At 39.2% G+C, this 111,663-nt stretch overlaps 1 protein-coding gene, 1 long non-coding RNA gene, 1 other non-coding gene and 1 pseudogene across 16 annotated transcripts; 3 read left to right on the top strand and 1 right to left on the bottom strand.

Moving 5' to 3' along the window:
- Positions 1-3,708: 3,708 nt before the first annotated feature.
- On the top strand, positions 3,709-8,488 carry LOC126941237 (uncharacterized). Its single transcript, XR_007721179.1, has 3 exons — positions 3,709-4,017; positions 4,115-4,260; positions 6,599-8,488. It is a non-coding gene; the product is annotated as an uncharacterized LOC126941237 (long non-coding RNA).
- A 156-nt stretch (positions 8,489-8,644) lies between these two features.
- On the top strand, positions 8,645-111,433 carry ANKRD62 (ankyrin repeat domain 62). Of its 14 annotated transcripts, XM_050767543.1 has the most exons (33): positions 8,645-9,208; positions 9,676-9,793; positions 11,212-11,434; positions 13,750-13,913; positions 31,615-31,729; positions 31,881-32,054; positions 32,640-32,746; positions 34,089-34,226; positions 36,681-36,748; positions 38,759-38,812; positions 42,926-42,962; positions 45,728-45,803; positions 48,637-48,733; positions 48,821-49,005; positions 50,742-50,781; positions 51,439-51,494; positions 54,484-54,577; positions 58,402-58,472; positions 62,740-62,909; positions 70,256-70,289; positions 70,557-70,698; positions 79,868-79,938; positions 84,524-84,696; positions 93,393-93,426; positions 93,700-93,841; positions 100,386-100,599; positions 103,422-103,605; positions 104,798-105,721; positions 107,082-107,234; positions 108,964-109,034; positions 109,366-109,444; positions 110,287-110,331; positions 110,970-111,023. In XM_050767543.1, exons 6-32 carry the CDS (start codon positions 31,953-31,955, stop codon positions 110,311-110,313), a joined length of 3,543 nt encoding a protein of 1,180 aa, XP_050623500.1. In that variant the 5' UTR covers positions 8,645-9,208; positions 9,676-9,793; positions 11,212-11,434; positions 13,750-13,913; positions 31,615-31,729; positions 31,881-31,952; the 3' UTR covers positions 110,314-110,331; positions 110,970-111,023. The 14 variants fall into 14 exon arrangements, 13 of the variants coding, with proteins under 13 accessions (XP_050623500.1, XP_050623501.1, XP_050623502.1 ...); XM_050767544.1 differs by lacking the exon at positions 11,212-11,434; XM_050767545.1 differs by lacking the exon at positions 9,676-9,793.
- Positions 35,482-35,587, top strand: LOC126941648 (U6 spliceosomal RNA). The gene has a single exon (XR_007721415.1). It is a non-coding gene; the product is annotated as a U6 spliceosomal RNA (small nuclear RNA).
- On the bottom strand, positions 78,702-79,860 carry LOC126941230 (succinate dehydrogenase [ubiquinone] cytochrome b small subunit, mitochondrial-like; annotated as a pseudogene).
- Positions 111,434-111,663: the final 230 nt, after the last annotated feature.

The following is a 111,663-nucleotide window of genomic DNA, read 5'->3' on the forward strand; positions in this document are numbered from 1 at the left end:
GCAGGGACAGGGAAGTCCAGGGCCGGAGTCAGGGCCAGGACATGGACAGGGCAGAAACAGAAATATGGCAGGATCAGAAAGGGGCCAAGGCAAGGTCAAGGCCAGAGAAGGACCACAGAAAAAGAATGGCCAGGGAGGGCCCAGAACAAGGGCAGTCCAAAGACAGGGCCAGGGCAGGGCAAGGCCAGGGTAGGGCAGGGTCAGGGTAGGGTGAGGGTAGGGCCAGGGCAAGGTCAGGGCCAGGGCAGGACTAGGATAGCACAGGGCCGAGGCAGGGCCAAGGCAGGGCAGGTCCAAGGAGGGGCCAGAACAACAGCAGGATCAGGGCAGAACCAGGACCAGGACAAGGCAAAGCCAAGGCCAGGGCAGGGCAAGGCCAGGGCAGGGCCAAGGCAAGGACAGGGCTAGGGTATCATAGACTATGGCGAAAAACAGGGCAGGGCCATAATAGGGGCAGGACAAGAAACAGAGCCCAGGCAAGCCTAGGGTGAGGGCCAAGGTAGGGCCAGGGCTGGGTCAAAGCAAGCATAGGGCCAGGGCAGGGCCAGGGAAGCATAAGGCCAAGGCAGGGCAGGGCCAGGACATTGCCAAGACCAGGGCAGGACCAGAAAATGGCCAGGGCAAGGACAGGACCAGGTTTGGGGCAGGAGCAAAACACGGGCAAGAACAATGCAGGTTCATGGCACAACCAGGGTCCAGGACAGGGTCAGGGCAGGGCCAAGGCAGGGTCTGGGCCATGGCAAGATCAGAGACAGGGCTCAGGCTAGGATAGTGACAGGGCCAGAATCAGGGGAAGGGCCAGAGCAGTGCAAGGCAAAGGTAGGGCCAGGCATTTCAGGGTCAGGGCCAGGGCAGAGCTACAGTAAGGTTTCAAGCAGGGAAGGGCCAGGGCCAGGACAGGGCCAAGGGCTGGGTTAGGACCAGGGCACAGCCAGAACAGGGGAAGGGCAAGAGCAGGGTAAGTGTCATGGCCAAGGCCAGGGTAGGAACAGGGCCAGAAATATGGCAGGACCAGGGGAAAGGCCAAAGTCAGGGCAGGGCATGCTATGGCCAGTATAGGACAGGACCAGAGCTGGTCCACAGAGAGGGCAGGGCCGAGACCAAGGCAGAGCCAGGCCAGTGCCAGGGCGGAGGCAGTGTCAGGGCACGTCCAGGGCGGGGCCAGGGCCAGAGCCAAGCCAGGGCACGGCCAAGGCAGGGTAGGGCAGGGCAGTGGCATGGCTGGGTCCGTGCTGGGACAGGGCAGAACAGGGGAAGATGATGGTAGGGGCAGGGCAGGGACAGGCCAAGGTAGGGCCAGGACACCTCCAAGTCCAGTTCAGGGCAAGGGCTAAGGCTGGAGAAAGGCCAGGGCCAGGGCCAGGTCTGGGCTAGGGCCAGATCCAGAGCAGGGCCTAGCCAAGGCTAGGGTGAGGGCCAACTTAGGACCAGGGCAGGGTCAAAGCCAGAGTAGGGTAAGGGCAGGGTCAGGGCAGGTGATGACACAGCCAGAGCACGGCAGGGCAGGGTGGTGCCAAGACCAGGGGCTGATCAGGGTCAGTTCAGGGCTGAGGAAAGGCTAGGGCCAGGGCGGAGCAGGGGCAGGGCCATGGCAGAGTCAGGGCAGGTCCTTGGCAGGGCCAGGGCAGTGGCAGGGGCAGGGCCTGGATAAGGGTAGGGCCAGAACCAGGGTTACAGCAGGGCCAGGGACCCGGCTTGGCCAGGACAGGGTCAGAGCCAGGCCATAGTGAGGGCAGGGCAAAAGCCAAGGAAGGGTCAGGACAGGTCCAGGGAGGGGCCAGTGCCAGGCAGGGCCAAGGCACAACCAGGGCAGGGTAAGGCAGGGCAATGGCACCACTCAGCCATGGCAGAGCGAGGTCAGTGCCAGAGGAGAGCAGAACAGGCAGGGCCATGGTAGGGCCTGGGCAGGAATGGGCCAAGGCAGGACCAGGATACATCAGGGCCAGGATATGACCAAGGCCAGGTCAGGGCCCTAACAGGACTAGGACCATGACTGTTGGCAGGACCAGGGTCAGGACAAGGGGCGGGGCCAGAGCCAAGGCAGGGCGAGCACAGATTCAGGGAAGGTCCAGGGCAGAGGCAGGGCCAGGACCTGGGCCACTGAAGGGCCAGTGCAAGGGAAGGGCCAGGGCAGGGCAGGGCTGGGACAGGCCAGGTAACGGTAGGGCAGGTCGAGGGCAGGGCCAGGCCGAAGGCATACAACCTACCTAGGTTGAACCATGAAAACATCCAAGACCAGAACAGATGAGTAACAAGTAATGACATTGAAGCCATCAGAAAAAGTCTCCCGGTAAAGAAAAGCCCAGAAACTGATGGCTTCACTGCTGATGGCTTCCCACCAAACATTTGAAGACCCAGTACCAACCTTACTCAAACTATTTTGAAAACAGGAGGGAATACTTCCAAACTTATTCTGAGGCCATTATTACCCTGGTACCAAAATCAGACAAAGACATCACAGAAGGAAACTACAGTCCATTATCTCTAATATTGGTGCAAAAATCCTCAACAAAATTCCAGCAAATCAAATTCATTATATTTGATTCAAATTCAAAACAATACATTAAAAAGATAATTCATCATGATCAAGTGGGATGTATCCCTGGGATGCAAGGGCCATTCAACACACAATCAGTGTGATACACCATATCAACTGAATAAAGGACAAAAACCGTATGATCGTGTCAATTGAAACTGAAAAAGCACTTGATGAAATTAAACATCCCTTCATGCTATAAATCCTCAAAAAACCAGGTACAGAAGAAACATACCTCACCATAATAAAAACCACACGAGAGAGACCCACAGCTAGAATCAGACGGAATGCGGAACATGGAAAGCTTTTCCTCTAAGATCTGGACCATGATAGGGATGCCACTGTCACCACTGGTATTTAACACAGTACTGGAGATCCTGGTTAAAGCCGATGGTAGAGGGCGGGTTGGGTGCGCTATTGGGGGCTACACTGTCCGCGGCAAGGGGCTGGTTTGGGGGCGATACACTGCCTGCGGCGGGGTGCGGGTTAGGGGTGCTGTCGGGGGCTACACTGCCGGCAGCGGGGTGCGGTTTAGGGGTGCTGTCGGGGGCTACACTGCCTGCAGCGGGGTGCGGGTTAGGGGTGCTGTCGCGGGCTACACTGCCTGCGGCGGGGTGCGGGCTGGGTGCGCTATCCAGGGCGTCAGTCCCCACGGCTGGGGGATGGTTGGGGGTGCTGTCCGCTATCTGGGGCTGTACTGCCCGTTGTGGGGAACATGTTGGGGACCTTAAAGATCCGTGGCTGAACTCTTCACGGCCGGGAGCAGGTTGCAGCGCTCTCCGGGCTGTCACTGCCCGCGGCAGGGGCGTGGGTTGGGGATCCAGTCCGTGGCTGCATGGCTCACGGCAGGGGGCAGGTTGGGGGAGTTATCTGGTGCTGCAGTGTCCGAGGCGGGGACGGGTTAGGCGCGTTACTGGGTGCCACACTGCAGTGGCGAAGCGGGGGCGTTAAGGGCACCATCCCGGACCAACAGCGGGCGGTGGGTTAGGGGCGCTCTCAGGGGCTGCCCTGCTCCTGGCGGCAGAGGTTGCAGCAACAGCAGCGGTCTCCAAGGTAGGAGGCTTCCTCCTCTCCCGGGACTCCGGACTCTAGAGGGCGACCTCCTCCCGCGCCTGCGCCTGCGCCTGCTCCAGCGCAGCGCGCGCACAGCATTTCCGCGGGAACCCGGAGCACAGCGGGGCCGGCTAGTTCCTGGCTCTCGCGCTGCGTTGCGGAGACTGCCTGTGACCCCCAGGCACGCTGGACACGGAGTAGCAGACACCACAGGGGCACAGGGCCCTGTGGGTGGAGGCATCAGGATCAGGAACCTGCACGTGGGTGGGAGGGCTGGCTGGGTCTGAGTTCCTGCTAGCTCTGCGCCCCGAGGAGCGTAGCCCTGGTGGGCCAAGCGGTTCCTGTGGACTGGGGAGCCAGGCAATGTGGTGTTTCCAGGCCCCAGTTCCTGGCCAGCTTGGGCCGAAAGGAGAGGCTGGACTTGGAGGGTGGGTATGAGTGCCTTCCCTGAGACTGGCCCCTGCCACCCAGGCCAGCATGAGAAGGTGAGGCTCTAACGCTACCACTCCCTGTATTCTTCTCCAGGTTTTTTTGGCTTTGCCTGCCCAGCTGCTCCGCGCCAGGTGGAGGAAGAGCCACATACTGGAGGCTGGAGCCTGCAGATGGCCTGGGGCTGCCGCTCACGTTGCTGTGGTTGGTGGCGGCTACAGAGACCGCAGCGTGCCAGAGTGGTAGGAGGACAGCAGGCTGCGGCCATGGCAGGGGCAGGGCTGCAGGGGTGGCTAGGTGGTAGGAGCTTTGTAGGGTGTGCTAGTGCATTGAGGGCAACAGCAGCGATGGTTGTATTGACATCTGCGCTAGTGGTGGCAGCAGCAGCCCTTAGGGGGCCAGGAAGGGGAAGTAGGAGCACTGCGTGACCTGCCCGGCCAGGCCTTGGGTGAGTAGGAAGCTTTGGGTGCTGTACCAAGGGCCTCAGTGGAAGCGAGAGAGGAACAGCCAGGGCAAGGAGGAGTCCTCCCCATTCTCCTGCAGTCCCTGCAGGGCACCCTCGTCCTGCTGGCGCATGAGCCAGGTGTGAGTGTCAGCACATTATCTCTCTTTTTTTTTTCATTCATTTTAAATAATTAGGCAACCACGATTCAGAGAGGTTGCGTAATTAGCCCATGATCCCATAATTAACAAGTAGCCAACCCATGATTTGAACATGAGCCTACCTGGCCCCCAAATCACTTCTCTTGAGACCTGTGCAGCAATGGGATCAAGGTACGGGTCCAAATCAGATCAGTTCAGAAAGTCACATTTTGTTTTACGTTAACACTCTTTAGAGTCCTTTTTAGAAGCTTGGTTAGTTCAGAAATTTGTCTTAATGTACTTGACAATTGCGGTGGTAACCAGCACCTTATTTTTACCATCAACGTTTTTAGGTCAGATCTCACTCAGCTGGGCTACAGGGCCCTAGGTTTTCCATAAGCAACATCAGGCAAGTCCTGGAGAGGAATAGTTTGCTACAGGTGGTCTGCATATAGACTATGTTATGTTAATTATATTTTGCTCACACTCAAAGGAAATGTTAATTGATTTCTCTATTTTCTGACTTCTCTCGTTTTCCCTTTAGGCAAGTACATTGCCTAGTTCCATGAAGCTTTTCTTTTTCTCCAGAGTCCTTTTTTTTTCCCCATAAGTTTTCTGTATTCTTCTCTTGATTTTTTGTTTGTTTGTTTCTTCTCTGCTTTTCTTGGTGATTTTTTCTTCTATTATTATGCTCATGCCAGCTAAATATTCTTCATTTTTCAATAGACAGAATCAAAAGCACATAGAGTTTCAGGATTTTAAGGGATCTTAGAGACTAAACAAAATATTCTTTAGTATTTCTATCTGTGTTGAATGTCTGCCTCAAGTGGTTGTTCAGGTGAAGAACCTAAAACTCAAAGAGAGTAAGTGATTTCTTTGGGTATACTTTGTAGCATACATGAGATTCAAACTCAGTTTCCTTAATTCAAAGCGTAGCTTCTTGTGTATCATCCTGTCGGTGAGTGTTTTAATAATAGAAAAGAGAGAGTGGGTCTAGTGATCCCAATGGAAGAGGATGAGAATGGAATGAGCTGGTGAACCTTAATGGAAGCAGATAAGACTGGAATTAGCAGTCTATGACTGTTCTCTCTTTACACCCTCACCGTATTTTACTCATTTTAATTGTAGACCTAGTGTTACATGTTTCTGTCCTTGTTTCTTATCACATATCCCTACTTGAATATAGGGTGGAATCTGTCTTTTGTTTATATTTTTGGCTTCTCTCAGGATATGGCATGATTTTATAGGTGCAGTGAATAAAGAAATACAATGTTTTCTAAAGTTGTGTTTTTTTTTTAATAGGAGGAAGCAACAAAACCATCAACTAGCAAAAACAAAAATGGTGTTATTTAAAGTGCTCCATGAAAGCAAACAAATAATAATAATTTTGTTTTTTGTGTACAAAAATTAGAGGTGGTAAGTTAGTGAATATCTCTAAAAAAGTATTGGCTTAAATGCTATTATTAAACAAATCCAAGTGTGGCAGCTCATGCCTTAATCCCAACACTTTGGGAGGTCAAGGTAGGCAGATCACTTGAGCCCAGGAGTTTGAGACTTGCCTGGGCACCATGGCAAAACCCGGTCTCTGTTTTTAAAAAAACTGCAAAAATTGGCTGAGTGTGGTAGCACAGTCCGGTAGTCCCAACTACTTGGGAGGCTGAGGAGAGAGGACCACTTGAACTGAAGAAGTTGAGGCTGCAGTGACCTGTGATCCCATCACTGCACTCCATTCTAGGTGACAGAGCAAGACCCCGTCTCAAAAAAAAAAATAAATAAATGCAAAACAAAAAAGGAAAGTTGTAGACCCAAATATAATTTTTTTTTGCTATTTTTCTCATATTACAAACTCCTTTTTTCTGAAACTATATCAAACCTGAAGTTTTTTTTTTTGTTATTTTTATTTTATTTAAATATTCATGAATGGAGATAGACTTTGTATATTTGAAATTTACAGTAACTCATAGTCTCCTGAATGTATCTGTGAAGAACATTTTATAGATAAGTCATCAGCAGGATCAGGAGAAGAGGAAAATATAGGATCATCCTGCAGTTCTAAGGTACTGTGTACTGTCATTATAAGTATCGAGGGATATTAAATCATACAATGGGATGCTTGGGCTTTACTTTCTCACCTGTGTGTACTCCCGTAAAGGAATTATTTTCTCACATTTCAGTGTATGATGAATACCATAATTATGTGCTAAGTAGATTACTGCTGCATAGTACAATTCTGCTAATTTGCAGAATTCATTTAAGAAGCCAGCATAATATAATTAAAAAAAAAAATACAGGGAATCACTTCGGGTTCTGAAGATAAGTTTGTTTGTCTAAAAACTAAAGAATTATTCCAGGTCAACCTAGGAGCAAATGTACAATTCTATGGCATATCTGGATGTGTAAATATCCTAATGAGATGCAGAGATAAAGAGTTTAAGCTGTAAGGTTTTCTTTAGAACTTGGAACTTGAAACAATAGTGCCTAGGACTTGAAAGTATTGATATGTTTGGATCATCAGTGTAGATCTGCAAGGAACATTTTATGAGAAGGAAAAGCATGGGAAATAGTCTACGTGTGGAAGTATAAAAACAATTTGGTTTAATAGTGTTTTAATTCTTTTTAACAGTAGAATGCTTTGAGTTTCTTTGTGGCAGTCATGCTTGTAGTAACATAAGTAAAAAATAATAATGGTGTATTCCAAGGCCACAACTGTGGAAAGAGATGGGAACGGCCTGACCTCTTAGGTAGAAGCAGCTGGTGCATAGTGGTACCAGCACTGAGTGGAAGTCAAAAGATAGGTTGGTGTCCTGGTCTTGTCACTTACTAGCTATGGAACCTTGGGAAAAATTATTTAACTTATTTGAATGTCAGTGCCCTTTTTCGTAAAGATGGTACTGATATCTAGCTCTTAGGTATATGTAATGAACAAATGTGGCAAGAAATGTGAAAACATTTTGTAAACTGGAATATATGTATGCAAATATGGGACAAAATGAATCACAATGGGATTCAGTGCCTTAATACATACTGCGAGTCTTTTTTTTTTTTTTACCTTTAGTGAGTACTGTCAAGTAGCCAGTACTGACGAGAGAACAATGAGAAAGTATAGCATAGGTATGTGGATTTCCAGATTGGAGTAGGGTAAGTTTTAGTGGTCTATTACTGGTGATATCCTACGGGAATAGGGTGATTTGGCACCCAGGACCTCCTAATAAGATTTTAAATGTTTTGACCTCAAATAAATTTCTGTCATTGTGTACGGACTGTGTGCTAGGCAGTAAGACAGTGAATACACAGGATGAGGGCTTATCCTAGAGTAGTAGGAACACAAAAACAAGGAAACAACAAACGCATAAGTCACTACAAGTGCTTCCTATAAAGAAAACAGAAAATGTTCAATTACAGAAAATTGAGGAAGTCTGTAGTTAGGATTGGGATGGGAGCGGGAGTTGAATTGTGTAGTCAGAGATCTTTCTGTGTGCCATTTAAGCTTCCTGTTAGAGGCTGAGGAAAAGCAAGCCCCGTGAAAGTCTAAAAGGAGGATATTCTGGACAGAGAAAAATGGATAACAATTGGAGTATGTGCACTTTTGTAATTTAGTTATAGTCAGTTGAAATATAATCTCACTTTTGACACCTTAACTGCATGTCTTATGAAATTTACATTACATAAAACTTTTATCTGGGGAAAGATAGAATCAAGGAAGATATCACATAGATGTGTTTGACTTATAAGAAGAATAGAAGCCGGGCGCGGTGGCTCACACCTGTAATCCCAGCACTTTGGGAGGCTAAGGCAGGTGGATCACGAGATCAGGAGATCGAGACCATCCCGGCTAACACGGTGAAACCCCGTCTCTACTAAAAAATAGAAAAAATTAGCCGGACATGGTGGCGGGCGCCTATAGTCCCAGCTCCTCAGGAAGCTGAGGCAGGAGAATGGCATGAACCCGGGAGGCGGAGCTTGCAGTGAGCCAAGATCACGCCACTGCACTACAGCCTGGGCGACAGAGGAAGACTCTGTCTCAAAACAAAACAAAACAAACAAACAAACAAAAAAGATGAATAGAAATTTGTCAGAATAGTAGAGGAAAACATTTCAGATATAAAGACTGGAGTGTACACTGATGAAGGGGTAAAGAGAAAGTCATATTGGAAATTATTAGTACTAAATAACAGGCTTAGTGTGTTGTTACAAAGGTACTATTATAAAGTGAAGGAAAATATACAGTATTTATCTGTTTCTTTTGGATTTTTAATTTTTTTTGTTTCTGATGGTTTTGTTCACTGATGTTGGGTGGATGAAATTGTGAGTGAATCTATGAGATGAATGTATGGCTTGACTCTGGTGACATCTAGTGTCTTTCCATGTGGTTTGTTGAAGTTTTGGAGAATTAGAAGTATTTTTTCAAGAAGATTAAGCTTTAAACTCTCATTTTATAAAAGAAAAATATGTTTTTTTGTTCATGTTTATAAAGACTATAGCTTTTATCTAACTGTTCTAAGTAGTTCATTTTAATGAAATGTATGGCTTTTTGAGCGGAACAAGACTTAAAATGACATCAGAGGAAGAACAAGAAAGGCTTCAAGGATGTGAAAATAACCAGCTACAGTTATGTAAAAATTTAATTTCAAATTTCTGGTTTTCCTTGCTTTGGTAACATAGCATACTTCAAATGAAATTACCTTTGGACTGTCCCTTTAGAATCAGGTGATTATAATTTAATATTTAATTTGAAAACATTTTAATTGGCTATAAAACTGAAAATATTCTCAGAATCTATAGTGATTTACAGCTAATCTTTTCCCTTGGAAATGAAGCTTAAAAGTTCCTGAATATTGTTTGCTGTTCATTTTTATAACATCCTAAATAATAAAAAAGGTAACATCAAATATTGAATTATAATTTTAAGCAATCAAAATTATGAACAATTTAACACTGATGGCTGCTGACTTGGGTTCATGTTAAAGGAGTAATCATTGCTAATGGGTCAAAATTTGCAACTTTATATATTATGGGTCACTAAATGTATTCTCCAGTGTGATTTTTTATTTTATTTTATTTTTTTTCCGAGACAGAGTCTTGCCCTGTGGCCCTGGCTGGAGTGCAGTAGCTGGATCTTGGCTCACTGCAACCTCCACCTCCCGGGTTCAACCAATTCTCCTGCCTCAGCCTCCCGAGTAACCGGGATTATAGGTGTGCACAACTACTCCCAGCTAATTTTTTGTATCTTTAGTAGAGATGGGGTTTCACCAGGTTGGCCAGGCTGGTCTTGAACTCCTGACCTCATGATCCGCCTGCCTCGGCCTCCCAGAATGCTAGGATTACAAGTGTGAGCCCCCACACCTGTCCCGTGATTTTTAATTGACTTTAGTATCTGTGTTCAGGGAGAGAATGGGGTCATAAAGTCAACCCAACTGCCTGTCACGAGAATGGGAGCTTTGGTGTGAGGGTACAAACAGTAACTTTCTAACTTATTTCATAGAGCAAATCTGTAACTATTGTTAAAATTTTTTAACCTGTTATTAGTGGACCTTGGAATATATTGAAACTTAAGACCATAGTCTATGCAGAACAGGTATATAACACTATCATTTTATAGTACATGATTTGATTTAAATTGTTAGAATTTGGCTTTGTTTTCTGATTAGTGTCGATTTTGATTGCCTACTCACCAGTTAGTAATCTTTGGAAAAAAGCACTCAAGTATGCACTGTTTGTTGAGTATCACTATTTCAGGCACACTGAGATAAAATCTTCCTAAGTGAAGGATGCCTTTGTAATACTGCAAATCACCTTTTAATTCATTTTGGTAAATTAAACACATAACGAATTAATTTTAGTCCAAACAGTTACAAAGTTAACATTGATGGTTGATATTTTTCCCCTATTTTAGGCTAATGCAAATTATTTTTAACTTACTAATTACAATCCAGTGATTGGGAGTAGATAAACATAGATTAAGAAGTTTAACAGTTAAAGTTTTATTATTTTTTAACTTTTATTTTTCCATACTTGATTATTTAATGACAAAGTTATCTTTAAAACATGCACCCTGACAGAAAAGACATCTGACAAACAAAACTAGCAAATTAATCTTCCAGTTTGCATCTGCAAAATATGTCTCTACAAACAGAAGTGAACAAGTACTGTAATAGACAGCATACATCTCTATATGCAGGACTCCTTTGTGTGCAAAACTAGGAGAAAGCATGGGTCAAACAAGGCAAATGAGGGTGGAAAAAACTTTAAAACTTCATCACAATTGAGTTGAAGGAGAGTTTGAATGAAATTTGTGAGGAATCCAAAGCTTCTATTGTTCAGAGGAAGAGCCACTACAGGAAGAAGAAATGAGAAGAACATACCCTCTAATTTGACAAATAATATACATGACTGTTAGGAAAAAAATGCATCTGGAGTTCTCCTGTGTGTAATATTCCAGATATTTTCTGAACAAAAATAGTTCAGTCTCATAAATGTCTTTCCATTTCATTTCTACTCTAGGTCTCTGGAATATGCTTGCCAGTCACCTTCTGATTTTTATTTTAAAAATGAAAATAAAGTATGCTGTGAAAATAATAACAAACCTGACACTGTATATGTTTTTAACACAGACCAGGAGAATTTTTATAATGACACAGAAAGTACAAAAGCAAGGAACCCAGAAGTGGTTACCACTGAAATAAAAGAAGACCAAGAGTGTTACAGGCACATGATGAAAAAAATCACCAAAATAACACTAATTGCAAATAGGACATCAGAAATACGCTGCCTCAGTTTAGTGATCCAAAAAGTCTTTTAGATTTGTGGCTTACCTCCTCCAGAGAAATGGAGCATGTGAGTAAACAAAACGGCATGGTGCTTCTCTTGTTAACAGACATTTATAATAATACAAAACCAATACAGAACTTGTTCCAGAAACCATTATATCATAATTGCAGTGCAAATAACTATAAAAATAGAACTTGGATTAGAAAATGTGCATTCCTCTCCATCACAGTGACAGAACATCAAAAGTACATCTGGAAGAACAGTTACGGCACAGTATACAAAGACTGAAGAATGAAGTAGGCATATTAAAACTAGAGTTCGTGACTTCGAAGAAAGAAAAAGTTCAACTTGAGAAAGACTTAGAGGGCCACTTGCTGCTACGTGGTTTTTTCTCTTGATCAATTATCTGGTGCATTCTAGTTTTTTACTTATGAAAAGCTCTTGTGTAAAATGGGGCTACTAAATACATAATTGTGTGTGGAAATAGATTATTTTTCTATCTAAATGATAGAAGCTCAGGAGAACATTCTACAGTCTTTGTTTCTTAATCAACCCAAGTCTGTCTATCAGTTTTCCAAGGGGCATAGGGACAGGGAAACTAATCTATTCATATGCCATGGATATGGATGCTTGTGAACTAGGGTAAGCATATAGGAAATTGCTTAAACAATGTAATGAGCTCTAGGACCTAATTTTTCCCTATTGAAGATGAATTGCACTTACTTAATAAAGTGGGAAATAAATGGGAAGGAAGCAGTGACATAAAAATCCATCCCTCCTTGAGAGTTGGAACAAATATTTATACTCAAAGGAATCAGTATATTGTATGTTGTGCTTTCAGGTGTGCAAGTTGATTCATTTCACTTAATATGTTGGGGCTTATAATTTCATTATGACCACCTTAAATATATTTGAAAACAAATGTAGATAGATATATCTATTTTTTAATTACCACTTTTACATGTTTCTGTCAAATCAGATTTTAATGTGATTTTATTTAATAGAGTATACGTTTTTGGATGTATAACTTTATCATACAAGTACCATAGATTCTCAGCCAAAAATTTAGTTTTTGACTCCAAAGTAGAAACCTGATGTCTGTACATCAAGTTTTAAAGATAGACAAAAATCTGGTGATACCCACCTTTAAAAGTAAAAGTTGGCCGGGCGCGGTGGCTCAAGCCTGTAATCCCAGCACTTTGGGAGGCCGAGACGGGCGGATCACGAGGTCAGGAGATCGAGACCATCCTGGCTAACACCATGAAACCCCGTCTCTACTAAAAATATAAAAAAAAAACTAGCCGGGCGAGGTGGCGGGCGCCTGTAGTCCCAGCTACTCCGGAGGCTGAGGCAGGAGAATAGCATAAAAACCCGGGAGGCGGAGCTTGCAGTGAGCTGAGATCCGGCCACTGCACTCCAGCCCGGGCTACAGAGCAAGACTCCGTCTCAAAAAAAAAAAAAAAAGTAAAAGTAGATGAGGCCTGTCAGCCCCTGCTGAGGCAATAAGTTACTTTCCCAAAGTGATACTTTGAATTCTTGTGATTAATTTGATGAATGTATCAGGTAATTTATCTGACTCAGCATTATGAAATAGTATTATTGGTTTTGTGTCATAAAATGCTAGGAAATGCCACTTTAGAAGCTTTGGATGAGTCATTTAATCTTTTTTGATAAAGCAGCTGAAGTAAATAATTACTTTCACTGTCTATTCCCCAGCAATAAAATGTCGTGGTTAGTGAATGTGAAATTTGGAAAGCATCTCATTTTCCAGAACTCTACTAGCATTTCAACAGTTTCATTCTCCTTCTTCTGTGGTTTCATATTTGGTTCCTGTATTTCACCAAGCACCATCACAGTTTTGAAGTCCTAGGATCCGAATGAAAAAAGAAAGATAAAAGATAGTGGGGAAAGCTTACCCCAGAGAGGGAAAAGCTTCGTTTCTGTTTGTTCCTGAAGCCCCACAATGTCACATTCTCTAAATCTGGCCGTCAGTGTAAACTCCAGGAGGTAAAGATAGAAGGGGACAGATTTCATGGCTTTGTCCTTTTATTTCTCTGCTTCTGCTCGTCACAAGAGGGTGAAATTTACATTAGACAGCAAAGAGTGGATGGGAAAACACAAATTTGGAACGGGCCCTTTTTGAAAGTTTGGAAAATTGTGTTGTATTCACTCAAACAGAAATAAATCAGACTTTATATGAATTTCAAAGGAAAAACTCACACTATAACTTACATTAATAGTTATATAATGATAAAATGAAAGTAAGCACAAAGTATTTTAATGACTTACCATGACAGACTGAAGTTATAAAATGAATGAAGACAAAAAAGTTCTTTCTGTTGGTTAAAACAATGACAATTAGTATCAAACTTTCATTGCAGCTTGCAGAAAAAATGAAAAAGTGCAGAAATTAAAAAATGGAAGTGTCAAGAAACCTAAATGCTGATGACAGTGACGATGATAATCATGATGAATTAATTTAAGAAAGGAGCAGAAAACCTGATCATCATCAGTTTCCCAGGCAGAAGAGTGAAGAGTATAATAGGTAAGCTTATAGCAATATTTGATAGTAGATTATTGTTATTGTACTATCAAATGAATTCTAATTTCAGGTAATATGCATGCTTAATGAATTTTATACTTTCACTAGGGATATTCTGTCTTGTGTGGTAATCAGAAAAATGCAAGTTAACAAGCAATTAGATACAGTTTTTCCAAGCATATTGGTATTTTATAAAAAAATAACGAGTGTGGGCAAATGTGAAAAAAAAAGTTCTCTCGTACACTTATTTGGTAAATCTTTATTGAAGGGTAATTTAGTAGCATGTATCAAAATTTCAAATATGTCATTCCTTTAATGTGTCAGCTTTACTTCTGAGACTGGATCCTGCAGGAAATACGACTTTACACATACACACAAGTTATGGACATTTATTACATGTTATATGTAACATACAATAGGCCAACATATATATTCTGATATATGTATCTGTGTGTGTGTGTGTGTATGTTTCCCTACTGTATGTTACATATATACGTTGGCCTATTGTATGTTATATATATATATGTTGGCTACATGCATATAGATACACATACACCCACACGTATATGTCTTATGTATTTCTATGTGTATGTTTGTAATGTGTTTATAAAACATCTCAAGTATAACAAAAGTGTGTTGAGGATATTAATATATGTTACATGCTTATATATGTTAAGAATTTTCATTATAGCATTGTCATATCAAAAAGCTGGAGATAGTCTAAAATCCCATTAATGAGGAAATAGGTAAATTGTCATACCCATTAAATAATGTAGTTTGAAACTCTCTTTTAAAAATGAGGTTGGAGCTATAGTATACTGATTATTTCATCAGTAAAATATATTTAAAACATTTAGTTTGATAACACATCTTAAATACCTTTTGTTAGAATATAATATTGTAATTTCTTTTTTTTGAGATGGAGAATCACTCTGTCGCCCCGGCTGGAGTGCAGTGGTGTGATCTCGGCTCACTACAAGCTCCACCTCCCAGGTTCATGCCATTCTCCCGCCTCAGCCTCCCAAGTAGCTGGGACTACAGGCATCCGCCACCATGCCTGGCTAATTTTTTGTATTTTTAGTAGAGATGGGGCTTCACCATGTTAGCCAGGATGGTCTCGATCTCCTGACCTTGTGATCTGCCCGCCTCAGCCTTCCGAAGTGCTGGGATTACAGGCATGAGCCACCGTGCCTGGCCTGTAATTTCTTAATACTTATAATATCTATTGAGTTGCAAAAGGAAACTACTTGCTACCTTGGCACTTCACGTTACCAACAAAATTGCTAGTTACGACATTTGCTTTTTTTTGTTCTCAATGCATGAGTGCTCAAATATTGAATTCTCAGAATAATCTGAATATTCCCAAGGGATTGCACATGGGGATCTGTATTCCATGTAAATATTTGGCGTATTGGTAAAACTTGTTAAACTGTATCAAAGGATCTTTGATCTGCCGAGTCAGGAGTTGACCAGTTTTTTCCTGTAAAGAGCCACATAGTAACTATTTTAGGCTTTCTGGACCAGAAGGTTTCTGACATCTTTCACAGACAATAAATGAATAGGTGGCACTGTGTTCCAAGAAAACTTTACTTACAAAAACAGGCAGTGGGCTGAATTTGGCCCACAAGTACTGATTTGCTGACTCCTGTGCCAAACCAGGGTGCTGCTAATGCAGTGAACCTCCTGTTTAGGGGCACTCTGAATGCCTGCCATTATCCTTTTAAAAGACATTTCAGCATGCACGGCACCATATTTTACCACAGTGACTTCCTATGATATAATTTACAAAAATTCAGTTGACAAAACAAGATTATTTGAATTTTCATCTTTTTTCATCTCATAGAATTTAATATTTTAATATGACAAACCATTTTGTATATTTGATGAGTGTAAAATATCTCAGAGTTGGGTGATTTTTCTCAGGTAGGAAATACTGCCCTTTAGTCTTTCTGTGGTCTTTATTTATAAGCATGAGCCAAAAGGATAACTAGCTTTATAATACAGAAATGTTCAAGGGGTTTTTAGTTCTATAATTTTATGATGTTATTTATTACCTTTGGCTTTTAAAATGCCATATATATGTAATTTTTAAAAACTATTAAGGTGTTAAAACACACCATGTAATTACTCCTTAATCATTATGAAAGGATTGAAAAATACAGTTTAACAAGAAGAAAATTAGATCATGCATGATAATGCTACGTGGGCATGATGTCCCTAAAATTAAACTGCTTGTACTCATGGCCTCAAGTTTCCTTTCCATTCACTCTTGAACTCACTGCCATAATTTTCACTCTCACCACTCTCCAGAATTGTTATTCTCAATGTTGTCACTGATTTTTCACTGTAACGCATCTAGATATAATTTTTTAGATCTCGTTTTATGTAACCTATCAACAATACTTTCACTTTCTTCACTGGCTCTCAGAATCTCACTCTCTGGCCTAGATTTTCCTCCTGACTTTCTAGTCCATCCATCTTAGCCTGTTTTGGTTACATCTCCTCGTCTTCTACCTTTCACAGATTAAAGTGACCCAGGGCTCAGTTCTTGAGGTTTTTTTCTTCTGACTTTTACCAGCTTGTATATGCTAATGATTTTCAAATTTATATCTCCAGCCCATTTCTCTCCTTAATTTCAGACCTATATATCAGCCTGTCTACTTGACATCTCTCCTTGATTAGCTATTGGATATGTCAAGTTTATCAGATCCAAAATCTGGTTACTGATGTTCTTCCTCCTGCCTGCCCCTTATGTAGTCTTGTTGTTCCATTAATAATGACTCTTGCAAATGCTCTGCCAAAAACCCTGGTGTCCTCCTTGACTCACACATTCTCTCTCTGTCTCCCTCCCCCGACCCCCATCTCTGACACTCCACAGCCAAGATGTTGGCAGATCTCATCAGGTCTAACTTCACAATATATCCAGAAGCCAGTCACATCTTTCATGTCCAAGCCACTCCACTGTCATCTGATTGGCCCTCTAGAGTAGTGTCATAGACTGCTAATAGGTCTTTCTGTTTCTCCATGTTTAATCCTCTTTTCGTCAATTCTTTACCCAGTGAACCTATTAAAACATGTCACATTATGTCACTCTTTTGGTTAAAAACTTCTAATTGCCTCCCATTTCACTCAAAATATATGCCAGATTTTCTCCTAATACTCCAAAGGAACCACAGGATCTGACTTCCTATTTTCCTGACTTATGCTTCTGCCTTTCTACTCTTTCCACTCTGCTGCAGCCACACGGAACTTCTTTCTATTTTGTGAACACACTCTGCATCCCTCTGTACTGGGCGGTTGACTCTGTATGGAGTTAGATATCCTCCTTGCTTACTCCTTCCATTTCTTCAGTTCTTTCCTTAAAAGCCACTCTCTCAGCAAGGTCTTATCTAGCCATCCTAATATTTTCGCCACCTTGCCCCTCCTGCACATAAACACTCCTTTTTCCTGCTTGAGTTGTTCCTCTCTAACATACTATATATTTTGCCTCTGATGTTTTGTGTTTACTTGGCACTCATGAGTAGGATTTTTTCATCGCTGTGTTTTTCATTGCCTATGAAAGGATATAATATAATAAGTAGCAACTCAATAAATGTTTACCGAATGAGTGAATAGAGTTTATCCTGGTATATGGTTTTAAGCATTAATACTCACTTAAAATACAGTTTGACATGAGTTCATTCTGACAATTTTACCTGGCAATTATATGCCCTTTTTGGATTCTTTGGGCTCTTTTTAATGAGCTGTACTCTCTATATGAATGGTTTTCTAATTAGGGAGAAAAGCCCAATGTTGTGCGGGTTTTCACTATTCTATTACTGATAATTATGATCATTTTAATCATGGTTCAAGGGATCACAGGAGTTTCAAACTTCATTAGTATTTTATTAGGAATAAGAAAATATCAGGGTGGTAAATGCAATGGATGTAAAAATTATTTCCAAAGGATTATGAGCCCTTAGCATCTGAAATAAATAGAGAAAAGTTGAATTTTGCCAGGCGCAGTGGCTTACACCTGTAATCCCAACACTTTGGAGGCCAGGGCGGGTTGATCATTTGAGGTCAGAAGTTCAAGACCAGCCTGGCCAAATGGTGAAATCCTATCTCTACAAAAAATACAGAAATTAGCTGGCAGTAGTGGCGTGCCTGTAATCCCGGCTACTTGGGAGGCTGAGGCAGGAGTATCCCTAGAGCCTGGAAGGCAGACGTTGTGGTGAGCCGCGATCTTGCCACTGCATTCCAGTCTGGGTGACAGAGTGAGACACTGTCTCAAAAAAAAAAGTTGGATTTATTGTCTTCTCTAGTAAGAGATCTGTGCTGGTCAGGCACAGTCTCTTGTGATGGAGCAGCTGCTGATCCTTATATAAGATTTGTGGAAGAGTGGAGTTGAAGGCTTGGCCAACTCTCACAGGCATAACTGGGTTGACATCATCTGGAGCAATGTGGTTGTCTGCATGAGACTGTTGTGGATTAGTTAGCACTTCCAGGCATGCTGATGGGGGTGAGTTTGTCTCTGGATGTCTTTCAGAGACAAGTGGCTGGCATTCGTTGGTTGGTGTTAGTGAGGCCAGTGTCATTGATTGACTAGATTTATAATTGGTTCTGGTTGGCTACCTGTTAGCATGGCTACAGGTCACCATTTTCCTTAGTGTGGCAATGTTAATCAGATGTTTTCTGTTTGAAAGTTACCTTCTATCAACTATGCTCAAAATGAACAATATTTCATATTCCAGAATTACATACTTTGAAGTTTGGGTCAAGAGGAGTTGTTTAATAAATGCTATCAGAGTTCTTAGAAGCTTAGTTTTAAACAGAAGACTAAGACTTAAACTCATCTACATGTATTTTTGGTAAATTATTGCTGGATTTATTTTTGTTTATTGTGTTTTTAAGGGCTCAGGCTGAACTCGTAACTAACATAATAATCTCCAATGGGAAATTTTAGCCTTTTTGTAAATCTATATAGGTATAGGATAGTGATATCCTTTTACATGTGTTTACTATAGAAAAAGTAATTACAATTTTCTACTGGTAAATCCAGCTTTTCATATTAGGAATAGATACTACACTATAAGTATACAAAAGTTTCTAATAAAATCATTCTATTTTCAAACAAAATTCTATCTAATCAGAATAATGCCAATTTGAACTATATGTAAAGACATACAGGTATTTTAAAAATAAGTGTTTTCCCTTTAAGGTAATTTCACAGTTTGTTTCAGGTTATATGTGCTTCATGGTATTTTGAAAACTTAATTCAAATGAAACATATGAAAACAAAAACTGTGGCACAAATCCAACTGTGACCCCATGTCTAAGAGTCATTGCTCGCAGGCAGTGGCTCCAGCCTTTTAGCGTAGCATTCAAGTTTAGCATTCTTCCCTCAGTGTTTACTTTCACGTGTTTTATACTTTACCTTTCAAGTTCCCAGGAAACAAGTGGATGCCACGTGCCTAATCCCTGTGCTCACATTCTATTCTCTATGTAGAATGGTTTTCTCCTACTGTTTCTGGCTTTGTTTTGGTTTGTGTGTGTGTTTGTTTTGGCCTGGTGAGCTCCTCTTGTCTTCTGCCTCTTCCATAAAGTCTTCCTCATGCTCAGATACAATTTTTTCTGGATCAACTCTTACATAGTGCATTATGTCGTAATTATCTGATTACCTGTTTTGCTATTTTTCCTGAGACAAAAAGCCGGCATGTGATGGCACGATCTTGGCTCACTGCAACCTCCACCTCCCGAGTTCAAGTTACTCTCATGCCTCAGCTTCCCAAGGATTACAAGCATGCACCACCACGCTGGCTAATTGGTGTATTTTTAATACAGTCAGGGTTTTGCCATGTTGGCCAGGCTGGCCTCAAGTGATCTACTTGCCTCAGCCTCCCAAAGTACTGGGATTACAGGTTGAGCCATCACGCCGGGCCTGGTTACCTGTTTTTGTTTTGTTTTGTTTTTGAGATGGAGTGTCACTCTGTCACCCAGTCTGGAGTGCTTGGCGTGATCTCGGCTCACTACAACTTCTGCCTCCTGGGTTCAAGCAATTCTTTCCCTCAGCCTCCCAAGTAGCTGGGATTACAGGCGCCTGCCATGTCACCTGGCTAATTTTTGCATTTTCACAAAATACAAAAGAGGGTTTCACCATCATGACCAGGCTGGTCTTGAACTCTTGACCTCTTGATCCACTTGCCTTGGCCTCCCCAAGTGCTGGGATTACAGGCATGAGCCACTGTGCCCAGCTGATTACCTTTTTTTTTTAAAGCTGAGAATATACATTTCCTTGTATGTGTTAGAACTTCAAAATGGATTTTGAATTAGTAAATAGAGATGAAGAAGCGTATGAATTTCAGAATAATTCTTTTATCCTTTGTAAGTAGAATTATTGGAAACCATTGGGTTTTTAATGGATTTTTCAAAGTAGTGATCATCCCTTGCATATGAAGTAAGTAAAGAAAAATGCAAATTTGGCGCGCCCAAGATGGCCGAATAGGAACAGCTACGACCTCCAGCTCCCAATGTGAGTGACACAGAAGACGGGCGATTTCTGCATTTTCAGCTGAGGTACCGGGTTCATCTCACTGGGGAGTGCCGGACAATTGGTGCTGGTCAACTGGTGCAGCCCAACCAAGGCGGGTGGATCACCTTAGGTCAGCAGTTTAAGACCAGGAGTTCAAGACCAGCCTGGCCAACATGGTGAAAGCCCATCTCTACCAAAAATACAAAAAAAAAAAAAAAAAAAAAAGGCATGGTGGCGGGCACCTGTAATCCCAGCTACTCAGTAGGCTGAGGTAAGAGAATCACTAGAACCCTGGGCATGGAGGTTGCGGTGAGCTGAGATCACTCCAGCCTAGGTGACACAGTAAAACTCTGCCTCAAAAAAAAAAAAAAAAAAAAAAAAAAAAAAAAAAAAACACCGAGGGTGGGGGACAAGAAGAGAAAAAGCTAGTGTATTATATATGTTTTTTCTATGAAGTCATGCAAATAACATGTTTTTTCTTTTTCTTTGGCTGTCAGAAAACTTGATCTAAGCTTAATTTTTTTTTTTTTTTTTTGAGACGGAGTCTCGCTCTGTCGCCCAGGCTGGAGCGCAGTGGCCAGATCTTGGCTCACTGCAAGCTCCGCCTCCCGGGTTTACGCCATTCTCCTTCCTCAGCCTCCCGAGTAGCTGGGACTACAGGCGGCCGCCACCTCGCCCGGCTAGTTTTTTGTATTTTTTAGTAGCGACGGGGTTTCACTGTGTTAGCCAGGATGGTCTTGATCTCCTGACCTTGTGATCCGCCCGTCTCGGCCTCCCAAAGTGCTGGGATTACAGGCGTGAGCCACTGCGCCCGGCCTAATTTTTTTATATTAGTAGTAATATGTTTTATTTGTCCTGTAATGCTACCCTTTCCATTTATAGGTTTATCCCCTTGTAGAAAATAATTGTATTTTATATCACCTGTGAAAAATTACCTGTAAATTTTATGAATAGGAGAAATTACAAATACAGAGGCTTTATATAAAAAATAGTTATAGATATTATTTATATTTTACATATTTACTTTTTATTTTATTTTATTTTATTTTTTTGAGATGGAGTCTCGCTCTGTTACCCAGGCTGGAGTGCAGTGATGCGATCTTGGCTCACTGCAAACTCTACCTGTCGGGTTCACGCCATTCTCCTGCCTCAGCCTCCTGACTAGCTGGGACTACAGGTGCCCACCACCATGCCCAGCGTTTTTTGTTTTTTGTTTTTTGTTTTTTTTGGAAGAGACAGGGTTTCACCATGTCAGCCAAGATGGTCTCAATCTCCTGACCTTGTGTTCCGCCTGCCTCAGCCTCCCAAAGTGCTGGGATTATAGGCGTGAGCCACCAATGCCCAGCCTGTATTTTACATATTTACTATTTGCCTGATTGGAATTTTTTTGGCCTTGCAAAGAAAACGTGTAATGAAAAGAACAAGGTTAGACTGATTGGACTTTTTCTTCACATTCTGATTGGTTATCCTAAGAGTTGCTCTCATCCAATCAGAATATGAATATAAAGTCCAATCAGAGGTTTGAGGTTGGAATATAAAGTTGGAATGTAAAAAAAGTATTGGAATATAAAGTCCAATTAGAGGCCTAGAGGTTTTTCTCTCATCCAGTCAGAACATGTAGTCTATAACCTCGGTATATAAAGCATGCTAAGGGTGGGAGTTGTGCAATTCCAGGCTCCTCTGCATCTGCCTGCACAGTTGTTTGGTACCCAGCTGGGAGAAGGAGGCGTCATCTGCCGCATGCTGAAGGCTGAAGCCTGCAGGCTCACCTCACAGCAGTTGGTGGCAGCAACGGACACTGCAGCCAGCCAGAGTGTAGAAAGGTGACAGGGTAGGTGTGCTGTCCAGGGCTGCGCTGCCTGTGGCCTGGGGAAGGTTGGGGGTGCTATCTCAGGCGTCAATGCCCACCTTGGGTGGCCGATTGGGTGTGCTATTCGGGGCTGCACTGCCTGCATCAGGGGTGGGTTGAGGACACTGTCCGGGGCTGCACTGCCCTCGGCAGGGAGTGGGTTGGAGGCACTATCCCAGACTGTAGTGCTGGCAGCAGTGAGGGGGTTGGGAATGCTATCGAGGGCTGCACTCTGTGCAGGGACAGATGGGGGGATTTGGGTTGGGGGCACTATCAGGTGCTGCAATGCCCATGGTGTGGGGAGGGCAGCGGTTTGGGTGTGTTGGGTACACTATTGGCTACACTGCTGGTGGCAGGGGGTGGAGTAACTTGGGGGCCATATCACGGGCTGCACTGATTGCTCTAGCTATCATTTCCAGTACTGTGTTAAATAACAGTGGTGACAGTGGACATCCTTACCATGGTCTAGATCTTAGAAGAAAGGCTTTTCATTTTTCCCCATTCCATGTGATTCTAGCTGTGGGTCTCTCTCGTGTGGTTTTTATTATGGTGAGGTATGTTTCTTCTGTCCCCGGTTTTTTGAGGATTTATAGCATGAAGGGATATTGAATTTCATCAAATGCTTTTTCAGTTTCAGTTGACACGATCATACTGTTTTTGTCCTTTATTCAGTTGATATGGTGTATCACACTGATTGTGTGTTGAATGGCCCTTGCATCCCAGGGATACATCCCACTTGATCATGATGAATTATCTTTTTAATGTATTGTTGAATTTGATTTGCTGGTATTTTGTTGAGGATTTTTACACCAATATTAGAGACACTGGCCTGTAGTTTCCTTTTTTGATGTCTTTGTCTGATTTTGGTATCAGGGTCATAATGGTCTCATAGAATAAGTTTGGAAGTATTCCCTCCCTCCTGTTTTTCAAAATAGATTGAGTAGGACTGGTACTAGGTCTTTAAATGTTTGTTGGGAAACCATCAGCAGTGAAGCCATCAGTTTCTGGGCTTTTCTTTACTGGGAGACTTTTTCTGATGGCTTCGATGTCATTACTTGTTACCGATCTGTTCTGGTCTTGGATGTTGTCATGGTTCAACCTAGGTAGGTTGTATGCATCTAGGAATTTGTCAGTTTCTACTAGGCTGTCAAATTTATTGTCATATAATAGCCAGTTATGATCCTTTGAATTTCTGAAGTATCAGTTGTAATATCTCCTTTTTTTAATCTCTTGATTTTATTTGAATCTTCTCTCTTATTTCTTAGCCTGGCTAAAAGTTTGTCAATTTTGTTTAACTTTCCAGAAAACCGACTTTTGGTTTAATCTTGTGTATTTTTTTCATTTCGATTTTATTTCTGCTATGATCTTTATTATTTCTTTTCTTATTTGGGGTTTAGTTCCTTACTAGTTCTTAAAAGATACATTGTTTATTTGAAGTTTTTCTTCTATTTGGATGGTAGTCACTTAAAGCTATAAATTTATGCCTTTGTACTGCTTTCTGTGTATCATAAGTTTTGATATATTGTGTTTTCATTACCTTTTGTTTCAAGAAATTTTTCAATTTTCATCTTAGTATCTTCATTGATCCACTAGTGATTCATTCAGGAGTGTATTGTTTCACTTCCATATGATTGTATGGTTTCCAAAATTCCTCTTCTTATTGATACCTAGTTTTATTCCTTTGTACTCAAAAAGAGGATGACCACGGAGACAGCACTGTGGTTGAACTGGTAGGAGGCAGCCATCAGCAAGAGCTGCTCCATGCCTGGCTGCTGGAGGCTAGAGCCTGCGGCCCAGCAACTTGCCCCACTGCAGTTGGTGTTGGTGTCAACAGACTGCAGTCCAACCAGTGTGGTGGGACAGGGGCTATCTGGGGCTGCACTTTTTGCAGTGGGGGCTGGTTTGGGGGCACTATCTGGGGTGTCACTGCCTGCATTGGGGGTACTGGTTGGTAGCACTATACAGGGCTGTGCTGCCCATGGCGGGGAGTGGGTTATTGACACTCTCTGGGGCTGCAATGCCCATGGAGGAGGACAGGTTAGGGGCACTATCGGGTACTACACTGCTGGCAGCATTGGGGGGTGAAGGTGGGGGGCAGTATTGAGGGCAGGACTAGTCGTGGAGGGGGGTGAGTTGGGGGTTATCAGGGGCTGCACTGCTGGCGGCGGTAGGCAGAGCTTGCAGCGACAGTGGTGGCATCCAAGGAAGGAGCAGTTCTCTTCTCCCTGGACTCCACACTCCAGAGGGCGACCTCCTCTTGCTCATACTGGAGCATGGCAGGTGCACAGTGTTTCCATGGGAATCCTGAGCATGGCAGAGCCCCCACACCTGCTGTGGCTACTGAGCCCTTGCACTCTGGGTCTGTGCCACAGAGACTGCCTGGCACCCCCAGGTATGGAGTAGCGGACACCACAGGGGACAGTGCCCTGTGCGTGGAGGCGTCTGGAATGGGAATTGGCACCTGGGTGTGGAGGGTTGGCTGGGTCTGAGTTTCTGCTACTCCTGCTCCCCGAGGAGTGCAGCCCCAGTGGGCCCAGCGGTTCCTGTGGGGTGAGGAGCTGGGTGCTATGGTGTCTCCATCACCCACCCCAGGCTCCAGTTCCTGGCCAGCTTGGGCCAAAAGGAGAGGCTGGACTTTGGAGGGTGGGTGTGAGTCCCTTCACTGAAACTGGTCCCTGCCACCCAGTGGCTGGCATGACAAGGTGAGGCTCTGACGCTACCTTGCATCTTCCTCTTTTTCTGGCAGGCTTTCCTGGCTTTGCCTGCCCAGCTGCTCTGTGCCAGGGGAGGAGGAGACACCTGCCATAGACTGGAGGCTGGAGCCTGGGAGACCGCGGCTCACCCCACTGTAGGTTGGTGGCAGTGACAGAGACTGCAGCACGCCAGAGCATTAGGAGGGCGGCTGCACTAGGAGGGCAGGTGGCTGCAGCCAGTGTGGGGGCAGGCCTGCAGCGGTGGCCAGGTGGTAGGAGCCTTGTAGGGAGGGCCGGTGCATTGGCATTCGGCCTGGTCCTGCCCTGCCCCTGCCATGGACCTTGCCTTGCACTGCTCTGCCCTGCACTTGCCCTACTGTTATCTGGCCTGTCTCAGCCCTGCCCTGCCCTGGCCCCACCCTGTCCCTGTCTTGGCCCTGTACTACTATGTCCCTACCCTCGCACTGGCCCTTCCCTGGCTCAGGCCCTGACCCTGCCTCTGCCCTGGACCGTCCCTGAACCTGTGCTGGCCTGGCCTTGGCTCTGGCTCTGCCCCTTGTCCTGACCCTGGTCCTTCCATGGCTCTGGGCCTTCCCTGGAGTTGACCAGGCACTGCCATGGCCTGGTCCTGCCATTGCTGTGCCCTACTCTGCCCTTGTACTGCTGCGGACCTGCCTGGGCCTTAGCCCTGCCTTGACCCTGGACCTGCCCTGACCTTGCCTTGGTGTTGACCCTCCCCTCTCTATGGCCTGGCTCTGGCCCTGCCTTGACCAGGCCATGGCCTGCCCTGCGCATCCCAGCCTGGGCCCAGCCCGGGTCCTACCATATTCCTTGCCCTGGCCGTACCCTTGTCCTGGCCCTGACCCTGCCCTGGCCCTGTCCTGGCCCTTCCTTGATCCTGCCCTGCCCGTCCATTCCCTGGCCTTGCCTTCACCCTGCATTGGCCCTGCACTAGCCCTGCTCTGTCCCGACACTGCCTTGGCCTTGTCCCTGCCCTGGCCTGATCCTGGGCCTACCCTGTCCATGACATAGCACAGGACCTGCCTTGCCATCCTCTGTCATGGCCCTGTATTGTCCCCACCATGCCCTGGTCTAGATCTTGACTTGGCCCTGTTTTCTAATCCTGCCCATGTTACGGCCCTGCCCTGCTTTTGGCCATGCCCTATGCTACCCTAGCCCTGACCTGGCCCTGGCCCTACCCTGGCCTTGCCCTTCCCAGGCTTTGCCCTTCCCAGGCCTTGCCTTTCCCTGGCCTTGCCCTACCCTGTCATTTTCCTACCCTGGCCTTGCCCTGCCTTGGCCTTGGCCCTCCCCTTGCTCTGGACCCTGCCTGGTTCTGCCTTCTCCCTGGCCCTGCCATCGCTCTAGCCCTGGCCCTGGCCCAGCCTTCACCCTGGCCCAGCCTCTGGCCCTGTGTTGGACCTGTCCTGGCCCTGGCCCTGACAATGTCCAGGCCACACACTGGCCATGCCTTGGACCTGGCCCCTCCTTGGTTCCGCCCTGCCCTGGCCCTGCCTTGGCCCTTTGCTATCCTAGTCCTGCCCTGGCCATGACCTCACCCTGGCCCTACCCTCACCCTGCTCTGGCCCTGCCCTCCCCTGGCCTTGCCTGCCTTGGCCCTACCTTTGGCCTGTCCTGGCTCTGGTTCTGCTCTGGCCCTTCCCTGGCCATTCTTTTTCCCTGGTCCTTCTCTGTCCGTGCCCTTGCCCTGGTCCCTTCTGGTCCTGCCATGTGGGTGTCCCTGCCCTGTTTATATCCCAGACCTGGCTCTGGCCCTGGACTTCCTTGTCCCTGCTCTTCCATCTCCTGGCCCAGTCCTTGTGCTTCACTGGCCCTGCCCTGTCTTGGCCCTGTGCTACCCTAGCCCTACCCTGGCCCTCCACTGGCCCTGGTCCTGCCATGGCCCTGGCCATGACCTGGCCCTGTCCCAAGACCCAGCCCTGCCATATCCCTCCCCTGGCCCTGGTTCTGCCCTACTTCTGGCACTATCCTGGCCCTGGCCTTGGTCCTATCATGTCCCTGGCTATTACCCTGCCCCTGGATTTTCCCTGGCCATGACCTGCCCTGGTTCTACCCTGGCCCTGGCCCTGCCCCGGTTCTGGTCCTATCCTGGCCCAGCCCTGACTAGGCACTGCACTACCCTGGCCCTGCCCTGCCCAAGGCTGCCCATGCTGGGGCCCTGCCTCTGCCTTGGCCTTACTCTGGGCATGGCCTTGGCCTTCGGCCCAGCCCTGCCTTGGACCTGCCCTACTGTTACCTGGGCTGTCCGGGTCCTGTCCTGCCCTGGCCCTGCCCTTGCACTGGCCCTTCCCTAGCCCAGGCCCTGGCTCTGCCTCTGCCCTGGACCTTCCCTGAACCTGCACTGTCCTTGCCTTGGCTCTGGCCCCGCCCCTTGTCCTGACCCTGGTCCTGCCAACGGTCATGGTCCTGGTCCTGTTATGGCCCTGACCTGGCGTTGGTCGTGTCCTGGCCCTGATTTGTCCTGGCCCTGCCCTGGCCACACCATGGCCCTGCCTGTTCTGCCCTTTCCTGGCACTGACCTTGCCCTGCCATGGTGCAGTGGTGCCATTACCCTACCTTACCCTGCCCTGATTGTGTCCTGGCCCTGCCTGGCACTGGCCCCTCCCTGGACCTGCCCTGACCCTGTCTTGGCTTTTGCCCTGCCCCCACTATGGCCTCGCTGTGGTCTTGTCCTGGTCCAGCCCAAGCCCTGGCCCTGACCCTGGTCCTGCCCTTATCCAGGCCCTGCCCCTGCCCCTGCCGCTGCCCTGGCCCTAGCCTGGAACCTGGCCCTGCCAAGGACCTGCCCTAACTCTGGCCTGGCCCTAGCCCTGCTCTGCCTTGGTCCTGGCCCTGACCCAGACCCTTTCCTGGCTCTGCCCTGGCCCTGGCCTTTCCTTGCCCCTGAGTTGGCACTGGTCTGCCACTAGTCTTGGCATCACCCTGCCCTGCTGTGCTCTGGCTGTGTCATCACCCTGTCCTGGTCCTGCCTTTGCCCTACTCTGGCTTTGACCCTGCCCTGGCCCTAACTTGGCCCTCACCCTAGCCTTGGCTAGGCCCTGCTCTGGACCTGGCCCTAGCCCAGACCTGGCCCTGGCCCTGGCCCTGGCCCTCAACTGGACTTGGAAGTGTCTTGGCCGTTCCATTGCCTTGACCTACCCTGCCTTGGCCATGCCCTGGCTCAGCTCTGGCTCTGGCTCCGGCTCCGGCCCCACCCTGGACATCCCTGATACGCCTCAGTCCTGGCACTAGCCTGGCTCTGCCTTGGAATTGGCCCTGCTCTCTCTATGGGCCAGCTGTGGTCCTGTCCTGCACTGGCCATACCATGCCGTGTCTCAGCCCTGGCTTTGGCCTTGCCCCTGGTCCTGCCACATCCCTGGCCCTGTCCCTACCCTGGCCCTGACTTTGACCCTTACCATGCTCAGGCCTTGCCCTGGCCCTGGCCCTGCTCCTGTTCTGGCCGTGCCCTCAACCTGTCCTGGCCCTGGCCCTTCTCTGCTTGAGAACTTACCCTAGTTCTGCCCTGGCCCTGAACCTGTGGTGACCCTGAAATGTCTGACCCTACCTTGGTCTTGCACTGCTCCAGCCCTTGTCCTCACTCTGGCCCTGCCACTGTCCTAGCCCCAGCCCTGTCTTTGGTTTTCCCATGGCCCAGACCCTTCTGGACCCGGCTGTGCCATGAACCTGCACTGTCCCTGCCCTTGTTCTGCTTCTGCCCCGAACCTGGCCCTCCCCTTGCCAGGGTCATGGCCCTGTTCCTGCCCTGGCTGTTCCCTGGCCCTGCCCTAGACTTGGCACTGCCCTGGCGCTACCCTGCCTTGGACCTATGGTTCCCTGGCCCTGTCTTGGCCCTACCCTATCTTTGACCCTGCCCTGGCCCTACCTTAGCCCTCACCCTAGCCTTGTCTGGGCCCTGTCTTGGACCTAGCCATAGTACAGACCTGGCTGTGGCCCTGGCCCTTCCATGGCCCTGTCTCAGACCCTGGTCCTGCCAGGTACCTGTCCTGGCCCTGCTCTGGGCCTAGCTTTGTCCCTGGTCCTTAGATGACCCTGGCCCTGCCCCTGGCACTGGCCTTGGACATGACTGTGGTCCTAACCTTGGCCCTGCCCTGGAGCCACCATTGTCTTGGCCCTGCCCTGGCCCTACACCTACCCTGCTCCTGGCCCTGCCCTGGCCATAGACTTGCCCTGGTTGGCCCTGCCCTGCATTCCCTCTCCGCTACCCTGGGCCTGCTCTACGCTGCCCTGCCCTGACCCTACCTTGGCCCTCACACTAGCCCTAGTGCAGACCTGGCCCTAGCCCTGGCCTTGGCCCGGCACTGACCCTGCTCTTGACCCTGGTCCTGCCATGGCCCTGCTTCTGACCCTGGTCCTGCCGTGGCCCTGGCCCTGCTCCTGACCCTGGCCCTGCTCCTGACCCTGGTCCTGCCGTGGCCCTGGCCCTGCTCCTGACCCTGGTCCTGCCGTGGCCCTGGCCCTGCTCCTGACCCTGGTCCTGCCGTGGTCCTGGTCCTGCTCCTGACCCTGGTCCTGCCGTGGCCCTGGTCCTGCCCCCTGGCAATGATCCTATCAGCTCCAGCCCTGGCCCCGTCTTGGTCCTGACCCTGACAGATTACATTAGAATATTATTTAAAACGCTGTGCCAGGCCAAAGATCATTGTACTCTTGGGCTCGCCGCTGCATCTCCGGGGCCTGCGACTCGCAGTCGGGGTCTTGGAGGGGGCCAGGGCTATGGCCATGCAGAGCCAGGGCCATGGAAGGACCAGGGCCAGGAGCAGGGTCAGTGCCGGGCCAAGGCCAGGACTAGGGCCAGGTCTGCGTTAGGGCCAGTGTGAGGGCCAAGGTGGGGTCAGGGCAGGGCCAAAGGCAGGGTAGAGCAGGCCCAGGGTAGCACAGGGCAAAGGCAGGGCAGGGCCAACCAGGGCAGATCTACAGCTCTGTGGCTTCCTCTTCGGAGTCCCTGCTGGGTATCAAATGCCTGGCTCTTTATGCCACCCCTTCCCCAATAGCAGGACTGCATTGCCGGCTGCCAGGAGGCAACTAAGTCCTGAAGTCTCCCCGTGGCGGCGGCAAACCCTTCATCCAGGAGGCTGCTGAGCTTCCCAGGCCATGTCCTAGCAGCAGGCATGGGCAGAGCAGTCAGTGGATCCCTGGGGCAGGGCGGGTGGTGCGCGCCAGGGATCCCTGCCCACTCTGGGGAGCATGGCCTACTAGCTGGGTAGGGGGCCGCCTACGCGGAGCGCCCGCGAGAGTACGCGTGGCCCAGGGCTCTTTCTCCCGAGGGCCTCGTGGGCCGGCTGAGATGCTCATGCGCGCTGGTGCCTAACGGTTCGGGCAGAGGGTGCCGCCAGCAGGTGGCGCCCGCGAGAGCAAGGGTTTCTCCGCGGAGGGCCTCGTGGGCCGGCTGAGGTGCGCATGCGTGCTGGTGCCTAACGGTTCGGGCAGAGGGTGTCGCCAGCAGGTGGCACCCGGAAGAGCTAGCGGTTTCTCGGCGGAGGGCCTCGTGGGGCGGCTGAGATGCTCATGCGCGCTGGTGCCTAACAGTTCGGGCAGAGGGTGCCGCCAGCAGGTGGCGCCCGCGAGAGCAAGGGTTTCTCCGCGGAGGGCCTCGTGGGGCGGCTGAGGTGCGCATGCGCGCTGGTGCCTAACGGTTCGGGCAGAGGGTGCCGCCAGTAGGTGGCGCCCGCGAGAGCAAGGGTTTCTCCGCGGAGGGCGTCGTGGGGCGGCTGAGGTGCGCATGCGCGCTGGTGCCTAACGGCTCTGCTAGGCTAGGTGCTCCTCCGAGCGGCTGGAGACTGGAGTGTCCTTGACGGAGGTAGCGGCTGGACCTGGTTACGTGCTGGTGCTGTGCTCCAGAGCGGCAGAAAGCGAGTGGGAGCTGAGGTGTCTTGAAGCCGGTCCCTCAACCTGGGAGAAGATCTTTGGCTTCAGGATGGGGGTTGGGGGATCATTCCTGGGGACCTGCGGGGGATGCATGGCTCCCTGGAGGGAGAATCGTGGCAAGGATGGCTTCTCAAATCCCGGGTACCGAGTCCGGCAGAAGGATCTGGGCATGATCCACAAAGCTGCCATCGCGGGTGATGTGAACAAGGTGCAGGAGAGCATCTTGCTCGGGCTGAATGACGTGAACAACAAAGACAAGAAGAACAGGTCAGGGGAACTGGAAGCCGGCGCTGGGGGCTGCGGAAGGAGGCCTGGGGATATGGGAGAAGCCCCCGTTCCTGGTTTCGGGGTAGGGGAGATATGGTGCGGGGTGAAGGCGTGGGTGGGGTGGGGGACTGTGGTGGGGGTGAGTTGGGTGGGGGGTGGATGGGGTGGGAGACTGTGGTGGGAAGTGGAGTGGAGTGAGGATTGGATGGGATGGGGGTTGGATGGAGTGAGGGGACTGGTAGGGGGCAGAGTTGGTTAGGATGTGGGTAGGCTGCAAGGGTGGGGGTGGGGTCAGTGCTGTCACCAAGGGCACTGGGCTTTCTACCCTGGCAGGCTCAGCAGCACCTGGGATGTGGAAACCTTGCCTTTCTTGACAAGAAGAGTAACTATTTGTTCTGAAGGCAGAGGGATAACATACTATTTGATGTTTACAATTCCATGCATCATTGTATGTTGGGACTGTGCACTACATTTGCCTAAAATGACCTCTCCCTCTCCTAGGACTGCTCTACATTTGGCGTGTGCCCACGGCCATCCGGGAGTGGTAGCTGACTTGGTGGCCAGAAAATGCCAGCTTAACCTCACTGACAGTGAAAACAGGACAGCTCTGATCAAGGTATGTGGTAGCCAACTCTTTCAGCATGGGATGGATTTAATTTAAATTCACAGAATAAAACTAATTCACCTCACTGAAATATAATGAGTTGGTGAATCCTGTGGAAGATTTCCTGGAATTTACAGTCTATTTCTTGGTCTGATACTGACAGGCTGTACAATGTCAAGAAGAAGTTTGTGCATCCATCCTGCTGGAACATGGCGCTGACCCAAATGTTAGAGATATGTATGGCAACACTGCTCTGCACTATGCCATTGATAATGAGAATATATCAATGGCAGGAAAACTGCTTGCATATGGTGCAGATATTGAAGCAAAAAGCCAGGTATAGATCAACCAATGTTCTTTTCAAAGTATTTCAAGTGTATTTGTTTTACCGTTAACGTGATTTTTTATTTTAGTAAAACATCTGAAACTAGAAGGAAATATATTACATGCAAATATTGGCTTTACATACAGCTATTTAAAAATACATTCATAGCAAATATGAAAACACGAGGTCTGTAGTCTAAATGTGCCCCATAGGTTTAGTTTAGCTTACTTCCATAAGTTGTGTCAACATGTAAAATTTAGGAGATACATACACAGATCTAGATTTCAGGCTTCTCTTAAAGGTTCCATCTGGATTCCCTTGAGCTCATATCACTGTTCAGTATGCTGTGCAGTGGTTACCCCTTTATATGAGGCATATGTGCTCCAGTCTGTTGCTGTGCCTTCCAGACACCCTAGGAGGGGTATCTGAAAGGGAAGGAGCAGCGTGTGGGCGAGCACAGTGGAGTGAGAAGGAAGGGATTGCTTTTAATTTGCTTTCTGCTTCATGTTTATGTTCATAGGATCTTAACAAAGGTTTTCAGTTCAGTTGGGAAGTATGTAATTTTGTGAATTAAAAATTGTTTTTGCTGTTTTGCAGGATGAATATACATCACTTTTACTTGCCATAAATAGGAAAAAAGAGCAAATGGTGACATTTTTGTTGAAGAAAAAACCAGATTTAACTGCAATAGATAATTTTGGAAGGTACAGTAGTTCTTTTTTGTGCATTTTTAAACCTGAGTGTTGTTCTAGAGTGGTAACAGTCACTTGTCAGAAATATTACATTGATGAGATTAACTTATTATTATTGGGGTAGAGAGAAATAACACAAATCATCAGTTAGGTAGAAAAACAATTATTTGGACTGGGCGGCATAAAAATGGTGTATTGCAGGATTCATCTCATTATATTGACTGATGTTTGTTGATGGATGAGGTGATATTTTAAGTCATATTATCTTATATTAACTAAAGGGATTTCATATTGGTTTCATTTAAAAGTATGGACTTCAACTTTTAGTTCACTTTGTGACTCAATATTGAAATTTCTTAACTCTTCTATAGTACTTTCAACCTCTGCTTCTTACCTGCTTTTCCTTTAAAAATACCATGTTAAAGATAAATTAGAGTTGAAAATCACTTTGTCTTTTGGGTGACTCTTTGCTTTAGCTTGCTTTCTTTCAAGAATATTAATGTTAGGTTATTCCTATGTAACTATTAATTGCTCTTGCCAGATACTGCGGGTTCATTGGGTTTTTTCTTCTTTTTATCTCTAGCGTATTTTGATGTTATTTTTAATTAGTATGGGCAGAGGGAAAAAAGATAGCTTTAAATGGGTAAACTTTTCTTTTAATGAATACAAGCCATGGGTGACAATGAGAAAAAAAGAGACAGGCTGTAGATTCACACAAGACTGGGTTTAATTCTTAGCTTTTCTACTTGCGAGATGTGTGACCTTGGGAACATTACTTATCACCAAGTATGTTTTCCTATATGAAAAAAGAGGATAATATATCCTTCAAGGGTGGTTGTGTATAAGTAATGTGTGTATATATTGCATTTAATCCAGTGCCTCGCATATGATTATCAGCATTATTAACTGAAACTACTATGTCTATTATTAGCATTATTGTTATTGTTTTAAACCTGCAGATAGCTCTTACTTATTGACCCCAAGCTGATATTGAATTACAATATATTATGTCAGACTAGGGAAGAAATGGATAATTCTTTGCTTAAATTTTTAGCTACTTTAGATAGTTCACCTAAGCATAGTATCCTGCCCATCCAAAGACTTTATTTTAGCAACTTCTGCTATGTCATATCCCAGTGGGACAAGAGGCTTCCTTGTTGTTCCTTCCATTTGGCTTTGGTGGCAATTTACAAAGATGACCCCTTCAGCACCCAAGATGCTTGTGTCTATTAGTACATATAATTGGTTAATTCTACATGGACAGGCTTATTAAATTGGTAAAGTATATAAATTTAGCTTTTAACATAACTTTGCTAAAGTTTGTAAGCGTGAAACAATCTCTTTGTTATTTTAGAACAGCCCTGATACTTGCTGCTTGTAATGGATCAACAGGTGTAGTCTTCCAGCTTCTTCAGCACAATGTTGATGTCTGTTGCCGAGATATATCTGGATGGACTGCAGAAGACTACGCCATTGCTTATAACTTTCAAGCGTAAGTATTTAAAAGGCTAGTGAACGCTAAATTGAGGTTTAAAGTAATTGTAACCATTGCATCTTATACATCAGGTGAGATTTCATAGTTGGGTTCAGGTAGTTTTGGAGTGGCAGTGAGTTAGTCCACTTCATCAGCCAGAAATCAAGCATAAGACTAGACAAGTTAGAAGTAGCAATGAGTGTAGGATTCTTTAACTCAAGACTCTTAAGACTTTTATGCTTAGGGATCCTAATGTTTTCCATTTCATTCCAAGTATAACCCCTACGCATGGGATAAAATAGTTTCACATCCTTGATTTTTATAATTAGTTATGTGAGTCTTGAAATGTCCAGTGTATCAGAAAATGTTGGACTATCTCCTGGGAGCTATCTCATATACCCTCCACCTTGAATTTTTCAAGAAACTAAGAGGTTCTAAGTCCAAGGAAGACAATCATGTTTTACAAGTCAGTGGGGTGCAGGGGGTGGGGGTTGAGGAAAGGACATTCTAACTATTCTGTTGTTTATATGGATTCTGTTACTGTTTGTTTGTCATTGAAACTGCTCCTGCAGTCTGGTAAAGATTGACCTTTGCCCCTTCTGATTCAGATCCTCAGTCTTTATAGTAATCTATACGTAGGTTTCCAAGTCACAACTTGTAGTTCACATAAATATGCTTATATGCCCAGCCATTGTTTCCAAAGCACCAGTACCCTGCTGTGGCTGCTGGACATCCTAGCTTTACCCACACACATAGTGAGCAAGTTGACCCTTCCCCCCATACTCAAAACCTCATGTGGAGCCCACATCTTAGCCTGGAATCCTAGACCTTCGTGGTAAGTTATTCTTTGAGTCCCTTGTTTGTCTTCTGTCTAGCAAATATTAGTTGGGATAGTTCTAAGCTGTTAGATGTGTTCAGAGAGTGTTGCAGGAAGATATCAAAGTTTTTTCTTCTTTGTTACCAGATTTTTACCCCAAGCTCTTTTATATCTTATGTAGCAGTTTTTCTTAGATAGAGGAAGGTCCCATGTTATCCTTCCTCAGAGCAGTGGGCACCAACTTGTGGTTGACCCCTCAAGTGATCTGTTTTCCATAATAATAAAAATCTCCCAGCCCACTTGCCTCTCTACCTCAAGTTTTTAAAGTATCTTCAAATTTTACCTCATAGAAAGCCATTTGTCAGAATTATCTAAGTCTCAAGTAGGTGAGTTGGACTGAACAGAGCCAAGCTTCATCCATGACTGATCAGCATCCATTTATAAAAGTAGGGCTTTGTGCTTGCTTCGCAGCACATATGCTAAAGTTGGGCCAACACAGAGAAAATTAGCATGACCCCTGCATAAGCATGACGCACCAATCTGTGAAGCAGTCTATATTACACAGTTACAAGAGGGCCATTTAACAAGTTTGCTGACAAGTTCCCGAAAACAGTGTGAGTCAAAGCAAAACAGGTGCTAGCCAATAATGAAATTACACATTTTCATTACAAGAACATTGGGGTAAGGTAATCTGTGAAATAAGAATAGAGCTGAGCAACCCATGGTGTGTTGTGTGCAAATATATTGTTAGTACGTATCTCAGAAATGAGAAAATAACCACTTGCATCTCCTTCATGACACTTCAAAAATATGAGGGTTTTTGTCTTCCTTGTCAGTTGGAGATGACCATGGAGAGGAAGCATCATTCTAACAAAGATCCACTGGTTCAGAGTTAGAGTCTATAGAGGACAAATAGTAGTAGTCCAAGCCAGGTCTTGACATCTGTTAGCTTTCTGCCTTTGGTGTGATTGTTGACATAAGTAACAATGGATAATCATGTTATCTATTTTAATGAGACAATCTATTTATAAATTTAGTTACAAACTATGAAATAGTTGAGATGTCCTAAATCATAAGCTACAAATAATAGAATAAGTAATAAGCAAAATTAGGACTTAACATTTTCAAAAGATCATAATATTTTAATATTAGGACATATGGGAAAATACACATTGGGTTTCATTTGGGATTCCAAAATAATTTCAGCAAAATGTTCAAGAACAAATTATTCCATTGCTTTACTATTTCTCTGAGCACATTAAAATGTGATTTCATTAAACGTTTATAATAACCTAATGAATAAGGTGGTAAAACCTTCATTCTTTGGAAGAAGACATTGAGGCTAAGAGAAGCAACTTGTCCAAGAACAAATATCCATTGGTTACAGAGCTAGGACTTATTATGAGTCAGATCATTTCCCATTATGTCAACTTTACATGAGTTAATTTACTGAGTTATACTGTCCTCACTTCATAAGTACTTTACTTGTTCTTTAATTAGAAGCTTAGTAAGAATTTTGTAAGCTTACAAACTAAATGTGTATAATTAAAGTTCTGATATTGTTTGATATACTCTTAAGAATGTAATGTATTTGGTAAATGTTTTTCATATCGGTATTAAAATAGTAATTGTATTTACTACATTTTTACACATAGCATTCGCAGACTAATTTCTGAATATAAAGCAAACAAGAGACGTAAACGTCTTCAAAATAGGAATCCAGGTACGACTTCTGATAGTGAATTTCTCTCAATGGTCCTGACATAGATAAAAAAAGTAAGAGGAAGGCAGTTTTGATCACAAAACAGCAGTTTAAAAAAACCACTGTATAAATTGAATGTATATTTTTAAATTACTTTCTTAGTTATCTAGATTTCAGAATTATTTAAAAGGTTACTTGTAGGCAATTTATAATCTCAAGCAGTATTATCTGAAAAAAATTCATTATCATAGTTTCTGAAATTCTAGAAGATATTTTTGTGTAAATAAGAAAGATTTTTAAGTTAATATGTGGTATGTTTTCTTTATAGTCACCTTATGATGAATTGGACTTGTATAAAATTGGGTGTTTTAATTTATAAAATAAATGCTTTGCATTTAATAAATACATATTACAGCTCAACCTTGAGCATTGTGGGATTTGGGAGTACCAGTCCCCCATTCCGTTTGAAATCTGTGTATAACTTTGGACTCCCCCCTAAAACTTAACTACTCGTGGCTTACTGATGACTGGAAACCTTACTGATTATACAGTCAATTAAGACATATTTGTTATGTTATATGTATTATATACTGTATTGTTACTACGATAAAGTAAGCTAGAGAAAAAGAAACTTATAAAGAAAATCATAATGAAGAAAGAATGTATTTTCATTCAGTGGAAAGTGGATCATCATAAAGCTCTTCATCCTCAGTCTTCAAGTTGACTAGGCTGAGGAGGAGTAGGAGGTAGAGAGAGATTGGTCTTGCCATCTCAGGTGGCAAAGGCAGAAGAAAATCTTCAGATAAGTGGACCCTTGCAGTTCAAACCTGTGTTATTCAGAGGTCAACTCTGACACGGTGATTTGTGTCATAAAAAAGTAACTTTCCTTAAAACTAGAATTTCAATGAGACCTTTCTGGTACCATGAACAAACAAACAATAAGAACTGTACCAATACCAATAGGATGTTATTTTTTAAAGATACCCAGTGTGTGGAGAAGTCAGAAAATAAATTCCTTATTGAGAAGCACAGGCCATGTTACATATTCTTATACCAAGAAGATCTCACTAGTATTGACTTAATTCCCCCCAAGTGGAAATAAAATGAGATATATTTACCTCATTAGGGTGAAATTTGTTCTATCTGCTAGTTAATTGTCATGGTAACATCAATTTATTAGAAGAAGACACTCTGTTACTATTAGCTAAAAGATTATTATAATAATATTTGAATAACCCAACTCTAGGCTGAACACATTATAGTAAAAGTACAGCAACCATTACCAGAACAGAGCAGGAGCTGCCTCTTTGAGGTAGGATACGTGCTCTGCCACACAGCCCTACAACTTCACATTCCCTCCCAAAATAGAGGCGTGATTGGGTGCCATTTTTCAGAGGGTTTGCTTGGTAATTTTCTTCATAAAAAATGTTTCAGAAGAACGAAGATGCTACTTTCCCACCTCGATGTGACACCTAATGCACTTGTACAATCTGAAGTGTATGAGGACATCTTTGATTTAATGTATATTTATGAAAGAATGCCTATAGGTTAGGCTTTCCAAGTTACAGGAGACAAAAGTAGAATAGACATAGTTTTGGCCTTTAAGGTGCTCATAATTTTTATGCTTATACAACAGAGTTTTCAAAGAAAACATTTTCATTCTCATGTCCACTTAATAAATATCAAGTGTCTTTAAGGTAGTAAGCATTTTTCTAATAAGTACAGAATGCAAACATTTAAAAATATATAGTCAGAAGCCATGGTTATTATTGTCATTTTTATTATTTACTACTCGATTCAGTGCTTTTTGTGTGTCAGATGCCCTCTGGGAGTTTATAATTATTGTTTATTATGTATTTATCGCATTCAGTGTGTGCCAAATATGTTATGTCCATGGTGGGGAATGAAAGATTTTAAAACATGGGTAGGATTTAAGGTAAGCATGCAGAGTGAGTAGACATTTGCCAGGTAAAGAAGCAGAAGAATGCTCCCTGTCAAAAGGAATATCTCACAAGATTGTATCTTTGGCAGAAGGAACAGCTAACAGGATTGCCCCTTTGCCAAAAGGAAAAGCAAGTGCAAAAGGTAAGATGCTTGAGGGAACTTTGCAGAGTTTATGAGCAGTTGGTTCAGTTTTGCTAGCGCAAAAAAAAAGTATGCTATGAGAGTGGTTGGAAATGATTTGAATACCTAGCTAAGTCAAGCTTAGGAAAGACTTTTTAAACATCTAGAAATTTGTAGATCTTATCTGTAGGCCACGGAAAAAAATCTTCGGTAGGGTGCTTTTGACTGCAAACATTAGATGACCTAACTAACAACAGCTAAAACAATGGGAGCCAAAGTTGTTTTGGTGGTTCAGTGATATCATCATATCTCACTCGTCCCTCTTTCAGCTGCGCTGTTCGCGGTGTTTTGTTGATACCTCCTTTCATGGTTGGCTACTTAGCAGTAGTTTCAAACACCATGTTCTCACAAGACAATATCTAAAGGCTGGAAGGGTTGTTTTTTTTTCACGTGTTTCTTTTAGAAAATGGAGAAAAGTCAGAAGCTTGCGTTGGACTTCCTGTGACATTTTATTGGCTTGGTTACACTAGCTGCTCGTTTCTAAACCAGGCACTGGAAAAGCAAATGTAATTACTGTGATTTGCTTAGAATAATCATTTCTCTTCTTGGAGCTAGGAGGGATATTGGATGATAAATATCTAAGTAGACTTGCATTTCTCCAGCAAGAAAGAATAAAGAATTGCTCTTAGGTAGGGAACCAGCAATGTTTGCTGCAGGCATTCACTAGAAATTTTTCAACAGGGAAGTCTCAAGATTAGATTTGAGGAGGATTAGGGCATTCTGGTTATGGTACAAACAAGGATTGGCAAGCTTTTTCTGTAGAGGGCTAGATAGGTAATATTTTAGGTCATGTAGTCTCTGTCATAGCTACTCAACACTGCCACTGAAGTGTGAAAGCAGGCATAGATAGACTGTGCTCCAAAAAAAGTTTATGTACAAAACCATATGGCAGACTGGAGTTGGCCTGTGACCTGTAGTTTGCTGACCCCTCACTTAGAAGGTAGATGAAAGGTAACCATGTAGACTGGGAGACAAAGGAAACTTTGTCTGTAGTCAAAGCTATAGTTTCCTTATCTCCAGTCTCAATCTACTGTGATGTTTTCACCCATGCAAGGTGAAATAATTATAAGAATCTCAGTTTATTCATTTAAAAATGTTCATTTATTTTCTTGGCCTTATGCCCTTTTCATTTGCTGTCTTAGTTTTTTCAATTTAAGAAATATTAATAGTTGGTAGGGTTTTCTCCTCCTGTGAAAGACATCAGTTAAGAGGCCATGTTTAACTCAGAAATATAAACATATTTATATTGTGGCAGTGGAAATATAAAGCAGAGGCAGAAAAGAGGTGCAGTTAATATGATTTAGTGATTGATGAAAGTAAAAAGTTAGGTGGCAGAGAGAAATCTTAGATCGTAAGTTTTGAGGTTGTATACTAGTGTTTATACTGAATTTGAACAGGGAATTTCAGGTGAATAGAGAAGTATAGGGAATAGGGAAGACGAATGTTTTTCCAATACATGTTGAGTTGAATGGAACAACCATGGAAGAATATTTTCTGTAGGAAATCGGATAATAGGATTTCTAGCTGCAGATAAAACTCTGAGGTTGGATTTGCAGACATAGAATGGTCCTGTTATAATTATTAAGCAAAGTCATAGATCTCAGTGAGCTTGTCCATAGTGCAGAAGGTGTATAATGACAAGAAAGCCAGTAACAGAACCCTAGGCATAGCAAGATTTCCCAAAGGAAAAGGGAGGTGACAAAGGAGAATGAGCAGTAGCTAGAGAAAAGTGGGAGAGGAGTCAGAGGAAGTGACGTTGCAAAAATTTAAAAAGTGAGAATTTCAAGAAGGGAATATCAATTCTAACAAATAAGATTACTAAAAAGTAAAATGGATTTAACTTTTACAAGCTCATTAGTGGTACCATTTTCAAAAGAATGATTTTAGAGTTGTAAGGTTTACTATAGATGTGATTCATACTTCTGGTGTTCAAATATGAAAGAATAAATCTACCAAGATCCTACCTAGCTTTTTGGTAACTACAGCAGCTATGTACAAAGGGTCAGGGAAAATAATCTAGACTGATGAGTACACGTGCCAACATTTTTCCAGAATTGTCAAAACCTAAAGGTCACGTGTGAGGAAAAGTATTGTCTGTCTTATCTGCTTCTTGTGGAAAAACTTGATTTACACTCAAGTACTTGATAAGTTCTTCTGGATACATTTTGAAACTGAAATCTGGTAGCAACAACTGGAACCTGCTGTCAGACACATTCCTCCCTCTGTCATGGAATTATAATACAGCCATGTTTTGACAGTTTCAAGTTTTGATCAGAAGTGTAGTTTACAGATGAGGAGTTTGGAGAAACTGACATCTTTTGTGTAATATGGAGAAAAATATAAGGTGATATGCTGAATATACTAGTTCTCAGCATTCTGGGAATTCTGATGACATCAGTAGAAAACCCAGTACCTGATTATTTTTCTTAGTGCAATTCCCTCTTCATTTGCCTCTTCTGATATCTGCACTTCTATTGCTTCCTTTTGAATTTCATCCCTAAAGAAAACATTTTCAGAACACATTTCTAACAGACGGGTGTTTGACAAATGTGGATTATTTCAAGAGAATTGGCTACCTATCCTAAAGTATATCTGGTATTCCGTTAGTCTCTAATGCTAAACTTCTGTCACAATGGCAGTGTCACTGATGATGGTCTGCCAAGAATTTTTTAAGTATCTTCTGGATTGTCAAATTCAAGTTGTTCTATCTGACATAGTTTTAAAGTGAAGTGCTTTTCTGGTATTATATTTTTCAGAAATTTGTGATCTGTGATTTAACTAGAATATGAGGTCCATTTCTTGATCATACTTTTAGTCATCTATATATAACTTCCTTTTTTTGAGACAGGGTCTTGCTTTGTTGCTGAGGCTAGAATGCAGTGGTGTGATCATAGCTCTCCACAGCCTTGAACTCCAGGGCACAAGCAATCTTCTCATCTCAGTCTCCCAAGTACCTAGGACTACAGGCATGCATCAGCATGCTCAGCTAATTTTTTATGTTTCATTTTGTAGTAATGAGTGTCTCGCTATGTTTGTTGCCCAGGCTGGTCTCTAACTCTTGGCCTCATGTAATCCTTCGACCTTGACCTCACAAAGTGCTGGGATTACAGGAATGAGCCACCCTGCCCAGTCTACAAGGCTTTTTTCTTTGCTAAAGAAGTTTAAAGTACTATTGACCATTAATGATAAAAATCCACTGTTTGAGGAGAGAAATAGAAACTCATCCTACATTTTGAATGCAAGATTTGACTTTTTGATTTGTTCTATGAAGAAGTACCTTTAATAGGTGAACCATGTTTTTAGCTTTATATGCAATTAAGAAAAAGTTTTGAAACAAAAGGAACTCTATGGTCAGTAGTAAAGTATTATACTATATCCAGTGGCTATATATACTTCTATAATTATCACAGTTGAGTGAATGATGCACATTTATTTAATAATTATTATTATTTCTTTTATTGTTGTTGTTGAGACAGAGTTGCTCTGTCGCCCATGCTGGAGTGCAGTGGCATGACCTGATCTCAGCTCACTGCAACCTCCGCCCTCTGGGTTCAAGCAATTCTCCTGCCTCAGCCTTCCAAGTATCTGGGATTACAGACACCCGCCACCATGCCCAGCTAATTTTTGTATTTTTAGTACAGACAGGGTTTCACCGTGTTGGCCAGGCTGATCTTGAACTCCTGACCTCGAGTGCTCTGCCCACCTCGGCCTCCCCAAGTGCTGGGATCACAGGCATGAGCCACCACGCCTGGCCTTATTATTATTATTTCTTAAGAGATGGCAGTCTTGCTATGTTGCCCAGGCTGTAGTGCAGTGGCTGTTCATAGGCAGAGTCATACTGCACTGCAGCCTTCAACTCCTGACCTCATGTGATGTTTCAGCCTCAGTTTTCTGAGTAGCTGGGGCTACATGCGCACACATGGCACCTGGCTTGATATACAGTCATTATTAAGAGAAATTGACTGTGATCTTATTTTCCTGTCTGGAATTACAGGCAGTTGCTGCCATGCTCCCTTATGATTCTGATATTTTATGTGTTTCTATTGTTGATTTAAAATGTATTTTTTTCTTTAGTAGCGCCTGCTGTTACCATTGAAGACTGCATGAACAGGTAGGATTTCACAGATTCTGAAAAGTGATATGTCTTCTAAGGGACTGCAGAGAAAAGAAACTAATAACTGTTGGTTGTTTTACTCTGGGCTTATGTGCTTCACATTTATCATTTCCTGTAGTCCTCATGTTGCTTTGCAAGTATTTGTGCTATCACCTACTTTTTAAATAATTAGGCAACCATGATTCGGAGGGTTGGATAATTAGCCCATGATCCTGTTAATTAACAAGTTGCCAACCCATGATTTGAACATGAGCGTGCCTGGCCCCCAAATCACTTCTCTTGAGACCTGTGCAGCAATGGGATCAAGGTACGGGTCCAAATCAGATCAGTTCAGAAAGTCACATTTTGTTTTACGTTAACACTCTTTAGAGTCTTTCTTAGAAGCTTGGTTAGTTCAGAAATTTGTCCTAATGTACTTGACAATTGCGGTGGTAACCAGCACCTTATTTTTACCATCAACGTTTTTAGGGCAGATCTCACTCAGCTGGGCTACAGGGCCCTAGGTTTTCCATAAGCAACATCAGGCAAGTCCTGGAGAGGAGTAGTTTGCTGCAGGTGGTCTGCATATAGACTATGTTATGTTAATTATATTTTGCTCACATTCAAAGGAAATGTTAATTGATTTCTCTACTTTCTGACTTCTCTATGTGGTTTTCCCTTTAGGCAAGTACCTTGCCTAGTTCCATAAAGCTTTTTCTTTTTCTCTGGAGTCCTTTTTTTTTTCATGAGTTTTCTGTATTCTTTTCTTGATTTTTTTTTGTTTGTTTGTTTGTTTCTTCTCTGCTTTTCTTGGTGGTTTTTTCTTCCATTACTGTGCTCATGCCAGCTAAATATTCTTCATTTTTCAATAGACAGAATCAAAAGCACATAGAATTTCAGGATTTTAAGGGATCTTAGAGACTAAACAAAATATTCTTTAGTATTTCTATCTGTGTTGAACGTCTGGGTCAAGTGGTTGTTCAGGTGAAGAACCTGAAACTCAAAGAGAGTAAATGATTTATTTGGGTACACTTTGTAACACAAATGAGATTCAAACTCAATTTCCTCAATTCAAAGCCTAGTGCTCTTGTGTATCATCCTGTCGGTGAGTGTTTTAATAATAGAAAAGGGAGAGTGGGTCTAATGATCCCAATGGAAGAGGATGAGAATGGAATGAGCTGGTGAACCTTAATGGAAGCGGATAAGAGTGGAATTAGCAGGGGAAGGCCAAAGACACTGAGTTGGATAAGAGTAAGGGTTTTAGAAAAGAGATCAGAATAGTGGGCTTTGTGATAAATTAGAGGAATGAAAAACACAGGATGTTGGGAGTTAGCAAGAAAGACATGTTAAGTAAGTTAAAGTAGTGGGTTTAAGAGAGTCCTAAACGGGTTGCTGCTTTTTTGGTTCTCTGATTGGAAAAACTGACAGATATCAAAGTTTTGTTTGTTTGTTTGTCTGTTTGGAAAGATGTTAAGAGAATTTGAGCCACTGGGAAGAGTCTTAGAGCATATAGAAATGTGTATCATCTTCCACCCCAACTTACAGAGGGGTAGCTTGGAGCACATCGAGTACTAGGGTACTGGAGGTTGCTGAACTGCATGGATCTGTGGTCCAGGCCAGGCATCCCCTTTTCTCTGCCACTTTTCCCAATTAACTAATGTTCTTCTCATATCTGTGTAGGCTTAAGGCAAGAGTAGGATTAGCTGGCAAATCAGTCATGGAGCTTCAGTGGGGTAGTTGGTCATATGCCTATGCTGGAGGTGGATGATTGAAACTCCATTTAGCTTACTTTCCAGGAACAGGGAAACAGAGAGCTCCTACCCTTGATTATTTGAGCTCATTCTTTTAGGAAGCTGTACTTTCCTAGGCTGAAGATTTAAAGTTTGGAGACTGCCATGGAGCCCTGCAGAAGAAGGATCTGGAAGTGGGAGCCCATGGGAAGGAAGATACTTAGATATAGTACTTAGGGAAATAGAGGTACAACTACCAGGACTCAGTTATGTCAGCTAAACCCATGTATACCTAGTATTCCATTATTGAAATGCTAAGCCTGTAAGAATTATTTATAGCTTACCACTCAAGGCCATCGCCAAGGTCTGATTTTGCAAATTCCAAAAATTGCAACCTCAGGCATGATTGGGTTAATTGAGCTTTCAGTCCAGCCTTCAGGACAAATTACTGTGGGTCTCTGCCAGTGTATTGGTTGACACTGTTTGCTATGGAAGTAAGACTGGGTAGGCATTGGATATCTCCTAGGTTTGGGCCGGGCGCGGTGGCTCACACCTGTAATCCCAGCACTTTGGGAGGCCTAGGCGGGCAGATCATGAGGTCAGGAGATTGAGACTATCCTGGCCAACACAGTGAAACCCCGTCTCCACTAAAAAAAAATAAAAATAAAAAAAATTAGCCGAGCGTGGTGGCGGGCGCCTGTAGCCAAGCTACTCGGGAGGCTGAGGCAGGAGAATGGCGTGAACCCGGCCACTGCACGGCAGCCTGGGCAACAGAAGAGTTTGTTTGAGGCTCTGTCTCAAACAAACAAAAAAAAAAGTTTGGAGAGCTGAAGGCAGAAATAGGTAACAAATATTTTTTAAAACAAAGGTCATGTTTTACTTACAGCAAGATATGTGATATATTGATAGCTGACTTTTTCCTAGATTTTGTTTTTCTTTTTTTGTTTTTTGGAGGGGGCATACAGATATAGGCTAGGATTTTTGTTTTGTTTTATTTGTTTTGTAAGTAATGAACCTGCTCATTTTTTTTTCTTGTATATTTTTGCTCTATAGGCTTTCCTGCAGACTGGATACTTTTTTAGTGCGTATGCGACTAAAAAAGGATGGTGACTTCAATTTTAAATCCAAGGTAAAGTGGTCTTGTGAAATTAATATTCTCACTCTGAATCTAGTTTTGTATAGTATTTACTTTTAAAATTTAACAGTGGTCTACCTTTGTTTTATCTGTGTAATAGAAATTTGGTTAGATAAAACCATTTTAAAGAACTATGACTAGGTACATTTCTTTTTGTTACTTTGGTAAGTAACAGATAACTGGTAAATACTTTGAGGGAATGGGAACTGAAAAAGAGAATGGGCTAGAAACTACATAATGGCAGGAAAATTATATTACAAAAGCTTCCCCACAATAGAGGAGATGTGAAATTTGGTCAAAATTTATTGGGGTAAAGATCCTTACTGTGTTAAATCATACTAACGTGACTTTTATACTACTTATTTGTTAAACGAAGCTCAAATGGATCCAATTACTTGTTATAGTAATCATGGGGGTTTCCCTGTTGCCCGAAGTATATATTTACTTTCTTCTTCTTGGACATTTATTATTTTGTTATTATATAGTTTTTAGCAGAGAGTTTTAAAATAATTTTATCCTTTGTTCTCTAATTAGCCTAAAATAATGTTGGAAATTATGAGAATTTATTTATGAGGTCATGTGCCTGCAATCCCAGCTATTCAAGAGGCTGGAACAGGAGAATTGCTGGAGCCCAGGAGTTTGAGACCTGGGCAACGTAACAAGACTCCATATCTAATTTTTTTTTAATTGTGAAAGACTTGAAATTTAAATTCTTCCTCAAAACCTATATTACAAAGGGATTCCACTATATTTTCTAAGTCACTAAGAGTCTATTTTAAAGCCTTACTCTAACTGAAGAATACATGTTTTGTTCAAAATAACAACTTACAGAAGTAAGCAGAGACTTTAGTATTCATATGGTAAGACTTTAATTTCAGAAGGTTTTTGTAAGTGTAATTTTCAGAAATACCTACCCAGAATTCTTGTATCTCATTCTAAAATTTTAAATCTCAGGCTTTTCTATTTAGTTATTTAAATAATAATTTCAAAGCTACTGTATTACTATGAGCTACGGGAGTGGAGGTTAGGAAACATATTTTTGTGTATTTGGAGTACCTATAATCGTGACTGTGTGTAAGAAGTATTTTAATAGTTTTCAGTATGAATAAATGAACACACAAATGAGTTTCTATATAATGGAACGTTATAAGTAATATAATACACATGGTATGTTCTAATAATTAAATCTCTTTCATTTCTAAACTATGGCTTAAATTTATATCCCTTTTATTTATTTATTTTTTTTTCTGAGACAGAGGATTGCTCTGTCACCAGGCTGGCGTGATCTCAGCTCACCTCCGCCTCCTAGGTTCAAGCGATTCTCATGTCTCAGACTCTCTAGGAGCTGTAATTACAGGTGCCCATCACCACACCTGACTAATTTTTTTTTTTTTTTTTTTTTTTTTTAGTGGATACAGGGGTTTTGCCATGTTGGCCAGGCTGGTCGTGAACTTCTGACCTCAAGTGATCAAGCCGCCTTGGCCTCCCAAAGTGCTGGGATTACAGGCATGAGCCCCTATGCCTGGCGTCTTACAATGTTTAAGATATATAAGTTCAGATGAGTTGTGTTGAGAAAACACGTCAAAATAAGAAGGAAAGAAATTAGAAATATGTCTTAAGTAGGAAAGATAGATTCAGTGTAGTTTCTAATATTCTTCAACTGGAAGGTTAGGTTTCGATTTTAGGATACAATTTCTTAAACTTTTTAAAGCCCCAACTCATGTTCTATTAAATACATATTTTCGAGCCACACATTACTCTTTAGAATTCTGCTTGCTTATTCTTTCTCCAGGTGGAAAGTTGATGGAATATTTCTTTTTCCATTTTTCTCTCTCTGGGGTAACAGTGCTCCAGCTTTCAGGTAGTGATACGTGTATTTTAGTGTAATAAAATTAACTCTTTTATTAGACAAGTTTTTACAAAAAGCTTATTGTAGAGCAAATTCTAATAAGTGTCACTACAGGGATCCATTATGAACACAAGTTTTTGTTATGTGTCTGTATTTCTCCGCATACATTATTGTGCTTAAAATTATTTCTTTCCTTGGCTTAAGTTCATGCTTGATTAACTGGCTGTGTCTCTTTTTTGTTTTGATGTTTCTCTGTCCCGCCTCTCCTTTTAAAAATGATTTACCTCAGCCTTTTCCCTTGCACAACATGTTTTAGTGTCTGTTCTTTTATTACACTTCTGTCTCTATTGTCAGCGTATTCAGTGACAGCTTCCTCTTTAGTAGCTGTGTGTGGATTTCACTTATCAGTCATTGCCCTACAAGCTTTATTCTTGTTTTTTTTTTTTCTCTCTGTCTCAGAAGGAACTGAATTAATATGATAATTTGTTTCAGCTTTTTTATAAACAGCATAGAAGTTGCTTGTACTGTTTGCAGTGCCTACCCATTTAAATCAGATACCACTAAAAACTAAGTTCTCACATTTTCTCCATAAGATGAAATTTATGAAAATACCAAAATATTATCACATATTTATATTTTTGAATATATTCATTTTTTCAGTAATACTCAAAACTCCCTATGGGTAAGCTTTCTTCTAGGTTATTTTGGTTAAGAAAATACTCTAATCAATACAGTATTTGTCTAATAATGAACTAGGGGCAAAAGAGTAACGTTTTGAGGATATCTGTATCATCTCTCATAATCCTCACCCCATGAGCATGTAGATTAGTCAATGGCAGATTTAAGGTTTGAATCTATTAATACATCTCAGTGACTCTAAAACCTGTATTCTTTGTGTTAGATCATGTAGTACTGGTGAATATTGTGTTATCAAACTTGATACATGTTATTCTCTTAAAGCTATTGTTTTCTTTGTAGAATGTTCCAGAACAACACTTAACGAAGCGAAGAACTATTTCTCAACAACCAACAAGGACTATTTCTCAACAAGCAATCTTCTCAACGAGGAAGAATCGTAAGCTATCTGAAGACTGCCTATTCTTGTGTTATTCACTGACAGTTAATTACACATTTTTTTATATACTCTTTGCTTTAACTATAGTGAAAACGACATATGGTACTGTGAGAACAGGAAATATAACTTTGCTTGAGGGCAGCAGTTCTGACAGCGAAAATGAAGATGGGGTTAAAATCCATCCTGAAATTGTCAGTTGTCAGCCTCGTCGACCTACACACCCTGGTCTGAAACCTTCCCTCAATCCTATAGTGAACCCTGGTGTTACAAAGGTAGATTGGTTTTTTTTGAAATCTTTCCCCTCCCCATGCTTTTTCACATACATCCCCTCAATCTTAATAATGATGACAGAGATCCTAGAAAGAAATACAAGCCCTCAAGATGATAACAGAAAACAAGTCTTACCAGAGAGATAGATGCATGGGATTGAGATTTATGAAAAATGGTGGGAATAAACAGTTCTTAGGTTTGCCTTTATGGAAGGAAAGAAGTAGAAAGCAACCAAAAAGAACAGCTCAGTATGTGCTGTGCACATTGGCTTACGCCAGTAATCCTAACACTTTGGGAGGCCGAGGCAGGCAGATCACCTGAGCTCAGGAGTTCGAGACCAGCCTGGGCAACATGGTGAAACCTCGTCTTAACTGATACACAAAAAATTAGCCAGACGTGATGGCGCATGCCTGTAGTCTCAGCTACTCAGGAGGCTGAGGCATGAGAATTGCTTGAACCCAGGAGGTGGAAGTTGCAGTGAGCCAAGACCATGCTACTACACTCCAGCCTGGGTGACTGTGTGAGAATTTGTCTCCAAAAAAACAAGAATTAAATATTTCCATGCAATTCAAAAATGCATATTGCCATAACATTCCAGAAATAAGTGTCTGCATAGATTAAGGAATATTTTGTACTCTTGAAACAAATGTGGAAATATATAATTGAAAAGTAGAATTCCATGTTTTTCCCTCATGTTTTTATTTTCGAAAGTTCAGAGTTCTATATAGGTTTGCATTATTTAATTCTACTAGTGTAGTATATTTTACAAATATTCGTCTTATCAACACTGTGTCCTTTTCCTGAGTAAGGCCATCTACTTCGGTTCCAAATGTATTTATCCCCATCTGTCTTCTAACTTTCCTGGGTGCCTCAAAGTTGATAGGTCCTAAAGTGAACACATTGTTCGTGATTCTTTCCTGACTCCTGGCCCTTTGTAATCTACTCTGTCATCTGGCTTCCCCCTCCTAGTACGTAACACCTGGTAAATAGCACTGAAACATTGAAAGAGGAAAAATGCTGCACTCCAGGTCTCACATCACCAATGCATTCTCTTACCAAGTTCTGTATTTTTACCTACTTCCCACTTTTCATATCTTATTACTGTAGTTCACATTGTGACCTATAATTCTAGAATACTCTTTTATAGCTGGGCCCCTGCCTCACCATGTTCACTCCCTTTTACATTGCTGCCAGGGTGACCTTCCTGAAATATATTTGTAATGATCTAACTCATCTGCTCATTGAGTGGATTCCGATTGCATCAAGGGGGAATTTTACATTCCAGCATGACACATATCTTTTGTAGTTTGGCCTGATTGTCCTGTTTTCTCTCTCCATCCCATTCCCTCTGACTGCATGCCAGTTTTACTTTAATGCCTCTCATTTGCCATGTGGTTTCATGTCCCATCCTTCTACGTATACTGCCTTGCCTAGAAACCCTTATACCCTCACTCTTTACTTTGTCTGTCTTTTAAAATATGGCCCTGACTTTGCAGCGTTTACAGAGTTTTCCAAGTAGAACTGACTATTCTCTCTTTATGCCCTCACAATTGTAGACCTAGTGTTATATGTTTCTGTTCTTGTTTCTTTTTCATATATCCCCACTTGAATAGAGGGTGGAATCTGTCTTTTGTTTATATTTTTGTCTTCTCTCAGGATATGCCATGATTTTATACGAACAGTGAATAAAGAAATACGATGTTTTGTAAAGTTTTTTGGTTTGTTTGTTTTTTAATAGGAGGAAGCAACAAAACCATCAACTGGAAGAAACAAAAATGGTATTATTTAAAGTGCCCCATGAGAGCAAACAAATTGTAATAATTTTATTTTTTTGTGTATAAAAATTAGAAGTGGTAAGTTAGTGAATATCTCTGAAAAAAAGTATTTGCTTTAATGGTATTACTTAAAAAAAAAGGAAACCAAGTGTGGCAGATCATGCCTATAATCCCAGTACTTTGGGAGGTCAAGGTAGGCAGATCACTTGAGCCCAGGAGTTTGAGACTTGCCTGGGCACCATGGCAAAACCCGGTCTCTTCTTAAAAAAAAAAAAAAAAAACTACAAAAATTAGCTGAGTGTGGTAGTATAGGCCTGTAGTCCCAACTACCTGGGAGGCTGAGGTGAAGGATCACTTGAGCTGAGGAGGTTGAGGATGCAGTGATCTGTGATCACATCATTGCATTCCATTTGTGGTGACGCAGCAAGACCCTGTCAAAAAAAAAAATCACAGAACCAAATATAATATGTTTATTTTTTTGCTATTTTTCTGATATTACAAACTCCTTTTTCCTGAAACTACATCAAACCTGAAATTAGTTTTTCTTATTATTTTTATTTTATTTAAATACTCATGAATGGAGATAGACTTTGTTATATGTATTTGAAATTTACAGTAATTAATAGTCTCATGAATGTGTCTGTGAATAACATTTTATAGATAAGTCATCATCAGGATCAGAAGAGGAAGATACAGGATCATCCCGTAGTTCTAAGGTACTGTCTACTGTCATAAATATCAAGTGATGTTAAATCATAAAATAGGATGCTTGAGCTTTACTTTCTCACCTGTGCGTACGCCCATAAAGGAATTATTTTCTCACATTTCAGTGTATGATGAATACCATAATTATGTGCTAAGTAGATTACTGCTGCATAGTACAATTCTGCTAATTTGCAGGATCCATTTAAGAAGCCAACATAGTATAATGAAAAAGAAAATACAGGGAATCACTTCGGGTTCTGAAGATAAGTTTGTCTAAAAACTAAAGAATTATTCCAGGTCAACCTAGGAGCAAATGTACAATTCTATGGCATATCTGGATGTGTAAATATCCTAATGAGATGCAGAGATAAAGAGTTTAAGCTGTAGGGTTTTTTTTAGAACTTGGAACTTGAAACAATAGTGCCTAGGACTTGAAAGTATTGATATGTTTGGATCATCAGTGTAGATCTGCAAGGAACATTTTATGAGAAGGAAAAGCATGGGAAATAGTCTACGTGTGGAAGTATAAAAACAACAATTTGGTTTAATAGTGTTTTAATTCTTTTTAACAGTAGAATGCTTTGAGTTTCTTCATGGCAGTCATGCTTGTAGTAACATAAGTAGAAAATAATAATGGTGTATTCCAAGGCCACAACTGTGGAAAGAGATGGGAACGGCCTGACCTCTTAGGTAGAAGCCGCTGGTGCATAGTGGTACCAGCACTGAGTGGAAGTCAAAAGATAGGTTGGTGTCCTGGTCTTGTCACTTACTAGCTATGGAACCTTGGGAAAAATTATTTAACTTATTTGAATGTCAGTGCCCTTTTTCATAAAGATGGTACTGATATCTAGCTCTTAGGTATATGTAATGAACAAATGTGGCAAGAAATGTGAAAACATTTTGTAAACTGGAATATATGTATACAAATATGGGACAAAATGAATCACAATGGGATTCAATGCCTTAATACATACTGCTAGTCTTTTTTTTTTTTTTTAACCTTTAGTGAGTACTGTCAAGTAGCCAGTACTGACGAGAGAACAATGAGAAAGTATAGCATAGGTATGTGGATTTCCAGATTGGAGTAGGGTAAGTTTTAGCAGTCTATTACTGGTGATATCCTACGGGAATAGGGTGATTTGGCACCCAGGACCTCCTAATAAGATTTTAAATGTTTTGACCTCAAATAAATTTCTGTCATTGTGTACGGACTGTGTGCTAGGCAGTAAGACAGTGAATACACAGGATGAGGGCTTATCCTAGAGTAGTAGGAACACAAAAACAAGGAAACAACAAACGCATAAGTCACTACAAGTGCTTCCTATAAAGAAAACAGAAAATGTTCAATTACAGAAAATGGAGGAAGTTTGTAATTAGGATTGGGATGGGAGTGGGAGTAGAATTGTGTAGTCAGAGATCTTTCTGTGTGCCATTTAAGCTGCCATCTAGAGGCTGAGAAAAAGCAAGCCCCCTGAAAGTCTGAAAGGAGGATATTCTGAACAGAGAGAAAAATGGATAACAATTGTTCATTTTGCTTTAAACATCCTCGAATGACCAGAAAGCAGGGAATGGGTTAACCATCATCATCATCATTTGCAATGTGTAGAAAAGAAAATGTGCAAATGAGAATCTGGAACATTTTAGATGCTTTGTGAATAAATGTTCTTATTCTTCCCTTTTTATTAAGGCTTGCTCTAGTTTTTGAAGTTATTTCTTAATTGGAAAAGAGTGTCAGAATATATCTTGCTTGCATTTATTTAAACATAAACAGAAGTTTTTCTTACTACTTTGTAGTTTTATTCAACCATTTTTTTATCAGTAAAAATTTTATCAAGAAAAACTTTAATTTTTTCAAGCCCTTGTTTACCTAAATGAAGCAGTTTCATCAGTGTTCTTTTTATACACAACATGGAGTACTCCAAAGTTTCTTGTCATGCCAGTTATCTTCTTTTAATAATAAAAAATTCTATAATTGGGAATAATTTAAATGTTAAATGCCCTAATGTAGCAAATTTATTTTTGTAGTGCCCTCTTACTTTTGATGGAGATTGCAAATTAGAGTTAGGTCTTCTGAAGTAAGTGTCTTGTTGAAATATGCACCTAAGTTAATACTTTGTCTGTAAATAGGTCTCCTTTTGCCTTCAATACTCAGTTTGTTACAGAGTCAATAGCCTAATGAAGATAAAAAATAAGCTCCATCTAAACAGTGTATGTGAGGTTCTTTATTGAAATGTTTTGGTTTTCAGGCTGGGCACAGTGGCTTATGCCTGGAATCCCAGCACTTTTGGAGTCCGACGCGGGTGGATCACCTGAGGTCAGGAGTTCGAGACCAGCCTAGCCAACGCTGTGAAACCCCATCTTTACTAAAAATAGAAAAGTTAGCTGGGCGTAGTGGCGTGCGCCTGTAATCCCAGCTCCTCAGGAGGCTGAGGCAGGAGAATCGCTTGAACCCAGGAATGGGAGGTTGCGGTCAGCCGAGATCGTGCCATTACACTCCAGCCTTGGCTCTCAAAACAAAAAAAAGAAATGTTTTGGTTTTCAATACCAGCTTCTCTTATTTTTAAGTCTAACTGCTTTTAATATAGGACATTTGGATTTTTTTTTTTTTTTTTTTTTTTTTTTTGAGACGGAGTCTCGCTCTGTTGCCCAGGCTGGAGTGCAGTGGCCGGATCTCAGCTCACTGCAAGCTCCACCTCCCAGGTTCACGCCATTCTCCTGCCTGAGCCTCCCGAGTAGCTGGGACTACAGGCGCCCGCCACCTCGCCCGGCTAGTTTTTTGTATTGTTTAGTAGAGACGGGGTTTCACCGTGTTAGCCAGGATGGTCTTGATCTCCTGATCTCGTGATCCGCCCGTCTCAGCCTCCCGAAGTGCTGGGATTACAGGCTCGAGCCACCGCGCCCGGCGACATTTGGATTTTTAAAATGAGTAATTAGGACATTTTTGTGCAACTATTATTGTTATTTTATATTGAAACTCATTGTTGATATTAATTTTAACAGAGTATCTCCAAGAATCTTCTCCAGAAGCATGGTGGTCGTTCATCTGGGCCTGCTGATCAGCAGAGGAAAAATGCAGTAAATGGAAATGTAGATGGTAATAATTGTATTTTTTTTAAATGCATTTCACATAATGTTTACTTGAAAACACCATCACTTATGTATTACAACAAGCAAAGGAAGGTCACTTACTAAATGCACAGTAAGAAAAAAGAAAAGTGAAAAGATGATACATTTTATATATTAACAGACATCCACAGGAGAGTAAATTGAGAGTGCCACTAAAGGAGCTGAATTAATAGCTGTATTTCAAGGTATTCTAAGATCTGAGGAAAGTCAGGAAATAAGAAGAAAGGAAAGAAGAGGGAATGAAGAATGAGAAAGGCAGTGAGTGCAGGGGTAAATGAAGGAAAAAGAAGGTACATAGAACGTGGCAAAATAGAATAATTCCTTAGAAAAAGGAAGAAAAGGGGGCCGGGCACGGTGGCTCACGCCTGTAATCCCAGCACTTTTGGAGACCCAGGCAGGAGAATGGCATGAACCCGAGAGGTGAAGCTGGCAGTGAGCAGTCCAGTCTGGGCGACAGCACGAGACTCCGTCTCAAGAAAAAGGAAGAAAAGGGTTTTAGAAAAGTGGGAAGAAGATAATAGTGGGCTTCTAGCAGCAAAACTTGTCGGAGAATTGGAGCAAAATTTTTAATTCTTCCTGTCTTCCTCATTGATGGAAGAACCTGACCAGGCAGTTCTATGTTTTATCTACCATAGGTGAATATAAGCATGTGTGGTCATCTGTGCATGTATACAATTTAAAGTCATATACAGTGAGTGTAGAACAGAACTTCTCACACTTCAATATATCATCTGGGGGCCTTGTTAAAATGCATATTCTGATTCAGCAGGCCTGGGATTCTGCATTTCTATTAAGTTCTCAGGCGATGCTGACACTGCTGATCCTCGAGCCACACTCTTGAGTGGCAGTGTTATACTTTTTTCCTATATAGGAATTGGAAAGGAGCCACTGGGGAGCAGTTAAGACATAACAGGCTCAGAGGACAGCATGATTTTGCTTTTATTTCAGATCATGTTTCTAGCCAGAGGGGAAGTAGAAAGAGGTGAAGAAATAGAAATTATAGATGTAAGATACTATTGCTAAAACAAGAGCAGAGATGTGGTGGTAGTAATCCATAAAAAATGTGGAGTGTGAAGAATCATGACTGCAGATGTAGAAATCTTTCACAAAGTAGATAGACTGTGAGCACGGACAGAGGGGAAAGAAAGACGTGAGCTGGTAATTTTGAAGTTTCTGATGAGAAAATGTATATCCATCCATGCCATTGCAAATGACAGGATCTCATTCTTTTTTATGACTGGACTGTATTCCATTGTGTATATGTACATTTTCTTTGTCTATTTGTTGATGTACAAATAGGTTGATTTTACATTTTGGCTATTGTGAAGAGTGCTGCAATAAACATGAGAAGGCCAGATATCTCTTCAATTTACTGATTCCCTTGCTTTTTAAGTATATACCTAGCAATGGGATTGCTGGGATCATATGGTAGTTGTATTTTTAGTTTTGGGTTTTTTTTTCTTTTTTTAGATGCCAAAATAAAAAAAAAGCCTCCTGGTCTCAGATGATCCTCGCACATCAGCCTCCCAAGTAGCTGGGACCACAGGTGCATGCCACCATGCCTGGCTAATTGTTTTCATTTTTGGTAGAGACAGAGTTTCACCCTATTGGCCAGGCTCGTCTCAAACTCCTGAGCTCAAGCAATCCTCTTGCCTTGGCCTCCCACAGTGCTGGAATTACAGGCATAAGCCCCACATCTGGCCTACTTTTAGTTTTTTGAGGACTCTCCACAGTATTCTCCGTAGTGGCTGTAGTAATTTACATGCCCACAATGTAGGAGGGTTCCTCGTCATCCACATCCTCATCAGCACTCATTATACCCTGTCATTTGGATAAAAGCCATTTTAACTGGGGTGGTGAGATGATCTGTCACTGTTGTTTTGATTGGGATTTCTGTGGTGATCAGTGCTGTTGAGCGCTCAACCATATACCTGTTTGCCCGTGGACTGCTGTTGGATAGCAGTTCAAGACATAAAAGGGCCAAGGGAAAGTGTTGTATTGCTTTTATTTCTGAATATGTTTCCAGCCAGAGGGTAAAATTATGAAATAGAAATTATTGATGTGAGATCCTACTGCTTAATGAAGAGGAAAGAAGTGGGCATAATCCATGAGAGGTATATGCAAGAAGAAGAAAGACCACACATTGAGAGACTTTTCCAAAGACATGGAGACTGTGAAGTGGGAATGAGGGAGGAAAGAAAGAAGCTATCTCCGTAGTTTTGGAGTTAGTGATGAGGACACTTGAGAGAACTTAATTCAGATGGCTTCAGTATGTTTGCACTCAGGATATTAGATTATTACTGCCCTTGAAATTACTGGAAGGAGGAGGGAGTGCAGTAATTGGGGTAAACCATAGCAACTCATTGCTGTACTTTATATCACACATCAAAGATGTAAGTTAAATTTATATTAGATAATCAAATGAAACTCATTTGAACTAAAGAACTTTTACTGCTTTTGTTAAGAAAGCTATTTTTTTTTATTAAGAAAGCTATTTTTTTTATCAGATAGCTGTTCCATAAAAGTACTTGAGAGACTAGGATGGTATACCCAATCACAGTAGTTTCAGAAACAAAAAAAGTACAGGATTTATTCCTCGAATAACAAAACTAATGTTTTTAGTAAACATTGTACTGATTTTGAAATATAAAAGCTTAATACAATGAATGTGAAATTTTTATTTTTTGCAATAAATATTTACACATTGAAAGTTGCTCACACATTATTTTGTGATGTGTTTTATATACCATCTTGCATGAGTGGATCAAGAAACTTTAAGACAGGGCAAACCACACAATAATTTACACATAGCAGTAACTCACCTTGTAATTTAAAAAGATGTATATTCATATTAACTTATCTACAACTATCTGAGCTGATGAATTCGGAACAGTTTATCTGATGAGAATTGAATATGTTCAGCTTATGTTTCATCACAACTGTGTAATTCCTCAATTACAAGACAAATAGTTGAATATGATGGATACTTGTAGGATAATGGTATAAATGAATCTGATGTGTTGCAGTAATGATAAGCCACACCACTCACCCATTATCTTTGACATTTATCCTTTCAGGGTCATGATTGCTATTCTTATTGAAGATCTTTTTTTTTCTTGTCATTGGAGTATGTGCACTTTTGTAATTTAGTTATAGTCTGTTGAAATATAACCTCGCTTTTGACACCTTAACTGCGTGTCTTATGAAATTTACATTATATACAAGTTTTATCTAGGGAAAGATAGAATCAGGGAAGACATCACATAGGTGTGTTAGTCTTACAAGATGAATAGAAATTTGTCAGAATAGTAGAGGAAAACATTTCAGTTATAAAGAACGGAGTGTACACTGATGAAGGGGTAAAGAGAAAGTCATATTGGAAATTATTAATACTAAATAACATGCTTAGTGTATTGTTACAAAGGTACTATTATAAAGTAAAGGAGAATATACAGTATTTATCTGTTTCTTTTGGATTTTTAATTTTTTTGTTTCTGGTGGTTTTGTTCACTGATGATGGGTGAATAAAATTGTGAGTGAATCTATGAGATGAATGTATGGCTTGACTCTGGTGACATCTAGTGTCTTGCCACGTGGTTTGTTGAAGTTTTGGAGAATTTTTTAAAGAAGTATTTTTTAAAGAAGCAGATACCCCACTAGAGATTAAGCTTTATTTAAACTCTCATTTTATAAAAGAAAAATATGTTTTTTATTCATGTTTATAAAGACTATAACTTTTATCTAACTGTTCTAAGTAATTCATTTTAATGAAATATATGGATTTTTGAGCAGAACAAGACTTAAAATTGATATCAGAGGGAGAGCAAGACAGGCTTCAAGGATGTGAAAATGACCAGCCACAGGTTTGTAAAAATTTAATTTCAAATTTCTGGTTTTCTTTGCTTTGGTAACATAACATAGTTCAAATGAAATTACTTTTGGACTTGCCTTTTAGAATCAGTTGATTATAATTTAATATTTAATTTAAAAACATTTTAATTGGTTATAAAACTGAAAATATTTTCAGAATCTGTAGTGATTTATAGCTAATCTTTTCTCTTGAAAATGAAGCCAAAAGTTCCTAAATATTGTTTGCTGTTCATTTTTATAACATCCTAGTATAATAAGGTAACATCAAATAATGAATTATAATTTTAAGCAATCAAAATTATGAACAATTTAACAGTGATGGCTGCTGACTTGGGTTCATGTTAAAGGAGTAACCATTGCTAATGGTTCAAAATTTGCAACTTTATATATTACTGGTCACTAATACTATGATGAAAAATGTATTCTCCATTGTAAATTTTAATTGACTTTAGTATCTGTGTTCAGGGAGAGAGTGGGGTCATAAAGTCAACCCAACTGCCTGTCATGAGAACCGGACTTGCAGAATGGGAGCTTTGGTGTGAGGGTACAAACAGTAACTTTCTAACTTATTTCTGTATAGGAAGTCTGTAACTATTGTTAAAATTTTTTTAAATCACTGTCATTAGTGGACTTTAGAATGTATTGAAACTTGACTTAAGACTATAGTCTATATAGAATCCTACATAACACTATCATATTACGGTTTATAGTTTGAATTAAATTTTATGAATTTGGCTTTGTTTCTGATTAGTGTTGATTTTGATTTCTGTTAAAAGTTTGCCTACTCATCAGTTAGTAATCTTTGGAAAAAAAGCACTCAAGTATGCACTGTTTGTTGAGTGTCACTATTTCAGATACACTGAGATAAAATTTTCTTAAGTGAAGATGCCTTTGTAATAGTGCAAATCACCTTTTAATTCATTTTTGGTAAATTAAACACATAACGAATTAATCTTAGTCCAAACAAACAGTTACAAAGTTAAGATTGATGGTTGATATTTTTCCCCTATTTTAGGCTAATATAAATTAGTTTTAACTTAAGTAATTACAGTCCGGTGATTGGGAGTAGATAAACATAGAATAAGCAGTTTAACAGTTAAAGTTTTATTATTTTTTAATTTTATTATTCCATACTTGATTATTTAATGACAAAGTTATCTTGAAAACGTGCACCCTGACAAAAAAGACATCTGACAAACAAAACTAGCAAATTAATCTTCCACTTTTGCATTTGCAAAAATGTCTCAACAAACAGAAGCGAACAAGTACTATAATAGAGAGCATACATCTCTATATGCAGGACTCCTTTATGTGCAAAAATAGGAGAAAATGTGGATCAAACAAGGCAAATGAGGGTGGAAAAAACTTTAAAACTCATCACAATTAAGTTAAAGCAGAGATTGAGTAAAATTTGTGAAGAATCCAAAACTTTGGATTGTTCAGAGGAAGAGCCACTACAGGAAGAAAGAAATGTAAAGAACATACCCTCTAATTTGAAAAATAATATACGTGATGGTCAGGAAGGAATGCATCTGGAATATTCCTATGTGTAGTATTCCAGATATTTTCTGAACAAAAATAGTTCAGTCTCATAAATGTCTTTCCATTTCATTTCTATGCTGGGTCCCTGGAATATGCTTGCCAGTCACCTTCTGATTTTTATTTTAAAAACGAAAATAAATAACAAACCAGACACTGTACATGTTTTTAACACAGAGCAGTAGAATTTTTATAATGACACAGAAAATACAAAAGCAAGGAACCCAGAAGTAGTTATCATTGAAATAAAAGAAGACCAAGAGTGTTACAGGCACATGATGAAAACAACACTAATTGCAAATTGGACATCAGAAATGTGCTGCCTCAGTGTAGTGATCCAAAAAGCCTTTTAGATTTGTGACTTACCTCCTCCAGAGAAATGAAGCATGTGAGTAAACAAAACGGCATGGTGCTTCTATTGTTACAGAAACTTGTTCCAGAAACCATTGTATCGTAATTGCAGTGCAAGTAACTATAAAATAATAGAACCGGATTAGAAAACGTGCATTCCTCTCCACCACATAGTGACAGAACTTCAAAAGTACGCTGAGAAGAACAGTTACGGCACAGTATACAAAGACTGAAGAATGAAGTAGGCATATGAAAACTAGAGTTCCTGACTTTGAAGAAAGAAAAAGTTCAACTTGAGAAAGACTTAGAGGGCCACTTGATGCTACGTGGTTTTTTCCTCTTGATCAATTATTTGGTGCATTCTACTTTTTTACTTATGAAAAGCTCGTGTGTAAATTGGGGCTACTAAATACATAATTTTCTGTGGAAATAGATTATTTTTCTATCTAAATGATAGAAGTTCAGGAGAACATTCTATAGTCTTTGTTTCTTAATCAACCCAAGTCTATCTATCAGTTTTTTAAGTGGCATTGGGACTGGGAAACTAATCTATCCATGCACCATGGATATGGATACTTCTGAAGTAGAGTAAGCATATAGGAAATTGCTTAAAGAATATAATAAGCTCTAGGACCTAATTTTTCCCTATAGTCTTGAGGGTGAATTGCACTTACTTAAAAAAGTGGGAAATTAGTGGGGAGGAAGCGCAAAGACTGAGAAATGATATAAAAATCTACCTATCCATGAGAGTTGGAACAAATATTCATAGTCAAAGGTGTATGTTGTATGTTGTGCTTTCAGGTGTGCAAGTTTATTCATTTAACTCATTATGTTGGGGCTTATAATTTCGCCATGAACTCCTTAAATATGTTTGAAAACAAATATATATAGATACCTCCATCTATTTTTCTTTTTTCTTTTTCTTTTTCTTTTTTTTTTTTTTTTTTTTTTTTTTTGAGACAGAGTCTCCCTCTGTCGCCTGGGCTGGAGTGCTGTGGAATGATCTCGGCTCACTGCAAGCTCCGCCTCCCGGGCTCACGCCATTCTCCTGCCTCAGCCTCCTGAGTAGCTGGGACTACAGGTGCCCGTCACCACGCCCGGCTAATTTTTTGTATTTTTAGTAGAGACAGGGTTTCACTGTGTTAGCGAGGATGCTCTCAATCTCCTGACCTTGTGACCTGCCCACCTCGGCCTCCCAAAGTGCTGGGATTACAGGTGTAAGCCACCACACCTGGCCACCTCCCTCCATCTATTTTTCTAATCACCACTTTTACATGTTTCTGTCGAATCAGATCTTAATGTGATTTTGTTTAATAGAGTATGATAAATTTTAGCATGATAACTTTATCATATAAATATCATAGATTCTCAGCCAAGAATTTAGTTTTTGACTCCAAAGTAGAAACCTGGTTTCTGTACATCAAGTTTTAAAGATAGACAAAAATCTGGTGATACCCACCTTTAAAAGTAAAAGTAGATGAGGTCTCTCAGCCCCTGGTGAAGCATTAAGTTACTTTCCCAGAGTGATACTTTTAATTCTTCTGATAAATTTGATGAATTTATTAGATAATTTATCTGACTCGGCATTATGAAATAGCATTATTGGTTTCTGAGCCCCAAAATGCTAGGAAATGCCACTTTAGGAGCTTTGGATGAGTCATTTAATCTTTTTTGATAACAGGGCTAAAGTAGATAATTACACTGTCTGTTCTCCAGCTATAAAATCTCATGGTTACTGAATGTGAAATTTGGAAAGCATCTCATTTTCCAGAACTCTACTAGCATCTCAGCAGTTTCACTCTGCTTCTTCTGTGGTTTCGAATTTTGGTTCCTGCATTTCAGCAGGCACCTTCACATTTTTGAAGTCTAGGATCCGAATGAATAAAGAAAGATGAAAGACAGTGGGGAAAGCTTACCCAGAGAGGGAAAAGCTTCCTTTCTGTTCCTGAAGCCCCACAATGTCACATTCTCTAAATCTGGCCATTCAGTGTAAACTCCAGGAGGTAAAAATAGAAGAGGACAGATTTCATGCCTTTCGCCTTTTGTTTCTCTATTTCTGCTGGTCACAAAATGGTGAAAATTTATATTAGCAAAGAGTGGATGGGAATAAAAGCACAAATTTGGAATGGACCCTTTTTGAAAGTTTGGAAAATTTTGTTGTATTCACTCAAACAGAAATGAATTAGACTTTATATGAATTTCAATGGAAAAATTATAACTTATGCTAATAATTATATAATAAAATGGAAGTCCAAAGTATTTTAATGACTATTATCATGACAGACTGAGTCAAGCGACAAAATGAATGAACAGTTTATTCTATTGGATGAAATAATGACATTTATTCTCAGTGTCACACTTTCATTGAAGGTTGCAGAAAAAATGAGAAAGTGCAGAAATAAGAAAATGGAAGTGTCAAGAAACCTACATGCTGATGACAGTGACAATGACGATGATGATGATGAATTAATTCAAGAAAGAAGGGGCAGGAAATCTGATGATCATCAATTTCCCAGGCAGAAGAGGGAAGAGTACAATAGGTAAGCCTATAGCACTATTTGATAGTACATTATTGTTATTGTACTATCAAATGAATTCTAATTTCAAATAATATGCATGATTAATTAATTTTATACTTTCACCGGGAATATTCTGTCTTACGTGGTAATCAGAAAAATGCAAATTAACAGGCAATTAGATACAGTTTTTCCAAGCATATTGGTGTTCTATTAAAACATAACTAGTGTGGGCAAATGTGAAAAAAAGTTCTCTCGTACACTTATTAGGTAAATATGTAATTTAATAAATTTGGTAAATATGTAATTTAATGAAGAGTAATTTAATAACATGTATCAAAATTTCAAATATGTCATTTCTTTAATGTGTCAGCTTTACTTCTGAGACTGGATCCTGCAGGAAATACGACTTTACACATACACACAAGTTATGGACATTTATTACATGTTATATATAACATACAATCAGCCAACATATATATTCTGATATATGTATCTGTGTATGTGTGTATGTTTCCCTACTGTATGTTACATATATACGTTGGCCTATTGTATGTTATATATATATATGTTGGCTACATGCATATAGATATACATACATGCACGCATATATGTCTTATGTATTTCTATGTGTATGTTTGTAACATGTTTATGAAACATCTTAAGTATAACAAAAGTATGTTAAGGATATTAATATATATTACATATACATTGAAGAATTTTCATTATAGCATTGTCATATCAAAAAGCTGGAGATAGTCTAAAATCCTATTAATAAGGAAATGGGTAAATTGTGATACCCATTAAATAATGTGGTATGCAAGTCTCTTTCATAAATGAGGTTGGATCTATAATATACTGATTATTTCATCAGTTAAGTATATTTACATTTAGTTTGATAACTTAAGTAAATTTTGTCAGAATATAATGTTGTAATGTCTTAATACTTGTAATATCTATCGAGTTGCAAAAGGAAACTACATGCTACCTTGGCACTTTACGTTACCAACAAAATTGCTAGTTACAACATTTGCTTTTTTGTTCTCAATGCATGAGTGCTCAAATATTGAATTCTCAGAATAATCTGAATATTCCCAAGGGATTGCACATGGGGATCTGTATTCCATGTAAATATTCAGCATATTGGTAAAACTTGTTAAACTATATCAAAGGATCTTTGATCTGCCGAGTCAGGAGTTGACCAGTTTTTTCCTGTAAAGGGCCAGATAGTAACTATTTTAGGCTTTCTGTACCAGAAGGTTTCTGACATCTTTCACAGACAATAAATGAATAGGTGGCACTGTGTTCCAAGAAAACTTTACTTACAAAAACAGGCAGTGGGCTGAATTTGGCCCACAAGTACTGATTTGCTGACTCCTGTGCCAAACCAGGGTGCTGCTAATGCAGTGAACCTCCTGTTTAGGGGCACTCTGAATGCCTGCCATTATCCTTTTAAAAGACATTTCAGCATGCACGGCACCATATTTTACCACAGTGACTTCCTATGATATAATTTACAAAAATTCAGTTGACAAAACAAGATTATTTGAATTTTCATCTTTTTTCATCTCATAGAATTTAATATTTTAGTATGACAAACCATTTTGTATATTTGATGAGTATAAAATATCTCAGAGTTGGGTGATTTTTCTCAGGTAGGAAATACTGCCCTTTAGTCTTTCTGTGGTCTTTGTTTATAAGCATGAGCAAAATGATAACCAGCTTTATAATATAGAAATGTTCAAGGGGTTTTTAGTTCTATAATTTTATGAAGTTATTTATTACCTTTGTCTGGCTTTTAAAATGCTATATATATGTAATTTTTAAAAACTATTAAGGTGTTAAAACACACCATGTAATTACTCCTTAATCATTATGAAAGGATTGAAAAATACAGTTTAACAAGAAGAAAATTAGATCATGCATGATAATGCCACCTGGGCATGATGTCCATAAAATTAAACTGCTTGTACTCATGGCCTCAAGTTTCCTTTCCATTCACTCTTGAACTCACTGCCATAATTTTCACTCTCACCACTCTCCAGAATTGTTATTCTCAATGTTGTCACTGATTTTTCACTGTAACGCATCTAGATATAATTTTTTAGATCTCGTTTTATGTAACCTATCAACAATACTTTCACTTTCTTCACTGGCTCTCAGAATCTCACTCTCTGGCCTAGATTTTCCTCCTGACTTTCTAGTCCATCCATCTTAGCCTGTTTTGGTTACATCTCCTCGTCTTCTACCTTTCACAGATTAAAGTGACCCAGGGCTCAGTTCTTGAGGTTTTTTCTTCTGACTTTTACCAGCTTGTATATGCTAATGATTTTCAAATTTATATCTCCAGCCCATTTCTCTCCTTAATTTCAGACCTATATATCAGCCTGTCTACTTGACATCTCTCCTTGATTAGCTATTGGATATGTCAAGTTTATCAGATCCAAAATCTGGTTACTGATGTTCTTCCTCCTGCCTGCCCCTTATGTAGTCTTGTTGTTCCATTAATAATGACTCTTGCAAATGCTCTGCCAAAAACCCTGGTGTCCTCCTTGACTCACACATTCTCTCTCTGTCTCCCTCCCCCGACCCCCATCTCTGACACTCCACAGCCAAGATGTTGGCAGATCTCATCAGGTCTAACTTCACAATATATCCAGAAGCCAGTCACATCTTTCATGTCCAAGCCACTCCACTGTCATCTGATTGGCCCTCTAGAGTAGTGTCATAGACTGCTAATAGGTCTTTCTGTTTCTCCATGTTTAATCCTCTTTTCGTCAATTCTTTACCCAGTGAACCTATTAAAACATGTCACATTATGTCACTCTTTTGGTTAAAAACTTCTAATTGCCTCCCATTTCACTCAAAATATATGCCAGATTTTCTCCTAATACTCCAAAGGAACCACAGGATCTGACTTCCTATTTTCCTGACTTATGCTTCTGCCTTTCTACTCTTTCCACTCTGCTGCAGCCACACGGAACTTCTTTCTATTTTGTGAACACACTCTGCATCCCTCTGTACTGGGCGGTTGACTCTGTATGGAGTTAGATATCCTCCTTGCTTACTCCTTCCATTTCTTCAGTTCTTTCCTTAAAAGCCACTCTCTCAGCAAGGTCTTATCTAGCCATCCTAATATTTTCACCACCTTGCCCCTCCTGCACATAAACACTCCTTTTTCCTGCTTGAGTTGTTCCTGTCTAACATACTATATATTTTGCTTCTGCTGTTGTTTTGTTTACTTGGCGCTCATGAGTAGGATTTTGTCATCGCTGTGTTTTTCATTGCCTAGGATGGGACCTAGCATATAGTAAGTAGCAACTCAATAAATGTTTACTGAATGAGTGAATAGAGTTTATCCTGGTGTATAGTTTTAAACATTAATACTCACTTAAAATACAGTTTGACATGAGTTCATTCTGACAATTTTACCTGGCAATTATATGCCCTTTTTGGATTCTTTGGGCTCTTTTTAATGAGCTATACTCTCTGTATAAATGGTTTTCTAATTCGGGAGCAAACCCCAATATTGTGATCACTCAGCTTTTCTTATTAGAAATAGATACTATGCTAAAAGTTTCTAATAAAATCATTCTATTTTCAAACAAAATTCTATCTAATCAGAATAATGCTGATTTGAACAATATATAAAGACATACGGGTATTTTAAAAGTGTTTTCTCCCTTTAAGGTAATTTCAGTTTCTTTCAGGTTGTATGTAGCTCATGGTATTTTGAAAACTTAATTCAGTGAAACATATTAAAAACTATGGCACAAATCCAACTATGACCCCATGTCTAAGAGTCATTGCTTGCAGGCAGTGAGCTCCAGCCTTTTAGCGTAGCATTCAAGTTTAGTGTAGCATTCTTCCCTCAGTGTTTACTTTCATGTGTTTTACACTTTACCTTTCAAGTTCCCAGGAAACAACTGGATGCCACGTGCCTAATCCCTGTGCTCACATTCTATTCTCTATGTAGAATGGTGTTCTCCTACTGTTTCTGGTTTTGTTTTGTTTTTTGTTTGTTTGTTTGTTTGTTTGTTTGTTTTGGCCTGGTGAGCTCCTCTTGTCTTTTGCCTCTTCCATAAAGTCTTCCTCATGCTCAGATATAATTTTTTCTAGATCAGCTCTTACATATTGCGTTGTGTCATAATTACCTGTTACCTGTTTTGCTTTTTTTTCTGAAACAAAGTCTAGTTTTGTTGCCCAAGCTGGAGTGCAGTGGCACTATCTCAGCTCACTGCAACCTCCACCTTTCAAGTTCAAGTGATTCTCATGCCTCAGCTTCCAAAGGATTATAAGCGTGCACAACCACGCCAGCTAGTTTTTGTATTTTTGATAGAATCAAGGTCTTTCCATGTTTGCCAGGCTTGCCTCAAGTGATCCACCTGCCTTGGTCACCCAAAGTGCTAGGATTACAGGTGTGAGCCATCACGCCTGGCCTGGTTACCTGTTTTTGTTTTGTTTGTTTTGTTTTGTTTTTGAGATGGAGTCTTGCTCTGTCACCTAGACTGGAGTGCAATGGTGCAATCTTGGCTCAGTGCAACCTCTGATTCAAGCAATTCTCCTGCCTCAGCCTCCCAAGCAGCTGGGATTACAGGCACCTGCCACCACGCCTGGTTAATTTTTTTTTTTTTTTTTTTTTTTTAGTAGAGTCAAGGTTTCACCATCTTGGCCAGGCTGGTCTTGAACTCCTGAGCTCATGATCCACCCACCTTGGCTTCCCAAAATGCTGGGATTAGAGGCATGAGCCACTGCGCTCGGCTGATTACCTTTTTTTATTTAAAGCTGGGAATATACATTTCTTTGGATATGTTGGTAGTTCAAATTGGTTTTTGAATTAGTAAATAAATTGAGATGGAGAAGAGTATGAATTTCACAATAATTTTTTTATTCTTTGTAAGTAGAATTATTAGAAAACATTGGCTTTTTAATGGATTTTTTAAAGTAGTGATCATCCCTTGCATGTGAAGGAAGTAAAGAAAAATGAAAATTTTAAAAATACGCCTCAAAAGAACCTGTTGTTACACCAGTGTTTGAGAAGGCCAGTGTACTTACTGGTCTTCTACCCAGTCTAGAAGACTGGCAGTCTTCTGTAAAAATAATGATAGCAGTTTTAGTGAAATGGTTAAGGATGAAGGAGGATAAAATCTCTAATTTTCTTACCTCCCTGTGAAGGAATATTAGCAGTGATTACTTTATCTAGAAATAAACTAGTGTAGACAGCCTAATCTAGAGAATAGTCAACTGTATCAATGCTGCTGGAAGACTGATTAAGATGATGATTAGTGCCCTTGTCAAGGAGGAGTTTCAGCTGGTTGCCATAGAACCCTGACTGTAGTGCTAAACACAGACAACTCCTGAGAGAACTTTGACTGCAAAAGGAAGTAGAGAAATGGGTGACAAGTAAAGAAGAAGAATGTGAGATTCAAGAGACTTTTGTTTCATTTTCAATTTTAAAATGGAAACTGTTAGAGTATTTTTGTTTGTTGTTTGGAATAATCCAGTAGAGAAGAAATGTGTTTTTGGAATTTAGTTTTGTTTGCATGTATGAGCTTTGGAAAATTTGATCCATTCTTTTTTAAATATTTATAGTAAATCAATTCTTACAATTTCTATTCACGTATCATTTTATTGGAAGAGGTTTTTCTTTAAGAATTGGTTCAGGAATGGAATATTTTAATATAATGGTACGTGAAAATGATGACCTAAAAGTTAAACTCACATGCATATATTTTTAGAATCTGTAATAATAAACATACAAACACTTGAGTCATATTGAATAGAATTTAAACATTCCTTGATGATTTATGTATCACAGTACCTTTGAAAGTAGCATCACGAATAGCTGTGCTTTAGCAAGGTATTCTGAAATAACAGGCGTGTCACCTTTATGGTTTTTCAGATTGTGGGGAGAGGGAGGCTTTCTAGAATAATAGAAAAGCAAACTCCTGAAAAAATTCATTGCAGACTGTTACTTTTGGACTGTATAGTTCAAAGGTAAAAAAATACATATATTTCCCTGGACCAATCAACAGGCTCTTTGACATGTGTTGTACACTCAGTAAGTGTTGGTCGAATACATGAATAGTTGAAAGGATGAATGAATGTTTTTTGGTGAATTTCTTTAGAGAAACCAAGTTTTCAGATTACTAAAAGCAGGTTTCCAAAACTGCATAGGTATAAAATCTTACTTTAAAAAATTGCAAGATTCAGAGATTATTTGTAGTCATAGATAATAAGAATTCATCTGCTTTTATATTACTTGTAAACAGTTGAAAATAAATATTACTTTTATAGCATATTATAGAGTATCCTGAAACACATATTTTGGAGCCAGAGTTCTTGGGTTTGAATGCTTAGTCTGCTATTGACCAGTTTTATGGGCCTGGGCAAATTATATGGCCTTTCCTTGCCTACTTTCTTCCTGTATTAAATGCCTAGTAAGTTACCTACTACACAGAATTGTTGGGAGGATTCAAGACACTTAAACACTTGTACAGTGTTTAGAATAGTACACAGTACCTGCACAGTATGTCCTGAAAAGCTCACCAATGTCATCATTTAAATAAGGGTTTCTGTTACATAATTAATATTTATCACATAGGTCTTAGTACCAATTAAAGCTTGTTTGTATATAAAAGGGCAACAAGGCCTGGTGCAGTGGCTCACACCTGTAATCCTAGCACTTCGGGAGGCCGAGGCAGGTGGATCACCTTAGGTCAGGAGTTCAAGACCAGCCAGGCCAACGTGGTAAGACCAGCCAGGCCATCATGGTGAAACCCCGTCTCTACTAAAAATACAAACAATAAATAAATACATAAGCTGGGCGTGGTGGCAGGTGCCTGTAATTCCAGCTACTCAGGAGGCTGAGGTAGGAGAATCACTAGAACCCTGGGGGTGGAGGTTGCAGTTAGCCGAGATCACGCCATTGTACACTGGCCTGGGTGACAGAGTGAGACTCTGTTTTAAAAAATAAAACAAAACAAACAAACAAAAAACGGAGGGAGGGGCAACAAGAGAAAAAACTAGTGTGTTATATATATTTTTTCTATGAAGTAATACAAGTAACATGTTTCTTCTTTTTCTTTGGCTGTCAGAAAACTTGATCTAAACTTAATTGTTTTATATTAGTAGTAATATATTTTATTTGGCCTATAATATACCCTTTCCATTTATAGTTTTATCCCCTTGTAGAAAATAATTGTATTTTATATCACCTGTGAAAAATTTCCTGTAAACTTTATGAATAGGAGAGAGAAATTACAAATACAGAGGTTTTATTTAAGAAATAGTTATAGATATTCTTTGTATTTTACATATTTACTATTTGCCTGATTGGAATTTTTTGGGTTTTTTTTTTTTTTTTTTAGGCTTGCAAGGAAAACCTCTAATGAAAAGAACAAGGTATTGTAAAAGTATATTGTCAAGAATGTTGTTGAAAATTCCTTATTAAAGTTCACTTAAAAAACAGAAAATCCTTTGTTGTAAAGACATTGGCTTTCAAAAAGCAACAGCAACCATTCATAAAGGTACCCTTTTGACCAAAGTCAGTTATTTTAAGAAATACTTTGGTTTTGCTCATAGAAAAAGATGAATAGTTCCCACTGGTGTACATTTAGTATTTGCCGTAAATATTTGGTAGACATTTTGAAACAGTGTTATTTATTATAGGTTAAAAGAGATCTATATTCCAAGGATGACCTCAATGACATAATTTGGTCACCTGAAACATCCTCGGAGGATGATGACTTGCCTTATTCCAGTGATAAAAACTTTATGTTATTCATTGAACAACATGGAATGGAGCATAAAGGTAGGACCAATGCATAAATATAAGGCTTTTTCCCTATCCTATAGTAATGTATGCACACATTGCTTAGCACCGTACCATAGATCACTGATGTGTTATAGGGATGTTCATCTCCGAAATATGCCTTTACCCAGGGTCAGGTTGTCATTATCTCATACCTTGAATACTGTGATAAACTTATAACTCTTTTCCCTACTTCCCCACCTTCCAAAACCATGGTCTATTCTGCAACCATAATTATATACATTTTTAAAATTCACATCTGATCATGTTACCCGATTGCTTAACACCCAGCTGCAACTTGTCATTGCTATAAGGTAAAGATGACAATGCTCTAGCTTTATACTACTTCATTTCATACCCTTGTTTCTCTCTGTGTCACAGCCAGCACCCAGGTGTTTACTCCTACAATCCTAAGCTTTAGTGAAATATAGTTGATGTATGTTAAAGTGCACATATGTAAGATGTACAATTTAGTAAGTTTTGACAGGTGTATACACCTGTGAAACTGTCACCATAATCAACACAATTATCATATCCATCACCCACAAAAGTGTCCTTTGCTGCCTTATGTTCCCTTTTTAGAAAAACTGCTAAATTGTTTTCCAAAAGATGTGTACCATTTTGTATTGTCATCAGCAGAATAGGACGGTTGCAGTTGCTGCATTGTTACACTAAGTACTGCAGTATTTATTTGTAGCCATTCTCATGGATGTGGTTACTGTGCATGATCCTAATGACTAAACATGTTAAACATCTTTCTATGGTTTTATTTGCAATCTGTATATCCTCTTTGGTGAACTATGTTTTCAAATCTTTTTCCATTTACAAAATTAGATTGATGTTTTCTTGCTTGATGAATTTTAATAGTTCTGGATACTATTACTTTACAAGAATTTTTTTTCCAGTTTGTAGGTTGACTTTATTAATAGTGTCTTTTGAAGAGTTTTAAATTTTGAAGAACTTGTTTAGTTACAGAGTTTGCATTTTATGTCGTATCTAAGAAAACTGTGCCTAGCACAAGTAATTTTCTCAAAAATTTTATTCTGTGCATCATTCTAGGGGTCTTATAATTCTGGGTCTTACATTTAAATGCATGTTTCATTTTGAGTTTATTTTTGTATATAGAATGAGGTATAGATTCAAGTTAACTTTTTGGATCTGAACAGCCAGTTGTTTGAGCACTATATGTGGAAATGGCTATCCTTTCTCTACCACATTGCCATCCTGCCTTTGTCAGAAATAAACTGGTTGGCTATATGTCATCTATTTGTGGACTTTCTATTGAATTCTATTAATTCAGTGCTCCTCAAATTATGGTAGGGTTACTTCCTGGTAAATCCACCCTTTCAGTCAAAAGCTAAGTAATACTTCATTAAACCCATTGTAAAATTAATAAGTTAAACCACCTGAAGTTGGGGACTGTCTGTATTTGACTTTCTTTATATAGGTTGAGCATCCCTAATTCAAAATCCCAAATCTGAAATGCTGTAAAATCCACAAGGTTTTCATTGTCAACCTGATCTCACAAGTGGAAAGTTCCATAACTGAGCTCGTGTGCACAAACTTTGTTTCATTCAAAAATTATGAAATATTTAAAATTACTTTCAGAGGCCAGGCGTGGTGGCTAATGCCTGTAATCCCAGAACTTTGGGAGGCCAAGGCAGGAGGATCACTTTTGGTCAGGAGTTCAAGATCATCCTGGCCAACATGGCAAAACCCCATCTCTACTAAAAATACAAAAATTAGTTGAGCATGGTGATGCACACTGCATTCCCAGCTATTCAGGTGGCTGAGGCAAGAAATCGCTTCAGCTTGGGAGGCAGAGGTTGCAATGAGCCATGATCTCACCACTGCACTCTGGACTGGGTGACAGAGCAAGACTGTCTCAAAAATTAAAATAATAAAATAAGATTACCTTCAGGCTTTGTGTATGAGGTGTATATGAAAAATAAGTGTATTTTGTGTTTAGACCTAGGTTCTATGTCCTAGAGATCTCATTATGTATATGCAAATATTCCAAAATCCAAAATCTGCAATACTTCTGGTCCCAAGCATTTTTAATAAGGGATACTCATCCTGTACCAGTGGCACATTGTTTTGATTACTATTGATTTGTAATAATTCTCAAAATCAGTTTTCAGATTTTGTTATTGGTTCTGTTTTGGCTCTACTAGATCCTTTGCATTTCCACATCGATTTGTCAATTTAAAAAAAAGTCTGCTGGCTTGTTGGGATTGATTAGGTTGGGATTGTGTTGTATTTATAGATTATGGAGAATGGACATCTTAACTATAATGAATCTTCCTGCTCCTGAAGAAAGTGTATGTCTCCATTTATATAGGTCATATTTAATTTTCTCAGTAATATTTTGTAGTTTTTAGTATATAGGTCTTTTGATGTTTTATCAGCTGTTTATTTCAGTTTTTTATATAGTCATAAATGATATTTTTAAAATTTTACTCCATCACTAATATACAGAAATACAGTTGGTTTTTGTATGTTGATTTTTTATAGTCCAATCTTGCTGAACTCACTTATTAGTTCTGGTACATTCTGGGTAGATTTGATCAGATTTTCTACATAGACCAAAGATTGTCAAACCTTTTCTTTCTCAAAGTACCCTCTTATTAAAGACTTGTGGCAAAAGGGGTCTCTGTTGTAGCTGATAGACTCTGCCACTGTAGTATGAGAGCAGCCATAGACAACCTGTACATTAATGAACACAGCTGTGCTCATTGACGAAGACAAGAAGCTGGTCCACAGGTTAGAGTTTACTCAAACCTATTGTGTGGTCATGGTCATGTATAAAGATAGTTTTATTTATTTTTTCAACTGGGATGACTTTTATTTCTTTTTCTTGCCCGACTGCGCTAGCTAGAATCTTCAGAACAATGCTGCATAAAAGCAGTAAAAGCAGACATTCCTGTGTTGTTGTTCATCTTCTGGGGAACATAGTTTTTCACCATGATACATGTTAGCTGTAGGTTCATCATAGATGCTCTTTATCTTGCTGAAGAATTCTTATTTTGCTGAGACTTTTCATTTTTACAAAATCAGGAATGGGTGTTGAATTGTATCAAATGCCTCTGTCTGTTGAGATGATTCTATGGATCTACTGTTTTCCATTGTTAATCTGGCAGATAACAACGATGTTTGAATGTTAAGCCAACCCTGCAGTCCTGGGAAAAAAACCCATTTGTTTATGATGTATTGTCCTTTTATTATACTGTTGGATTCAATTTTCTAAAGAAGTTATGATAAAGTCTTTATTGGTTTACTATAAAGAGTTTATTTATTAGACCAGTTTTATGTTCACAGCGAAATTGAGAGGAAGGTACAGAGACTTTTCAAATACCTTCTACCTGCACACACATGTAGCCTCCCTCCTTATCAGTAACCCTCCCATAGTGGTACAGTTGCTATAATGGATGAGCCTACATTGGCACATCAGAATCACCTGCAGCCCGTAGTGTGCATTGTACGCTGGTGCTATACATCGTATGGGTTTAGTCCCAAAGTAGACTGATATGAATGCATGTCATATACGTTATTTTCACCTCCCTAAAAATCCTCAGTACTCTACCTGTGTATCTTTTCCTGCCATCCCTCACCCTCTGGCAGCCACTGATCTTTTTACTGTATCCATAATTTTACATTTTCCAGAAAGTCATATAGTTGGAATCATACAGAAAATAGCCTTTTTAGGTTGGCTTGTTTGACTTGGTAATATGCATGTATGGTTCCTTCATGTATTTTCATGGTTTGATTGGTCATTTCTTTTTCACATGGAGTAATATTCCTTTGTTTGACTGTTTAACCACAGTTTATTCATTCACCTATTGGAGGATGTCTTGGTTGTTTCACAATTTGGTTCAGTTTTTACATTCATACTCATGAGGGAGGTTTTTTTAATTGGTAATATCATTGTCTGGTTTTGGTTCAGGATAATGCTAACATTATATAGTGAGTTGAGATGTACTCTTTCTTGTTTCTTTTTGCACAGTTAGTGTTGTATTGTTTCTTCTGAAAATATTTGGTACAATTCATCAGCATAGCTAGCTGAGCCTGGAGTTTTCTTTGTTGGAAGATTTTCTACTATAACTTTATTTGCCTCATGTCAGTTATGTTACACTGATGATCTTAAGCCAATCTGATGTTCTAATTAGTACACTGTGTGTGTGTGTGTGTGTGTGTGTGTGTGTGTGTGTGTGTCTATGTCCTTTGATTTTGTGTAATTTTTGTGTTTAATTCTTAAGGGTACTTAATAGGTGCTTATATTTATGGGATATGTGAGACATTTTGACATAGGCTTACAATGTGTAATAATCACATCAGGGTTAATTGGGGTATCCATTAACTCAAACATTCATCATTTCTTTGTTTTATGAACATTCCAAGTGTACTTACTCAGTTATTATAAAATGTACAACAAATTATCACTGACTATAATCACATTATTATGCTATCAAATGCTAGATTTTATTTGCTACATCTAATTATATTTTGTTTGCATTAAGCATTCTCATTTTCCACCACCCTTACATTCTTCCTAACCTTTGGTAACAATTCTTCTACTCACTAATCATATGAAAATAATTGTTCTAATTTTTCAGTCTCAGACGTGACAATGACAACATGTGAAGCTTTTCTTTTTTTTCTTTTTTTTTTAATTTTGTACAGCTTTATTTTTATTCAGACTGATACATTCAAGTAGGATCTATATATCCACTGATACAGAACTACTCCCAACCACCATCTTCTTGTACTTGGTCTGATATAACAACCTCCAAACTGATCTTGTTTCCGTGCTTCCCCATCTATATTCCATGCCCCATTTAGTAGCAAGGGTAATTGTTTTGAAATATAAATCATGTTTTTCCATAAAACCCACTAGTGGCTCTTACGCAAATAAAATCCAAACTTATGATATTCCTTTGAAGACCTAGAAACCCTGGTCTCTGCATGCCTCCCCAATTTCTTCTCCTAAAAGCCCGTCCCTCCCTCATGATTATCTAGTCATACTGTCATTTCTTCAAGCACGCCCAGCTTGTTGTGACCCAGGGCCTCTGCACTAGCTGCTCCTCCCACCTAGAATGCTGCTCTGCTTTGAATGGCTGTGTCATACTCATCACTTAGTGCCTATTTTGAATATCACAACACAGAGAGATTTTCTTTGAACACACCATGTAAAGTAGATCCTCATTTAGTCAAGCTCTTTCTAATACTCCTAGTTGTGTTTACTTCAAAACTCATTACTATCTAAAATTATGTATTTGTTTACTTGTTAATTTATTTTCTTTCCCTCATTCACTAGAATGTCAGCTACATGAGCAGGAATCTCAGTTTTATGGTTACCATTGTATTCCCAGTATTTAGAATTGTAAGCATTCAGTTAATAGTGAAGCTTTTCTTTCTGTGCCTATATTATTTTACTTGACATAAAGTTCTCCAGTTCCATCCATGTCATTGCAGATAACAGGATCTGATTGTCTTCTTATGGCTGAACAGCACTCCATTGTGTATATATACCACATTTTCCTTATCCATGTGTCTGTTTGTGAAAAAAGATTGATTCTAAATTTTGGCTATTGTGAAGAGTCCTGTTATAAACATGGGAAGCCAGACATCTCCTCAATATACCAGTTCCCTTGCTTTTGAGCATATACCTAGCAATGGAATTGCTAGATGGTATGGTGGCTTTTAGTCCTTCTGAGGGCCCTCTATACTGTTCTTCACAGTGGCTGTCCTAAATTTACATTCTCAGCAACAGTGTATAAGAGTCCCCCTTACTCCACATTCCACTAACATTTATTAGTAACTCATTTGGATAAAAGCCATTTTAACGGGTGAGACGATATCTCACTGTAGTATTGATTTGCATTTCTCTGGTGATCCGTGATATAGAGAACCTTTCCATATGCCTGTTTGCCATTGGATTGTCATTGGATAGTGGTTCAAGATAAAACAAGGCCAAGGGAAAGTGCCATTGTGCTTTTATTTCTGATCGTGTTTCTCCTCACAGGGGAAATAGCAAAAAGATTAAGAAATAGAAGTTATCAATATGTAAGATACTAGTGTTAAATGGAGAGGAAAGAAGTGGTGGGGATAATTTATGAGGGATATAATACAAGGGGAAGAATGAAGACCATAGATTGAGAGACTTTTGCCAGAGCAGAAGGATTGTGAAGGGGGAAGGAGGGAGGAAGGAAAGAAACTATCTTAGTCGTTTTGGAGTTAATGATGAGGACACTTGAGAGAACTTACTTGACATGGCTTCTGTATATTTGCACTTAATCAGGACATTAGATTATCACTGCCCCTAAAGATTACTGTGAGCAGTGCAAGGGAGTGCAAGTATTGGCGTAAACCACAGCGACTCATTTCTCTACTCCATATCACACATCAAAGATACAGGTTTTGTTGATATTAGTTAATCAAATTTCATTTGAACTAAGAAATATTGGCTTTTTTTTAAGCAAGTTATTTTTGTGATCAGAAACCTGTTTTTCAGAGACTAACATGGTATGCCAAGTCAAACTAATTTTAGAAACAAAACGATTATAGGATTCGTTCCTTAAATAACAAAACTAATACTTTCAATAAACATTGCACTGATTTTGAAATATAGAATCTTATTAATAATGAATAAGTCTGTGGAAATTAAATTTTTTTCATAAACATTTATACATCAAAAGCTTATTTTATGTTAATTGTTGGTGTGTTTTTTATATCTTCTTCCATGAGTGGGTTAAGAATTTTTAAGAAAGGGCCCAACTACTGGATCCAAGTAATGGAGGCATAACAGTAGTCCACCTGAGGTTGGAAAACAATCAATATTTTTATCAAATGTTATTCTACAACTGTCTCTCTAAGAAGGTCATTTCAGAACATTTTCTTTCATGAGGAAGTAGCTGTATGTTCAACTATGCTGTCATCACAACTGTGTACTTATTAAAATATATTAAAATATTTTAATAAATAAAAGTACTTATTAAAATATAGGACACATGGTTGAACATGAAAAATACGTGTAGGTTAATAGTATAATTAAGTACGATGTGTTGCATTAAAAATATGCCACAGCACTCTCCCAGAAGCTTTGACAGTTATCCTCTCAGGATCATGATTTGCTATTCTTACTGAAAAACACTTTTTTTTTTTTTGCAAGCCAGTAGGTTAATTTTGGAATATGTGCACTTTTCTTTTTTTAATTATACAACATTTTATTTAAAAACAATTCATAGAATACATTTTCACATTAGGGATTCCCATAGTGGCAAAATAACTATTACTTATAGTTTTGTATTCATGGACAGATTGTTTCAGAAAAAGTAAAATACATTTGAGAATTGAGTGTCAGTTTAGAATTTATAATATTTTGATACGTCTACAAGGGGAACCTTGCTCTTAAATGGAACTTCTCTATATTCAGAAGTACTCCAAGCTTTTCTTCCTAAGATTTAGAAATTCATAATGTGAGATACAGCATTTCCTAATTTTAAAATTTCCCTGGTATATGTAACCATCAATAGGTGGTATCTACTGAATAGAGAGGGAAGTTTTCAAAAACTAAACACTGTCTAATTTTCTGCAAAGTTTTTATTCATGAATTAACAGTATTTCCCTTTGTCCATTATTCCCAAGGCAAATGCAGAAGTTTGATCATATATTGATAGTAATAAAGCTGGATTCTCTTTAAGAGATTGATAAAAGGCAAAAGCTTATATATCATGTTTGGTTATACTGTGACTCTTAAGAGAAGCTGGGAGGCAACCCCATTAACTCACCAGAATACAAAACTCAGTCTCACAATTTCTTAGTCATAATTCTTCTCAAACCTTTTCCTCAAATATTAAATTTGGAAAATAATCTTGTCATTAAGAGAAGAAGGCTGTCCACCAATGGACTTACCTGTTATTTCTTCCTTATTCTGAGTTGAATGGCATGACAAAGCAGAGACAAAGAGGCATACATCCGTTCTTCAAAGTATGAAGTCAGAATGGTCAGAGCTTCCACAGCATGGCAACAGCTTTGCAGATGCCCACATCGTGATAGTTGAAATAGCAAAGCCCAGCAAAGGTTAAAGCTTAAAGTGCCAAAAGCTCTACCTTGGCAGCTTTCTGCAAGGCATCCCCGTGAACATGGTCATTAACAACTTGTCCAAGGCCCCAGTAACTATGAAGAGTGAGGGTTGCAGCCAGGAGTAGTCTGTCACAGAGCCAAGGATTCAAATAAGCAGCTAGAAGCAGGCCAGGAGCAAAACACTGACGACCCTCTCCCTAGTCCAGTGGAGAGATGCAACCTGGGAACCAGGATGGTGGCTCGGTGACAAGCGAATGTGCTGCACTCCACACCATTCTGGGGTAGGTCAGTTCTGAAGTAATACTGAGATATGAGCAGGTCCGACCACTGGGGTTCACAGCAACAGAGCTCAGCCTCCTTGGGCACTGCGAAGGGTGCTCAGTCTCCAGAGAACCATCATCTCATTCTTGATAGCTCAAGGTCATCCACCAACCCCCACTTTCTGTTTTAGTTATAGTCAGTTAAAACATAAACCCATTTTTGAAACCTTAACTGCATGTTTTATGAAACCTGTATTATATAAAACTGTTTATCTGGGGAAAGAACCAGAATCAAAGAAGAGTTTACATAGCTGTCTGTTGAAAAATGAAATTTGTCGGAATAGTAGAGGGAAACATTTCAGATGTAATGAACGGGGCGTATATGGATGCAGATATAAGCAGTAACAGTCATATTGGAAGTTATTCATAATGAGAAGCAGCAGGCTTAGTGTGTTATTAAAAAGGTAATGTTAGGAAGTAAAGAACAATATATAGTGTTAGTTTATCTGTTAATACTGGATTTTCAAATTTTGTTTTTCTGATAGTTTCATTCATTTATATTGGGTGGATTAATTTGTGAGCAAATCTTTGAGGTGTTGGTCTATGGCTTGAATCTGGTGACATCTGGTGTCTTGCCAAGTAGTTTGTTGAAGTTTTGGAGAACTAGAAGTAATTCTTAAGAAGTAGATATATCACTAAAGATTAAGCTTCATTAAAATTCTCAATTTATGAAAGAAAAATATATGTTATTTTCATTTTTATAAAGACTAAAGTTTTTAATTGTTCTAAGTAGTTCATTTTAACTAAATATATGGATTTGTGAGCAGAACAAGACTTAGAAATGACATCAGAGGGAGAGCAAGAGAGCCTTGAAGGATGTGAAAGTAGCCAGCCACAGGTATGTCAAAATTTAATTTCAAATTTCTGGTTTTCTTTGGTAATGTAGCATAATCCAAATGAAATTACTTTTGGACTAGCCTTTTAGAATCAATTGAATATAACTTAACAGTTAATTTTAAAAACATTTTAACTGTTTCTAAAATTTAAAGTGTTCTAAGAATCTACAGTGATTTACAGCTAATATTAACCTTGGAACTGAGGCAAAAAGTTCCTGAGTATTGTTTGCTGTTCCGTTTTTATAACCTAATATAATAAAGAAGGTAATATCAAATATTGAATTATAATTTTAAGCAATAAAAAATTATGAATAATTTAACAGTGATGGCTGCTGAGTTGGATTCCTGTTAAAGGAGTAATCATTGCCAGTGATCCAAAATTTGCAGTTTTATATTACTGATGACTAATACCAAGATTAAACATGCATTCTCCATTGTGATCTCTTACTAATTTCAATATCTATGTTCAGGGCAGAATGGGGTCATGAAATCAACCCAACTACCTATCAAGAGAATCAGACCTTGCAAAATGGCACTTTTGGTGTTTGGGTTCAAGCAATAATGTTCCCAACTTATTTCAACATAGGAAATCTGCAAATATTTTTAAATCTTTTAAATCAACTGTCATTCGTAGGCCTGAAAATTTATTAGAACTTGACTTAAGCCTATAGTTTATATAGCTATATAACACTATTATTTTACAGTATATAATTTGAATTAAAATGTAAGAATTTGCTTTTCTTTTGATTGGTGTTGATTTTGACTCCTAATAATTTAAAGTTTGCCTACTCACCAGTTAGTAATCTTTGAAAAAACACTCAAATGTCCACTGTTGGGTATCACTATTTCCAGCACAGTGAGATAAAATCTTGTTAAGTGAAAATGACTTTGTATTACTAAAAATAATCTCTTATTTCATTTTTGGTAAATCTGTCACACAATGAATTAATGTTACTCCAAACACTGTCAAAGTGAAGTTTGATGGTTTGTGTTTTTCTTATATTTTAGGCTTATGCAAACTATTTTTCACTTTTTGGTTACAAAAAAGTGATTTGGGATTAGGTAAACATATATTAAGAAATTTAACAGTTAAATTTTCATTTTTTCATACTTCATTATTTAAAGACAAAGTTATTCCTAAAACATATACCCTGACAGAAAAGACATCTGACAAACAAAACTCATAATCTTCCACTTTCACATCTGCAAAAAATGTCTCAGCAAACAGAAGTGAACAAGTATTGTAATAGCATACATGTGTATATGCAGGACTCCCTTATGTGCAAAAGTATGAGGAAAATGTGAATCAAACAAGACAAATGAGGTGGAAAAAAACTTTAAAACTCATCAAAATTGAGTTAAAGCAGAATTTGGGTGAAATTTGTGAAGAATACAAAACTACTGCCTTGTTTTTAGGAAGAGCCACTCCATGATAGCCCTACAGGAATAGCAAACTTAAAATACCCTCAAATTTGACAAATAATGCACCTGATTGTCAGGAAAAGATGTATCTGGAGTGTTCATCTAATATGTATTCCTAATATTTCCTGTTTAAAAATAGTGCAGCCTCATAAATGTCTTTTGATCTCATTTATACTCTTGATCTCCAGAATTTGCTTGCCAGTCATCTTCTAATTTTTATTTAAATGAAAATAAAGTATACTGTGAAAATAGTAACAAACCAGACACAGAACATGCTTTTAACATTGACCAGGAGAATTTTATAATGACACAAAAAGTACAAAAGCAAGGAACCCAGAAGTAATTACCATTGAAATAAAAGAAGACCAAGAGTGTTATAGGTCCATGATGAAAAAAATCACCAACATAACATTAATTGCAAATTGGACATCAGAAATGTGCCTCAGTTTAGTGATCCAATAAGCCTTTTGGATTTGTGGCTTACCTGCTCCAGATAAATTAAGTATGTGAGAAAAAAAAAAAAAAACATAGTGTTTCTGTTGTTACAGACACTTAGGAAGAATACAAAACCAATACAGAACTTGTTCCAGAAACCATTATATCATAATTACAGTAGAAATAACTATAAAAGAATAGAACTTGGGTTAGAAAATGTGCATTCTTCTCCACCACACAGTGACAGAGCATCAAAAATACATCTAGAAGAATAGTTACAGCACAATATACAAAGACTTAAGAATGAGGCAGGTATATTACAACTAGAGTTCCAGCCCTTGTGGCTGCTTTCATGGTCTGATGTTGAGTGCCTGCAGCTTTTCCAGGTGCACGGTATGAACTGTCAGTGGATCTCCCTTTTTGGGGTCTGGAAGATGGTCGCTGTCTTCCCACAGCTCTTCTTAGAAAGAAGAAAGTAAAGTTCAACTTCAGAAAGATTTACAGGGTTTACAGGGTCACTTGCTGCTACTTGTTTTTCTTTCTCTTGACCAGTTATTTGGTGCATTCTAATTTTTTTACTTATGAAAAGCTCTTATGCCAAATGGGGTTATCTATATACATAATTGTGTGTAGAAATAGATTATTTCTCAATTTAAATGATAGGAGTTCAGGAAAACATTCTATCTTCATTACTTAATCAGCCCAAGTCTGTCCATTTTCCAAGTGGCATAGGGACTGGGAAAAAAAACTATTCATATATCATGGATATAGACACTTCTAAACTAGGGTTAGCCGATATGAAATTGCTTTAAAAATTTAATAAGCTCTAGGGTTTAATTTTTCCCTATTGATTTAATGATGAATTGCACTTAAACAATAAAGTGGGAAATCAATGGGAAGGAAGCAATGACTGAGAAGTGCTATAAAAATGTATCTATCCTTGAGAGTTGGAACAAATATTCATAGGCAAAGGAATCTGTGTGTTGTGCTTTCAGGTGTGCAACTTGATCCATTTCACTCAATATGTTAGGGCTTACAATTTCATCATGACAACCTTAAATATGTTTGAAAACAAATGTATATAGATATCTCCATCTATTTTTAATCACAACTTCCACATGTTTCTGTCAAAGCAGATCTTAATGTGATTTTGTTTAATAGAGCATAAGTTTTAGTATGTATAACTTTATTATGTCAGTACCATGGATTCTCAGCCAAAAATTTAGTATATGACTCCAAAGTAGAAACCTGATTTAGGTACATCGAGTTTTAAAGATAGACAAAAATCTGGTGATGTTCACCTTTAAAAGTAAAAGTAGATGAGACCTCTCAGCCCCTTCTGAGGCATTAAGTTACTTTCCCGGAGTTAAACTCTTTTTTTTTTTTTTTTTTTTTTTTTTTTTTTTTTTGAGACGGAGTCTCGCTCTGTCGCCCAGGCTGGAGTGCAGTGGCTGGATCTCAGCTCACTGCAAGCTCCACCTCCCGGGTTCACGCCATTCTCCTGCCTCAGCCTCCCGAGTAGCTGGGACTACAGGCGCCGCCACCGCACCCGGCTAGTTTTTGTTTTTTTGTTTTTTTTTTTTTTTTTTTTTTTGAGACAGAGTCTCGCTTAGTCGCCCAGGCTGGAGTGCAATGGCGCGATCTCGGCTCACTGCAAGCTCCGCCTCCCGGGTTCACGCCATTCTCCTGCCTCAGCCTCCCGAGTAGCTGGGACTACAGGCGCCCGCCGCCTCGCCCGGCAAATTTTTTGCATTTTTAGTAGAGACGGGGTTTCACTGTGTTAGCCAGGATGGTCTCGATCTCCTGACCTCGTGATCCGCCTGCCTCGGCCTCCCAAAGTGCTGGGATTACAGGCGTGAGCCACCGCGCCCAGCCCCGGAGTTACACTTTTAATTCTTCTGATTAATTTCATGAATGTATCAGGTAATTTATCTGATTCAGCATTATGAAACAGTATTATCAGGTTTTGTGCAATAAAATGCTCGGAAATGCCAGGGGCTTTAGATGAATCATTTAATCCTTTTTGATAATGGGGCTAAAGTAGATAATTTCTTACACTGTATATCCTCCAGCTATAAAATGTCGTGGTTACTGAATGTGAGATTTGGAAAGCATCTCATTTTCCAGAACCCTAAAGTAGCATCTTAGCAGTTTAACTCTGTTTCTTATGTGGTTTCAAATTTTAGTTCTTGTATTTCAGCAAGCACCTTCATATTTTTGATATCCTAGGATCCAAATGGAAAAAGTAAAATAAAAGACAGCGGGAAAAGAAAGCTTAACCGCAGAAAGGGGAAAGCTTCCTTTCTGTTCTTGAAGCTCCACAATGTCACATCCTCTAAATCTGGCCGTTTAGTGTAAACTCCAGGAGGTAAAGATAGAAGAGGACAGATTTCATGGCTTTCTTTTTATTTCTCTATTTCTGCTCGTCACAAGGGCACCAGGGGGTGAAAATGCATATTAGACAGCAATGGGAATAAAAGCACAAATTTGGAATGGGCCCATTTTGAAAGTTTTGAAAATTTTATTCACTCAAACAAATAAATCAGACTTTATATGAATTTCAATAAAAATTATAACATGTATAATTATATATAATGATAAAAGTAAGCACAAGGTATTTTATCATGTCATGACTAATATGACAGAGTCAAGAATTAAATGAACACAAAAAAGTTCTTTCTGTTAGATAAAATAATGACAGTTATTCTCAGTATGAAACTTTCATTGAAGGTTGAAGAAAAAATGAAGAAATGCAGAAATAAGAAAATGGAAGTTTCAAGAAACGTACATGCTGATGACAGTGACAATTATAATGATGATGTTGATGAATTAACTCACAAAATAAAGAACAGAAAACCTGATAATCATCAGTTTCCCAGGAAGGAGAATGACAAGTTTGATAGGTAATCCTATAGCAATATTTAACAGCAGATCATTGTTAATTGTTCTATAAAATGAATTCTAATTTGGGTTAATATGTACGATTAACAAATTTTATAGTTTTATGAGGAATTTTCTGCCTTGCCTAGTAATCATAAAATGCAAATTAACAAGCAATGAGTTACAGTCTTTCCAATATATTCATGTTTTATTTAACAAATAAGTAGACGGCTGGGCGCGGTGGCTCAAGCCTGTAATCCCAGCACTTTGGGAGGCCGAGACGGGTGGATCACGAGGTTAGGAGATCGAGACCATCCTGGCTAACACAGTGAAACCCCGTCTCTACTAAAAATCCAAAAAACTAGCTGGGCGAGGTGGCAGGGGCCTGTAGTCCCAGCTACTCGGGAGGCTGAGGCAGGAGAATGGCTTAAACCCGGGAGGCAGAGCTTGCAGTGAGCTGAGATCCGGCCATTGCACCCCAGCCTGGGCGACAGAGCGAGACTACATCTCAAAAAAAATAAATAAATAAATAAAATAACTAGACAAATGTGAAGAAAGACATGCTCTTATACACTGTTGCTAAATGAAATTGGTAAATCTTTATTGAAGGGTAGTTTAGTAGCATGCATCAAAATTTTAAATATGTCATTTCATTAACCTGACAGCTTTACTTCTGGGACTAGATTCTACAGGAAAATATGAGTTTACACATACACACAAGCGGTTAAAGTCATTAATTATATATTTATTATATATATGATATATATAACATGCAATAGGCCAACATATATATGTGTGTGTGTATAGTTATTTCTTTATATGAAATTGTTGCATGCATACATATATATGGTAAGAACTTTTATTATAACATTGTCATATCAAAATATTTGAGATTGTGTAAAAGTCTATTAATAAGGAAATAGTCATACCCATAAAATAATGTAGTATGCAACCCTCTTATAAAAATGAAGTTGCATTTATAGTGTAGTGATTATTTCACCAGTAAAGTATCTTTAAAGCATTTGGTTTGATAACACATCTTGTATTAGTCTATTTTCATACTGCTATAAAGACACAGCTCTGACACTGGGTAATTTATAAACAAAAGAAGTTTAATTGACTCACAGTTCCTCATGGCTGGGGAAGCCTCTGGAAATTTACAATCATGGCAGAAGGCAAAGGAGAAGCAAGCACCTTCTCCACAAGGCAGTAGGAGAGAGTGAGAGCAAGGAAGTCCCCTACTTTAAAACCATCAGCTCTTGTGAGAACTCACTCACTATCACAAGAACAGCATGGGGGAAACAGCCTCCATGATCAAGTCACCTTCCACCAGGTCTCTCTTCTGACAGGTGGGGATTACGATTTGAGATGAGATTTTGGTGGGGACACAGCACCAAACCATATTATTCCACCCCTGGCCCCTTTCAAATCTCATGTCCTTTTCAGATTTCAAAACCAATACTGCCTCCCCATCAGTGCCCCCAGTGTCTTAACTCAGTCAAGCATTAACCCAAAAGTCCAAGTTGGGACCCAAAATGTCTGATCCGAGACAAGGATGTGAGCCTGTGAAATCAAAAACTAGTTAGTTCTAAGATACAATGAGGGTACATGCATTGGGTAAATGTTCCCATTCCAAATGGGAGAAATTAGCCAAAACAAAGGTGCCATAGGCCCCATGCAAGTCTGAAACTCTACTTGGCAGTCATTAAATCTTAAAGCTCCTAAATGATCTCCTTTGACTCCATGTCTCACATCCAGGGCACACTGATGCAAAGTGTGGGCTCCCATGGCCTTGAGCAGCTCTGCCGCTGTGGCTCTGCAGGGGACAGCCCTTGTGGCTGCTTTCATGGTCTGATGTTGAGTGCCTGCAGCTTTTCCAGGTGCACAGTATGAGCTGTCAGTGGATCTACCTTTTTGGGGTCCGGAAGATGGTCACCCTCTTCTCACAGCTCTTCTAGGCAGTGCCCCATTGGGAGCTCTTTGTGGGGGCTCCAACTCTACATTTCCCTTCTGCACTGCCCTAGCAGAGGTTCTTCTTGAGGGCTCTGCCCCTGCAGCAGATTTTGCTTGGACATCCAGGCATTTCCATACATCCTCTCAAATCTAGGCAAAGGTTCCCAAACCTCACCTCTTGTGTTCTGCGCACCTGTAGGCCCAACACCACATGGAAGCTGCCAAAGCATGGGGTTTTCACTCTCTAAAGCAACAGCCTGAGCTGTACCTTGGCCCTTTTTACCATGGCTGGAGCTGGAGCAGCTGGGATGCAGGGTGCCATGTCCCAGGTCTGCACAGAGCAGCGGGGCCCTGGTCCCAACCCAAGAAACTTATTTTTTCCTCTGCACCTGTGATGGGAGGGTCTTCTGGGAAGATTTTTGACATGCCCTGGAGACATTTTCCCCATTGTCTTGGCTATTAACACTCAGTTCCTTGTTACTTATGAAAGTTTCTGCAGGAGGCTTGAATTTCTGCCCAGAAAACAGGTTTTTCTTTTCTACCATGTAGTCAGGCATCAAAGTTTCCAAACATTTATGGTTTGCTTCCTCTTTAAACATAAGTTCCAATTCCAAACCATCTTTGTGACCACATGAATGCTTTTCAGAATAAGCTAGGTTACATATGGAATGCTTTTCTGCTTAGAAATCTCTTTTGCCAGATACTTAAATCATCTCTCTCAAGTGTAAAGTTCTACGGATCTCTAGGGCAGGGGCAAAATGCCACCAGTCTCTTTGCTAGAGTATAGCATGAGTGACCTTTACTTTAGTTCTCAATAACTTCCTCCTCTTCATCTGAGACTGTGTCAGCCTGGACCTCATTGTCCATATCACTATCAGCATTTTGGTCAAAACCATTTAGCAATTCACTAGGAAATTCCCAGTTTTTCCCATCTTGCTGTCATCTTCTGAGCCCTCGAAACTGTTCTAACCTCTGTGAGTTACCCAGTTCCAGTCTCTTCCACATTTTCAGATTATCTTTATAGCAGTACCCCACTCTGCAAGTACCAATTCTCCTAAGCAAATTTTGTCAGAATACAAGATTGTATGATCTTAATACTTAGAGTGTTGACTGAGTTAGAAGAGGAAGCTACATGCTACATTGGCACTTTACTTTGTTACCAACAGAATCGTTAGTTATAAAATTGTTGTTTTTCTCAATGCAAAAGTGCTCAAATATTAGACCTTTATAATAATCTGAAAATTGCCAAGGGATTGCACATGGGGAACCATATTTTATACAAAGATTTACAATATTGCTAAAAGTTATCGAAGTATATCAAAGGACCTTTGATCTACCAAGCCAGGAGTTGGCCAACTTTTTATGTAAAGAGCCAGATAATAACATTTAGGCTTTAAGGACCAGAGGGTCTGTGTTGTTGTAGTCCAACATCTTTCATAGACAATAAATGAATAGGTGTCACTCTGTCGCTTGATAAGTGAATTACTGTCATTCAATAAATGAATAGATTCCCTTGTCATTCAATAAAAGAATAGGTTTCACTGTTACCAAAAAAAAAAAAAAAAAAACTTACACAAACAGGTAGTACAGGTAGGCTGAATTTGGCACACACTATTTATTATTTGGCATACACTATTTATATAATTTGCTGACCTGTGTGCTGAAAACCAAGGTGCTGCCAGTGCAGTATTTCTCCTGTTCAGAGGCACTCTCAATGCATGTCATTATTCTTCCTTTGAAAAGTATGAACCACACCATATTTTCAGTAGACTTCATATTGTATAATTTACAAAAACTAAGTTTACAAAATAATATATTTTTGCATTGTCACTTTTTATTCCTGTTACAGAATTGAGTATTTTAGTATGACTAATTGCTTTGTGTATTTGATGAGTTTAAAATGTCTCAGAGTTGGGTGAGTTTTCTCAAGTAAAAAATACTGTCCTTGAAATCATTAGTCTTTGGTCTTTAGAAGCATGAGCAAAATGTTAATCACTTTTATATAATCTAGAAATGCTCAAGGGGATTTCTAGTTCTATAATTTTATGGCTTTATTCATTTATACCATGGTCTGGCTTATAAAAATGCCATATGTATATAATTTTAAAAATGCTTAAGTGTTAAAACATACTATGTAACTAATCATTATAAAAGGATTGGGAAATACAGTTGAACAAGAAGAATATTAGGTCATGCACGATAATGCCGCTTAGGTATGATATCCTTGAAATTGAACCATCTGTACTCATGGACTCAACTTTCCCTTCCATTCACTCTTGAACTCACTGTCATAACTTTCACTCTCACCGCTCCTCTAAACTTGTTACTCTCAAGCTTGTCATTTTTTCACTGTGATACATCTAGACATAATTTCTTAGATCTCATTTTATTTAACCTATCAGCAATATTTGACCCCATGGAGAACTTTTTCCTCCATATCACTTTGTTCACTTGGCTTTCAGAATGTCACTCACTCACCTAGATTTTCCTCCTGCCTTTCTAGTTGTTTTAGTTGTGACATTAGGTTGTTAACTTGAGATCTTTCTTTTTGATGTGAGCATTTAGCTTCATCCCTGTGATGCAAGGTTGTTTCAACATGTGCAGATCAATAGGCCAGGCACAGTGGCTCACGCCTGTAATCCCAACACTCTGGGAGGCTGAGGTGGGCGGATCACGAGGTCAGGAGATCAAGACCATCCTGACTAACACAATGAAACCCCGTCTCTACTAAAAATACAAACAATTAGCCGGGTGTGCTGGCGCGCACTTGTAGTCTCAGCTACTCAGGAGACTGAGGCAGGAGAATCGCTTGAACCCGGGAGGCAGAGGTTGCAGTGAGCCAAGATTGCAAACTGCACTCCAGCCTTGGTGATAGAGTGAGACTCAGTCTCAAAAAAAAAAAAAAATCAATAAGTGATTAATCAAATAAACATAATTATTCTGTTTATTATTGAGATAATCACATCTCAATAGATTCAGAAATGTCTTTTGATGAAATTCAACATTTATGTTAAAAACTCTCAACTAGTTATTGAAGGAACATACCTCAAAATAGTAAGAACCATATATGACAAACCCACAGAAAACATCATACCGAATGAGCAAAAGCTGCAAGCGGTCCCCTTGAAAAGTGACACTAGACAAGGATGCCCTCTCTCACCACTTCTTTCCAACATAGTATTGTAAGTTCTGGCCAGGGTGGTCCATCAAGAGAAAGAAATAACGGGCATCCAAATAGGAAGACAGGAAGTCAAACTATCTTAGTTTGAAGATGACATGATCCTGTACCTAGAAAACCACATAGTGTGGGCCCAAAATCTTAAGCTGGTACAACTTGAGGAAAGTTTCAGGATACAAAATCAATGTGCAAAAATTACTACCATTCCCATAAACCAACAATAGTCAAGTGAAGAGCCAAACCAAGAGCGAACTCTTACTCACAATTGCCACCAAAACAACAACAACATAAAAAACTAGGAATACAGCTAAGTAGAGGGGGAAAGATCTCTACAAGAACTACAAAACACTGCTCAGAGATAGAGTTTGAGACCAGCCTGGCCAACATGGTGAAACCCCATCTCTACTAAAAATACAAAAATTAGCCAGGCATGGTGGCAGGCACCTGTAATCTCAGTTACTCAGGAGGCTGAGGGCAGGAGAATTGCTGGAACCCAGGAGGCGGAGATTGCAGTGAGCAGAGATCATGCCATTGCACTTCAGCCTAGGCCGACAACAGCAAGACTCCATCTCAAAAAAAAAAAAGAGAAAAAGAAAAAAAAAAAGTCATACTGCCCAAAGCATTTGATAGACTCAATGGTGTTCCTATTAAACTACCACTGACATTCTTTACAGAAATACAGGAAACTATTTTAAAATTCATAGGGAACCAGAAAAAGGCATGAATAGCCAAGGCAGTCCTCAGCAAAAAGAACAAAGCTGGAGGAATCACACTACCTGACTTCAAACTATACTACGGAGTTACAGAAACCAAACAACATGGCACTGGTTCAAAACAGACACATGGACCAGTGGAACAAAAGAGAACCCAGAAATAAGACCACACAGCTGCAAATCTCTGATCTTCGACAAACCTGACAAAAAGCAACAAGGACAGGACCGTATTCAATAAATGGTGCTGGGATAACTGGCTAGCCATATGCAGAGGATTGAAAGTTCACCGTTTCCTTATACCATAAACAAAAATTACCTCAAGATGGATTAAAGATTTAACTGTAAAATTGCAAGCTATAAAAACCCAGGAAGACAATCTAGGCAATACCATTCTGGACATAGGCACCGGCAAAGATTTCATCATGAAGATGCCAAAGCAATTGCAACAAAAGCAAAAATTGACAAGTGGAATCAAATTAAACTAAGGAGATTCTGCACAGCAAAAGAAACTGTCATCAGACTGAACAGACAACCTCCACAAAGGAAGACATTTTTGCAAACTACGCATCTGGCAAACGTCTGATATCTAACATCTGTAAGAAACGTAAATACAAGAGAAAATCCCATAAAAACTGGGCAAAGGACATGAACAGATACTTTTCTTTTTTTCTTTTTATTTTAGTCTTGCTCTGTCTCCCAGGCCGGAGTGCAGTGCTGTGATCTCGGCTCACTGCAACTTCCCTCCCCATCCCAGGCTCAAGTGATTCTCATGCCTCAGCCTGCTGAGTAACTGGGACTATAGGCATGCCCTACCACACTCTGCGAATTTTTGTATTTTTAGCAGAGATGGTATTTTGCCATGTTGGCCAGGCTGGTCTCAAACTTCTGACCTCAAGTAATCTGCCCACCTTGGCCTCTCAAAGTGCTGTGATTACAGATGTCAGCCGCTGCTCCAGGCCAAGAACAGATACTTTTCAAAAGAAGACATACACAAGATCAACAAACATGGAAAAAAAGCTCAACTTCACTGATCGTTAGAGAAATGCAAATCAAAACCACAATAACATGCCATCTAACACCAGTAAGAATGGCTATTATTAAAAAGTTCAGGCCAGGCATGGTGGCTCACGCCTGTAATCCCACCACTTTGGGAGGCCGAGGCAGATGAATCAGGAGGTCAGGAGTTTGCAACCAGCCTGACCAATATTGGTGAAACATCGTCTCTACTAAAAATACAAAAATTAACCTGGTGTGGTGGCACTCGCCTATAATCCCTGCTACTCAGGAGGCTAAGGCAGAAGAATTGCTTGCACCTGGGAGGCAGAGGTTGCAGTGAGCTGAGATCACGTCACTGAGCATTCCAGCCTGGGCGACAGACTGAGACTACGCCTCAAAAAAAAAAAGGTACAAAAATAACAGATGCTGGTGAGGTTGCACAGAAAAAGGAATGCGTATACACTGTTGGTGGGAGTGTACATTATTAGTTCAGCCATTGTGGAAAACAGTGTGGCATTTCCTCAAAGACAGAAGTACCATTCAACCTACAATCTCATTACTGGGTACCTACCCAAAGGAATATAAATTATTTTGTTATAAAGACACATGCATGCATATATTCATTGCAGTACTATTCACAATAGCAAAGACCTGGAATCAAAGTAAATGCCTGTTACTGATAGACTGTATATAGAAAATGTGGTACATATACACCAGGAAATATTAGGTAGCCATAAAAAAATGAGATCATGTCATTTGCGGGAACATGGATGGAGCTGGAGGCCATTATCCTTAGCAATTTAACACAGTAAAAGAAAACCAAATACCACATGTTCTTTCTCAAAAATGGGAGCCAAATGGTGAGAACACATAGACACATTGAGAGGAGCAACACACACTGGCACCTTTTGGAAGGTGGAGAGTGGAGGATGAGTGGAGGTAAAGAATCAGGAAGAATAACTAATGAGTACTAGGCTTAATACGTGTGTGATGAAATAATCTGCAACAAACCCCTGTGACACAAGTTTACATACATAACAAACCTGCAGTTGTACCACTGAACTTAAAAAAAATGCCAAAGTTAAAATCTTTAAAAATATTGCAAGATTCAGAAATTGTTACTTATATTCAGAAACTGAAAGATAATATGAATTCATCTGCTATCATATTACTTGAAAATAAATATTACTTTCATAGCATATTGTGAAACACATGTTTTGGAGCCAGAGTTCTTGGGTTTGAATGCTTAGTCTACTATTGAACAGTTTTATGTGTTTGGGCAAGTTATGTGGCCTTTCTGTGCCTAGTTTATTTCTTTATAAAATATCTAGTATGTTACCTACTTGACAGAATTGCTGGGAGGATTTAAATGACTTAAATATATGTACAGTGTTTAGAATAGTATACAGTACTTGCACAGTGTGTCCTGAAAAGACTAGCTAATGTTATCATTAAAAAAGGGATTCTGTTACGTAAGTAATATTTATTAAATAGGTCTTAGTACCAGTAAAACTTTGTTTGTATTGAAAAGGGCGATGAGAGAAAACCCCAGGATACATATTTTTCTATCAAATACTGCAAATAATGTTTTTTTTTTTCTGTCTTTGATGATCAGAAAGCTTGATTTAAAGTTAATATTTTGACATTAGTATATTTCATTTGTCCCGTAGCACTGCCCTTTCCATTTATAGTTTTTCCCCTTGTAAAAAAATATATTTTGCATCACCTGTAAAAACATTACCTGTAAACATTATGAATAAGAGAGAGAAATTACAAATACAGCGGTTTTATATAAAAATGTTTTAGATATTCTTTGTATTTTACATATTTACTAATTGCCTGATTGGAATTTTTTGGTTTTTTTTTTTTTTTTTTTTAGGCTTGCAAGGAAAACCTCCAATGAAAAGAGCAAGGTATTATAAAAGTAAATTTGTCAAGAATGTTGTTGAAAATACCTTATAAAAGATCATGTTAAAAAAACAGAAAATCTTTTGTTGTAAAGACATTGACTTTGATAAAGCACCGTTAACCATTCATAAAAGCACCCTTTTAACCAAAGTCAGTTATTTTAAGAAGTACCTGTGTTTTTGCTCGTATAAAAAGATGGATAATTCCCGCTGGTGTATATTTAGTATATGCTATAAATATTTTGAGGGCATTTTGAAACAGTGTTATTTATTTTATAGGTTAAAAGCCAAATATATTTCAAGGATGACCTTAATGACGTAACTGGGTCATCTATAAAAACCTCAGAGGATGATGACTTGCCTTACTCTGATGATAAGAATTTTATGTTACGCATTGAACAACATGGAATGGAGTGTAAAGGTAGGACCAATGCATAAATATAAGGCTCTTTCCCTATCCTATAGTAATGTATGCAGATATTGCTTAGCACTGTACCATAGATGTTATAGGGATGTTCATCTCGGAAGTATGCTTCTTGTGAACATAGAATGAGAACTACTCTATCTTGTATACTCTTAACCAAAGAGCTGTGATCATTCCACCCTTTCCCAGTGTGAATGACACTCTCAAATCTATTTGTTGACTCTGCTTCTCTTCTATGCCTTTACCGAGGGTCAGGTTATCATTATCTCATACCTGGAATACTGTGATAATCTTATTTAACTCTTTTTCCTACTACCCCACCTTCCAAAACCATGGTCTATTCTGTGGTTTTGGAAGGTGGGGTAGTAGGGATTATATAATTATAATCATAATTATATACATTTTTAAAATTCACATCTGATCATGTTACCTGTTTGCTTAACACCCAGCTGCCACTTATCATTGCTATAAGGTAAGGATGACAATGCTCTAGCTTTATACTACTTCATTTCACACCCTTGTTTCTCTCTGTGTCACAACCAGTGTCCCAGGTGTTTGCTCCTACAATCAATAGCTTCAGGGAGGTATAACTGATACATGTTGAAGTTCACATATGTAAAATGTACAGTTTGATAAGTTTTGACAGATACATACACGTGTGAAACAAAGGTAGTTATCCATAACCTGCAAGAGTGTCCTATGCAGCTTTATGTTCCCTTTTTAGAAAAAGCTGCCAAATTGTTGTAAAAAAAAAAAAAAAAAGTGTACCATTTCCATCTCATCAGCACAACAGGACAGTTGTGGTTACTGTGTTGTCACACTAAGTATTGCAGTATTTATTTGTAGCCATTCTTATGGATGTGGTTAATATGCATGATCCTAATGACTAAGCATGTTCACCTCATATACACAAACTTTGTTTCATGCACAAAATAATTGACAGTATTTTTTTAATTACCATCTTTCTTTGTGAATAAGTATTTTGTGTTTAGACATGCGTCCTACCGCCAAGATATTGCATCATGTATATGCAAATATTCCAAAATCCAAAACCTGAAACACTTTTGGTCCCAAGCATTTTTAATAAGGGATATTCATCCTGTACCAGTGGCCAACTGTTTTGGTTACTGTTGATGTAGAGTAATTGTTGAAGTTGATTTCTCTCTTCTTCGTTGTGTTTTGCCTATGCTAGTTTTACATTTCCACATGAACTTTAGAATCAGCTTGTCAATTTAAAAAAAATTTAGAATCACCTTGTCATTTAAAAATGTCCAACAAGTACTGGCTTGTTGGACATTAGGTTAGAATTGTGTTGTATTTATAGATTAATTTATGGAGAGTGGACATCTTAATAATGAATCTTCCTACTCTTTAAAAAAATGGATGTCTGCATTTATATGTCATATTTAATTTTCTCAGTAATATTTGGTAGTTTTTAGTGTATAAGTCTTTATATAGTTTATCAGATTTATCTGTTTCAGTTTTTGATGTAGTTGTAAATGATATGCTTAAAAATTTAATCTGATTGTTTATCATGAGTGTATAGAAATACAGTTGATTTTTGTATGTTGGTTTTGTATACTTCAATCTTACTGAACTCACTTATTAGTCCTGGTACTAATAATACTCACTTATTAATTCTTGGTAGATTTGATCAGATTTTCTACATAAAGATTGTCAAACCTTTTCTTTCTCAAAGTACCCTCTTATTAAAGACTTGTGGCAAAAGGGGTTTCTGTTGTAGCTGATAGACTCTGCCACTGTAGTATGAGAGCAGCCATAGACAGCCTGTACATTAATGAACACAGCTGTGCTCATTGACGAAGACAAGAAGCTGGTCCACAGGTTAGAGTTTACTCAAACCTATTGTGTGGTCATGGTCATGTATAAAGATAGTTTTATTTATTTTTTCAACTGGGATGACTTTTATTTCTTTTTCTTGCCCGACTGCGCTAGCTAGAATCTTCAGAACAATGCTGCATAAAAGCAGTAAAAGCAGACATTCCTGTGTTGTTGTTCATCTTCTGGGGAACATAGTTTTTCACCATGATACATGTTAGCTATAGGTTCATCACAGATGCTCTTTATCTTGCTGAGGAAGGTCCCTGGATTCTTACTTTGCTGAGACTTTTTCATTTTTACAAAATCAGGAATGGGTGTTGAATTGTATCAAATGCCTCTGTCTGTTGAGATGATTCTATGGATCTACTGTTTTCCATTGTTAATCTGGCAGATAACAACGATGTTTGAATGTTAAGCCAACCCTGCAGTCCTGGGGAAAAAACCCATTTGTTTATGATGTATTGTCCTTTTATTATACTGTTGGATTCAATTTTCTAAAGAAGTTATGATAAAGTCTTCATTGGTTTATTATAAAGAGTTTATTTATTAGACCAGTTTTATGTTCACAGCGAAATTGAGAGGAAGGTACAGAGACTTTTCAAATACCTTCTACCTGCACACATATGTAGCCTCCCTCCTTATCAGTAACCCTCCCATAGTGGTACAGTTGCTATAATGGATGAGCCTACATTGGCACATCAGAATCACCTGCAGCCCGTAGTGTGCATTGTATGCTGGTACTATACATCGTATGGGTTTGGTCTTAAGGTACACTGACATGTATGTAAGTCATATACACTTTCACCTCCCTAAAAATCCTCAGTACTCTGCCTGTGTATCCTTTCCTGGTGTCCCTCATCCTCTGGCAGCCACTGATCTTTTTACTATATCCATAGTTTTACATTTTTCAGAAAGTCATATAGTTGGAATCATACAGAAAATAACATTTTAAGGCTGGACACGGTGGCTCACGCCTGTAATCCCAGCACTTTTGGGAGGCCAAGATGGGTGGATCACCTGAGGTCAGGAGTTCAAGACCAGCCTGGCCAACATGGCGAAACCCTGTCTCTACTAAAAATACAAAAATTAGCCGGGTGTGGTGGCAGGCGCCTGTAATCCCAGCTACTCAGGAGGCTGAAGCAGGAGAATCGCTTGAAGCTGGGAGGCAGAGGTTGCAGTGAGCCAAGCTTATGTCTTTGCACTCCAGCCTGGGAGACAGAGCAAGACTCTGTCTCAAAACAAAACAAAAAAAAAAAAAAAGTAGCGTTTTTAGGTTGGCTTGTTTGACTTGGTAATATGCATGTATGGTAATTTGCATGTATAGTAATTTGTATCTTCTCTTCTTCCTGATCAGCCAGGGTAAATAGACATTTCTCACATTTATCAATCTCCCAAAGTGTTTGGTGTTGCTGATCTTCCTTTTTTTCCTGAAACCAATAGTATAACAAAATACCATAGACTGGGTAGCTTATAAACAGTAGAAAATGATTTCTTACAGTTCTGGAGTCTGCAGAGTCCAAGGTCAAAGTGCTGTCAAATTTGCTGTGTGGTAAGGAACCTTCCTGGATCATAGATGTGTTCTTTTTCTCTGTGTCCTCACATGGCAGAAGGGGTGGAGGGGCTCTCTGGGCTGTGTTGTGTAAGAACACTAATCCCATTCATGAGGGCTTGGCTCTCATGATTTCACTACCTCGAAAAATCTGCCCTTGTGATTAGGTTTCAGCAGAGGAACTTTTGGGAACACAAACATTCAGACCACAGCAGATGGTTTTGTTTTTTATCCCTCTGCTTGTTTTGGGTTTAATTCTCTCATTTTATTTTTTATTTATTTATTTATTTATTTATTTCCATTTTCTTAGGGGAGAAGTCAGGGTTATTGATTTGAGACTCTTACAATATTGATATTTAGTGCTAAAAATGTGTATTTAAGTGCAGTTGTTGCTGCATTCTACAAACCCCGATATGTTATTTTTTCATTTTTATTCAGTTCAAAATATTTTCTTTTTTCATAGTCTCCTTGAACCAGGGTTTTTTATACGTGTGTTTCTTAGTTTTCATGTATTTGAGTATTTCTTAGCATTATTTTTGTTATTGGTTTCTAATATCATTGATTTGTGGTCAGGATATGTACTTTGTATGACTTACATTCTTTTTACTTAATCTTTTTAATGAGATTTATTGTATGGCCTAAAACATTGTCTGTTTTGGTAAGTGTTCCATAGGTACTTGAAAGGCATGCTGTTTTTTAAGTCTGCTCTATTCTTGCTAACTTTCTGCCTCCTTGTTCTATCACTTCCTGAGTAAAGGGTATTGAAATCTCAGATTACTTAGAAATTGTCTATTTCCTTTTATAGTTCTATCTACTGTGGCCTCATGTATTTTGAATTTCTTACGTTATCAGGGGCATAAACATTTAGGATTATTATATCTTCTTGATTAACTGAAACTTTCATCATTATGACATGACCTTATTTATTGCTGGAAATTGTTTTGCTGTGAAATCTACTTTGATATTAATTGAACCATTTCTTCTCAGTAGTCTTCTGTCAAGTGTTAGCATGTATCTTTTTCTATTCTTGCGGCCGATTTGTCTCTTTACATTTAACATACATTTCTTATAGACAGCATGTAGTTGGGTATTGCTTTCTTATCGAGTCTGTCAGTCTGCATTTTAATTGAGGCTTGTGGACCAGTTTCATTTATAATGTGATACTCAATATAGTTAAGTTTGCCTGTCATTGTGTGTTTGATTGCTGTCAGTCTTACTGCTATTTGTTCCCCTTCTTTTTCTGCTTTCCTTTAGATTAATCAGCTATTTTCTATGATTTAATTTCGTATTTCTTTTTTGGTTTATTATATATAACTCTTTGTTTGCTATCTCAGTGATTTATTTAGGATTTATAGTATATAATTTTAACCTATCACAGTCTACCTTCAAGTAATGTTATACCACATTATAGATGGTATAAGAAAATGACAATGGTACACTTTATTTATTTTTTTATTTTTGTTGTTGTTGTTGAGACGGAGTCTCGCTCTGTCGTCCAGGCTGGAGTGCAGTGGCCGGATCTCAGCTCACTGCAAGCTCCGCCTCCCGGGTTTACGCCATTCTCCTGCCTCAGCCTTCCGAGTAGCTGGGGCTACAGGCACCCGCCACCTCGCCCGGGTAGTTTTTTTTGTTTTGTTTTGTTTTTTTTTTTTTTTAGTAGAGACGGGGGTTTCACCGTGTTAGCCAGGATGGTCTCGATCTCCTGACCTCGTGATCCGCCCGTCTCAGCCTCCCAAAGTGCTGGGATTACAGGCTTGAGCCACCGTTTTATTTATTTTTTTTGTCCCAGACAGTTCCTTCCTGGATCTGTGGGAATATAGATTTTGCCAAGTTTAGAATGTTTTGGGCCAATTATTTTTCAAATTTCTTTTCTGTCTTTGTTGTTTTCTATTTGGAGATTTATATATTAGTTGCTTGAAGGTTTCTCATGGTTCATCACAACAAATTTATGATTGTGATCTGTGTTTATTTTCTATGTAGTTTTTACCTCTGACATTGTAATTTGCATTTCTACAGGTGTGGTTTGATTTTTTTAAAAATACCTTTCATGCCTCCACTTACTGTCTCGAGCTTTATTTGGGGTACAGTGATTTACTTATAAACAGAATTCTTATTGTTCTTGCTTCTAGATTCTGGGTAATTTGCCACTCCTGAGGCAAGAGTTTTTGGATTATTTATCATCCTGTGAAGTATGAGTTTTTTGGGCCTGGCTCTTGGGTAATGGACCCTCTTCTGGGCACTTTGTGAACACCAGGCATGGTTTCTCCTAATCTTTTTCTATTGTGTCCCCCCACCACTCGCCACCCCTAGGTCTTGGGAAGTTGCCTAGCACACATCCATTTTTTTCATTATTCCACTAAATACTTTAGAGGGGACCTCTGCAGATCTCCAGGGTTTGTTTCCTCTGCTGCTTTATCCTCTCCAGTGTTCTGTCCTGTGATTTCTTTCTGCTTTTGTTTTACTACATTCTTAGCGTCACTGCCCCAGCTCAGGGAATCTATGTCAGATTTTCTCGCTTTATCATGGCCTGGGAGCTGTGGCAACAAAAGAAGCTCTGTCAACAAAAAGGCCTACATTTGTTTCCTGTCTTTCAGTGATGACCATCTTCATTATCTGAAGTCCACTGTGTTGAAAATCATTGTTTAATATATTTTGTCTGTGTTGGTTGTTTCAGGTAAGGAGGAAAATCAGCACCCGTTGCTCCCTCTTGGCTGGAAGCAGATTGTAGCAGAACTCCAGCACATGCAGCAGACTAGCCAGAGTACTTTGCTTCCTCCTTTGCTCAGCTGCTTCCTTCTCTTTTTTTATTTCTCAGCGTAGCCTTCTCTTCCTCAGAGAAATATTCCCTGGGCCAAGTATAGGTCAGATTCTCTTACATGACTGAAAAACTATGTATTCTTATAGCATCTATCTGAATTTGTAATTGTCACTTTTTTTTCTGTGTTCTTTACTACACTTTAAGCTAAACAAGATCAGACGTGTTGTCTGTTTTATCTGAAGAGCTTTTTAAAATATTTTCTACATTACAAGCACTTAATAGATACATATCCATTCAGTGTATGAATCAGTGCCATGTTGAAATGCACAGTCCTTTATATTTAAAAACCTACTCATGTATTTTATCTCTATTTTGTTTTCTCCCGGTTACAGATTTTGTTAGCCTATTGAAAATCAAGAATGCAATAGCTGCATGTGAAAGATCAATAGAACATAAAAAATGTAACTGTGAACAACTTAAAGTAAAATTTCAAAAAATGAAAAATAAGATTAGCATGCTACAAAAGGAACTATCTGAAACAGACGAAACCAAATCACAGTTAGAGCATCAGAATCTTGAATGTAAACAAAAGCTCTGTAATTTCAGGTATCACATTCTAGTTTTAAAGAAATATTTGAACTATTTATACTAAAGATATGTAGGATAATTTCTGTAATAGCTGACTTACCTTCTAGGGTTTACTAGAGAAGAAAACTTAAAATTGTGGAATGTGAAATTTTTGGATAAAATATCACAAGTTCTTAATTGTGAATATTTCTCTAATAATTAATTGCATATTCCTTTAAATCATTATTTTAATGGCTATATAGAATTTTACCCTATGGAAATTTCATTATTTAATAAATTGAAATTGGGGGTTTTAATTTTTTGTATTAATGCTCTAAGAAACATCTTATATATCCATAGTTTTCTACATTTCTATTTCTTTGGATAAATTTTTCAAAATAGAGCTATCTGGTTAGAGTATAGGAGCTTTTTAAAAGAGATCTTTGATTAAATATTACTAAGTTGTTTTTAAGAAAGTTTATAATTTATAATTTGAGTATGAAATGTATACTTTTCTCCACCCAGAGTAATTATTTTTAAAATTAACCAGTTTTATCGTTTTTGTTTTTTGTTTTTTTCTTGTCCTTTTGAGACAGAGTCTTGCTCTGTCACCCAGGTTGGAGTGCAGCGGTGCAGCTCACTGCAACCTCTGCTTCCGGGTTCAAGTGATTCTTGTGCCTCAGCCTCCCAAGTAGCTGGGATTACAGGCACGCATCACCATGCCTTTCTAATTTTTTTTTTTTTTTTTTTTTTAAAGTAGAGATGAGGTTTTGCCACTTTGACCAGACTGGTCTCAAACTCCTGACTGCAAGTTATCCCCTGGCTTTGGCCTCCCAAAGTTCTGGGATTACAGTGTGAGCAACCACACCTGGCCCAGTTTTACTCTTAATATGCAGTGAATGAAAAGTAAAATGGAAAGTGATTACTGATTAGCTTAGTCAACATCTGTCTGTGCTACAGAGTTTAAATTAATTCAAACTTCTATGCGGAAGGCAGATATTATTCTTTATTGTTTAAATATTAGATCTTGTCTTGTTTGAGAATGGATTTTAAAATTGCTTGTAAAAGATGGATGAGAGACTTAAATGTTAGACCTAATACCATAAAAACCCTAGAGGAAAACCTAGGTAGTACCATTCAGGACATAGGCATGGGCAAAGACTTCATGTCTAAAACACCAAAAGCAATGGCAGCAAAAGCCAAAATTGACAAATGGGATCTCATTAAACTAAAGAGCTTCTGCACAGCAAAAGAAACTACCATCAGAGTGAACAGGCAACCTACAGAATGGGAGAAAATTTTTGCAATCTACTCATCTGACAAAGGGCTAATATCCAGAACCTACAAAGAACTCAAACAAATTTACAAGAAAAAAACAACCCCATCAAAAAGTGGGCAAAGGATATGAACAGACATTTCTCAAAAGAAGACATTCATACAGCCAACAGACACATGAAAAAATGCTCATCATCACTGGCCATCAGAGAAATGCAAATCAAAACCACAATGAGATACCATCTCACACCAGTTAGAATGGCAATCATTAAAAAGTCAGGAAACAACAGGTGCTGGAGAGGATGTGGAGAAATAGGAACACTTTTACATTGTTGGTGGGATTGTAAAGTAGTTCAACCATTATGGAAAACAGTATGGCGATTCCTCAAGGATCTAGAACTAGATGTACCATATGACCCAGCCATCCCATTACTGGGTATATAACCAAAGGATTATAAATCATGCTGCTATAAAGACACATGCACACGTATGTTTATTGCGGCACTATTCACAATAGCAAAGACTTGGAATCAACCCAAATGTCCATCAGTGACAGACTGGATTAAGAAAATGTGGCACATATACACCATGGAATACTATGCAGCCATAAAAAAGGATGAGTTTGTGTCCTTTGTAGGGACATGGATGCAGCTGGAAACCATCATTCTTAGCAAACTATCACAAGAACAGAAAACCAAACACCGCATGTTCTCACTCATAGGTGGGAACTGAACAATGAGATCACTTGGACTCGGGAAGGGGAACATCACACACCGGGGCCTATCATGGGGAGGGGGGAGGGGGGAGGGATTGCATTGGGAGTTATACCTGATGTAAATGATGAGTTGATGGGTGCTGATGAGTTGATGGGTGCAGCACACCAACATGGCACAAGTATACATATGTAACAAACCTGCACGTTATGCACATGTACCCTAGAACTTAAAGTATAATAATAATAAAAAATAAATAAAAGTGTAAAAAAAAATTGCTTGTAAAATACATACTAATCAACAGAATAAGTCAAAAGTGTTACCAGAAAAAGAAACATAAAACGTATGGGTAACATCTTAGATTCCTTAGCTTAGTCTTGGATTATTGTCATCTGGAGATATATGTTGCAAGAAGACATCTGAAGGTGCTATCTTACAATGTAAATCATGTTTAGGGACACTTGCAATATTTTATGAAGATGCAAATTTATTTCTAGTGAAGGTATCAACTTGTTTATTAAAAAAAACTTATTTTAAAATTAGCTAACTCTAAATGATTCATCCTGACTGAGGAGTAATTATTACTGTGTGAAGAAAAGGTAATTTTTAACTTGTAGCTTTACCTAATAATTTTCAACATCCTTTTCCATAATATTTACTAAAATTAATAATAACAGAAGCTAATCAATTAGCAGGATGTTCCTTACCACCTTTCAATTTATATATGTTCTTTGGAAGATATCGAAGTGAGATGTTAACATGAAAACTAGAAAGAAAAAATATTCAAGAACATTGGCACTTTATTAGGATAGTAAACCAGCATATGAGTGTTTTGTTTTTAAAGGATTTTAAGATAAGTATATTTAACTACAGCTGTATCTTACAAGAAGAAGAAGAAAAAAGAAGAAAGGCTGAAGAGTTGTATGAAAAAGATACAGAAGAGTTAAAAATAATGGAAGAGCAGTATAGGACACAAACTGAAGTGAAAAAACAACTTCAACTGACTCTCAAATCATTGGAAGTGGAACTGAAGACTGTAAGAAGTAACTCAAATGAGGTAAATTAATGTTTGGTAAAATTTTACATTTCTAATATTATTTTATTAATATGACTTAGAATATCCCTTTGACTTTATATATATGATGTAGTTCTAAAACAAACTACAAATTTTATTTCATCTTAAAAATAAATGAAACTTACAACTGCAATTATTTATTATAAATCTTGGCTTCAAAGTTATATTTTATTTCAGCTCAAAGACCTTTGGAAAACAATGATAACCCATAATATATACTTAGTGATATTTTGTTGATAAGTAATTTGTTCCTAGTGACATAGTTCAGTGATAAGTAATTTGTTCCTAGTGACATAGTTCAGTGTAGGTTTCCCTATTTCACATTAATTATGGTTTCAAACATTGTGAAAAGGAAATAAAAGTTATCATAATAGTATATGATCTCAGGATTTCCTAAGAAGAGCTTTATAAATTTTATCTTCTTTGGTGTTTTGAAAGAAAAGGTTTCTATTGTATTTGCAGGTCTACCCCATGGAAGTAACTGTGATCTGGTGGAGGAGCACTAGAAGCAGAGTCAGAGGACCTAGGAAAAATCCAGGAACTTGCTTCTATTTTTGACCTTTCCTTGCAGAATTGTGATAACTAAATGAATTTATTGATGTATGCATACAAAAGTGCTTAGTACAATGCCCAGATCTGTCATTTATCAATACATGTCATTGTTAAAACTGACTCTAAAAATGTAAGAAAAGTAGAATTATCTATAAAATATTCACAGAAAAAATAAACTTAAGGAATTTGGAAAATTTCATCTGTCCAGATATCTGCAGAGCTAAGGCTCTTACTATAGGGAAAGTAAAGGTTAGATGTTAGTGTGTAAACCCAGTTTCTAAATGTAATCATAGTTTTTAATCATTTATGTTTTTGGGTTTGTTGAAATTCAGTAAAAGCCTTTTTTAAAAAAAATTATGAGATTCTTAAGTAATTTCTAGTGGTTTCTTTTTTTTTTTTTCTTTTATAGATCCATTGTCTTCAAATACATTTTTGAACTTTTGAGAATTTATGCTCTAAAAGGTTTGAGGTTTTGATTCAACTTTTTTTTTCCAGTTGGATATCCAGATGGCAACTCTTTCATTGTATAAATGTAACAGGTTATTACTTACTTGGTTTCAGAAGAAATCATAATACGTCATTTTATTGGGTGCTAGTTGAAAGTTTTCTTTGTTTTATTTAGAGTTCTCATACTCATGAAAAAGAAAGAGACCTGTGGCAGGAAAATCACTTGATGCGGGATGAAATTGCCAGACTCAGGCTGGAAATAGACACAATTAAATATCAGAACCAGGAAACAGAAAAGAAATATTTCAAAGATATTGAAATTATAAAGGAAAACAATGAAGACCTTGAAAAGACTCTAAAGCTGAATGAGGAAACATTAACAAAAACAATAACCCGTTACAGTAAAGAGCTTAGTGCTCTGATGGATGAGAATACAGTGCTCAATTTGGAGCTAGAGAAGGAAAAACAAAGCACGCAAAGACTGAAAACAGAAATGGAATCATACCCTTGTAGACTGGCTGCTGCCCTACATGATCACGATCAATGTCTGTCAGCAAAAAGAGACCGACAGCTTGCTTTCCAGAGCACAGTAAATGAATGGTGTCATTTACAAGAAAATATTAATTCTCACATTGAAATTCTTTCTCAGCAACTTTCTAAAGTTGAGAGTACATCCAGTGGCCTGGAAACTGAGCTCCATTATGAAAGAGAGGCTCTCAAAGAAAAGACATTGGCTATAGAACACATGCAAGGAGTCCTAAGCCGAACACAGTGTCGACTGAAGGACATTGAGCACATGTACCAAAATGACCAACCTATTTTTGAAAAATACGTGAGAAAGCAGCAATCTGTAGAGGATGGACTATTTCAACTACAAAGCCGAAATCTGTTGTATCAACAGCAGTGTAATGATGCTGACAAGAAAGCTGACAATCAGGAAAAAACAATAATTAATATCCGAGCCAAATGTGAAGATACTGTAGAAAAACTTCAAGCTGAGTGTAGAAAGCTAGAAGAGAACAATAAGGAGTTGATGAAGGAATGCACTCTTTTAAAAGAAAGACAATGCCAATATGAAAAAGAGAAAGAAGAAGGAGAAGTAAGTATCAAGAAAAATAAGTATTTTTCAAACTTTCTGAAGTAAAATTTAAAGTATATTTGGTTATGGCTAAACACTGAATCAAGTTGAATATCAAAATACATACATGATCAACAGTTCTGCTCTATCACCTTAGAAACATAACTTGTTTCCAGCAAATAAAAGTTAGAGCTAGGAGATGCTTTCCTTTGAGTAAAGACAATGTGACACTTAGGAAAATTTAAGCATTTCAGTTACAAAATATTAATATAGACTAACATTTATAATGTAGTCTTAGACTGCTGAAATAATTTTAATGTCTGTATGTTGCCACATTTTAGGATTATGATAAAGCAGATATAAAGAAATATGCATATCTAAAGTGTTATTTTGAAATTGATTCAATTAATTGGATTACTTTCACAGTTAATTCCACATTTCCCAGATGAACTAAAGTGTATTTCCTATTTTATAATTATTCTTCCTCAATAGCTTTTAATGTATCTTACTTGATATAATTTTATTTTTATTCATGTCAATTTGACTTAAATCTGAAAATAATTCAGTCTCAAATTATGTATTGATACAACCATTCCGTTCTTTAAAGACATCTTTCTTACATTATAATGTGGGGAAAATGTGGTAAATGTTAGCCAAACCATACTTGATTTAATCTTCCCACTGGCATTTATAACTTACTTTCAATTTTTCAGTCATAATATGGTCATAATTTTTATTTCAAGGCTCAATGACTCTCATTTGGATATAATGTTGTCCAGTACAAAGATAAGCTTAGCTGTCTGTGATTTTTTGGTTTCACATTGGATCCTCATTGTTAGACTAATGAGGGCTGGTAGGAATGGTGGGAGTAGGGAAGAGAGGCACAGCAGCTGAGGTCAGGGAGGGAAGTGGAAGCCAGGTTACCTAGAGCCTCTGAGGCCATTGGCATGTTACTTTTCTTCTGAGATGGAAATCTATTGGAATGATTTGAGCTGGTGGCTGAATATGTGAGGAACTCTGAGGTTGGTTTGAGCTGCTGCTTATAAAAAAGAGAGAAAACATTGCACAGTGTAAAATTCACTACCACCAGTCCCACCCACATGCCTGTTTCTTTTTGAGACCTCAGAAGGTTTTTAAGCATTGCACATTCATCAGTGGACTGAATCTGTTGTATGAGTAACACAGCACCAGTTTGGCACAAAGATAACACCTTCTTTATCCTTAACTGGATTCAGAAGTAAATAGGAATGTGTACACATGAAGAAGAATCAATGTGTGTGGTGATATTTCTCAAAATGTATACGTTAGAGTTAAATACTATTAACAAAATTTAATAATAAGGTGATATGTAAAATCAATAACAAAAATAACATCTTACCAGGTAGTCATGAGACAGCTTCAGCGAGAAGTGGGGGATACCCTGAACAAACAGTCACTGTCAGAAGCTATGCTAGAGATTTCATCACAATGTCACCATAATTTAGAAGATGAGACACGAGATTCAAAAAAGAAATTAGACCAGCTGAGAAGTCAAGTATGTATGAAACTTAGCATGTCAACAGTTACTCTGTAGCTGGTTAAATAATATCAAGTGTTTCAGGACACTAGTTTCAGTGGAGAGCTTTCTTTTGTATTTTCATTATAATTAATTTTGTTAAAATTTGATTATAATATACCCATTTCTCAATCTCTGCCATGTTTTATAATTACAAATATTTTTCTTAGTATTTCCCCTTATGAAAGTTGAGAATTACACATCATTTCTCACAGAAGATTAGAGAATTATTTTTTCTTTTTACAGTATATTTTTAGTGATTTTTTTCATTGCCACGTGGAGACAAGCCAGATTAATTCAGAGGATAATGTCTAATGGAATGTTTCAGAAAATTTTCTTTTTTTAATCTCTACTTTTCTGTGTGAATAAAGACTTGTGCTTACTTATTTCATGGTTTTTGGTTAACTTGTACGGAAAGGCCATTCTACAGAATATATTAGTATTTTGATGAAAATCCTTACTCTGACTTTATATTGGGCTATAGTCATAGTCATAGAACTATGGACAGTTAACATTTGCCAACATGTATGTGTCTACTTTCTCTTGTTTAAAAAAATAAAAACACAAAAATTTACAAATGGGGTTATAGGAGGTCAGCAAAGGGTAGGTTTGAGATGTTTGGGTGGGTCAAATGGGCATTTCGACAACATGGCTTCTCCTTTGGCATGTTCAATGGACTCTCTGCAGTTTAAGATGACACTTTTAAATAAATTGTCTCCTAATGATGACGTGAGCCCTGCCACTCAATAGGAGAATCAACGGAACCTGTAGGATCTTACCTGAAATTTATCTTGTCTATTTTAATTATTTTTCTGTTTATTTTAAAATTTTCTTGTGGTTTCCCTGGAAAGGAAAGATGATGCTTAGTTTTAAATGTTAAAAATGGGCCAGATGCCATGGGTCACACCTCTAATCCAAGCACTTTGGGAGGCTGAGGCGGGTGGATCACCTGAGGTCAGGAGTTTGAGACCATCCTGGCCAACATGGCGAAAATCCTGTCTCTACTTAAAAAAAAATACAAAAATTAGCCGGTCATGGTGGTGGCGCAAGCCTGTAGTCCCAGCTACTCGGGAGGCTGAGGCAGGAGAATCGCTTGAACCTGGTGGGTGGAGATTGCAATGAGCCAAGATGGTGCCTGAGTGAGACTCCGTCCCCAAAAAAAAGTGCAAGTTTTCTTGATATAACAAAAGTAAATGGATATAGACAAAAAAGAAATGAAATTATAGTTGATATAGTGGTGTTTGGAATTGAAAAATATAAATGCTTACTATAAAGTAATTTCCTATATTTCCCCATTTTACCAATTTTGTAAATGTGAGTATTTGATAAAATATAAATTAAAAAAGAAAAATACTGTGTTTTAATCGTAGAGCATAGGTCAGTAAACTTTTCTGTAAAGGGCCAGGTAGTATTATTTGAGACTTTGTGAGCCATAAGATCCTTGTTGCAACAGCTCAACACTACAGTTACAGCACAAAAGTAGCCATAAACAATATGCAGACTGAAGGGGTGTGGCTGCGTTCCAGTAAAATTTAGTTAAAACAGGTAATAGGTTGATTTGTCCTAGATTATCATTTTTTAATAAAATAGATTGTGATAGTCTAAAACAGTATTTTATATATAACCATATTTTGTTCATTCATTCACCTATTGATGGGCATTTGGGTTATTTCCACACCTAAAGGTTGTTTTTAATTCTTTGTTTTAGTTGCAAGAAATGCAGGATCAACGCACAGGGACTCTAAGATGTGCTGAGGAGATGCCAGACCACGTGCAAAAGTAAATTTAAAGCAGCATACAAAATTTCTTGAGTACTTATAAAGCAAATGAGTAGTGTAGTATGAGAATTATATCAGTTAAGATAATAAGTGTGTGAAGCCAAGGAAAAATTTCAGCTTTAAGCTATTTTGAAATGCATAAATTTTCTACATTATTTTTAATTTTACACATCATCCACAAAACAAAGGTAGAAAAATAACAGTTGCTCAATTTTCTACTTTTCAAATATCTCAGAATTTATGTAATTATTCCTTCAGATGTTTGTTCACAATTTATATGATTTTTTAAAAAATTATGTCTGACAATAATTATTTTAAAATATATATTTTAGGCTTAAAATAGAAAATGCCATGTTAAAAATTAGAATGAAAAAGCGAGCGAACAAAATTGAGCAGCTTCAGAAAGTTTTGGTAAGTTCAAGTTCGATAAGTCAATCTCTTATTTTCTGTCACACTGAAAAGGAATTTTATTTTTCTCATAGGACAGATTGAATATCCCTTGTCCAAAATGTTTGGGAGGACCAAAGTGGATTTTTTCAGATTTTGGAATATTTGTATACACCTAATGAAATACCTTAGGGATGGTACCGAAGTGTAAATGCAAAATACATTTATGTTTCATATACACCTTATGCACATAGCCTGAAGATATTTTCTTTCTTTTTTTTTTTTTTTTTTGCCCGGGGTGGGGGTGCAGTGGGGCACAGATTCTTGATCTGTCGCCCAGACTGGAGTGAAATGGTATGATCTCAACTCACTGCAACCTCCGCCTCCCAGGTTCAAGCAATCCTCCTGCCCCAGCCTCCCAAGTAACTGGGACTACAGGTGCGTGCAGCCACACCAGGCTAATTTCTGTATTTTTAGTGGAGACAGTTTTCACCATGTTGGCCAGGCTCGTCTCGAACTCCTGACCTCAGGTGATCCACTCGCCTCAGCTTCCCAAAGTGCTGGGATTACAGGCGTGAGCCATCACATCTGGCCTGTACAATGTTTTACAAAAATGTTTTGCATGTAACAAAGTTTTAACTTGTGTTTCCATCACAGCCTGTCACATGAGGTCAGGTGTGGACCTTTCCAGTTGTGGTATCATGCATGTGCTCGAAAAGTTTCAGATTGTAGAGCATTTTGGATTTCAGATTTTCAAGTTAGGAATGATCAACCCAGATTAGAGATGCTCCTTGACTTACAAAAGGGCTACATGATAATGTCTCTTGTTTAACTTAAACATTATTAATAATATTTGACTTTTTCAGATGCAGCAGGTGTGCAAGAAAACATAACTGCAGAAGTAGACGAAGGTATGTTGCCAAAAATTATGAATTAAATTTAAATCATGGATTTCTGAAGTAAATGTAAATAGTGAATGGGTTGCTTGGTTAACAAATACCACATTAAATACTTATACACATTACTGAAAGATGTGACAACATAAACATTCATAATGAAAAGTATACTTAGGCCTCATTAGTTTATCATCTTCCATAGCTTTTAAAAAAATCTTAAGAAGTCTGTGTGTATCCCTTTTTTTCCCCTGGCTCTACACTTGTTCCATCTCTGTGGAACTGTCAGCTTGCACACTGCAACTGTTCTCAGAAAACAAAGGTATCATCAGCTTCTCAAAGTTAGGGTAGCGATTTAAGGCCAAGAGATGCGAGACTCATGTATCAAGCAATTACAGTTCATAAGCAGTCACTTGACCAGTCATATTAGAGAGAGAGAGAGAGAGTGTGAGAGTGTGCGTGTGTGTGTGTGTGTGTGTGTGTGTGTGTGTGTGTGTGTGCGCGCGTTTTATGTATACCTGGTTTCTGGACTCTGTTCTGTTCTATTGATCTCTTTATCTTTATGCCAAAATCACACTGTTACAATTTTTGTAGCTTTGTAATAATTCTTCAAACTGGGTTGTATTTTCCTCTAAATTTATTCTTTTTTTTTTCAGAGTTATTGTGCATTTCTGTGTCATCTACATACCATGCGAGTCTTAAAACCAATTGTCAATTTCTACAAAATACCTGCTTGGATTTGGGCTGTGATTACATTACGTCATGAGAAAGTATGAACATCTTAACAATGTTGAGTCTCTCAACCCGTGAATAAGGTATTTTCTTAGATCTTCTTTGATTTTTCTCAACAATACTTTTTAGTTATCATTGTACAGATATTTTGCATAGTGTGTCAGATATATTCCCAAGAATTTTATTTTAATGCTATTATAAATAGTATTATTTTTAAAATTTCAATTCCTAGCAGTTTATTTCTAACATATAGAATTATAATTGATTTTTGTATATTGATCATATATCCTGCAATGTGGCAAAACTCACTGGTGTCAGTAACGTTATAATTGATTTCACTTGGTTTTCCACATAGATGATTATGTCTGCAAATAAAGACCGTTTTACGTATTTCTTTTCAGTCTAGATGCTTTTTATTTTCCTCCATTTCTTTCTTCCTCCCTTCCTTCCTTCCTTCCTTCCTTCCTTCCTTTTCTTCCTTCTCCCAACTCCCTTTTAAAAAGTGGTTACAGTGGCTCGAATCTGCAGTACAGTGTTGAATAGAAGTGGTAGGAGCTGACATGCCTGTGTTATTCTCGATCTTAGGGGAAAGCATTCAGTCTTTCATCATTACATAGG

The sequence above is a fragment of the Macaca thibetana genome, chromosome 18 (genome assembly GCF_024542745.1).
Source record: "Macaca thibetana thibetana isolate TM-01 chromosome 18, ASM2454274v1, whole genome shotgun sequence".
Taxonomy (NCBI): domain Eukaryota; kingdom Metazoa; phylum Chordata; class Mammalia; order Primates; family Cercopithecidae; genus Macaca; species Macaca thibetana.

Excerpts from the sequence above, each read along its gene's own strand:
- ANKRD62 (XM_050767540.1), top strand. The coding sequence starts at position 30,896 with ATGGGGGTTGGGGGATCATTCCTGGGGACCTGCGGGGGATGCATGGCT. Across the intron at positions 42,963-45,727 it reads ATTGAAGACTGCATGAACAG|GCTTTCCTGCAGACTGGATA; the intron begins GTAGGATTTCAC and ends TTTGCTCTATAG. Across the intron at positions 103,606-104,797 it reads TAAGAAGTAACTCAAATGAG|AGTTCTCATACTCATGAAAA; the intron begins GTAAATTAATGT and ends TGTTTTATTTAG.